The following is a 144179-nucleotide window of genomic DNA, read 5'->3' on the forward strand; positions in this document are numbered from 1 at the left end:
GTAGATCTGAAATTGATATGAATATTCTGAGTACAAGTATGCAAAATTGTTCTAGTTATTATTTTCTTGATTAATTTCTCAGGTTCCACACCTGCTTCTATTATCCCAAAATCCAGTATCTAGGGAGAGTTGGATGAGGTCACACTTAGCCTGGCTCTTCACTGCCACATAGCATTACTGTTGACACAGGCCAGCAGACACGGCAGACCCCAGTGCCCTGTGTAGAGGATACCTGTCTACATCAGATTGCCAGATAGTCTCTGAAAAAGGATTAACTCCCTCCCTCCCTCACTGGTCACAAGCTGGCTGCCTGTGGGGCTAAATCCGCCCCTGAGGAGTGGTATGTTTGACAACATATATTTCATGGCTAACGTTACTATCTCTTCTTTACAACCAGCTTGAGACAAACCTTGATAACTGCCTGTCTGGCAGCTTGAGGCCTTTGTACTCCTGGTCCAGGAGCTAGATTTAAACAGAGAAGCACCATGCTTGGACTCCCAATTTTCAGCTGATTCACAGCCAGTTCTCAGGACTCTGTTTTGAAATAGGACACCATTTCCTTCTCTCATCCATGACACAGGCTGGGCAGATTTTCCATTTAATCTCTAGATAATAGAAAAGGTCTGATGAAATGCTGTTTTTGAATAGTAGATCTACAGAGACCAACAAGCCACATCTCCTCTACTTCTGAGACATTGTCCCCCATGAACAGAATTGTCCTCAGGTCAACCTTCTGCAGTGGTAGTGCTCATGGTCAATGACTCAAATCATAGCAAATTTCTTGGCATCTTTGTTTACTAGAAAATATTACATCTGGTTGAGTTACCTATGATTCATATACATGTAGGTTATTATCTCTAGCAAAAAGACCTAGGTACATACTAGTAGATTTGATAAAATTGTTCCTGAATAATTGTTTCATGGCCTAGGGAGTCTTTGGTGTTGGGGAAAATATAGAGTTCTCAGATTATTTTTTAAACTTTGCCAAGTTTATTACCATCATTTCATGAGGATGATTATAAACACTTCAGTGATGAATATCCCTGTGATAAACTGTGAAGTAGAGCTGCTAGTATACCCTCAGGGTGAATTCCTACAATTAGAATTTTATATTTTTATTGCTGTGTGAATGAAATATTTTTATTATATTTTATATCTTACAATTATTGCTATAATGCAGTATGCAATTATTGATTTTTCCCCCCTTTATGTTATAGCTGCCTGTCTTTCTAACAATTTTACAACATAATGGCTTTTGAGCTAGAACTCACCACTGAGTTTACAGAATCCTCCAGACACACTGAAGCAAACATTTTTTGAAAGAATGGGTTTGATGTCAATATTTATTGTCTTCTTTTTAGAGTCATTTATTACACTTACCTAATCTATGATCCATTAGGAAAGATGAACAATGATTTGCAAAAAGTTCTGCAAAGATGAATAAATACCTATTTTTCTTTCTGACAGATCTTAGGGGAAGCTTGGCTTTACTTTGTCAAACAGCTAAGAATTTGGTTAACAGCATACTAAAATATCACTTATTCATTTCTATTAGTGTGACTATTTCCCTCAATCTTCCAGTGTCTATGAGGAGGGATTTTCACTGAGAAATATGACCAATCTTTCATTCTTTCTACCTAACTAGATGATGCTAATATTAGAAAATATGAGAGTCCCTCTCACTGTAGAGACTCTTTCTCTTTCATGTTCCTGTCATCCTCTGTGGGTGTCTTCTTTAGGGAAAGATACGTAACAACATGTACCTTCTGGTTGGTCCTTTTGTCTTCTTGTTCTTACTGGGACCTGCCCCTAAAGGGAGGCTTATGATATTCCAGAGTGGCTTGTGAATTGGTAGAAAAATCTAATTCTAGGATTTGGTATTGGAATTTCCATCATCGCTGCACCACAAGGCCACATTCGTAAACTAGGCTGTCAGTAACAAAGCAGATGTTTTTGTCTTCATTTGTCTCTCACTACTGCCTATCTCTTAATTAGGTCTAAGTTAGTGAGGATAAGGGGAAGAGAGCTTTTTATTCCTTCCCAGAATCACTACTAATTCATATATTAAAATTAAAAAGATGTAGACATATATGTATTTTTATAGATGCATGTGTATATTTTGATATATATCTTCAGAGCATAGTGTGTTGGTGTATATGTGTACATCGTTGGAGCCAATTTTGAGAACTGTGTGTTAGATCAGGGGGAAGGATTAGATAAGAGTTTAGTCCAGTGGAATTTACAACATGGACTCTGTAACAAAAATAGTGATAGATCCCTAGAGCAAGCAGTGTCAGTAGATATATGTGAAGGCAGAGGAAAAGCTAGGATAAGAGTTTTAAATTACACTTTAAAGCAGGGGCCTTTTGAAAAAGAGAACAAAAGGAGAAGAGCCTAATTTTAGGTGCCAGTGAGTGCTATTTAATAAAGAATCACCAAAAGTTGTCTATCCCAGATGGAAGCCAACACACTCATTCTTAGCATTCACCCAGGCAGTTACTGGCTCTTTGAGTTCACTTGCTCTGGGCATTGATTGTGTGTGTCAGCAATATGCACCTTTAAACATGAATATACTTTTTTAAAAAATTCTAACTTTTATTTTGCTATTGGGGATTGAACCCAGGGGGCACTGTACCATTGAGTTACAACCCCAGCCCTTTTTTATTTTTTGAGACAGGGTCTCACTAAGTTGCTAGGGCCTCACTAAGTTGCTGTCTCTGGGATGACAGGCAGGCGCCACCACACCCAGGGATACTTCATACAGACTACTAAGTGAGAATTTAAGATCCACCAATAGTACCAAATTATAAAGTCTAATTGTGCCTGTAGTTTCAAACACTTCCGGCCTTTCAAAGATCTAAGAGGCAATATCATAATAGGCCACAAGATGGGGGTATCCCCGCATACAAGCAAATCCTTCCACTAAGGGCAGTATGCTCCCCAAATTCTATTTTAACCAATAAAATAGTCATTAGCCACATTTGGCTGTTTATATTTAGATTTGTTAGGATTCCGTAAAATTAAACATTTAATTCCTCAGTTGCACCAGCTAAATATCAAGAATTAAACAGCTACATGTGCCTAGTGGCTATTCTCCTGTTGTACGAAATTAAGTATTCCCAATCACACAAATTTTTCTATTGATTTTTCTTTTTTTTTTTTTTATACTGGGGGTTGAAATCAGAGATGCTTTATCACTGAGCTATATCCCTAGCCCATTTTATCTTTTTATTTTGAGATGGGGTCTCATTGAGTTGCTTAGAGCTTTGCTCAGTTGCTGAGGCTGTCCTTGAACTGCAATCCTACTGCCTCAGCCCCCTGAGATGCTGGGATTATAGGTGTGTGCCACAGCAATGGGCTTCGATTTAAATTTTCCTATGGAAAACAGTGTGAAGGCCAAATGTGGTGGCATACATCTGTAACTCCAGCTACTTGATAATCTGAGGCAAGATAATTCCAAGTTGCAGACCAGCCTGGGCAACTTAGTGAGACCCTGTCTCAAAATAAATAATTTAACACAGAATGAATTTGATGAAATTAGGCTGTGTGCGTGTATAAGGATACCACAGTGAATTTCACCTCTAGGTATACCTACAAAACACTAATTAAAAATAAATAGATAAATAGATGGAAAACCAGTAAAGTAAAGGAAGGGGAATTAAGGGAGGAAGGAGAGGAGGGAAAGGAGGAACTGGGGACTGAAATGGAACAAATTTAATTCCATATCTATGGAATTAAACATACAATTATGTTAAAATGAACCAAATATTATGTGTAACTATAGTGCAATAATAAAGACATGAAAAGATAAAAATAAAGACTAAAAGAAAAAACTGAAGAATTAGCTCAGTGGTAGAGTATTTCTAGGCTTAACACCTAGTACCACACACACAAAAAAAGTCAAATCTCAGCACCTTGGGAGGCTGAGGCAGGAGGATCAGCAAAAGCGAGGCACTAGGCAATTCAGTGAGACCATGTCTCTAAATAAAAAACAAAATAGGGCTCGGGGTGTGGCTCAGTAGTCGAGTGCCCCTGAGTTCAATCCCAGGTACCAAAAAAATAAAATAAAAATAAAAGCCCAAACCAAAAATGTTGTGACGATTTTAGCGAGCACTAACGTTTTTCTTATAATTTGTAACAATGAACACATGAAAAAATTTAAGGACTGGGGTTGTGGCTCGGCAGTGAGCTCTTGCCTAGCACATGTGAGGCCCTGGATTCCATCCTCAGCACCACATAGAAAATAAGCAAATAAAATAAAGGCATTGTGTCCAACTACAACTAAAAATAAATAATAAAAAATTTAATATGTCCAGCAATATAATGTTGGTCATATGAATTGTGCTATAAACCTGTAATGTTAGTGACTACATTAGTTCTCTGTCATGCTAGACTTAGGGTCATTTGAAAATAATAGTTTTCTTAGAATGTAGGCAAATGCTGATGGTATAATTTTAACAACACAAAAAGAGGAAGTAAAACTGTATTTATGTATAAATACATGGTTAAACACATGTGAATACATGACATAATTCCAAGTTTGGCAAAATTGTACTATATCCTATACATGCCTTCACAAAGCATAAAGACAAAGATCGGGGTGTTATCAGAAATTAATCTTGGGTGGTGACATTATGGAGGGCTTTATTTTCTTCTTTGAACTTTCCTGTATTTTCAATACTTTCCTAAAATCAGCAAAAGATATCAACATGAACACATAAAAGCAGTGTAAAACTTTTGAAGTTGAAAATGATTTCTGGAAGATTATGGGAATTCACTTAATTCTTGTTACCAATGCAGTTTTCTTGGTCAGTGATTTGTACAGTGTTGCCCAGGACTATTGGTCTGCAGATTTTCCTTACGGTGTGCTACATGATTCAACACCTGAACCCAATGTGACTTTCTCCCTTCAAACATTAAGAAGCAAATCAGCAAAACATTTTACATTCTCAGAAATATGTGAAATGAGAGTCTTCCCTGTGTTCCTGTTACTCCTCCTTAATTTACATTCTTTTTTTCGCTGACTATTATAGAGGTTGTTGAAAATTCATGAAGAATCCAGCCCTTCGATTATGAAAGGAAGCTTAGACTCTATGGGATGTGATTGCTTCTGTCTCTTCACTGCCTGCTCAGGCAAGGTGAGGGAGGTCCCTAGACACACCAGCAGCCTGCTCTCGGGGAGCTCATGGGCATGGCTGGAATTTGAGCCCTACCAGCTTCTGGCAAGGCTCTATGTTCTGTGAGCTTTAGTTTTCTGATCTCTAAAATGGGGTAGATTTGGAGAACTGTTGTGGGATTGCGGTGCTTTACATAAAGTACTGTAATCATGGAAAAAACTTAAGCTTTTTTAGATATTATATGCATGTTCCTTGAATCAACAAATGACCCCTTTGTCCTCTTTCATCAAACATTTTGAGCATGTGCTCTGTACCTGATCTCTGATACCACTTGCTGAAATAAAAGAGATGATCATCAATGCTTGTCTTCAGGAAGGTCAGACCAGATCTGGGAGAGAGAAAATAAAAATTGAGGAAAACATGCTTTAGAATTAGGTTTCATTGTATGACTAGCTAGGAGTCTGGCTGTATGAAATGTTTATCTGCAGATTTCAGAAGTTTTGGTTTCCTCTAGAGTCCTTGCTTTTGCCATCCCGGAAAAACTCCTGAAATCTTGAATAGAGTCTGTGTTTTGAAGCCTTTCTCAGCTGCAATCCACTGAGTTCAGTATGCTGGAGAGTTTCCCACTTAGAGAGAGTGGTACGATTACTGGTGGGGGGATGAATGTTTTTGTTTTTGTTTTACCAAAGTGAGAAAAGACTGAAAAATATAAAATCATGGATATTACTTTAGGCAGATCAGATAAGAGTACCTAAAAAAATGGAAATTTATTCTCTCAAACACTTTGTGCATGCATACTCTTGAAAAGGCTTTACAGACCTTCAGATTTGAATTTGGTCTTAGATTTAAATTTGGGCAATCCCTGGTAGAAGTCCAGACTTCTGAGGCCTGGAAATTGTGGGGAGAAAATAAAGAGAAAGAGGTGATGAAACTATAGTGCCTCATTTCCCCTCTACCCATGGGGAAGAGGAAGACTTCAGAAACACTGTGGTTGGTACTGGAAGAAAATGGTAGTGGTGGGGGGAGGTGGGAGGGGTCAAATAGCGTCTTCTCTTAGGAATGCCTGAGTGAGATGGGGAGCCTCTAGAGACACTGCATGTCCCTCCTTGCCCTTGGTGATGGGAATATATCAGTGTTAGTAGAGGCAGCTGGAGGGGTAAATCTGGAGCAGGGGTTCAGGCATGGGACCAAGGGGGCCATTCTGCAAGACAGATCATAGAGGGCCTAAAGAGCTCCCCCTATTGCCACATGAAATGTCATCTACTCCCACATCATACCACACCACACCAGTCCAAAAGGGACTGTGTTAATTAAGACAAGACAGTTTACAAGTCTGTGATTAATAGGTTGGGCTAAAAATTTCTCTCCTTACTTCTCCTCTACTGTGTGTGTGTGTGTGTGTGTGTGTGTGCGTGTGTGTTCAGGAGGAAGATTAGCTCAGTGCATTTAGAAACAAAAAAAATGAACTATATTTCACATGCACATTAAATACAGTGAGTATATTTGCAGACACATTCTTTTATTTGCATAGATAAAACCATATGTTTTTTTTCTTCTATTTAAGTTTTTTTCTCAAATTTCTGACTTTATAGAGATAATGATCTCGTACCACTTGTCTTTTTTTTTTTTTTTTTGGTACTGGAGATTAACGCAATGGTGCTCTACTATTTAGTTACACCCCAGTCCTCAAACTTATGATCCTCCTGCCTCAGACTTGCAAGTTGCTAGACTATAGGCATATGTCGTGATGCCTGGCTTGAAAATACTTTTGAACACTTAATATATGTGCAACCTTATACTAGATGTTGACAAACCCTGACTTGGATCCTTAGTGTAGAGCAGAGATCTGACTTAACTTCTGCTAAATGAGATAAAAGGAGAAATCAAGATAATCAATCTATCAATCAATAAATAAAGTAGAAAGAAAGAAAAAAAAAGGTAAAAAAAAAGAAATTAAAAAGAAAAATATCTTGATTTCATAATCCCAAATTGGGCACCTTGTGTGTCTCCTGGCAGCAACAACTATGGGTCATAATTCCTGTTGTCAATCTCTATGACCTTATCACATATAAGCACAAGTGCACACTACACACACACACACACACACACACACACACACAATACCTAGAATATCAAGAAGAAAATCTGCTTATCAGTCAAGAAAGGGATTTAAAACTTAAGGCAGAGCCGGGCGCAGTGCTGCACAACTGTAATTCAGCAGCTCAGGAAGCTAAGGAAAGAGGATTGAGAGTTCAAAGCTAGGCTCAGCAACAGTGAGGTACTAAGCAACTCAGTGAGACCCTGTCTCTAAATAAAATACAAAATAGGGCTGGAGATGTGGCTCAGTGGTCCAGTGCCCTGAGTTCAATCCCTGGTACCCTTCCCCTGAAAAAAAAAAGAATCTGAGGATAAAGAAAAAGAATTGATGATGTCCTACCCAAAGGAATGTAGAAAAGCTGCAAATAGGATTTTTAGCGCCTGAACTTGGTGATTTCCAATCAAGACTAGCATGGCAGGGAACTAATGTAGTTGGGAAACATAGAATGTTATTAATAGCTTTGGATCAGTGGGCTGGTGAGTTGAGACTCTTCAAGTGATCCTTGAGGAACAATCTTTCGGTCTTGATAAATAAGCTCTCTTAATTGGTTCACAGTCTTAGCTTCCCGGAGCAGACATTTGCTCATCAACAAATTAACTACAAACACAGGGAAGTATTTCTGGTTCCAGTATGTAATATTGTTGACTTTGAGTCCTAAGAGTTAAAAGGTAATCTTCAGAAAAAGGTAAAATCATCACTTAGTTATATAACAGTAAACATGTTGAACGATTACTTCTTACCTAGTGAGAGAACCAAGCAGATGTTATAGCCAGTTCAAAGGAAAAAATGATAAAAAGAACAAATGTATATGGAGTTAAAAGAATTGAATTGTATATAAATGTGAAAACAGTTTTTTCACCAGTGAGGAAGTCAATTCAAATGCTATTGAAGTAGAAATAATTTGCATGTCTACTATGGGAACTATCAACTTGCAAGGAATTTTAAAGACAATATAAGTTTAGAATGTGATAACCCAGAAGGATGTGCCAATATAGATAATGCATATTTTCCCATCCAAACATAGATTGCTCTATGTCGGAATATTTCAAGATTGTTTATTGTTAGTTCAAACCTACTAAGTTTATTATCATGTGTCCCTTTCATCTTCTTCATACTGAAAGGTTAATAATCTTGAGAACTGTTTGCTAATCTTGTTCCCAGAATGTGCTGTCCCCAACTGCCAAACTGCAGAATGTATCCCCTCACTGGGTTGCAGGCAAACCGCCCACTCGCCCTGACCCGTCAACGAACTTCCCTCCCTGCCCTCTCAAAGGAAAGTATATAAGTTCTGCTTAAGCTGTTCTCAGGGCTCTTTGCTCTATTCAAGTGAGCTCTGAGCCCCAGCATGCTGGAACCCAATAAACCCTTTGCTGTTGCATGAGACAGTCTCTTGGTGGTCTCTTCCTCAGACGCTTGCCTGACCTTTACAATACCCATATGAATACCACTGCTAAACATCTTGATTAGACAAGCACATGACTCTGATCTACCCAACAAGTCTCTGTCAAAGAGGAAAACAAAATTAATATGATGTCATACCTCCCGATCAGCCATCTTTCCACATCTTGTAGCCATAAATTAAAACTTAAATAATTTATTATAACAGCCCAGGTTTCAATGGGCAAATCAGAACAGCTTACTCACAGCCATCCTGGGAAGGAAAAATGAAGAAAGTCCTGGACTGGAATCAGATACATACCAACACAGAAAAAGCCTTAAAGAGGATGTGTGGCTTGATTGATGGTCAAGATTCAGGTGAAAGAGTCCAAGAAGTATCCATTGAGAATAGCAGTTACACTCTAAGCTCCAAGTACATGTACCTTCCAACTTCTCTTATTCTTTTTCCTCTTGCTTTACACTTGATATCCTCCTTACTAACAGGAGTACAGGGTTACCTAAAAGATTTGTTTAATGATTAGGTCAAATTACTTCTGGCTAAACATATCTTTTTCCCTCAAGGTGAGATGTACTTCATTTCCAATCATGAATTAGTTAGCTTAGGGTCCTATTGAGATGACTCTTGATGTATGTTTCAAAAAGTCCATTCCAAATATCATTTGCTCACTTAAATTGTGGAACCAGTCTATTTGCCACTTATGAAAGAAAAATGAACTGTACAATTAAGATGATTTTATTCAGTCTATTGCAAAAAGAGGAATATTTATGAATAAGCATCTTGAAGAAAAGGAAAGGAGCCTGGGGACTTAAAGAGGCTGATAGATAGAGGAGTAATCTGCCAATCTGCAGACATGTGGAGGGCTGCCTTATTCTTACATCCTATTTTAGAAATGTGATTTTGGTGGGGGAGGGATAACTTAAGTGATGGAGATTGGAACTGCACATTCAAATGAGGGACGGCTGTGATCCAAACATCTCAAAGATTCTCATAATGTTCAATTCCAAAGCAAATTTCCTGCAGTTACCTGAAGATAGCAAGTACATGGGCATCTACTTCTGGGTCTCCCTTACCTTAAGGAATATCTTTAGGGGGTTCCATCTTTAAAGAGGTGGTGGTCTCCCATTAGACTACCTCCTTATATAGACCTAATCTTCTTGAATACTGTTTCCTCCAAAGAACTTTATTCAAAATGTTCAAAATGTCTTTAAAATTGATATACACTTTCACCTGTTGTGCGGTTGTCCTCAGGACAAAAACAGCCTTAGTACTTAGGTTCAGATTTCACCATAAAAATTTCCTACCATTTTGTCATATGTTTGATGCTTTTAGAATGATGTTTTTAAAAGGATATCTGGAATTTTTAGTTGTTCTCTATTGAAGAGATGGTGCAAATGATTTATTCTGCTCTATGACCAGAAAAGGACTCTCCACTGGATCTTCCAAGGGAAAAGATGGGAGAGTGTCAATGACTCATAAGATATCTTTGGTGGCTAAAAAGAGAAAACACAGCTCAAATCAGCTTGCACCATAACCAATAACGTAGTGAAAAAAACTCAGGATTGGAGTGTCCTTTAGCTGAAGTTCGATGAGAAGTCTATTTTTAATTTTCTTTGATGATTGTCATTCTTTCCTATTCAGTGTGCTGGCCACCAAATTTTGCTAAGGACTGGCCCTATTTATCTTCAACTGAATGTCTAGAAGTCAGACCAATGGGAGATATTGACTATATGGCTCCAAATCAGGGGGCGCTGCTTCTCAGTGTATTTAAAGGTATACGGGGGCTGGGATTGTGGCTCAATGAACAAAGAAATAAAGGAAAATTGAACCAAAAAATGCTTTAAAAAGATCATTGTTTTTTTTTTATAATTTAAAGACTATTTTAAAAAGAAATTTTAGCTCCTTGAGATCTTTAAAAGGCAGGAACTAGAGCCTCTAAAGTCTAATGGGAGGAAAACAAGGAAGGGATGGGCATTTAAAATCTTGTGCAGTGGATGTATAGAGAGCTCCCAGACAAGTCACTTTATTTCCCTGAACCAGGTTCTATCGTTGATCGATGTGTTTTTGTGCTAAATATTAGACTATCCTCAGCTTTTCAGGGTGCATGGAATTTTATTAGGATAAAATCTGATAACGAAGTATGGCATATCTCATTGTACCTTTCCTGTGTGAAGCTCCACCAAGCAACGGTGATGTCTTCAGTGTCAACAAAGGTTGCCATGGGAAACTAGGAACTATGCTTAGTGGAATGTCTGGGTTTTATCATCAGTTTAGATTTTCTGTTGGAAAGTGAATGACTATAATGAGCCCTTGCACATTCAGTCACACTGAAGAAATGAGAACAGCATATGCTGGTTAACTGGCGACTCCTCTGCACCTTAGCAATTTTGTTGATGGCTGAACTCAGAGGTCTTCAGGGTCCGAACATTTCGCTGCCTCTCAAAGGAGCTGTTCTGAGTATCTATTGCTGAGTAACAGAGCTCTGCAGACTTAATAGTGTAGAGAAACAATGGCTTCTTATTATCTTTCATAGTGATGGGTGTGGACCAGGAGTGATTAGGTAGCTCTTTCTTGGGGCCTGAGTCATTTGGAAGATTTTTTTTTCCTCTTAAGTCCTGTGACAATTCAAATATTTGTCGTCTGGAATAACTGTGATACCACAGGAACCACTTCGTGTGGTCTCTCAAGGATGGTGTCTCAGGGGGAGCCTTTTTTTTTTTTTAACATGGAACCTGTAGCCTGCAAAAGCTGTGCCCTGAGAGAAAACCATGAGAAAGCGAATAAACCTTTTATGACTCAGCCTCATAAGCTGACAGGGTTACTTTCATCACAATCTAGTATTTAGAATAATTTATATATTGAGCCACGTTAAAGAGAGGAAAAAATTAAAACTCTACCTCATGATGGCTGGTGCCAGAGTTTGAATGTTTCTGTCTCCTGCAAAACTAATGTGATTAAAATTTAATCCCCAATGCAAAGGAGTTGGGAAGTGAGGCCTAATGGGAGAAATTGAGGTGTGAAGGCTCTCCTCTCATCAGTGGATTAAAAAGGCTATGGGAGAGGATTTGCTTTCTTCTGTTCTGCTTCATGAGGCCAGTAACCCTCCTCTCCAGCAGAGGCAGTATTCAAAGCACCATCTTGGACAGAATGCAGCTCTTCTCATAAAATTGAACGGACCAGTGGTTGGATACTGAGCTTCTCAACATCCAGAACTGTGGGAAATAAATTATTTATTTATTTTGGTCTTAGTTGTCAGTGGACTTTTATTTATTTATATTTGATGCTGAGAATCAAATCCAGTGTACTAGGCAAGCACTCTACCACTGAGCTATCGCCACCCAAGAAATTTCTGTCACAGCATCACAAAATGGACAGAATTGAAATATCAAGTAATGTGAACATGTTTTAAAATCTCTGTAAATACTTGTTTCATCATAAGAAATTTGTTTCTTTGATGTTGATGGCCTTTCTAAGAGTTCACAGATAGTACTGGAAAATATTAGCAAAATAATTACTTGTTGTAGAAAAAGTTTCAACCATGAACAAATTCATTTTTAGCTAGGAATTAGCATATGTATTTATGAGAATTAAGCCCCAGAAACATTAGGAATAGTAAAAAAAATCCCTATGAAAGTGTAGAGAGAGGATGCATTCTGTTGTCATTTATTTTTTTTTAAATCAATAAAAGAAAGAAAGAGGCTAGATCAGAAACAGCTGCCAAAAGACACAATAGGGTCAACATGGCCTTCCTGAGTCTTGGGACCTGTGCTGTCACCAGCCCTCAGTGTGATCTTGTGAGGTCACTTACCCTCTGAGATCTCTGAACCCTCATTTGTAAAATATAGTATTGAACTAGATAATTTCTAAGTCTCTTTCTGGCTCCGACATTCTGTCACCCCCATTATTATTGCTTTAAATACTGAAACATTTCCTTAATAGGCAAGAAATTAAAAAGTCTTAACCTTTTGCTCTTAATAACATCTGTGCCAACATTAAATGGCTTGAGACGAATCACAGATGATGAAAGACTCCATAACCAGGGATTTCAACAGCCTCTTCTACCTCAGGTGACAATGGAAAGAGAAAGCTGGCACATTTCCTACAATTCAAATGAGATGGAAAAGATGAAATGATTACTGTAGGGCTTCACTGGGAAAAAAAAAGTTGTCTAAAATCATCATATTACTTTCTTTTGATGCTCAGCTATTCCCTTCCAGTTTGATCATGATCACTGCTTAGACTAGTATAGGAAGGACCCAAATCTAATGACCTACTCTTCAGCTGTGTGTGCCGTGGTAAGTAAATTTTTGGATATGTTAAGTGTAGGAGGAAACATATACTTCATTGAAAAATTATGCTCTGTGTTCATCATGCCCTCTGTTTGGGCAGTGTGATTCCAGAGACTGATTATTTTCTTTGAGCTGTTTTGTACCTTCTTAAATTGCAGGTAACTGTTGAACATATCCAGACTCCATCTTGTCCAGTAGCGTTTCCATTGACCTCTTCCCACTGTGAAAAAGTCCTTGGGTCTCCACTTGCAGTTTTGATTCCTTTACTCTATGTATTTGTGGTTTTTGAAGTTTCCTTTAAGCTAGTTCCTTTATATAATATGAATTAAATAAGATCCTCCACATTTGATCATTCTTATATCTGTGCATGAGTCATGATATTGGCATTTTCTTGAAATTATCTTTTGAGATAAAGCTGGGCCTGGACTTGGCTTAAAATAATCAACAGAGAGAGAGGCTTAAACTGCTTTCCATTAGAAGTGAATGGGATTTTGGGGACTGACTCCTTTTCAGAGGAGAAAACAGTCATGCAACTTTAGAGCTGTGGGAAGCCCTGGGAGATTCCAGACATCATGGTGACATAGGGCAGGGGAGGGAGGAAAGGGAGGAGGGGTGCAGCAGCAATGGAATTGATTGCTGAGGATCAAGACCCACAGTGAGAATTGAAGAATTTGAAAGACACTCATGTCTTCTGTTAAAATATACTAATCTGTGTTTACTTAGCTTCAGGACAGTATCATCTAAAGAAAGGGGACAGTAAAACTTCATGTCTCTGAATGATCTGTTTCTGTTCCCCAAAACCTAGCCCAGTTAAAGAAACAATAAGATCAATGGGCCAGAAAGTCCAGGTACATATTATCCTGAAGGATATGGTCTTCTCTTATGCATACTGCAAGTGAGGATGGGTTAATATTATCTGTAGAAGCTACTTTCTTGCTTGTATACCTGGACAGTGGCTCCAAGCAAACAAAGCAAGCTGATACTTTGACACTGCTGCTGTAGCCTGCAGACATAGAAAACCCCTCTGAGTGGGGATGGGCATGGAACCGAGGGCATTGTGACTTGTCCAGTCAGCTGCCATTGGACAGAACCCCATGGGGGAGAGGAGGATCTGCCTGGCAAAGCACTAGGGAGGATTGGGCGTGCTATCTGTTAACCTGTCACCACTAAACTCTTCTTGGAGCAGTCACTGATCTCTTGTAAGCTTTGCTCAATAAATCATGTCTTCCAAGCTGCCTCTGGGCACTTTATTCAACCTGAATGCAACCTATTCCACTGGCCTGGCACAACTGGACTGTTAATAAGACAAAGACCATTTTCTATTCTCTCAATTTTTGCTCATAAACAATTGCTTCCAAAGTTTTGCACACTTAACACATTGGAGGGTTAAATATTAGGATGCTGTGTTCCATGTTAGAGCAATGTGAAGACAGTGGCTGGGTCATTCAACAGAAGGATGTGGGTTGGAATAAAAAAAAAGAAAAACAGAGGCCCTCTCACTTCCAAAACTTACAGAAATATTGCAGAGGCTTGACTTAGTACAGGCTGTGCAACTTCAAGCTATTCTGTTGTAATAAAGAAAATGGTAACTTCAGAAGTACACAAAATGTGTTGATTTCAAAGTAGCTGACAGGAAAACAGGATTTTCAGTTCCAATATTGCACTTCAGACAAACTTTTCTCAAGGGGAAATCTGGGAAAATTATATTTTAATAGCCAGAAAGCTCCAAATTTCTTAAACATTGTAGTTTTACTATTTACTTTAAACCCCAGGCACCAATATTATGCCTCAAATATATTAGTAGTTCAATCACTACCAGATAATAGCATAGATAGATAAGAGGTACCAGTGGTCCGAATATCAACCGAGATCTATTGTACTAATACTGTTTACTAAATGCCTACTTAAAGGGAATATCTCTTCAGACTATATAATTTCACTGCTCCTTTTTATTATCTGCAACTAATAAGAAAGAGCCACTCTTCGTATAACTCATGTGTATTTATTATCTGAGGTAAGTTAATTTCTTTGGGATTTTTAGTTTATGAAATACCTTATAAATTAGATTTCCAGAAGGAAATTACTATGGTTTTTTAGGAAGAATAAAGATTGTTGTTTTTTATTTGTATTATTGACTTTATATAAACAAAATTTTTAAAAATGTGTAAAGGAAAATTTAATACTGCCTTTTCCTAGGGCCCACATACTTAGAATTGCCAGTGTTAAAATTTCAATATATACCCTTCTATGCTTTCTTTCTAGAGAACAGATTTAGAATATGGGTTTTAAAATATCTGTGTCCCATTTCTAGCTGTACTTTCATCAGATTTGTTGATATATTTGAACTCTACTACCCTTATCTTCAAAAGAGATTAAAACCTACCTGACAAGGTTTATGCAACAATCTCATATGTTATGTACATAAAAGACAGCAGTGTCCAGGTCACTTGTACAAGCAACCAGAATCAATCTGCAGCAAATTCTGAAGCTTAAAATCCTTGGTAACTGCAAACACTCTTTTTCTTTTACATCTCTTTAGATTCATAGCTATCATTTTAAATTGCAAAAAGGTCTTAGGTAGAGACATACTAAATATACAGACGGACAGCAACAGGACAATGCATAATGATAGAACTCTAATCTATAACCTCAGCAGCAGCAAACCCAAAAACCAGACCAATTGCACTGCAATTGGCCCACAACAGTTAGGATTTAGGCAAAGCCTGAGAGCTTCCCTATATGTTTTCCCAGTTTCCATTTGACAACAGTTAGAAAGAGCCAAATTCACTCTTTAAATTAATCACATAAGCTGCTCCACATCTTGTTAACTCACTTTCAGCTTCCCCTTAGGAGCAACCTCCAAAGACTTCCCTGTTTTTCATTATAAAGCTTTCCCTCTCCCCTGCTTCCTGCCTTTGAGACTCTGCCAAATCTAAAGGATGGTGGCTGACTCCCTTGCTACAGCAAACTTGGGATAAATCAGTCTCTGTTCTAATTTTGATGATCTTTGTTTATTTCCTTTAGGTTTCCTGGATGTGGGAGTACAAGAAAGGGAGAGAATAATGTGATTTTCAGCACTTTGCATGCTTCAAAGTATGGAGGAATGATCACAAGAGTTTCTCCTAGGGGCTGATACTCACAGGAGGACGAGAAAAACAGATCCAGAGAAAAGGAAGCAAACCTTCCAAGGACATCAGAATCTGGGGAATTGATGCTGTCAGCAACGAGGTAAATTATACATTTAATTCTCTTTCTGTATAAATATGAATCGGAACCACAGAGATGCTCAGAAGAGATAAGGGAGAATGCATCCTAAACAATAATTATGCAAAACAAAATTGCAAAAATATCTTAGGTATGACCCCAAGTCTTGACCCCAAGCCATCTCTGCAAGTAAACTTAGCTGGCTTTTTCGAGATGCGATGATTTCAGCTTTCCTATGGTATAACATATTTGCTTTGCAGAAAAGTGAAATAAGTTGACCCTTAAGGTGGAACATTTTGAAAAATTTCTGAGAAACTTCAACAAAATTCCTAATGTCATTCAATTCTTTATTTGTGGATCAAAGCAGAATGATGATAAAATATGAATCACTCTCAGGCAATCCTTATGAAATAAATACTATTCAAAGATCATTTTTAGGAAAAAGGTAAAATCAGACTCTCAAACTGTTGAAGATTTTATTTTACTCATATGGTAGGAGGGAACTGGGCAGAAGTTACAACTAGTTCAAAGGGAAAGTCAAACATCACAAAATTATATCAGTAAAAAAAAAATTGAAACACAAATGGTACAAAACTAGATTTTCCATGGGCAAGATGGAGGTGAGTTAGGGAACAAGCCAAATCACTGCTTGATAAGAATATAAATACATGTACATATAATACAAGCACAAACACAACATGCATACATATTTATGCATGCTTATATGTGGACATATCTCCATTACCTAAATTCTACTAATAGGGCTAGAATCAAGTAACCCAGAGAGGAAGCTATAGTTAATGCATAGTTTTCCATTGAAAGAAAAAAAAAGTCTCATAATATGTAATTTTAAGAGAGTGAAATTTAAGGGCTATTAAAAGCAGAAATCCAATGATCCCCCCCAAAGGCAGAATTATATAAGTTGGCTTCTTTCTACTTCAGAGCTGCTCAACTTGGCCTGATTGTGTGAAAAGAGTTGAGAACATCCAAGCATTGAAATTTGTAACATGTCATGCATCCTTCCAGGACTGCATTTCAGATCCAGACACATAAATCTGAGCACCCCACCCCACTTCCACCCATTTCTACATTCTTGCAAACTGTTTCCCTTTTATATTTGAGGCTCTTCAACTTTTCTTTAGTAATATTTGATCCACCTTCATATGTTAGGCCTTCTTTCTGTGCTAAAATGAAAACAACAACAAAAACAACAACTTACTTCTTCATATAATATCACCCACTCCTCCAGTCTCACTTAGGGATTAGCAATGAACAACAACAACAACCAAAAATCAATGATAGGGAAAAATACCTTGAGAGTCTTGGGCTAAGAAAGTGTTGCAAGGACCTATTGATTATTACAATGTCTGATTTTCATACTTCTGATTCTGTGGTGGTCACAGTATTTGATTCTAGAGAAAGCAAGCTCTTTAGGCTAGTAAATCAAAACCAAAACTGGATTACCTGTGGTAGAAGGGTGAGAGATACAGGATTTAAGTGCCTTGTTCTTATTTAAGCCTAATTAGCCAAAGACCATCACAGACAAATAGAGTTAAACAAAATCAGATTTAATGTCTCAAAGGGGAAGGGCACCTCTAAGGTATTATATGCTGCTGGCCAAGAGGGAGGAAGGAAGCATCTCTTCTAAATTTTGGGTCCTTGCTAAAGTATCATGAGGAGGGTCTGTATTAGTCAGTTTTCTGCCCCTATGGAAAAAAATCTGAGGAAAACAACTTAAAAAAGGAAAAAAAAATATTTTGGCTCATGGTTTCAGAGGTTTAGTTGCTTTGGGCTGAGGTGAGGCAGTACAGCATGGCATCAGAAATGTGTAAAAGAGGAGACTGTTTATGTTATGGCATCTAGGAAGCAGAGTGGGGAGGGCAGTGGGGTCCCAATATGTCAGTATATTCTATAAGGGCACATCTCTTGGAGAAGATTGAGAATTTTATTTGTTGACCTAACTTCTTCCAACTAGGCCCTACCTCCTAAAGCTTCCACTACCTCCCAATAATAATATTGGAATGAATCAACATTTGTTTGTTCATCTTATGCAGTTTAATAAGTTATATTTTTTTGCTTCCATTTTAAAAAAGCAATGAAAAGTAAAGTATATTGGATCCTAAAAGAGTAGAAGGATAGAAAACACACACACACAGAGACACACACACACAAATATATATATATATATATAAATAAAACCAGATGACCAGGCATAGGTGAAATAGAAAACAAAAGCATAACAGAGGATATCATAAAAACCAAAAGTTGGTACTTTGGAAAGATCAATTAAAAAGAAAAAATTGCCAATATTACAAATGAAAGAGGAGACTTGCATATATTTGTTGTTAACTATTGAGACTTTGTGTGGTGGGGGAGTGTGTGTGTGTGTGTGTGTGTGTGTGTGTGTGGTCAGTGTCATGAATGGATATGAATTAAGTTTTAATTTTGCTTTCCTATGCAATCCCCTTCTCACTCTTCTCCAAGGGGAATGCTGTTTTTTCCATTCTATTAGGTCATAGCAATAGAGATAGCCACTTTGCTATTAGGGCAATTGCTATAAAAGCAAAGTGCCCAGGTGGCACCTCTGCTTCCTCAGAGCAGGCATCCAGAGGCTTAGATGAGCCAAAGCAAACTCTGAAGATTGGAGGGTGAAGCAGAGAAAGAATCTTGGCCCCAGTCAGCGTAGTAAAAAGAGATTTCCCAGGACTAAGCCCAGCAACTAAAACCCTTTTGGAGTGAGGGGCAAAAATTACTTCTGATATTTCATCCAATTAGAGTGCCTTGTACTATAAGATACACTGTTGCTGCCACACTTTGGGAAGTATATTAAAACTCTTGATAGATAATAATATTCCTATACCCATATAATCACATATTATATTCTTCTTCATCAACTAGCATTGTATTTAAACATTTTTGAATCTTTTTGACTGAGCATTATATCATCACCATAATACACTGCTTTTTATAAACATGTTTATGATCTTTATTTATTAACTACTTTCAAGTCTGGGGCTTGGTTGAAGAATAGTAGGTTTTTATTTGCATTTAATATTTGGTTGAACTTGTTCTGTTTGTGTTATTCCTAATAAGTCATATATCTCCTGATTTTAAATCAAAGGTTTTGACAGAAAAAGGACCAATGTTTAAGTGACAGACATTTATGGACCATTAACCAGTTACAACTTCTTTTCCTACTAGAAATTCTTGAACATCCTGTAATGTAATCCAAGATGTGTAGCAGTTCATATTGCCTTTGATTATTAGCAGGCAGCCTTCTGTGAAATCATAAATTTTTTACTACAGTGATTCTAGTGTAATCTTTTGAGCAGATTTTAAATGACAAAGATGCATAATGAGTTAAAAATCTGCTACAAATGTATATGACACTCTAGGATGGATAGAAAACTACCCCCTATGGCTAAGTTTATGCATGTACAACCAGTGATTATTAGTTCACAGCTCTTCTGTCAAGTTTCTTTTTATTAGTTGCACAATGTATCTAAAATTCAGACACTTTAAAGTGTGATGGATGTTAAGATATTATTTTTTATTGGTCCTTCTACTATCAGGGGCTTTGTAAATAGGTGCGTATCAGACATGGATTTGGGTATTTCTGGGTCCTCTGGACATAATATCATAGACAAATGCTCCCATTCCACCATTGTTTTCAATACCAACTATTTGAATTTTTTCAGAGAAAAAATTTTAAATTTGCAAACGTGTTATCTTTTTATGCCCTTTCATGGTTCAAAAACCAAGAGGTTGTGTTTTCCAAAGATAGGAAAACTTGCTAATTCACAATAAGGGGGTGGGTAGGGAAGAATAGAACTACTTTGGATTAGACAAAGGGGAGTGAAAAGAAGGGATGGGGAATTAGGATGTGCATATATGATCATATGACCAATGTATCATGTACAGAAGTATCATGTACAACCAGGAGAAGTTATACTCCATATATGTATAATATATCAAAAAATAAAATAAAATGTGTGGGATGATTCTGGGGGGAAAAAGAAATGCAGGAAAACTATGGAGGATACCTGCTGGATTTTTTTTTTAATCTCAAGCCTTTTTCCAATGAAATTCCTTCCTTTTCTAGCTACTTAAAGCAAATAACAGACTGACAATGTAGCTCAGTGGTAGAGTGTTTGGCTAGGATGTGCAGGAAGCCCTGGGTTCAATTTCTAATACTGGACAAAAAAAGAAGAAAGTTTTTAAAAATAAAAAAATAGATTGTCAAGACAATTAAAACACTTCCTTAGAAATAGGAATGGACCCTGAGAGAAGTTAAGGTCTTCCTGTGGTCAGAATGTAACATGAAGATGGGCTACTACTGTATACTCCATGGTGATAGAAGAAGGAGAGAAATCAGGTCTACAGTTTCTTCTTAAAAAGAAATGCTCTGAGAGAGGACTGAAGCACAGGTTAAGAACAGGAGACCAGGAGCAGCCTGATGACTGAGACTTGAGATCTAGGTTCTTCCTTATACGGGATACTTTTCCTATTATTGATCTGACGTCCTATTATTGATCAGACAAGCTCTGACCTTCATAGTAAATTCTGTTTTTTTTTGCTTTTGCTTCAGCTAGCTTAGGCAGATTTACTTCTTATAAGAAAAGAAAACCCAGACACTATCACACAAAAGTGAAATCATGTTAATCCAGGATGCCACAGAAATCCTGGTAGACCAGTGGAAAGTAGAGTGCTCATCTCTTAGGAGGAAGGCTTCTCTCATTTCCTTTTCTTGTCACCTCTTCCTTCCTTTGACATAGCTTCTACAATGCTTATTTGTAGAATGAGTGAATGTATGGATGAATTTATGTCTGTACTTTTTAACTTTTGCTACTTTTCAAAATGTTTTGAATTCAGATCTACAAAGAGGAAAATATATCTGCCTCGGTTAGACACTCTCACATTTAATGTAAGTTTTGAACATAGATTTCATTCTAGGACACTTCATCACCAATAAAACCACAGGTATCTTTCTCTAGTCTAATGAGATATTGCCAGAGTGGCAAGATATTTTGGTATGAAGTATGGTAATGCAAAATGGTAATCCACCTGCAGCACCTTTGCTCAGAAAGTGGCTATATAATGAGCAGAAACTTTTTGAGTTTTCCAGCCTACGAGACAGATGCAACTGTCTATGCACTGTCTTATATGAAATATATCTGTCAAGGGTTTGTTGATTTATACACACTCTCACACAAATAGCATACATCTTCCTGTTTCCTTCACTAAGAGTCGATGCCAGTTTCACTCCCCACTTCCTTATCTCCAAATGTGAGAAAGAAACTCAGAAGAGCACAATCCCACATCCTCAAATGACCGGTTTTCTTGAGGGAATAACCATGACCATAAATAATATTTATTAATCATTCTTCTATGTCAGGCATTGTACAACTGGAGGAAATTTTTAGTATTTGAAGTACTGATAAATAGGACAGTAACTTTTCTAGGTTTTGAATTTTGTGCACTAGAAAATTCAATGTTTTATTAAAAACAAAACAAACACATGTCTGTGATCCCATAAACTTTGGAGACAGAGATAGAGGGATTGCAAATTCGAGGCGAGCTTCATTCAGCAACTTAGCAAGACCCTCAGTAACATAACAAGATCTGATCTGAAATTAAAACAAACAAACAAACAAAAAACATAAAAATACCATACATAGTGGTAAAGTATTTTTCTATGCAATCCCCAGTAAAAAATAAAAACCAACCAAAATAAATAAATGCAAAATAAAATAAAACTTATTGTGACTTCTCATTGTTATTCATAAAGACAAGATATTCTAATACCTCAAAATACTTGAAAAGTACAATTACAGGTGAAATTTTTAACTGAGTAAATTGAGCTTTATAAAAGACTCACCAAATTCCTTACTTTTCTGAGTGTGGCCACTAAAAATTTGAGATGGACTAGCACAAAGAATTTCAGAGTGTTTCAAGATTTGTAGAGGTAAAACAAAACAAAACAAAACAAAACCCTTCATGGATTTTAATTTCAACATCGGTAGTCATTTCTTCCTAATTAGGCTGATCGTGGCTTCCTGTGTCATAAGAGAATAGACTGTTAAAAGGATGATATGACAACTGTTAGATTTAATTTTTCTTATCCTGAAAAAAAAATCGCCTAGAATGAAGAAACTGCAGTAGTACCTGCAGATGTGTGTAGTGTATTCACTTGTGGAGGAGGCTCCAAATGTTTCATATGTAACAGATGCTTTTTTGTGTTTCCCACAATTCTCTCACAAAGTTTCTTTGTATTAGTCTACCCTCTGTCCTTTGAAAATATATCCCATTGCATTGACCTTGAAGGCAGCCATCAAGTTCAACGTTATCCATTGACCAGTATTTAGGTTGGCAATTTATGGTTTTTCACCAATGACTCCCAGCAAAGTGATGATAAAACATAATAGTTGCATCCATGATCAACAATGAGAAGGGAGAAGTAGGCTATGATAATATCAACAACTATATAGACCATTTTTCCATGCAGTAGCCAAACAAGTGTAAGAGACAACACAAAACAGTTCTAAACATTATCACTCACTCTTCTTAAATCGGAGCAAGACGTGTGAATATTCTTCTAAATCCAGATCAGAGAGAATGGCAAGGGATGCAGAAATGAACCGGAGCTACTAACTTCCTTTCAAGATTAGTGAGGAAGTTTCAAAAACTCAAGACCCTGCTGGAAAATTGAGAGGACACGAAAGAGACCCAATAAGACTGACAGCATCTGCAGAAGGCTTGGTGTGCTGGTAATTTAGAGACAAGGAATGGCAAAGGACTCTTACAATGCCACAACTCCTGGAGAAAGAGACCCAACTCAGACAGCCTGATTGGGCAGGTTTGCAGAAGCTAAGCTTGGATTTGCTGCAATCAGTTGTGACTGTTAGCACCTAGAATTTTAAGCGCCTTCAGATTTGACTGAGCCTAAGAAACCAGAAGACTCACGATTTCTGCAGTTCTTCCAGATGCATTTTGTCATACATTTCTGAACTCAGGAAGGAATCTCCTAATCATTATGTGTTATTTATGGGAAATCACTATTAACCCAGTGGGGCAACATTATCCATTGTTTTTACAATGGTAAAATTGTGTGGAATTGATGAAATAATGTTTCAGAACTTCATTTATGAATTAGAAAGATACTTTAAAAGTCTTTTGGAATCAGATCTCATTGCTTTTAGGATCAGCTTCAAAAAAAAAGAATGGTCTTACCTTTAACAGAAGAGAAGGGTCATGCAAAAAAAGGCAAACCTGAAAATCTGGTAAAGATTTGTTTGACCTCTCCTTCTTAGTCCTAAAGTATAATTGTCAGTGATTTTGTTGAAGGGGGGGCAGGTAATTTGTGTCAATATGGTTTTGTGCTTCGTGCTTTGGATTTTTTAGTACACTGTTGATATCTCTGGTCAAATAAATTGATAAATGCCTTTGTTCCTTTCTTGACAGACTTTTGGCAAGAATAAAAATGCTTATTTATTTAATTCCCCTTTCCAAAAACACCCAATGGAATGAATGAACCAAAGCCTAAAAGAGAATTGTTACATCCATCTTTAATCAAACTACCACAGGTCCATATGACAAACTATCAGATACGTGAAATTTGGATCAAATCAGAGAAAGATGGGTGTAGAGCTTTTCCCATGTTGAGCCCAGTAGCAAGATTCAAATATAAAGTGGATAGTACAAAAAGGCCACAAACAGCCTATCATTTTAAATAATAAGGATTGGAAGAGATACAAAGGGAGTTCCCCATTGAGATAATTTGATTTTTACAACAAAAAGGTAAACACATACAAAAGCAAAGACAATAATGTAACAAGACACAAGGTGATAATCAATCAGCTTTAACAATATTCAACAATACATGTAGCAGTGAGAGCAGATTTAGAGATATATTGGGTCCTTGGTGGTGGATCAAGCCTTATATAAAATTGGCCCAGCTACTGTATTTTTATTTATATAAACTAATCCCCAACAACAATAAGAAAACCCCTTTGCAAAAGCCATTTTTTTCATTCACAAAGAGCCCTAAATAATCAGAAATAAAGCAGGGTAGAGAATTTGAATAATAATAAGCTGAGGTTCAAGTTTGTTGGTTCAGGTGAAAGTCAGTTGAGATTAAGTTGACTCTGTAACACAAGAAAGTTTTACCTTCCTTGGTTTCCTAAAAAAGTAACTTGCTCTCCTCCAAACAAGGAAAGGGATGAGTTCTGAGGTAGCCCAAGACTTCTAATCCAGGGAGCTTGAACAGCCCCCAGGCAGATGGTACTTCAAATTTGGCAAGTACTAAGAGAGAGCTTACCCGAATTACAGTTACCAGCTGCCAGCTGCTCCTTTTGCCAGTACACTCTGGATACTGCTGCCACCTCCCACACCCAAGCAACGTAAGATCTAACAGATTACGAACCACCAATACACAGCCTTCCAACTCAGACGGAAAATGCAAAGTATCCAGGGAAACAGAGAGGAGTTGAGTAGAATCCTCCAATATTTTTCTAGGGCAAAAATAATGATACAGATATAACTTCTTCTATTCACAAATGAATAAAAAGCATAGACTATCTAGCCTTGGATCTCTGTAAATATCCAAACGTGTCCAAACAAAGAAGAATGGAGATATTGTAAGCAAAAATTAAATGAAGAACATATGTTGGAATCCAAGAAACAGAAGAAAACTTTTGCAAAAAATGCCTTTGTATTTTTCAAGGACCACAGTTTTCAATGAAAAGAAGAGAGTACTGAAAATAGAAGGTATTAGAAACATAAGAGGAAAGAAAGCTTATCGTAATGGTGACATCTATCTTTTCTTCCTCTTCTTGTTTTCCTTTTGTTTTTTTAATTCTTGAAGCCCATTCATTTGGCTTTAAGGGTTCTTGGAAGTAGTATTCCCCCCACTTTGTCCCTTCTCTCTCTTTCTCCCTCTCCCTCTCTCTTCTCTGGAACACAATATCCCTGGAAGGCTCCATAGTCACATAGTTCCTGATTTCATTTTAAAGTTTTATTTTTATTATTCCTTGACTAATTTTCCCATGCTCCTCCTCTCCCATTTTCTTCTTCAGTTGGACAAATTATAAATCCTCTGGTCTCTGTTGTCTGTGTTACCAAGAAAAAAAAATGGAAAATAAACAACAAAATTTACCACAAGTTTGAAACTAAAAAAGTGCTAAGGAGTAGACCTAAGATGAAAAAGCAACAGCAGTGACTTGAGGACAGATGTGAGAAATGACCAGAATTCCCCAGAAAAGAACAAGGAAGTAAACAATTTAGCAACATAAATATCAATAAAGGACCATCTAAATCCAGGCAAAAAAAATCTGATATTCTACAAAACAAAAAGACAAAAAGTTAAGTTATTCTCACTTTTCTCTAGAAAACATTCAATTCCAGAAATAAATAGATTGACACACTTAAAAAGCTGAGGGAGAATGTTTGTTTCCACAGAATTTTATAAGCAGCAAAGTTAACATATTTGGAATAAAATATGGAGGAAGTAAAGAGTCAATCCCCTCACCTCTCTCTCTCTCTCTCTCTCTCCCTCTTTCTCCCCCCCATACACATACACACACACACAATTTCATTAAAGTTCAAATTTAGTCAGATTTCCTCAGTTTTATTCTAGTTACTTATTCTGTTCCAGGATTCTCTTGCATTTCTGGCCCACAATTTGCTACTTGTATTTGTTACTTTAAGCTGCTAGATTCCAGTATAATTTATTACTCAGCAACAGATTTTGTGTACCTCCAAATGAGGTAATGTGGTCCTTTCCCAGTGTTAATTACCTTCATCTTGTTCCTTGTATTTTCACCATGCTTTCAGTTGTCTCAATAAATTTTATGACTTAAGCATCTCAATTTTGTGAGACTTTCTATTTTATTATCAAGTTGTGAACATGGATTGAGCTGTGCATTTGCATCAAGGAAATTTCCCAAGACATTACCATTTTTAATCAATGACAGCAGCCACAGTTCTCACTCTTCCTCCCTATTCTTGGGGCGAGGACATCTCAATGGTTTGTCTTAAACTGCAAAGCTGGTTAGCTAGTAAAGGCTTTTGTTTACATAGAGGAAACCCTGGAGTAGTTTTGGAAATAATCTGGATAGTTTGATGAATTTCCAAAGTCAGTTTGGAACTCTGATCTAGACATAAAGCAGAAATAGGTATTGGAACATGTGACAAGTTAATCGATAGGCACATTTGTAGATCTATAGACCAATATTTGATCCCTCTTTTCTGACTCCTATGTTTTGTATGCATTCTGACTTCTAGCTATATTCTGAAATTTAAGACTTAACCAGAATTTTAACCTGTTTCATAAATACGTGTCTATAAAATCAGAGGGCTGGTTAGTGGCTGGTTGTATTAGAGTCGCCTAGTCCCGTAACTGGTGAGTATCATTTTTTTTATGTGAACTGCCAATCCAGTTCACATAAAGAAAATGACCTAAAAGTCCATTTGGTATTCACAGGAAAAGTCAATTCAAATCAATAAGCAGTTATTGAAAACCTATGTATGTGGCAGGCTCTGCATTTGATGCTATGACAATTCAAAAGGTGAAAAAGATCCACTTCCTGCCAAAAACTTTGGAGATGCTTATTTAAGAATGGCAGTATCACCATCATTCATCACAAGGAGAACATGGTGGTGTAGATAATTAAATGAGGCAGATGAAGTTAAGAATGTTGATGACTAAGATGGCACGGAAGATACCAAGATTTATATGAATCCCACACAACATATCATATTATGCAGAAAATTTTTACTTCAGATATAAAAATGGTTAAATGTTTGTACTAGTTTTTAAATTTTTTTAGTAGCCCCTATTATAGTTTAGATATTCAATGTCTCCCATAGGGCCATGGTTTTAAGGCTTGGTCCCCAGCCTTCCACACAATTGGAAGGTGTTGGAACCCTCAGGAAGTGAGTTCCAATGGAAGGAATTTAGGTTATTGGGAGTTTGGCGATGAAGGAAAATTTAGAGACCCAGACCCTTCTTTTCTCTGTCATTGCTTTGTAGGGACCATGAGATGAACAGGCCGCCACCATGATGTACCATCACAGGTTTGAAACAATGAGGCCAAATGACCATGGACTGAAACTTCTGAAACCATGAACCAAAACCAAAACAAAAACCTTGCCTCCTTTTGATTCTCTCAGGTATTCTGTAAGAGTAATGGAAAGCTAATGACAGATAATCCCAAGTGTTGGATCTTAATGTCCTTTCGTTATCTCAGAATTCCGTAGGTGAAAAGTCTAGGCATAAAGTGTCCCAGTTATTTCTCTTCTCCAGGTTTCACACATCTGAAGCCAACATGTCAGTAGGATTATAGTCTTTATGCCTGCAGACTCTAAAGATGTGCTGCCAATCCAGTTAAGTTATTGGTTAAATTCAGTTCTTTGTGGCAGAAGGACTCATCCCTGCTGCTTTGCTGTCTATCTGCTGGGAGTTGATATTAGCTTTTAGAGGACAACCATATTCCTTAGTTCATGCTTCTCTTCCTCTGTGTTCAAAGACAGCAATGACCGATAGAGTCCTTTCTGCACTTGTGCCTTGTGCTTCATCTCTCCTGCCTTCTGCCATATCTAACTGACTGACTTTGTCTTCTCTAATGATTTCAAGGGCTCATGTGATGACATTGGGCCAACAAAGGTAGTCCAAGATAATCTCTCTAATTCAAGAGTAGGTAATTTATAACCTTAATTGCATCGTCAAAGTTCCTTCACAGCAGGTCCTAATTAGTGTCGGATTGAGTACAAGGCAGAAGAAATCTGGGGAGAACATCTGAAGAATTTTTGGGATAACAATACTCAACAGAGCTTTTACATTGAAAAAAAAATATTGATTTGTCCCTTCAAATATAAAGGCCGCAAGTCAAAGATTCTCTCAGTTGGAAGCCTGTAGAAAGTGGGGTGCAATAAGGAAGATTGCTGATCATTTACAAATGTAAAGCATGAAATGATTTTGATGATTAAATAACAGTTTCATTTGGAGCCAGCAATCCAAATGTCGACTATGTAGTTTAAAAAAATCAATACATCTCTGGAGTGATGATAAGTTAGAGGGGTCATAAATTTCATGCATGGCTTACGAGAAATAGATGGGAGACTTGCCCAGTATATTGACTATTCTGTCTTGAAATGTAGCCATCATTATGATGGTTTCTTGTGTAGAAACAGCCAGATTTATGACAATGTTTAGAGAGGAGGGGGGGCGTACAGGTTTTACTGTGCTTTAACTTGGGAGCCAGAAATCAATGAGTCACTGTCGTAGTTATGAATGTCTTTTGGCTTTATGTGTGAGCAGAGTAGATGTCTCTATACCTCCCTGTGCCTTCTAGTATGATAGAGCCAAGGGAGAGGAGAAAGGGGGAAGATAGAGTATGAGGTCTAGCAGACTCAGCTGGAGGAGCATGACCATGAGCTGTTCATCTTAGAAGGCCAAGAGGCCACCGAAATCCATATTTCGGTGGAAATGTGGGATGGAGGAAAACAAAATGTGCATCATTTCAGCTGCAAGAAAGACACTTTCTGATTTTTCATATTTAAATTGTTTCTTAGTTGGATGATATGAGTCAGGCTTTTTTTTTTTTTAAGAGAGAGTGAGAGAGAGAATTTTTTTTTAATATTCAATTTTTTAGTTATTGGCAGACACAACATCTTTGTATGTGGCACTGAGGATTGAACCTGGGCCGCACGCATGCCAGGCGAGCGCGCTACCGCTTGAGCCACATCCCCAGCCCATGAGTCAGGCTTTTGTGAAAGGAGAGCTTGCTAACTTCTCTTTTATTAAATTTCAGTTTAGAAACATATGACATGGTTTTAAATCAAGGAAAACTAGGTGCAAGAATTTTAATTTTTTACCTTAGAGCCTTAAACAATGGATCTATTTTATTTTTAAATGTGAATATGGATTTAGGAGATGTTTTGGTTTGCTTGTTTGTTTTCATTTTAAAATAGGGCCATGCTTCTAGCCACCTTTATTTTAGAGGGAGAACTAGAACATCCCCTAGAGAAAGCAGAAGCTGCCCTGGAGGAAGGATTGCATTACTGAAAAACATTTCACTATTCCGAGTCTCACTTTTCTCATTATTTTTTTTTAAATGAGAAGAATGGGATTGAATGAAATTTCTAAAGAAAAAAAATGTGACTATTAACTCTTGACTAAGAAATTGACTAGAACTAGGTGGGGTGGCACACCCCTATAATCCCAGCAGCTCTGGAGGCTAAGGCAGGAGGATCATTGAATTCAAAGCCTGTTGAATTCAGCAACTTAGGAGGCCCTAAGCAACTTGGCAAGACCTTGTCTTAAAATATAAAAAGGGCCAGGGAGTATCAAAATATAAATAGAGCCAGGGATGTATGTGGCTTAGAAGTTAAGAGTCCCTGGGTTCGATTCCTAGTACCAAAAAAAAAAAAAAGATTATAAAGAGAAAAATCAGATAATTTCTCTGGCTGAATGTAACTATTAAAATGAGCATATCATTTCTATTGAGAAATTAACTTTAAAAATATTACATATATTTTTAGTTGATGATGGGCCTTTATTTTATTCATTTATTTGTGTGGTGCTAAGAATCAAATCTTTGGTATTTTATTTTATTTATTTATTTTTGTTCTGGGAACCAAATGTAGGGCCTTACACATGCTAGGCAAACATTATACCACTAAGGTACATTCCCAGACCTTTTAAAATTTAATTTTTATTTAGGATCTCTCTCTAAGTAGCACAGGATCACTTCAAACTTAGACTCCTCCTGCTACAACCTGCTGCATAGAAGCTGAGATTACAGATCTCAGGTGTGTCCCACCACATCTGATATTTCTATGCCTCTTAAGGACAGCTGAGTTCCTTTTTGGCCCCTTAACCTTTAAGTTAGGCATGGTGCACAGTCCTTCTCTGAGATGATCTTTCTGCCACATCTCTCATCCTCATTTCTTCTGCCTTTCTCTTCTTCCAGGTAGAGACAGTTACCTATTTCTAAAAGGTTATAAATTAATGAGATTGGTCCTACACAGAGAATACGTGATAATCCAGTCAATGTCCATACTATTAATTGCATTTGTAAAGTTTCTTTTTTTCACTTAACACAATGTATGTGACATAAGGTAATGCCATATAATCTCCAGACAGATTTGAGGAATTATATCATGGACATATTTAAGGGGGACTTATTCTGCCTATTCTAGAGATGAAATATCACCCTCTCTAAACTGTACTACCTGACCCGAAGGGAGGATACTTATGGTTTTTGTACATGACACTTAATGTGATTTTTAATCTGCTAGCTCAGATCTTTCTGGGAGTTTCATGCATTATAATGTTACCACATAACTTCTTAATCCAAAAGTTCTAAATTCCCAAACACTTCTGTTTCAAGGAGTATAGATTGTGTTTCACTGAATAAAGATTCCAAGTTATTTACTCTTCTTTTTTTTAAATATATTTTTTAGTTGTAGATGGATACAATATCTTTATTTTATTTTATTTTATTTATGTGGTGCTGAGGGTTGAATCCAGTGCCTCATACATGAGAGCCAAGTGCTCTGCCGCTGAGCCACAATCCCAGCCTCTCACTTTTCTTCAATATATATTTTTAGGTGCATATTTAGGTTATCTCCATTATTCTTCAGTTACTAATACTCTTGTGATGAGCCACATTAGAAATACTTAATTTTGCATGTATGCAATTGTGTAGGTAGGATATATTGGGAAGTAAAACTATAGGGCAAAAGGAGTATGCATTTTTAATTTTGATAAATACGACCAAATTGCCCTATACAGGGGAAGTATGACATCAATTTATCTTCCCTCCCTTCATGCATAAGGATTCTACTTTCACACAGTCCTGTGTTCAGTTCATAATCAAACTTCTAGATCTTTGACAATTTGATTGACTCAGAATAGTTTTGTTTTAACTAGTAGACTTTTTAAAAATTACTTTAGGTTTCCAGAAATATTGAATAGAAAGCCAGGAGTGGTGGTGCATCCTGGAATCCCTGCAGCACGGGAGGCTGAGATGGGAGGATTACAAGTTCAAAGCCAGCCTCAGCCTCGGTAAGGCACTAAGCACGGAGACCCTGTCTCTAAATAAAATATGAAATAGGGCTGGGGATGTGGATCAGTGGTTGAACGCCCCTAAGTTCAATCCCCAGTACCCCCACCAAAAAAAAATAGAAAATACAGAAGGACACTATATGATTCACTGTCATATAGTGAATAGCTTTAATTTGCAATTTATTAGTGGGGCATTAGTGTATTTACAAGTTGATCATGAATATGAATTTGTGTGATTAAAAAAAAAACTTATATTTACTTTACTGTGAGCTGTGTGTTTCCATTCCCTACAATTAGAAAATTATTATATACTGGGTATATTTTTGGTATAAGTTACAATGCTTATTCCTCGTTTTGACTTTGGGCTTTATTTTATTAAATGTTTTGTATTAATTTCATTTTTCACAAACTATATTATTAATATTTGATTTGATTACTTATGGATTTTTTAGAATATTCTTGAAGGCAATTGGTAGAATACATGTATGCATAAATCATGAATCTAATTTCCGATTCTGACCTTGTTGTCACTTTATTGGTAATAACATATAATAGCTAATTATCTCCCAGTAAAGATTTTATATCTTGTATACATTAACAAGAGATATTGAATATGGTTATCTAGTCTGTATTTTCATAAATCCTATAGCTAGATGGATGAGAATAGCAGAAAAAAATGTTCACCAGTTATATTTAGGACCAAGATATTAGAGTTCATTAAATATTAAAGTCCAGAAGCTAGGTGATGTTTGTTTACATCATCGGGGTAAATTTGTCACAGTGCTATTCTTCGCTTGAAGGATGAGTCATTGATTGGGCTAAGGCTGTTACAACCCAATTATTTCTTCTCTGAACTTTCTTGCATTGTCTCACATGTTAGCTTTTGGAGGACACCACATCTAAACCATAACAATGATGGATATCATATAAAGAAGATGTTATGGAAAAGAAGAGGGAAGGAAAACTAAGAACCTAAATAGACTTGAAATTTAAAATTGGCATCAGACATGGACACGGACTTGGATGTTGGACTGGGACCTTTGTATGTGTACATTGGATCTGAACTGTAGACCTGGGCTGTAAACCTGTACTGAATATGGACATTGAAATTGAACCTTGCACTTTTCATTTTTACTTTGAGCTATTAACTCAAGTTTGGACCTTGGACCAGGACTTGCATCTTAGGTCTTGACTTAGGCCTTAACTTTATATCAATCTGAACCTAGCACCTGAATTTGGACATATGAACTGAATATAAGACCAAAATATTGGGTTCGTATTTGTCCCGTACCTTGAACCAAACTTAATTATGTGCCATGGTTATGGAATAGAGGTTAGTTCTACTCACTGAATTTAGACTTTAGATCTTCACATGGACATGACCTTGCATGTGGAAATTGGACATGGACCTTAATCCTAGACATAGATATTAATTTGGACTTTGGAACTATGCCTTGACCCTGAACCTCTACCTCAACCTAAACACTGAAACTTGAACTCAGAACTGAATTGATTTTACATAGATCTTGGGTTTGCTATTGGACATGACCTAGAATCTGAACAAATTCTTGAACCATGGAAATTTAGCTTAGACCTTGACCTTGGACATTATCTCTCTCCTTACACAGGGACTTTGGACCAAGATCTACATCTCTTGGGAATAGATATTCATTGTGGACCATGGATGGAGACATGGACTTTAGACATGAAAATTAATCTGCCTTTAAATGTTCTTGAATGTAAGTTTCAGTTGGAATTCGGACTTTATTTGAGGAGGCAGGAAGAAACTACTTTGGAAAAGAGTCTCCAAAACTGAACTTTGTTTTAAAACTGCTTTTTTCCACAAATGCTGCTTACATTAATCTGAACTTATTAAACTATCTGGAAGAAAGTACACTTGAAATTAATGTTTTTTTTTTCTGAGTTCTTTTCTTGACAGTTGTTTAGTCTGGATTCATTAACTAATCACCTCTTTCTCAATTCCGAATGGAATAAAATAATCAAAATCAGTGTGCTTTGGAATAAATCAACTTATTCTCACTCTACAAAGACCAGTTCTCTTTAGTTTTATACTCTCAAAATCCTGTGTATTTGTCCTTCAAAGCTGTTATCAAATTGTAATTAATTTATTATTTGATTATTTTTTTTTCCTTTTCTATAAAGCACATAACAGCAAAACTGGTAAGTGGGCCAGATTTGCCCTACTGCCTGTTTTTGCGTGGTCCATGAACTAAGAGTAATATTTTGTATTTTTAAATTGTTGGAAAATCATCAAAAGAAGAATAATACTTTGTGATACAGAAAAAATGGTGTGAAATTTTAATTTTAATGTTCATAATTAATATTGGACTAAAATGCAGGCATGTTCAACAATTTATTTATTGTCATTGGCTGCTTTCACACCACAATGGCAGAGTTGGGTAGTTACCTCAGAGCAGATACAGTTCACAGAGCTATCTGATCCTTTATAGAAGTTTATTTACTTTTGACCTACATAGCAAAGATGGAAAACATATTTGCTGCTATTTGCACTATATTCAGATTTCAAAGATTTTATTTATTTTTCATTGACTTTTTAAAAAACAAATGACAGTGGAATGCATTACAATTCTTATTACACATATACTGCACAATTTTTCATATCTCTGGTTGTATATAAAATATGTTGACACCAATTCATGTCTTCATACATGTACTTTTGATAATGATGTCTATCACGTTCCACCATCCTTGCTAATCCCATGCCCCCTCAGTGACCCCCACCCCTATGCCCTATCTAGAATTCATCTATTCCTCCCATGTTCCCCCTCCCTACCCCACTATAAGTCAGTCACCTTATATCAGAGAAAACATTCAGCATTTGTTTTTTGGGGATTGGTTAACTTCACTTAGCATTATCTTCTCCAATGCCATCCATTTACCTGCAATTGGCATGATTTTATTCTCTTTTAATGCTGAGTAAAATTGTATATACATGCCACATTTTTTTATCCATTCATCCACTGAAGGGCATCTAGGTCAGCTCTACAGTTTAGCTATTGTGAATTGTGCTGCTATAAACATAGATGTTGCTGTGTCCCTGTAGTATGCTGTTTTTAAGTTCTTTGGGTTAGACTGAGGAGAGGGATAACTGGGTCAAATGGTGGTTCCATTCCCAGATTTCCAAGGAATCTCCATACTGCTTTCCATATTGACTGAACCAATTTGCAGTCCCACCAGCAATGTATGAGTGTACCTTTTTCACCACATTCTTGCCAAAACTTATTGTTTGTCTTCGTAATAGCTACCATTCTGACTGGAGTGAGATGATATCTTAGAGCAGTTTTGATTTGCATTTCTCAGATTGCTAGAGATGATGAACATTTTTTCATATATTTGTTGATTGATTGTGTATCCTCTTCTGAGAAGTGTATATTCAGGTCCTTGGACTATTTGTTGATTGGGTTATTAGTTTTTGTTGTTGTTGTTGTTGTTTAGTGCTTAGCTTTTTGAGTTCTTTATAGACCCTAGAGATTAGTGCTCTATCTCATGTGTGAAGGGTAAAAATTTGCCCCCAGGATGTAGGCTCTCTGTTCACTTCAGAGATTATTTCTTTTGCTGAGAAGAAACTTTAGTTTGATTCCATCCCATTTATTGATTCTTGGTTTTAATTCTTGTGCTATAGGAGTATTATTAAGGAAGTTGGGGCCTAATCCCACATGATGAAGATTAGGTCCTATTTTTTCTTCTATTAGACACAGAGTCTCTGGTTTAATTCCTAGGTCCTTGATCCACTTTGAGTTGAGTTTCAAAGATTTTAAAGTGTGACCAATTCCTTTTTTTAAGTCAATAAAATATGGTAAATTTCCACCAGTAGAGAATTGAATACATAGTTGATAAATACATATGTGAATAAATATTATATTTTAAAGTCAATAACTAAGAATTATTTATCTCACTGTAGATAGACATTAAATCCTATGTTTGAAGGAACAAAAGAGTTTCAGAATGTTACATAAAATAGGATATATGTATATAAACCTAAAAAATGAATTCATATTACAGATATTTTATTGGTATATCTCTATGCAATAAATTATTAAAAGCCTAAATTAGAAAAATTATTAGCATTCAATTTTTCTCCATGGAGAAATAGAAAGATAAGTAGGACTTAGGAATGATATAAATGGACTATACTTTATTATTTCTTCAGTTCTGTTTCTTTTTGCTTTTTTATCTCTTTAAACAAGGAAAGACACACAAAAGATGTCAAGATATGGTCATTAATTCTGGGTTGTAAGGATATACATGTTTGGGGTATTATAAAAGTAATTAATAATAAAAATAAAACCAATTTGGTTATAGAAGATTTTTCTATTTTTATTTTATGATCAAGCTATGTGAGTATAGTTGATAATAATCAGGTGTAAACAATATCAATTTTCCCCAATGAAGAAAACTTTGTATTATGACTAGCTTAATAATAAGCAGTAGGCTTTGTAAAATACCCAGTAGTTGTATTAGAAGAGCTAATGTGACATGCAGCAGGAAACTGTTCCCAAATCAATGTGACAGTTTGAAACCAAATAAAAATTGACACAATTTTCTGATAAAAACTTTATTGCCTCCAATAGCTACACAGGTCATAAAATAATTACTACTCATTGATTACACATGACTGCCCAAATTCCAGTAACTGTGGCATCAGCATTCCAATTCTTTGATAACTTTACTTACTGGCTTCCAGGACTTGAAAGTTCTGTCACTCTGCCTTATTTTAGAAGGTACATGGAACATCATTTTAATAATTTCTCATTTCTCTTGACAGGCTTAGGATAAGATAAAATGACTAAGGTAACATCCTGGAGTTATGATTAATATATCTCAAAGAAGGGTGCTTTACAGATAAATCTCCACTAAGATACATTTCAAGGCTATTTTTGACTATGGGCCCTGCTAAGCCATCTTCCAGGAATGTTCTGCATTCTGCTAATCATGGAACAATTATATTGAGCTTTTGCAAAGGGATCATTTCTTGATTCTAAAACTAACTATATAACAGCTTATCTGAAAATATTATTTGACTAAGAAGATAATAGAGAAAAAAACATACAAGTGGGCTATCTTATCTTTTGGTAAGCAAAGCTCCTTAAAATTTAGCTTTGGTTATTCCAGGAATAAAGATTTCTTTTTTGCCAAGAAGTGAATTGTAATAACCCAATTTCAGCCTAGTAGGTATAATATTGAACAAACCTCTCACCGCTGAGCTAGGAAGTACTGTTACAAAGAACTAAACAAAACAAAAATGACTCAATTTCAGTCTTAATGAGTCACCCTGTGAAACAAAAGTCTTAAATTGTAGTTAGAGATATTTATAACCTTAAGGTGTATTATCAATGTCACGTTCTTTCAAATAAAAACAAAGGAATTTTAATGGACGATTGTGGAAGGACCTAAGCTTATCTGCCATACGTGTACTAAGGGGAAGATTCAGGAGAGTAAACCAAGTCCAGTTTGAGAAGGAAAAGAGACCACAGAGAGATCCCATAACTTGGCTCATGCCTTTGAAGATAGAAGGTTCTTGTTGCTTTGGCCTGAAGCAAACCACCTTGCAGATATATGAATGCACAGGTATTCCACCTTTAGAGCTATTCAAGCTCTACTTTGAAAGGTAGAGTCTGGTAACTTGGGCACTCTTTTTTTTTTTTGTACTGGATATTGAACTCAGGGACACTTAACCAGGCCTTTTTTATATTTTATTTAGAGACAGGGTCTCACTGAGTTGCCTCATCACCATTGCTGAGGCTGGCTTTGAACTCATAATCCTCCTGCCTCAGCCTCTTGAGCCACTGTGATCAGGTCACTCTTTTTAACTCTAAGGATGCAATTGTTTTTTTCTGATTGGGCATAGAATATTGATTATATCATGGAGTTTCCTTGTTTTATTTGCTCATACAGTCATATATTAGGTAGCTCGACAGTGGAACACTTCATATATTTTTATTACTTGTTTATAATACTTTAATATTTTATTTGGATTTGTAAATTTTCCTTTTAATGTGCTAATATAAACAAAAACATTGCTCCATTTTACTATTTCTATTTCATGATCATGATTGGAAAACTGCATCTGTTATCATTGAGTGGGGTCTTATAAGTTAAATTATAATATTCTCTTTGGAAAATTTTAATCACACAGAAAAGTTGAAAGTAAATACGAAACTCCTTATTCTCCACCTAGGTTATTAACTGCTATCATTTTACAATATTTGCTTGTGCACGCTCTCTCTCTCTCTCTCTCTCTCTCTCCTTCTCCCTCCCTCCTTCCCTCTTTCTCTCTCTCCACACATATACATATTTTCTTGAATTTGAAATTTGCAAAGATAATGATAATTTTACTCTAAATCAAAATATAAATAATAAATATCTGAAGTGTAAGGAACTCTTTACTTAACTATATTACTATTACAAGAGAGAAAATTTTAAATTCTAGTATAACCAGATAACCAGTCCATATTTGTATTTTCCCCCCAGATGATTCATTAAATAAGACTCAGTTTACTTGCTAGATTTGGTTTTTATACTTCTTTAGAATCTCTTAATGTTAAAAATCTTTTTTTCTTCTGGAATATTGGGTGTTTCAATGTTGGAGACATATGCCATTTTGTGATTGCTATTATTCACTTTTTCTTAAATGAATTTTTTAATCTAGGCATCTCCCCAATCATCTAAACTATTATATTGATATGATATTTTATTTTTTAAACTTTACAATTGTTCACAAAGTGTTCACTACAGTAATTGTTTTGTGTTTACATACTTTCGTGTCCATTTGTAAAAAAAGAAGAAAAAATATTGGCTTTTGGGCAATTGAGTTCATAAATTATGAACTTCATTGTACAACCTCATTACAACCCCTGGCCCACTGCACATACTTGTGCACAATTTCTCTTATAACTATGATAGAGTGAAAAAGTCTGTAGAAACTTCAGCCTACCCTTTACCTAGATGGGCAAAAATGAACCACAGTGTATGATCACATAGTACATTTCTCTGAGATGCCCAAATTGATGACTCAGAAGTAAACCTAATTTATTTTTTCCCCTAAATATACATGCATGAAGCTGGCTCTCCTCTCAGTAAGAATACAATGGAACTGGCTTTTAATCTAACTCCAAATGACCATCTTGCAGGTGAGCTCACTTTTATCCTAGGAATAGTGAGCACCCCACTGCAGTAGAGGTCTGAGTTATGTGTGAGTAGGTTAAGAGTTATAATTTTCTGCAATCCTGCTGTGACTTCTTTAAGTCTCTATTTTCTTCTGTTCTGCATCACTTGATCATAGTCCCACTTTTGCTTTGTGCTCTCTCGTTGTCTCTTATTCTACCTCATTGTCATTACATATCAGGGAAGCTACATATTTCAGAAGAAAGGGCAAGGTAGGTCCTTTCATCTGATTATTAGATAATTAGAATTTTAAACAAATTAACATGTTTAAGCGACAGACCATCACCATCACCATCTTAGCTCTACTTCCTTTTTAAGTCCTTACCTATCTCTGCCACATTTAATTCTTATATTCACCTCCATTTTTGACTCATGATTTATTTAATCTTACTACACAAGGTAAAAAGAAATGTATGTGCTTTTAGAAGTAAATGCTTAAGAGATATCTGAAGAAACTTCTTTGGATTTGTATCTTTAAAACTTTAATAAATTTTATGAGATAAGCTCACGACAAGGAAGTACAAGAGAAAAAAAATTAATTCACCTGTTAGTGGTAGAAATACTGGAATGCTAACAGGAAAAAAGCAGGATCTATAATAATTCCAAGCACTTGCCAGGAAAAGTCCTTGGTCATATCTAAACATTCCTGCTATTCTTATCAATGCCTCTCTTCAGATCTTCTTATAAAATCCATCTTTCCTGAGTCTAAAAACCATCCCAGGTGACTAGGAGACAGGTAAGTAGGAATGCAAGAATGTGATATGGATGGCAAGGATTCTAGAAGCTCTGGGATTAAAAAAGCAGGTGGAGGAGAGCACCTGTTCTCTCAGAAGGTCTGAGACTCAGAAAAGTCTACCCAGGGAGCTCTCAGAAATAAAAGAGGTTTTAGATTTCCCAATTCATTCCAGGCCTACAGAATATAACCAAGATCAATGTACCCAATACTGTTCTTGACAAAAGAAAGACAAGAGGCAGTAGGGTCTCTGCATGTCTTCTCGCTGGGCACATTTTCCTCAGTGATCTGATTGTCTCTTCACTAATAGACACCATGCTGTCAACCATGACCCTGCCCAGCATGTCCTGGATGCTGCTGTCCTGACTCATGCTCCTGTCTCAGGTGCAAGGTGAGATTCCTCTGCCTCTATCACTGTGCTATCTGTGAGTGTTCAGATCTAAGAAGAGAAAGAAGGCTCCTGGGTATCTCATCAGGTAAGGTGAGGTATATTCTCACTCAGGGAAACTGCCTGCTATCCTTACATCTTCCTGCCTTTCTTCAGACCACTGTGGTCTGTTATCAGTGGAAAGAGGTAGTTTCCCATTTTGTTAGAAACTTCTAAAGGAGGGAAACTGAAAGATCAGTAATGAACTACAGGGAAGGAGAAAGATTGGAGGACCCATAGTGGGAGGCATCATGGGCTATTGAATATGGAGAAAGGGCAAAATAAAAGGAGATTCTCCAATATATAGTTGGTCTATTTTGAGATTAAGAATTCCTCAAGGGTCATTCAGCCATAGAACAGGTAATTTCAGGCTGCCATTTGCCTGCGGCTCGAAGACAAATTACTCAGGCTCAGTGCTAAATAACCCATGGAAACTGCTTCTTGGAGCCTGCTCCTATCAGAACATACACCGAGCACGGAGCGGCTGAATTCCGGCTCCCGGAACTGCTCTGGCCCAGGGCTAAAGAACCCGCGGAAACTGCTTCTCGGTCCGGGTCCTGCTGAATACTGTGGAGGTAAATACCAACCGAGCCTTCATAGGCAGTGGCAACAGGACTGAGACGGGGCTTGTGAGGGCTGGTCAGGACTCACCCGTTGCTTTGGTCACCCGGCAAAGGGAACGAAATGCTGCCATTCGCATGGGATACCAACATGGCAGAGATCTGATATCATCAGAAAGCGGCGGAGGAGAGAACTTTATCGATACCAGCGGTGACAGAAACAGTTGGTCTCCTGGTAAAGAAAGTGAGTCACAAACACCCGAGTCTCTCTCACTTTGTCATCAAGCCAGAGGGGCAGAGCAGAGCCGCCGCCCGCGCCCAGAACAGGCCCAGCAGCCCGCCGGCGTGGTAGTCACGTAACCCCAATTGGAGTAGGGGCAGAGCAGAGCTGCCACCCACACCCGCAAGGTAGACAGACCTGCGACTGACCGGTAGGACAGGCCCAGCGGTCCGCGGGCATGGAAGGAGGGGCAGGGCAGAGCCGCTACCCGCGCCTGCAAGGTAGGCAGACCTGCGACAGACCGGCTGATCAGGCCCAGCAGCCTGCTGGCGTGGTACACATGTCACCCCAATTGGAGTAGGGGCAGAGCAGAGCTGCCACCCGCGCCCGAAAGGTAGGCAGACCTGCGACCGACCAGCGGAACAGGCCCAGTGGCCTACTGGCACGACAGACACGTCACCCCATTTGGAGTAGGGGCAGAGCAGAGCCGCCGCCCGTGCCCGCAAGGCAGGCAGACCTGCGACTGACCGGTGGAACAGGCCCAGCAGCCGGCTGGGGTGGTAGGCACATCACCCCAATTGGAGTAGGAGCAGAGCAGAGCCTTTGCCAGCGCCCGGGACAGGCCCAGCGGTCCGGGGGTGTGGTAGACAAGTCACACCAATTGGAGGAGGGGCAGAGCAGAGCCGTCGCCCATGCCTGCAATGTAGGCAGACCTGCAACCGACCGGCGGATCAGGCCCGGTGGCCTGCCGGCATGGTACACACGTCACCCCAATTGGAGTAGGGGCAGAGCAGAGCTTTCGCCCACGCCTGGAACAGGCCCAGCGGCCCGCTGGCGGGGTAGTCACATCACCGCAATTGGAGTAGGGGCAGAGCAGAGCCGCTTCCCACGCCCGGAATAAGCCCAGCGACCTGCCGGCGTGGTAGACACGTCACCCCAATTGGAGTAAGGGCAGAGCAGAGCCGCCGCCCACGCCTGCAAGGTAGGTGGACCGCCGCCCGACCGTGCAAGAGAGACTTTTCAACTATACAAGAGCAATATGAATATATAGGGGGAAAAAATTCTCAAAAACACAACAGTTTCACCAAGAAGAAAGAAACACAAGAAGTATGAAAAGACAAGGAAAGAAAGGACTACAAGCAATGCAGGACAACTCAACTTTAGAAGAGGTAATATCTGCAGCAGATGGAATGTCAGATAAAGAATTCAGGATATACATGCTTCAGATGATCTGGAGTCTCAAGGAAGACATTAGACAACAAAATCAGACAATGAAAGATCACATTGACAATGAATTACATAAACAAATCCAAGAAGCAAAAGATCAACTATACAGGGAGATATAGGTTATAAAAAACAAATAAACCAGAAATCCTAGAAATGCAGGAAGCAATAAACCAAATTAAAAACTCAAATGAGAATACTACCAGCAGAGTAGAACACTTAGAAGATAGAACATCAGACAATGAAGACAAAACATTTCAACTTGAAAAGAACATAGACAGCTCAGCAAGACTGTTAAGAAACCATGAGCAGAACATCCAAGAAATATGGGATAACATAAAGAGACCAAACTTAAGAGTCATTGGGATACAGGAAGGTACAGAGCTCCAAACCAAAGGAATGAGCAATCTGTTCAACGAAATAATACGAGAAAACTTCCCAGACTTGAAAAATGAGACAGAATCCCAAATCCTAGAAACCTACAGGACGCCAAATGTGCAAAATCATAAGAGATCCACACCAAGACACATTATAATGAAGATGACCAACATACAGAATAAGGAGAGAATTTTAAAAGCTACAAGAGAAAGGAAGCAGATTACATTTAGGGGTAAACCAATCAGGATAACAGCTGATCTTTCAACACAGACTCTGAAAGCTAGAAGATCCTGGAATAACATATTTCAAACACTGAAAGAAAATGGGTTCCAACCAAGAATTGTGTATCCAGCGAAATTAAGCTTCAGGATGGAAGATGAAATTAAAACCTTCCACGATAAACAAAAGTTAAAAGAATTTGCAGCTAGAAAAACATCTCTTCAAAACATCCTCGGCAAAACATTACAGGAAGAGGACATGGAAAATAACAATGAAAACCAACAGTGGGAGGTAGGACAGTAAAGGGGGGAAAATAATCAAAGAGGAAAACAAACCATGTTTAGTAACATAAATAAACAAATATGGCTGGAAGAACAACCCATATCTCAATAATAACCCTAAATGTTAATGGCTTAAACTCACCAATTAAGAGACACAGGCTAGTAGAATGGATCACAAAACAAGACCCAACAATATGCTGCCTACAGGAGACGCATTTGATAGGAAAAGACATACATAGGCTGAAGGTGAAAGGTTGGGAAAAATCATATCACTCATATGGACTTCGGAAACAAGCAGGAGTGTCCATACTCATATCAAATAAAATAGATTTCAAGCCAAAGTTAATCAAAAGGGATAAAGAGGGACACTACATACTGCTCAAGGGAACCATACACCAACAAGACATAACAATCATAAATATATATGCCCCAAACAATGGTGCAGCTATGTTCATCAAACAAACTCTTCCCAAGTTCAAGAGTCTAATAGACTACCATACAATAATCATGGGAGACTTCAACACACCTCTCTCACCACTGGACAGATCTTCCAAACAAAAGTTGAATAAGGAAACTATAGAACTCAATAATGCAATTAATAACCTAGACTTAATTGACATATATAGAATATACCACCCAACATCAAGCAGTTACACTTTTTTCTCAGCAGCACATGGATCCTTCTCAAAAATAGATCATATATTATGTCACAGGGCAACTCTTAGACAATATAAAGGAGTAGAGATAATACCATGCATCTTATCTGATCATAATGGAATGAAACTGAAAATCAACGATAAAAGAAGGAAGGAAAAATCATGCATCACTTGGAGAATGAACAATAGGTTACTGAATGATCAATGGGTTATAGAAGACATCAAGGAGTAAATTAAAAATACTTAGAGATAAATGAAAATACAGACACAACGTATCGGAATCTATGGGACACATTGAAAGCAGTTCTAAGAGGAAAATTCATTGCTTGGAGTTCATTCCTTAAAAAAAGAAAAAAACCAACAAATAAATGATCTCATACTTCATCTCAAAATCCTTGAAAAAGAAGAGCAAAACAACAGCAAAAGAAGTAGAAGGCAAGAAATAATTAAAATCAGAGCTGAAATTAATGAAATCGAAACAAAAGAAACAATTGAAAAAATTGACAAAACTAAAAGTTGGTTCTTTGAAAAAATAAATAAAATAGATAGACCCTTAGCCATGTTAATGAAGAGAAGAAGAGAGAGAACTCAAATTACTAGCATACGGGATGAAAAAGGCAATATCACAACAGACACTTCACAAATACAGAAGATAATCAGAAATTATTTTGAATCCTTATACTCCAATAAATTAGAAGATAGTGAAGGCATCGATAAATTTCTTAAGTCATATGATCTGCCCAGATTGAGTCAGGAGGATATAGAAAACCTAAACAGACCAATATCAATTGAGGAAATAGAAGAAACCATCAAAAGACTACCAACTAAGAAAAGCCCAGGACCGGATGGGTATACAGCAGAGTTTTACAAAACCTTTAAAGAGGAACTAATACCAATACTTTTCAAGCTACTTCAGGAAATAGAAAAAGAGGGAGAACTTCCAAATTCATTCTATGAGGCCAACATCACCCTGATTCCTAAACCAGACAAAGACACTTCAAAGAAAGAAAACTACAGACCAATATCTCTAATGAACCTAGATGCAAAAATCCTCAATAAAATTCTGGCAAATCGGATATAAAAACATATCAAAAAAATTGTGCACCATGATCAAGTAGGATTCATCCCTGGGATGCAAGGCTGGTTCAATATACGGAAATCAATAAATGTTATTCACCACATCAATAGACTTAAAAATAAGAACCATATGATCATCTTGATAGATGCGGAAAAAGCATTCGACAAAGTACAGCATCCCTTTATGTTCAAAACTCTAGAAAAACTAGGGATAACAGGAACATACCTCAATATTGTAAAAGCAATCTATGCTAAGCCTCAGGCTAGCATCATTCTGAATGGAGAAAAACTGAAGGCATTCCCTCTAAAATCTGGAACAAGGCAGGGATGCCCTCTCTCACCACTTCTGTTCAACATAGTTCTCGAAACACTGGCCAGAGCAATTAGACAGACGAAAGAAATTAAAGGCATAAAAATAGGAAAAGAAGAACTTAAATTATCACTATTTGCAGGTGACATGATTCTATACCTAGCAGACCCAAAAGGGTCTACAAAGAAACTATTAGAGCTAATAAATGAATTCAGCAAAGTGGCAGGATATAAAATCAACATGCATAAATCAAAGGCATTCCTGTATATCAGCGACAAATCCTCTGAAATGGAAATGAGGACAACCACTCCATTCACAATGTCCTCAAAAAAAAAAATAAAATACTTGGGAATCAACCTAACAAAAGAGGTGAAAGACTTATACAATGAAAACTACAGAACCCTAAAGAGAGAAATAGAAGAAGATCTTAGAAGATGGAAAAATATACCCTGTTCATGGATAGGCAGAACTAACATCATCAAAATGGCGATATTACCAAAAGTTCTCTATAGGTTTAATGAAATGCCAATCAAAATCCCAAAAAAACAAATGCCAATCCCTAAAAAACAAATGCCAAATGTCTTCTTTGATATAAGGAGAGTAACTAAGAACAGAGTAGGGTCGAAGAGCATGAGAAGAAGATTAACATTAAACAGGGATGAGAGGTGGGAGGGAAAGGGAGAGAGAAGGGAAATTGCATGGAAATGGAAGGAGACCCTCAGGGTTATACAAAAGTACATACAAGAGGAAGTGAGGGGAAAGGGAAAAATAATACAAGGGGGAGAAATGAATGACAGTAGAGGGGGTAGAGAGAGAAGAGGGGAGGGGAGGGGAGGGGAGGGGGGATAGTAGAGGATAGGAAAGGCAGCAGAACACAACAGACACTAGTATGGCAATATGTAAATCAATGGATGTGTAACTGATGTGATTCTGCAATCTGTATACGGGGTAAAAATGGGAGTTCATAACCCACTTGAATCAAAGTGTGAAATATGGTATATCAAGAATTCTGTAATGTTTTGAACAACCAACAATAAAAAATTAAAAAAAAAATCAAATCTAACATAAAAATGGAAAAAAAATAATTCCTCAAAGCATTAGTAAAGAGGAGATGTATTGGGGATTATAGTTTTCCTCTCAAAAGAAGACCTCATAACACTCTCTAAGTTGTCTTTCCCCCCAATCTCCACTCATCATTTGACCCTATCCCTCTTTGTATCTCCCTCTACCCAGGTGAAGACATTGAGAAAGAACAGCCGTCTCCATGCCTCAGCTGTCCCAAAGGCTCTGGTCCTATGCCTCCCACTGTTATGCCTTGTTTACCACACCAAAATCCTGGATAGATGCTGATGTGAGTGCTGAGTGGAGGGGTTAGGTGTGAAAGGCCACGTGTGTCTCAGGGTTAAGATCTCCAGGATTCCTGGATGGGAATGAACACCCTTATTAATTCCCTTTGCCCCACCTACCTTGGCCCTGTCCTTCTCCAGTGAGGTCTCAGGCTCTCTCTTATTTTATTGCTTCCCGACCATGCAGTTGGCCTGCCAGAAGTGGTCAGAAGGACACCTTGTGTCTGTGCTCAGTGGGGCTGAAGCATCGTTCCTGACCTCCTTGGTCAAGAGCAGTGTGAATAGCTACCAGTATGTGTGGATTGGGCTTCATGACCCCACACTGGTGAGACTGGATGCTCTTTCTGTTCTGCCTCAAGTAGTTATGTTACTAAGGCTCACTCTCCTATATCTGCTCAGTAAGAACCTGAGGGGACATAGAGCTCAAATTCTGGGTGGCATTTGGAATGAAGGTAAGTCCTGGTGGCCATCGAAGACCTGAGTTCTGTGGAAGTCTCTGTCACAAGGTGAAGTTAATGTACCTGTTGTCAACTTTTACACTATTTTCACAGGAGGCTTTGGAAATCAGTTCTTTGATCTTTAGGTAGTCTGAGCATACTATTCTGAGAGAATACGACTTGAAGATGAGATCCATATTTTCTCTTTTTAGAATAGATATTGTTTTTGAGTTTCAGAGTCCTATTCACAAATACATCACTAATTATGTTAAGCAAATTCATATTATTATAGAGTGGTTCCAATGTTCTTGTGATAATTGTTTGGGATTTTCTTTAGGAATCTGGAATTCAGGAGGAGTGTCCCAACAGAGAGCTCTAGGTAGCCTGTGGAGAAGGTCAAATTCCATGAACATGGGGAGGGAATCAGATATTCCAGCTAGGGAATTATGTGAGCAGAACTCTTCACCTCCCTACCTGGATTCATCCTGTGCTCTGTAGGGCCAAGAACCCAATGTAGCTGGATGGGAGTGGAGCAGCACTGATGTGCTGAATTACGTAAACTGTGAGAGGAATCCTTCCACTGCTTCAGACCGTGGTTATTGTGGGAGCGTGTCATGAAACTCAGGTAAGCATTAGAGGAATCACCTCTGCCAGGTCTTTCCCATCTCTCCTCAACCATTCTGGGGCCTGACCATCAGGGAATCCTCCTGAGAGGAAACTGAAGTTTGATTCATGCAAGCAGAAAAAGAAAGTTGATTTGTCTTCTCCTATCTCCTTTGATTTCTCCTTTTTCTGAGTCTTCTCCCCTTGGAATGAGACTATGGTGAAGTTGAGAAAGAATCTAAAAGTCTGGGATAGAAACTGAGATGCCACTTCTTTGGGATCACAAAATCCACCTTTCTCAGTCACTTTATCTCTTCTTCCTCTCCAGAATTTCTGAAGTGGAGAGATTACAGGTGTGATAGAGAGTTTCCTTATGTCTGCAAATTCAAGAACTAGTACACGTGGGAAACCAACAGGATGAAATTGTGCATACTTCCATCATGAACAAGAGTCCAAGGTGAAGATCCACCCAAGGAAGCATTCTCTGGACACCCCCAAACCTGATCACCTCATCCTGAGCTTCCCTCTTCTGTCGTCTTCCCACCCCCATTTCAAGCTCTTCTGTAGGTTTTTTTTTTTTTTTTTTTTTTTTTGTAGCCTGAGGTCTTAGAGATAAATAAAAGTCTTAAATTATACTTGTATGCTTTGGTATCTAAAGACCCTTAAGATGGGGAAGAGAGTGCCTGGGAAAAAAGACTTTCCTTTTCTCAGTTCCATCCAAGCCCAAGAGAAAATGCCTAATCCTGGTCTCCTATACCTGCCCAGTGTGTTTATGAACAGATGACAATGACACTGCTCTTCCACGCACCCACTGCCCATGTCCCTCTTCATGGTGCGACACCAACAGCCTTAGGGAAGCCTGACATAGTTTATACAGTGCTTCTTAAATTATTTCCTGAGAATAAAAATTTTTGCTTGGATTGTGACTTTTGCAGATGACAGTAAGATATGAGAAACTTGGGCTTCCGGTTACAATGCTGACATAATGGGAATTGCAAGTCGGTACTTCCTTCTTTTAAACACTCATGCAAAAATAATGTACACATTTTAAGCCAACAATTTTTCTTTGGACTAATAGAGAATTGAAGTAGTAGAGCAAATCCATTCCTTGATATGTGCACAGCACTTAAGTACATAGAGCCCTTTTTAATTTCTGCTTATCTGGACCAGAAACTTCTAGAACTGTGAAGTGTTAGGAATATTTAAATGGTATTTTTTCTCCAGTTTTGCTGGTGTATCATTGTTGTACATAATGGTTGGATTTTTTGTTACATATTATTAAATGCTAATTTTGAGAAATTACTGAATGTTGAGTGGGGATTGGCAGTAAAGTGAGAAACTCCTGAAAGCATCCAAACTTAGGAAGGGTGTTTTAGGAAGGAATCCAAACTTGCATGGGTTTTTCATCCAGGGACTTGCCAGTTTCTCATAATGAAGGATCAAGAGTAATCCCCTCATGACTTTGGCACAGGGCGAAGAAAAGAAACCGTTTGAAGTTAGACTAAAACATTTTCCATAGCAAAGATCTACTTCCTGGTAGAAAGACCATATTAAAGTCCTATACCCATGGGTGAAGTCCTATACAATGGGTAAGGTATTTACCCAATTCCAGCCACCTCTATACTTCTTGTCTTACATAAAGTAGTGAGAGATAGAAAAATACTTTTGAAGGTCATGGCTCTAGGACACAGGCCCACACAAATACTGAGATTTAATCATAAGATTTTATGCTTCTCCTGATATAGAGACTGCTGCATAACAGGGATTCAATAGCAGATAACTGGAAAAGGTTTATGTTACAGAGTCTTCTATTTAAGAAGAATCTCTTAGGGAATCCCAAAGGCAAAAGATGAAACAAAAACAAGGTCTCTGGAGAAAGATTAACCTTCTGCTCCCACAGCTATGGCAAATAATAAACACAAACTAACATAAAGCTCACAATAAAGGCCTCTTTCTTCAGTTTCTCTCACAGATTATGTCATGTGCAGCTGTCAAGAGAAAATATCAAAGCTGTTCAAAAGCAAGGAAAAACATAGTGGAAGGAATCAAGCAAACACAGGAACTGGACTCAGATATGGCATAGACTGTAGAGTTATATATAATCTCAGGAATTAAAAATAAAAATAAGTATACTTGGGCTGAAGTTGTAGCTCAGTGGTAGAACACTTGCCTAGCATGTATGAGGCCCTGGGTTTAACCCTCAGCACTACATAAAAATAAATAAAGGTATTGTGTCCATCTACAGCTAAAAAAAATGTTTTTTAAAAACAAATATACTTAATGTAATAAGAGAATTGACAATGGGCAAGGAAATTTTGTAAAGTATGCAGAGAGGTGTAAGCCCTATGAAATAATCAAAATGCAATGCCACACTAGCAAAGAATGGAGGAACTTTGGATTGGGCAGAGGGGAGTGAGGGGAAGGGGAGGGGGTGTGAGAGTGGGAAGGATAGTGGACTGAGATAGACATTATTACCCTATATACATTCTATGATTGCACGACCCATGTGACTCTACATCATGTACAGTTAGAGGAATGAGAATTTGTGCTCCATTTATGTACAATGTGTTAAAATGCAAGCTGCTGTCAGGTATAACTAATTAGAACAAATTTGAAAAAAAAGAAAACAAAAAAACGCAATGCCACAAATTGAAAGCACTCTAACAGGGAGGAAGAATATCTTTGGCTCATAAGTCAAATGGACATGGCCAGATGAAATATCAGTGAGCTTGGAAATTTGTTAATAGTGACTTATCAAGATTAAATGCAAAAAGAAAATGGAATGAAAAATCTCAGAATAGTCAAGAACTGTGAAATAATTATAAAAGGTAACACTTATGAATAATAGGAATACTAGAAGGAAAAAAAAGGAACAAAAATAATTTGAAAAGTGGGTAAGCATTTTCCAAAATTAAGGTCACACCAAACCCTAGATCCAGGAAGCTCAAGGATGCCAGGTAGGATGAATAGAAAAACCCCAATGTAGGCCTCTCATTAAACCTGTAGATTACCAAAAACAAAACAAAACAAAATCTTGAAAGAAACCAGAGATTTAGGGGACAGTTTACCTTTAGAGGAACAGGAATAATAATTAGACTTTTCATCGGAAAACATGAGAATGAATGGAAATGAAAAACTAAAATTTCATAGACCATAATGTTATTCTTCACAAGTAAAGGAGAAACAAGTACTTTCTCTAATGAACAAAATAAAATCTAAGAAAACTCACTTCCAAAAACCTTGCATGCAAAAACTGTAAAAAGTTCTTACGGGTGAAGGGAATTGACAGAGATCCAATAACTCACACAGTTTCAAAGAAAAGTATTTAAAAGGCAAGAAAAATGAATAGTGAAGACTTTAATTTTTCTCATTTTTAACCAGGATAAAAGATAATATTAGTTTAAATAAAATAACAGCAACAATCTTTTGGGTACTCAGAACACTTTACTAAGTGAAGTGAGGGTCAGTAATGTCTCAAGGGATGAGCGAGGAGTTTATACCCAATAATCTCATAAAAGTGTTTATTTTTGTTTTGCCTAAATCATGATCTAACCATGTGAGTATCTCTCACATGGTAAGAGTTTTATATTGCTTTTATTTATCATACTTATTTTGTGGGGAAATGGAGATTCTTATCATAGGGTTTCTGACCTTCTGGACTTTGCTGATTATATCCATGTGTTGTAACATAAAAATATGTCTCCATCTCCTTTATTCCTTGGAGTTGGTGCTATATGCAAATTAGCAGTAGTCAAACTGTTCTAATTATAAGACACTTACATTCTTAAAAACTATGGACAGGCACAGTGGCATTTATTTATTATCTCAGCTACTTGGGAGGATGAGGCAGGAAGACTGGAGGTTCAAGACAAGCCTGGCCTGTCTCAAAATGAGAAATAAATTTACAAAAAGCACCTGAGAAGTAACTCAGTGATGAAGCACCGCTGGGCTCAATCCCCAGTACAGAAAAATAAATAATTGAGGACCCCAAAATGTTTATTCATGTGTGTTACTATTATTTCAAATACTAAGCATTAAAACAGGGATTTCTTAAAAAATTACTAATTCATATTGAACATGTAGAAAATGTCAACAAGGTATTCATATTTGATACTAGAACTGCATCAGTCTGTTTTTCAAGAAAAAGGATGTTGCAGGAAAAGGTAAATTATAATTCGTTGTTGCAATTGTTTTTATTTTTCTCAAGAGAACCACTGTATACAAATTACCCATTGAGTCATGCAGACAATTAAAACAAAAGGGTTAAGATTCATTTTATTTGTCATTATGTTTCATCAAATTCAAGGGCACATTTAAGTGAAAGTGTCTTTTTTTGCTTCTTCCAAGTATATGGTTATAAGGACACAGGCTAATGTCTCTACCTTCATTTAACACTGAAGCATCAGGACATTTAACCAGTATTTCTTGAGCCCTGTCACTCAAAATATCAACACAGTAAAAGGAACAAATAACATTTTACTCTAATACTTAACATTAAAACTTCAACCCACTCTGAAAGGGCCTTGAATACCCAAGAGTATGTTATCAAAATCAGAGGATGAAACTGCCAGCCCACAATTACAGTGAACCAGGAGAGCTTCCCAGTCCTACCACACAGAGGCAGCTGGAAGGAAAGTCCATTCAGCTACTGTTCCTGAGAGCCTTGCTGGACATTTGACCTACAATATTAACTCCAGATTCTAAGCCATTACTTCTTACCTGGGTTTAAATTCTTTCTTTGCCTTCAGCAATTTCATGCTCACCAATACTTCCAATTGTTAACCCTAACCCACCCAATTCATACTTATTAATCTGTATTATATATTACTAGATACACAGGTATAAAGAAATGTGCATATATGCCCACAAGAACTACTTCTTGCTGGTTGATCTAAAAGGTACTGCTGATATTCATTTTCCTTCAATACCCAAGGCCATAACATTTGCAACACTGTAAAACAGCATAATCTGTACCACAGGGTTGCATTCATTCTCTTGAGTTTCTCAGAATGGGATATCTGGGAGAGGGTGGGTAAAGTTCAAACTTCACCTGCCCTGGAGATAGAGCTGGCCTGCTAACTGGAAGCAGGTAACAGCTGTGCTGATTCCCAAGCTTTGCCAGGAAGATTCTCCTCCCCCTGATGGGAATCTCTTGAATCCATGCCAAGCCCTACCATGAGCCCTGCCTGCACACACATTTCACCCCCTCCTTTCAATGCCCCTCCCTCAGATCCTCTTATAAAAGTCCAGCCTTCCCTGCCCTGACAAAGCATTCCAGTTTCCTGCAAGACAGGTAAGTGGGAGCCAAAAGGAACTGAGGCTGAAAGAAGCTGAGGCTGAGCCCTGCAGGGGTTTGACCTCACACATCACTAGAGGGTGGAGGGGGTCCCAGTCCTCAGAGAACATAGGAGTTCAGAGACTAAGCAAAGGCTGGCCAGGGAGCTCTCAGGAAGACCAGAGAATACAGATTTCCCAGTTCATGCCAGGTCCATAGAAGGGCATGGATAGCACTCAGATCAACACATCTGGACAGGATAGACCAAAAAAAGGCAAGACACAATGGGGTCTCTGCATGTCTTCTGCCTGAGCACATTTCCTACAGTGAGCTGATTGTCTCCTCACTCACAGACATGATGCTGACTCCCATGGCCCTGCCCAGAATGTCCTGGATGCTGCTTTCCTGCCTCATGCTCCTGTCTCAGGTGCAAGGTGAGATTTCTCTGCCTCTAGCCCAGGGATTTCTGTGAGCATTGAGATCCGGTAAGAGGAAGGCTCCTTTATGGGGGAAGGTGAGGTGTGCCCACACTCTGGGAAATTGCCTGCTGTCCCTCCATCACCCTCCCTTGCATCAGTTAACAGTGGTGGGAGGCCAGAGTATGCATCCTCAATGGAATGAGGTGGCTCCCTGCTTTGTCAGAAACTTCTAATTTATGTGAGTGGGTTAAAGAGGGAAAGTGGGAAAGGGCCATAATGCAGTGTAAGGAACAATGAAAGATTAGAAAACCCAGTGTGGGAACTGTCAGCTCAGACTGGGAGGACTCCTGGACTATTGAGTAAGGGGAAAGGGTAAAATGAGAGGTGGTGCTGCCCAACATGGCTGGGCCTTGTGAGAATGCAGATTCCTGAAAGCATGAGCAGAGCTGAGAGGTGGTGAGGATTGTGGTTTCCCTCCCAGAAGGAGACCTCATAGACGTTCCCTACATTACCCTCCCCACCCCAATCTCCATTCTTCATTTGATCCTATCCCTCTGTATCTCCCTCTACCCAGGTGAAGACACTCAGGAGGAACAGGCCTCTCCACACATCAGGTGTCCCAAAGGCTCCAAGGCCTATGCCTCCTACTGCTATGCCTTGTTTACCACACCAAAATCCTGGATAGATGCAGATGTGAGTGCTGAATGGGTGACAGGGGAAAGGCCACATGTATCCCAGGGGCAGGATCTCCAACTTCCACAGTTCCTGGGACGAGAATGAACACCCTTGCCAATGCTATTTATCCCACCAAACTCTTCCCTGTTTTTCTCTAGCGAGATCTCAGGCTCCCTCTTATTTTCTTGCTTCCCAACCATGCAGTTGGCCTGCCAGAAGCGGTCTGAAGGACACCTTGTGTCTGTGCTCAGTGGGGCTGAAGCCTCCTTTGTGTCTTCCTTGGTCAAGAGCAGTGTGAACAGCTACTCATATGTCTGGATTGGGCTCCATGATCCCACGCTTGTGAGTTCAATACTCTTTTGGTTACATCTCAAGTGGCTATTGTCACCCAGGCCTTCTCTCTATGCCTGCCCAGGAGGAACCTGAAGGGACTTAGAGCTCAGATTCTGGGTGATATTTCAAGCAAAGGGAAATCCTTGAGGCCATGTTAAGAACTAAGTTATGTGGGGTTCCCTAGATAATCTGATGCTGTTCATGTGCCCCTTGTCAGCTTTTATACTATGCTCTTGTGAGGCTTTGGAAATTTTCAGGGAGTCTGAGCATACTATTCTAAGGGATCACTACCTGAAGGTAAGAGACATATTTTCTCTTTTAAGAATAGATATTATCTTTGAGTTTCAGAATCTATTCACAAAAATGTCACCAATTGCGTTAAGCTATTTCCTCACTGATTTTGAGTGGTTCCAAAGTTCTTGGGATAATTGTCTAGGATTTCCCTGTAGGAATGAGAAATTTGGTGGGAAACATTCCTTTAGAGCCTTCTGTGTATCCTGTGGAGAAGGCCAAACTCCATGAAGCTGTGAGGGGAATCAGAAGTTCCAGCTAGGGGGTCATGCAAGCAGAGCTCTAATCTCTACCCTTCCCCCCAACACACACACATACCTACCTCGTTCCATCCTGTGCTCTGTAGGGACAAGAACCCAATGGTGCTGGATGGGAGTGGAGTAGCACTGATGTGCTGAATTACGCAAACTGGGAGAGGAATCCTTCCACTGCTTCAGACCGTGGTTATTGTGGGGGCGTGTCACGAAACTCAGGTAAGCCTCAGAGAAGCCACTTCTGCCCAGCCTTTTCTTCCTCTCCTCCCCTTTCCTGAGCCTGACATTCAAGGAATCCCCCCTGAGTTAGGAAATGCAATGTTGGTCTGACTTCTCCAATCACTTCTCATCTCTTTTCTCCAAATCTCCTTCCTCTGGAGTTGAACACTGGTAAAAATGGCTAGACAAGAACCATTATCTTTATAAGATCCACTAGTTCCATTCACTTTACTTCTTCTTCCTCTGCAGGATTTCTGAGGTGGAGAGACTACAGCTGTGATAGAGTGTTACCCTATGTCTGCAAGTTCAAGGGCTAAGGCAGGTGGAAATCAGCAGCCTGTGTTTCTCATGATGCTCACTATGCACAAGGGACCAAGTACAAAGGCCTACCCTAAAAAGACATATTCACCCAACATTCCCAATGCTGACCAGTTTGTCCTGATCTTTCTTCCTCTTGCCTCATTCTAACCCTCATATCAGGCTCTTCTATGTATTTCATGAACAGAGACCTCAGAATGAAGTAATAAAAATTTTAACTTATACTTGTGTGATTTTGTGACTATTTTTTTAGTAAATCCCTGAGGATGTTGGGAGAGAGTTTTGGGGAAAGGGAAATTTCCCCTTCTCAATTTCACTCAGGTCTAAGGGAGAATGTTTAATGTTTCATCCCCACCAGTATAGTGTGATGGGAGCGTAGGAGTGTTTGTGGAAGATTATGTGTGGACAGATGATGACACTGCTTTCCCACACATCCAGGACCCATTCATTCTCCCAGCCCATGTCACTGATGGTGTAACGTAACCACCCTAAAGATGCTCTAATTGTGTTTATTACAATACTTCTTGGAAAGTTACAGTAGCCACAAGGCTGAATAGGACTTTCAGCACTTGTGTCCTCATAGAAATACCCATTTGAAAAAAAAATCATTAACAAGAACATGTCTTTGCAAGAGTAAAGGAGTCTGGGGAGAAATTTCAGTGTATTGGTGTAACAAGAAATAATGAGAGGTGTATAGAAGATGGTAAGAAAGACAGTTTTACATGTTAATGTTAGCCTTTCCCTAACCCCAGGCTGTACAGAATGGAGGGGGTTATCACGTGTACAGTGGAAGGAGAATGAAATGTATATCTAGATACACTGCTGGACTCCCATAGCAGACTTACCCAGTTAAGTTCAGTCCTGGGCAGTCCACTATAGTCCCTCCAGGTTGGTATTCTTGAATTGAGTCCTCAGGCCCACCCTGTCACACTAGCTAGTTTGGTCTTCTTTTCCACAGGCGGCCCCAAGTTCTAGGAAGTCCCTCTGTTGTATAAAGCTGTAGGGTGACCCCCTCAGGCTCAAGTCTAGCCCAGCAGACTTAGTCTCCAGTTATACAGTGGTATCAATCTTTCCTGTACAGCTTTGGACTCCAGACCAACCTGCCAGGATTGGCTCAAAATCAGGCCAGTCCCTGAAACTCCAGTTGCCAGACAAGCCCCACAGACTCAATCTTCATGCCTGTCCCATCTCCAGACTTGACCACAAGTCACTTATATTATTAGGAAAATGTGAATTAAAACCATAATGTGACATCACCTTATACCTGTTAGAATGAAAGATAAATGTTCTCCTTCAGGAACTGCTGTAATAGTTCTTTCCCAACTAATCTGAGAAAACCGTTCAGGTTGTACTGTGAGTAAGAAACTGTGGTGGGAAGGTAAACCATTATGCAAAACATTTCTAAAAGGCATTGGAAATAGAACTACCAGATAATTCAGCAATCCCACTGTGGGTAAATATCCAAAGGAACTGAAATTATTATGTTGAATAAAAGCATTTCTCCAACTTCCATTTTCATTGTAGCATTGTTCATAACAGCCAAAATATGGATTCCATCTACATATCCATCAGTGTAGCAACAGAATATTATTCAGTTTTTAGAAGGGAGAAAATCCTGTCATTTGTGACAACATAAATAAACATGGAGGACACTATAGTAAGTGAAATAATCTAGGCACAGAGTCAAAAATACTGCATGATCTCATTTATACACAATATGGGAAATATACTGAGTGGTCTTAAAATATAAAGATGTGTATGGGATCATACAACTGAAAAAATCCAGCAGTGAGGTAGCCCTCAAACCTCATTCACTCAGGGCTCATTTGCCATTTCATTGGGTTTCTCTTGGGTACTGGGAGAAGGTATGACTTGGTATCATACTTGAACAGGATTAAAGGGCTTATAAGATGCTTTAAGCCTTTTTAATTTTCTGGTAATTCTCAAACACCAAATTATTCCTATCAGAAGAATCAAGGTACTGTCACGACCCCCTCGCCAGCAAGGAAGACACGACACAGGATTCTTCTTTCAGCGGTTTATTCAGGCCTTAACTCTAGGTTTCTCTCAAGCGCTCTCTCTCCTCACACCCCCACACACAGCCTAATAAAGCTTACTCAAGTCCAATCCAAAGCTGCCACGTGGGGTTTTCTCATAGGGTATTGAGGGACAGCGTGCCAATACTTCCTAATAAGGAGCTGTTTACCAAGATCCACAACGGAAACCGGCGCCATCTTCTAATGGCGGCAATGGTCTAGAAACACGGCTCACCACAGTTCCCCCTTATCTCTTAAAAAACAATGCAGGCGAAAGTAAAGGTCCTATCCCACTGTGCAAACATGGCTGCAATGTATGGCTCAGTCCCAAGGAGGCGCCTTCCCTAGATCTGACACCATATTAGCCGACGCCTTTTTTCGTGGGATGGGGCTTGGATGCCAAACCCGTATGCAATAGGACGTGCTTCCCTTGAGGTCCGGAGACCGGATCACTCAAGTGCAGTGCCTTGCCTCACATCCTGCATCGTGATGACGACGAAAAGGAAAGGGGATTTTACAAGTAGCCGGTCAGTGACTATGAGGTTGGAAGTGGCAACACCATCTCTCAGCCCCTGAGAAAACGAAGGGTCCAAAGCATAAAGTGCAGCACCAGCATGGAAGCCCACCTGCATGCAATGGCAACAAGGCCTGCAGAGTGCATGGGCCTTTCATAACTGGGAAAGCAGGAAGAGGAGGGCATGCCAATCCCAGTGCAATGTCAAAGATAACTTGGGGTGCAATGGCCAAAACCCAGGAAATTATTGCTTAAGTTGCGCAAGCCAAACTTGTGGAGAGATACCATTCTCTAGGGCTGCAAAAGCCTGGACAATCATAGCCTTTTCTTGGCTATGGAGAGCTCTTAGGCGACAGAAAAGCCACAGAAAAAGGACAACCCCAAAACAACACATCGCTCCAAAAATGCCTACTCCCACCCATTCCTTAAAGAAAGAAAAAGCAGAAGACAACCAATTCGTAAATTGGCCCAATGTCACAGGGTCCACACGAGTGTTGTTCAACATGGCAATTTGTGTCAGTTGGGTCTGGATCAACTTCTCTGCTTCCATGGACCAGTTTCCGGCCAGGTACTGTCCAATAATTTGAGAGGTATTCCTGGAATTATTAAATCTGAGAGATGTTATACATAGATGTGCACGATGATCAACACAACCCAAATGTACTAGGTCTGACAATTCCTCAATCTGAGCTTGGAGGAGATCCACCCTTTGATTAACGGCCAAAATTCCTGATAAAATATGTTGATTGATTTTACTTTGAGACTCTAAAATGTTGGAAGTTTGTTGGATGACCTGATTAACCGTGGCCGCAGTCTGCACTTGACTAGCCATGGCCACTCCAGCAGTGACCGCTGCAGCAGCAGACACTGCAACCGCTGTTACAATAGCTGCCATGATTCCAAAATCCCTATGGCTCCTGAGCACCTCAACAATAGGGAAGGAGTCCGGATCCGCAGTAACCGGAATCGGGACGAAAGTCGGGACCTTCATAACAACTGCCGTGCTCCAAGATCCATTCCAACACTCAGATAAGACACATGTACAATTAGAACAGTCAATCATTTCTGATCCTGCAGCATTGGTATCATTGGTCAAAAGGAACAGAAACGGAGAATGAAGGCAGACTGCTGCAGAGGGCAGTGTAGCATTGGACACCTGAGAATTGTATGAAATGTTTTTAAGCCTCCTACCATTACCAGTGTCCTGTACAGAGCCAGACACATTAAACAGCCAGCTCTAGACTCCTCTCAATTGAGCCAGAGCAGAGACATCGGCTGTGGCCCCCTTTAACATAAATGCTCTCCAATCCAGATACTTTCCTGGAGAAACACAGGCACGCACCAGGCTCGCCCAATCAGACGGAGTCATACAAAAGCGAGAAAGGCCCTCCACCTGGGTAAGTGTAAATGCAGCATCCACACCATAGGTTCGGACTGATTCAGCCAATGTCTTGACAATTTTAAAGTCAAGGGGTTCATGATATCGCCCCCGATTGGCATCTTGAAACACAGGGAATGCTAGACCCATGTCCGAATGAACCTTTCTCCATGTTTGTGCATGAAATGTCCTATTGAGTCCTGGGTTAGGATAGGGTGGAGGGTCAGGAGGAATCTCCAAAGCATCCTTCCCCTCTTCCTCATATCCCACATCTGTCTTTGGGTACTTATGTTCTGTGTAGACAGCCTTACGGGGATCACCTCGCCCTTTAGTTTCACCTTTTCCCCTTTTCTCTCTAGCTTGCCGTGATAGCAATTCCAATACTTCCTCATTATCTGAACTACTGTCTTCCTCAAAGGCTTTCAATTCAGTCAAATCTGGATAAAGTCTAGTCTTTGGCTGACTTGAACGTTTATCATCTCTATCACTTCCCCCACTCTTAATACTTTCAGCTCCCTCGGACCTCTCCTCAAGCAATTGTTCAAGAACCTCCTGTCCTTTGGTTAGGGCATCCTGACATCTACTGTCAGATAAACAACCCCTTACTAACTTCCATAAGGGAATCACCCCACCTTCGAGGGTCCCTTGTTCGTGTGCAAAATCTAAATCCCTGCCTAGCTTTTCCCAGCTGGGGGTCGTGAGACTGCCCGAGTAAGCAAACCACGGGGCCGCTAGATCTATTTGTTTTAAGAACATCTGCAAAGTACTCTGTTTAACTTTTAAACCTTTAGATCGTAGCAGTCCATCCAGGACTAACAGAATAGGGCTAGAAGCAGAGGCACCCATGGCGTTAATGCAGAAAGCGAAAGCAAAGAAATAAAGCGAAAGTCCAAAAAATCCCCGCTCTCTCTGCTTACAGAGGAGCGACCCGCTAATTTTTCCGTGGATTCCCACTTACCTGGGAACTTACCGGTGCACCACCCTGACCACTGAAAGTTCTGGATCCTGGGATTGAGAGGTATTCGGTTCCCCGTGCGGGCCACCAACTGTCGCGACCCCCTCGCCAGCAAGGAAGACACGACACAGGATTCTTCTTTCAGCGGTTTATTCAGGCCTTAACTCTAGGTTTCTCTCAAGCGCTCTCTCTCCTCACGCCCCCACACACAGCCTAATAAAGCTTACTCAAGTCCAATCCAAAGCTGCCACGTGGGGTTTTCTCATAGGGTATTGAGGGACAGCGCGCCAATACTTCCTAATAAGGAGTTGTTTACCAAGATCCACAACGGAAACCGGCGCCATCTCCTAATGGCGGCAACGGTCTAGAAACACGGCTCACCATAAGGTACAGACATAAACAGAGAGGGAAGGCACCTCTCACCTGTCAGTCTCCAGTCAGCAATCAGCCACTATCCGTCAGTTTACAGTTAACACTTGGCATCTACAAAATATAATTTTTCAAGTTTTCCTCACATTTTTTTTTCAATTTTCTTTGCCAATTTACATTATCTGTGCTCCTTAGTTTCTTTTTGTCCAAATAACTGTAAGTAAGCCATTCACAGACACCTTCTGAAAGTAACCATCCAACCTTAATGACACCTAAAGTTTGGCGACATGGTTTTCTGATTGAAAGCTGGAGAGGTTTTGTAATTTCAGAAAGTACATGGAAGAAGATTTATATGATAAATAAAATTAAAAAAAACATCCTTAGGAGAGAGAATTAGGAGCACCTGGAAGAATTTGTGATATTGTGGGTTATTAAATATTTTGAAAATGTTTCTAAGTCAGATTTATACTAGATCTGATCTCAGTGCTCTTTCAAGGATGAATTCAACATCCTAATATTTAATTTACCTAGAACTATGATAAGAGTTTTGGTATTCTGGGTCTATAAGCCAAGTGGCTGTTAAGTGATTCCTTAATAATGCAGAGGATCTATAACCAGTTCTTTGTTGCCATCCATTTTTGTCTTCTGACTCTCTTAAAAGGAAAAGTGAAAGAAAAAAGAAAGACTAGGATTATGAGCATTTAAAGTCATTTATTTAAAGGACTATTTATTTTTAGCTTTTCTAAAATGAAAACGGAAGATAGTAGAGACCTTCACAAATTAGATACACTTAAAATATTGTGGTACAACTATTGAATTGAATTTGGTGGAACTATTAGAAATGACACTAGAAAATGTTTGTATTTGTTAAAGTAGAAAAGGTTGATGTGGGAAAGGATGAAATTGAGGCAGTAGAGGACCTCTTTGCCTAGCCCCTTACTCATAGTTCAACTTGAATGGTTTTCTCGGATTAGATGGGAAAGAACTATTACAGCAGTATCTGAGGGAGAACAGAAATAAAAGCATAGCAAATGAGCAATGAAGCTGTCGCAAGGGGGCAAAATTGCGACATATGCAGTCAAGGGGAGAAATAAAGAATGTCCGTGTGCTTCTGCCCCTTTCAATGCTTTATTTACTCAAATTACTCAATACAGTTTCTCTATATAGGTTCTTAATCAAGAAAATGACACTATTGCTAGGCACTGCAATAGACATAATCAATTCACAGCAAACAATTCTAGATTAATTCTAAGCACTGCAAAACACACTTAATCATAACAGGCTAATGACAGACATTCCCTCTGCATGCTAACTTCAAAGGTCTTAAGTCTTAGGCTTTGAGTCCAGTAGATGTACACTCACTCAGACTGCAATGATCAGGTCTGGAAACAAGGCAGGCTTTTCCTGGCGTGGAGTGGATGACGGGTTGAGGAGGGGGTCATATGGAGGAGTTGTGGCTCTCACCAAGGTCCAGATGAGGCGATAGAGTTTGAGAGCAGTGAGGATCACGTAGAGGCTCAGGAACGATGACAAGTAATGGGATGTCAGGTCCTCATCAGGCTCTCCAGCTCGAGTGTATCCTTGTTTCGGCTGGCTGAATCCCTGTTCATTTATTCTATAATTTATACTAAATTTGGGTTTTTTGACCCCCCCCCCCCCTTTCAGTCCTTATCAGCTACCACTGGATTTCTCAGTGATATCATTTACTTTAAGGTCAGGGTGGTCTCCACCCTGATCTTCCTGCCTTTCCCTCTTATCAGGCGAGGACAGCCTGCCAGTGGCTTCACTCTCTTTTTATCAGGGTGAGGGGAAGTAACTTGTTTGAGGCCATACTGGAGGGCTCTGTGGATATGCCTGGTGAAACTGCAGGTCTTTTAAAATGAAGTTTTTAAAATGGAGTTGCTTAGGCTCAGGCCTAAGGCCATCCTAACAGAAGCCCAGGACACTGAGAAGAGACTCAGGTGGGTGGGCTCAGAGAGATGCCTGGCAAGAGGAGGTGCTCCTCCAGTCAGGGGTGGGACTGCCCACATAAGACAGCCTTCCATGATTAGAACAAACTTTTCTTCAGGCAAAGGTAAAATTTTACTGTTTTTGGAGTGCTCCCAGGTGCCCAGCTCCTATGTCCTTGGGACAAAAATGTCTCCCAGGAGAGAACATAGAGGAAGGATGAAGTGGCCCAGAGAGGGATACAAGAGATCTGCCTGGGAATAGCAAAGTCATCTGGGGAGAGAATCACAGAAGAGAAAAATAGTAGATGGTCCATCACATCTTCTGATTCCCCAAAAGGAAAAAAAAATGGTCAGCGCATATCTATTTAGAACTAATGGTGGCAGACAAGGACATAAAAGATGACAAGAACTCTTTCAATTGAACTTCAATATGACTTCATTTAAACATTATATACCTGAATGAGATGTGAAATTACAACTTGCATGCAAGAGGCCCTGGATTCAATCCCTAGTTCTGGGGAACAAAAGGATTATCATGGGGATTCTTAAACTCCTTTTAATTTGTCTAATCCTTCATGGGCATTCATTCTTCAGTTCCATCATTTTAAAGATTTTCAAATAGTCAGCATCTCCCTGCTGCCAACTTCCCACAGATACTTCCCCAGACCATTAGACCCCTACAAATCAGGGTCTAATTAGACCCACTTTCCAGAAATCATAGGCTCAGCAGTAGAGTGCTTGCCTAGCTCACATGAGGCCCTGAGTTCTAGCCTCAGCATCACAATAAACAAAGATCTTAGACAATCTCAAGTGGAAAAGCCTTTTTGGTTTATTGAGGGAGAAAAAGAACAGTAAGAGCTGAGAGACAATTTTCCATGTGTCTCCCATATTCCTTCACTTATTTCAAGCAGGGTCACTGATGTTTTTGTTCTAGATTCTTTCAAAAATGTTTGTGGAGAGATTTTTGAAAACAGAGATAGCACCTTCCCCCAAGCAAAGGACAGGACTGTGTGTAGTCCTGAAAGAGAAAGATAATGTTTCCCTGCAGAGTGAAGACAGACGTCATGCTTTCTCCCCAGTATAATAAAGGTGCCTCCCTTTCAGGCTAAAAAGATAGGCTTGCTCATTGCCTACTGTAAGTGGTCTAAGTTCTCCGAGCTCTGAGAGCACGATTACAGGGGATGTTCCTCCCCTATAATGTAACCAGATGTGAAGGCATCTGTCTACATGACTCTCATTGGACTTGAGGATACATTAAACAAAGGTGAATGTGCTGCTTTTCATGCTACTCAGAGTCCTGTAAATCATAAAGTCCTTTGTCTTTAGTCAACATCAGCAGGTTGATTTAGTGTGCAAGGAAGGTAAAATCTCAGGGCCTTCTTAGTATTCAACATGAAATAATTTTCTCTTGCAACACATTGGAAGAAAGTAATCTTAAATAAAGGGATTGAGTCACATTTCTTAATTTCTATTGCTCTTCCCATTGTACTTTCCTTCTAGAAAAATGCATATTTCTTGTTTTTAACCTGTATCTGCCAGCCATGAAGATCTGGCCTATTTCTCAGCTCACTTCTCCTATGGACCACTTAGCCATGTCCAACAATGCCTTTCCTTTATGGTGTAGCAACTATATGTGCTACCAACTTCACCTTGATGTGATGACTAGTCCTGCATGGGACCAAGGAGAGTCTTATTATTCTTCCCTTAGGGAGAGCTGAGCTTTTCAAGAACCTTTCTCAAATGGGCAGTGGGATCTTAAGACAAATATTCTACAAAAACACATATAAAATGCTCTGTAGTTCAAGATGATTATAGATTGGGGAATCTTGAAAGCTTAAGAAAATAAGCTTTAGGAGAAAACAAACCAGAGCATCATAAAAATTGGGGAATAGATTATCTGATTTAATTAACCTATCGTCAGGAATACTTAAAGGAAGAAATTTTAAAATTTTTCTATTTTTTTAGAGTTTTTCTACATTTCTAAAGACATAACATTTTTTTTCAAGTGCTGATTGTTAAATATTTGAAATCATTTAACATTTTTGGTTGAAAGACACTGTTCAAACTGACTATCTTACTTGTATCTCAGATCCTCTCAGAGGTACTAAAGTTCTAGAGTGTCTGCAAGATTCTAACAGAACTTTGAATGTTCAGTGCTGCTGACATCATAATCTGTGTCCATGTAAAAGAAGAGAGGATAAGGCTGAGAGTTCATTGAGTGACTAGCAGTTGCTCAAGTAAGATTGAGAAGAGAGGTACCGACCATAGCAGAATAGAGGAGGTCACTTTCTGGCTGATCTGGGGTGATAAGCCAAGAAAGTAGGTAAGTAGCTTCTCAGTAAGGTGAGTGGGGAGAAAAAATATAGTGTACTTAGTGGGGGAACTTTACTAGGAATTAATACTAACATTTAAAGTAGATTAGGGACTCAGGAGGGTTGGGTATAATAGAATAAGAAACCACCTGCCTTGGTGCCACCACTGCCAGCACCTGCCAGAGCAGTTCCCTCATGGGCAAAGTCGATGGATAGCAGAGTAAAGGGAACCTGAATTTTTAGGAGGTCTGTGATGTGTCTTGGTATGAAAAGAACAGAGATCAAAGATATGACCAGGACCCAGAGAGTGTGTGGTACAATACTCTCATTCAGAAAAGAAACCATGTCTCTCCAAGCTGCCCCACAGAGAGCAGAGACAGTAGCCCTATTACAGTCTCCATGGGAACCAGAGGCTGTGGGTGCCAAGTCCTGGCAAACTTGAGCTCCATCTGAAAAACAGGCCTATCAAAGTCACATCTAGAGTGTGCCTAAGAAAGAGACCTGGAGAGGGTTTCATACAGGGGAACATGGGTGGTGAAAACCCACTTGGCTCCCCATACCCCCTTGAGACCAGTGACTTGCAGGTCTGTTTGGGAGGGGTCAAGCCTGACTGGGAATTCAAAAGGGTGGGGTCTGGAATAAATAAGTTTGGGGACTAAATAAGAGAGTCCAGGAAAAGCGAGCCCCAGGGGTAATGGAGGGGGGAGGCAAAGGATTGGCCCCTCTGCCATAGGAGTGGAACCAAAGGGATATTCTTAGGGTTTAGTCTTCCAGAATGGACCACAGCTGCTAGGTACACTGATTCAAAGTTTCAGATCAATCATCATTCAACAAAAACCTGAGTAAATCTGGGCCTAAACCCCACCTTATGGAGCTCCAACTACAGGCACTTCGCTCACAGAACACTACAGTGACCCATCCCCCCCAGGGTGGAGCAGACATCATAATCCAGCCCACTCTAAGATGGCCGACTTGAGAGGAAACTCAAAAAATGGGAAGGACTTGACAGCCTGCAGCCAAAACTCTTGTACATACTCCATATCTCAATAAGAAATGGAAAGATATTTGGGAATAGACAATGGACAGACATTCTCATTGACAATTTTTGACCACTGCAATAGAAGAAAATCCTTAATGTCTCATCCAGAACCTTGTGAGCTGAATGGTTTATGGATATTTATACAAATACATGTTTATCTTTTTTCCTCATTTCTAGCATTTTTTGAAGGCAGTTATTTTTGTATGGCTTAGTCTTTTGAGGGGCCAGTATGATTAGTATATTTTGGTTTTGTAGGGTTTTTTCTCTCACTTAGCTGTTTCCCTTGATACTCTTTTTTACTAACAGCTAAATTCTAATTCTCTCTCTCTCTCTCTCTCTCTCTCTTTCCTTTAATATTTTTTTTACTTATGAATTCTCTCCTCCTCCTTCATATTCCTCACATCCTACATTTCTTCCATTTACTTTTCAAAACTGTAACCATGGGCAACAGCTGATTACATCATTTATGTTTATTATGACAACATCATACATATCATAGTAGGAATTATTTGGTTTGATGCTATATCTCATTTGCCTTGGTGGTTAATATTTGTCTCCCCCTAAATTGTGAGGTACTGGGAAACTTCAGAGATACTCTAAGTTCAGAGTAGAAACTCCACTGCCTTAGATCCATACTTTTAGGTGGGTAGACACACAAATAACATGAAAAAGCAAGAGGACTTATTGTCCCAAATAAACCAAAATATCTTAGAATCAGAACCCACCAACAACCCAGTTGAAGAAATGTGAGAGAAGGAGTTTAGAAAGTTACTAGTCAAACTGATCTGCTAGGTAAAAGATCATGTAAGGAGTGAAATTAGAAAATATAGGAAGCAAAAAATCAATAAGAGATTCTAAAAAAATATAAAATGAAAATCCTCAAGATGAAGGCATCAATAAACCAAATTAAAAATTTAATGGGGAAGTATCACTAATAGACTAGAACAATTGAGTTTCAGGCAACAAAGACAAAATATATAACCTTGAAAATAAAATTGATTGTGGACAAAAGATGTTAAGAGACCATGAAGAGAATTTAAAGAAATATAGGATAACACAAAAAGACCAAATATAAGAAAAGACCAAATATAGATGAAGACTAAGAAATACAATTCAAAGAAAGAACAATCTTTTCAATGAAATAATATCAATAAATTTGCCAAATATTAAGAATAAAATGGAAAATCAAATATAGGAGGCTTACATGATCTCAAATATACAAAACTACAAAGAACCATACAAGAAAAAATTACAGGTCATATTTGGAGGAAAACCAATCTGGATTTCAGCTGATTTCTCAACCTAGACCCTCAAAGCTAGGAGGTTTTAGAACAACGTATACCAAACTCTGAAACAAAATGGATGGAGACCAAGAATACTACACCCAACAAAATTAAGCTTTAGATTCGATGATGAAATAAAAATCTTCCACAATATACAAAGTTAAAAGAATTCACAACTAGAAAGCCTGCACTAAAATCATACTCAATATTTTATGAAGAGAGAGAAAAAAAACTAAAAACCAGCAAAGGGAAGGAACTACACTAGAAGAATAATCACTATCAAAGAAAACTAATTTGAATTACAAACCAGAAATAAATCAAAATGGGAATAAAACCATTTCTCAATAATAAAATTGAATGTAAATGATTGATTACAAACAGACTAGAAGATTGGATTAAAAAACAAGACCCAACAATATGTTGCCTCCAAGAGACTCAACTTTATAGGTAAAGGCATCCATAGACTGAAGGTAAAAGAATGGGGAAAAAATACAAAAGAATATTACTGGGTGAATTTAACATGCCTCTAACATTACTTGGTAGATTTTCCAAAGAAAAACTAAACAAGCTATAGAACCAAAAATACAATTAATAATTTAGATTTAGCAGATAATTATAGACTATTTCATCCATCAATAACTGAATACACTTTCTGCTCAGCAGTACGTGGATTATTTTCTAAAATAGACCAGGATTATTTTCTAAAATCTTAGGCCAGAAAGCAACTCTTACCAAATAGAATGCAGGTACTGTCTATTTTTTTTGTATTATATGAGATCATAATGGAATGAAATTAAAGACATACCCACATAAATAGTTATCTAGGGGCTGGGATTGTGGCTCAGTGGTAGAGCTCTCATCTAGCATGGGCGAGGCCCTGGGTTTGATCCTCAGCACCACATAAAAATAAACAAAATAAAGGTATTGTGTCCAATTATTTCTAAAAAATAAATAACTATATTTATTTTTTAAATTTATTTTTATAATAAATTATAAATAATTTTATAAACTTAATTATTAAAAATAGTTATCTCATACTAGACAAAGGCACCATAAATATACATTGGAGAAAAAATAATCTTTTCAACAAATGGTGCTGGGAAAACAGGAAATCCATATATAGTAGATGGAAATTGAATCCCTATATTGTACCCTGCACAAAACTCACATACAAAACCATGTTGAAAAGATAGCGCACCATGATCAAGTGAATTTCAGCCCAGGGATGCAAGGTTGTTTCAACATATGAAAGTCAATATATGTAATTCACCACATCAATAGATTTAAAGGCTAAAATAACATGATTATCTCAATATATCCAGAAAAAGCACTTGACAAAATATAGCACCCATTCATGTTCAAAACACTAGTAAAACTAGGCATAGTAGAAATATACCTCAAACTTATAAAAGCTATGTATGTTAAACCCAAGGCCAATATCATTGCAAATGGAGAGAAACTGAAAGCATTCCCTCTAAAAACTAGAACAAGTCAGGGATCTTTCACCACTTCTATTCAACATAATCCTTGAAACTCTAATCAGATCAATTAGGATCCTAATTAGCAAAAGATGTACTCCATGTATGGTATAAATATGTCAAAATATACTGCCATAAATATCTAAAATAACAAAATTTTAAAAAAAGAAGGTTGCTGAAAGCAGGCAATAAAATATAGGCAGGAAAAAAAATGATGAGAAAAAATAAGAAACAAAACATATCTCTGTTCTATAATTCTACCTGTCCTTCCAGACTCTGAATAATGAAACATATCAAATCAAGAGGTATATACCACATAGAGAAGGGTAGTCAAGGCTTAGATAATGATTCCATACTGAGAAGGGTAGAGGCTTCTCAAGAGAGGCCTTACTCAGCTAGCCAGTCTCTGAGAGTCGGAGATGGGGAGATATCATTCATCTCATGGATGTAGTCAAGCTAAGCAACATAAAATCCAGTCATGTCCAATTCAGTGCACTAGAAACTGAAAGAAAATCAAGAAATACTCCAGCAACATAAGACTTATGTCTTATGTTTCACATAAGATGTGAAAATGCTTGGTATGAGAATCTTCCTAAGAACCATTCTTAGACTAGAAGGGTAGAATTTTTCATAGCTCTTTAGCATGGAAATGTGGGTTTTCATTCAGCTTCTGTCAAGAATAAGGATTAGCAGGAATAACTTGAAAAATCTGTATTTACTCAAAAGATATCAAAAGAAGGGGTCATAAGTTCCAAGTCCTTGAAACTGATGGTTGGATGAAGAAGAGGAGAATTAGTTAAAAGGACATGCAATGCCACAGAAGAAAATTTTCAGGTCTCAAGTCCTTTAGACTCTTTGGCAAAGGAATTCTTGAAGATGCAATTGAAGTCACTAATCAGTTGATTTGGTCTCAATAAAAATGGAGATTTTGAGGATATTTTTATGGTGGAGCCATCTAATTACATGAACCCTTTAAAATCTGAGAATTTTCTTTGACTGGTGGCACAAAGGGAAGTCATAAAATTTAAAAGTAGCAAAATGATTCATGGTCCCATTGATGGTTCAGAAGAATGGAGATGGCCTTTTGCCAAAAGGCCAACAGCCAGTGAGGAAATGGGAACCTCAATGTTGTCACTGTACAACTGAAAGAAACTGAGTTTAGTCAATAACCTGCATGAGAGTGAAAATTTGAAACACAGCAAAGTTACAAACTAATTCACTAGCTTTCCAGGGGAAGAAGCATATGAGACATAGCCTGGACCTCCTGTGAGTCATAATTACCCTCTCTAAGGACCCAAGGACTAGATAATGCTAGAATCTTAATAAATTTTAAGCCATCTTCTGGTATATCTGAAGCCTATCTCAGTCCATGCTTAAGGAAAACTTTGTGGAGAAGAGTTCCCAGGTCTGAACTTGCTTTCTTATAAAAATGGTAAAAATATTAAAGTTTAAAATAACCAATAGGAAATTTTAGCAGATGTCAGAATCTGAGGGCAGGTCTAATTAGGGAGATTCTATGAAAGTACTTTGATGACCTGGTGCAGATAAAAAAAGACTTTGATTGATCTTAAAGTGTACTTAACAGAAGAACAGCATGAGTTTTCTAGCTGCTTGTGAGATGTCAATGTTCAACTGATTGCATGGTTTTGAGAGTGCAGGAAGATAACAGTGCTATACAAGCAGAAGGCTTGTCAGGAAACTGACATGGCAGAAGGGATGACAAAACAGGGCCTGAGCAGGAATCTGCAAGTGGGAGATATTCAGAGACAAGAGAGAGAGAGAGAGAAGAACACAATGTTAAAAAGAAAGCAAGGAAAAAAGTAGAGTCAAAAAAAAAAAACTAGAAAAGAGTTGTGTTTCGCCACCTTTTCTTTCACAGTATGATGCTGGACAAGTCAAACATGTACTTGATTTTTAAACTACTTTACCCACTTCCTCATCAAGAATGCTCTTGTCCTACTGCCTCCCCTGTCCCTGGCTCCTGCAGACTGGCCTCTCCAGGCTCACACACTCTTGTTCCTTCTTCCTGCTGCTCTCCCCCTCTCATTAGCCCTTGTGATTTCCAGGGCCATGGGAACTGGGCATCTGATTGCTTCTAGGGAAGGAGAAAGCCTGCCTTTGATTTAGAACATTTGCCAACCTCTTTATGGGAAGGGGGACCTCATCTGTAACCATTCCCAGAGTACACCAGAAAGGAGGGTACTCATGATGCCAGGAAGTGTGACATGGCCCTATGTAGGCACTGTGACACTCCTTGTCCCTTTATTTGCTCATAATGTGGCTCCTCAGATCCTGCTCTAAAGGACCTATCATTGACTGGCCTGATCTCACAATTCAGACGCAGCCAACAGGTAAATGAGGTCTTCTAAAACAGCCTGCTCCACTTAACATCTTGGGGAAGATAAAAGGGTGTTTTTTGTACAAAAACCTAAAGTTCTAGAAGTACTGAATCAGCCTTAGCCACAGTCAGAGCTGTCTTTCAGTTACTTGGTCTGTATAATGCATAAACTCTTAAGAGAAGTATTTGAAGGTATGGGTATCTCAGGGGGTCTTCTTGCTTTCAGGAATTCGGGGGTGGGGGGAGGTGGTATTTGAAAAAGATAATAGGTGCTTTGGATCTCCATTTCTAGAACCCTCTTTCCTGTTTTCTTTAATAGAGATTGTAGATTTGCTCCTGAAGTAGGAGACTCTCTGCTTCTCAATATGACTCAGACCAGCTCATGCTTGATGCTGATCACATGCCTGATGTTCCTGTCTCTGAGCCAAGGTAAGCTTTCATGCCCATGCCCACTACAACTAGGACCTTATGTCTCTCCCAGCTCCCCAGTCACCCACTACCTGGGAAAGATGGAGTCAACATAAGAGGTTATTTATCAATGATCATTATTGCTACTTTAACCCCATTCAGGCACTCTTACCTTGTTAGGGAGTTTGAGAAGAATTTAGAATTACCTTTTGCATGACCACCGCAGCTGGAATTAGTTCATCTGATTGGCGGGGCCAGGGAGGTCTATGTGCAAAGAGGGGTCATTAACATGATCGAGAACAGACAGGAGACTTGTGTAAGGAAACCCAAAAGAGAGGCTTGATAAGTAGAAGCCAGAGCCCCAGAAAAGAAGGGGGAAAATTGGAACAACTATCATCAGCCAGTTCCTTGAGAGGTCTTGTCTTAAGGAAATTAAGCCTGATAAAGAAGGAGCTAGGATGCAAGAGGAGAGAAGTAGGCAGCTACTCTGTGCCTGCAGCACTGTATGTTCATATTCTTATAAAGGAACCTCAAAAGCTCCGACCCTCACCTTCCAGTCTTTGCCCTGCCTTTGTTAATCTCCTTTAATTGCCTCTTCTTTTCCAGGTCAGGATTATGAGGAACACCACCCCATTCACCATATCAGCTGCCCAGAAGGCACCCATTCATATGGCTCCCACTGCTACTACTTTTATGAAGACCGTTTGACCTGGATTGAAGCAGATGTATGTGAGGAGAGAAAGTAGGAGGGGGGTGCACACAAATTTAGAGGCATTTGCTGTTTTCTGGTGCTCTTGGTGGCTTCAGTGAGATATAAGACTGATCACTTACTCACCTGATAACTCATCTGAAATATTCCCTTCTGCATTGTCCTACCACCTTGTACCTTCCCAGTACAGGGCTGCGGGTGGTCAGTGACAGCATCATCAGGAACCCTTTCTGTATTGTCCTTTTTCTGCCACATCCCTTGGGAGGAGGACCCAGTATACTGCTCAAATCTTGCTCTTCCATTGAGTACTCCATTTTCTCTCCCCTCTATCCCCTGCAGCTCTTCTGTCAGAACACACATGCAGGCCACCTGGTATCTGTGCTCACCCAGTCCGAGGGCAACTTCGTGGCCTCAATGATTAAGGAGAGTGGTACTACAGACTCCAGTGTGTGGATTGGCCTCCATGACCCCAAAAAGGTCAGTCTGCAACTGATTTTTTTCTCCTAATGATCACGTTTGAGAGGGAATGGGCAGAACTAAGTCGGACAACTCAAGAACCAGCTTGTATAATTTCCTTAAAAAAATCAACCTCTGTCAGGCTCCTAAAATGCATGAGGAGTTTTGGAGACCATGGGAAATAGCTGAGATTCGATTTCCTGGGTGTTCCAGGCATTCATGGATTTTGTCATTCTCTTACCTACTTTGTTATTATTTGTTTTAAAACAGAGCCCTTTCAGACTATAAGGATAAAAAGACTAGTAGAAGAGAATCTATGACTGGCATTTGGGGAATCTGGTGTTACACTAAACAAGATAGCAATGGTGAATTTATCCCAAATTATGAGAGTTGTAGGAAGGAAATATCAGGAACCGCTTTCTGTAACCTTTATGGAGCTCTATGAAATTCAGAACACTTGTTATTTGTAGAGGCAAGGGGAGAAGTTGGACATTCCAAGAAAGGATAAGCTTAGAGCTAGGGCAGAGGAAAGGATTCGATATTGAGGAGGAGGATGAGTTTTATTTTGTCATATATCTTGGCCCATTTCTGAGAGTCCACACATGGTAGGTATTTCTATCTCTTTCTGAGTTACTTCTGAATTATCTCGTCTTTTCCCACTAGATCCACCTTTGGCACTGGAGCAGTGGGTCCCTGTATACCTACAAAGCCTGGGCCCCTGGATCCCCAAACATTGCTAACCGTGGCTACTGTGTAAGCGTGACTGCAAAATCAGGTAAGAGGCAGAGAATCCACACATTGGTTGTCGTCCTCTTCTGCTGCTTAGCTCTGGGAAAAGACCTAGGATTGTGGGGATAAAGGAAGCAGAGCTCCTCATCCAGGAAATGGAATCATCCTTCCCCTTGGTTCCTTCTCCTGAGTCCTAGAGTCAGGAAAGGAGTTGGGTGGGTTACACTTTTTCTGATTCTCCCAGGTTAACTCTTCTCATTGGTTTTACAGGATTCAAGCTATGGAAGGATACCAATTGTGAGGCTCATATGTCCTTTGTTTGCAAGTTTAACAGCTAAAGTTCCTGAAATTACCATAAAGTCAAAAATTAAACAAGACCCATCCAAACAATATCCCCTGTTCCCTGCTGAATTTGTTCCCCTCACCTTCAGTACCTTTCCCTACCCCAGTCTGTGAATCCCTGCAAGAATAAAAATATGTTTCTTCCCATTGTGCTGTCTTCTGCATTGACTATGTCCACTGCCAATGCTTGGGTGGTTGTGATGGAGATGACTGTAAGACACTAGAGCATGCTCGTGCTAGCGCCTTGACACTTTTAGAGCTCCACCCAAATAGTGTAAATGTTGGTTTATGAACTGGCTCTGGCCTTATTTATAATGAAGTAAACAAAATATACAGGATAATTAATTATGTCTTTAAAAATCCTACATCCAAATACAATCAAATTCTGAAGGTACTGAGGGTTAAGTTTTTTAAAATTAATTTGTTGGGGCACAACTCAGCCCCAAACACAAACTTTATCAATGATACCATTAAGTGTGATTTTATTTTAAAAGTCCCATAAAAGGGCATGGATTGTGTCAATCTGGATTATAAAACCAATAGAAATGAGATCCAACATATATATGTATCCACAGGAGACATGATTTATATTCAAAGAAACAAAACAAATAGTTTGAAAGAAAGAAAAATACATATCATGTAAACAGCAACCATGAGAACATTGTGTCTATCAGTATTTGGCATATTAGAATCAAAACAAAGTTTGCTGGAGAAAGAGCACTTTATTATGATTAAATGTTTAGTACTTCAGAAAGATACGATAATTTTATATATTTATATAAAATTAAACATATCTCAATAATAGAGTCCCAAAATACATGAGACTGATCTGAAATAAATGAATGGAAAATAGGTTATTCGATAATAGTAATTGGAAATTTCAATATACTGCAATCAATAATAGAACACATAGAAAACACAGAAGCAAAACATTTGAAAATACCATTCTAAATTAACTAGACAGCAAATTCATCAAAATCCTTTACCCAACATCAGCTAAATACATATTCTCAAGAAAGCAAGCAATATTCTCTAGGATGAACCATATGCTAGAAATGAAAATTTATTTAAAGGGCATCTGGCAAACTACTTCATTATATCAGAAAGAATAAATTTTTAAAAATTGATTTTTTAAAATAAGGGCAAATCTTGTATACCAAAAAATACAAAGCATTATTATATGAAATTAGAGAATTTCTAAATAAATGGAAAGTTATCTCATGGATCAGAAGACCTGATATAAAGGTAGAAGCACTCCCTAAATTGATCTATAAATGAATCAGTCCTCTTCAATGTTCCAGCTGCCCCTTTGCAGAAATTGACAAGTTTACATTAATATTCACATGAAAGTTTAGAATAGCTAAACTAATACTCAACCCTAACAGCCAAAACAATCTTTTTTTTTTAATTGGTTGTTCAAAACATTACAAAGCTCATGACATATCATCTTTCATACATTTGATTCAAGTGGGTTATGAACTCCCATTTTTGCCCCCAATACAAGTTGCAGAATCACATCGGTTACACATCCACACTTTTACATAATACCATATTAATGACTGTTGTATTCTGCTGCCTTTCCTGTCCCCTACTATCCCCCCTCCCCTTCCCTCTCATCTTCCCTCTCTACCCCATCTGCTGTTGTTTAATTCTCTCCCTTGTTTTTTTTCTTCCCTTTCCCCTCACAAACTCTTATACGTAATTTTGTGTAACAATGAGGATCTCCTTCCATTTCCATATAGTTTCCCTTCTCTCTCCCTTTCTCTCCCCCAACTTGTCTCTGTTTAATGTTAATCTTTTCCTCATGCTCTTCTTCCCTGTTCTTTTCTTAGTTGCTCTCTTTATATCAAAGAAGACATTTGGCATTTGTTTTTTAAGGATTGGCTAGCTTCACTTAGCATAATCTGCTCTAATGCCATCCATTTCCCTGCAAAATCCATGATTTTGTAGTTTTTTAGTGCTGCGTAATACTCCATTGTGTATAAATGCCACATTTTTTTTTTATCCATTCATCTATTGAAGGGCATCTAGGTTGATTCCAGAGTCTAGCTATTGTGAATTGTGCTGCTATGATCATTGATGTGGCAGTGTCCCTATAGTATGCTCTTTTAAGGTCCTCAGGGAATAGACCGAGAAGGGCGCAAATAGTGATATTTTAAGTTCTTCTTTTCCTATTTTTATGCCTTTAATTTCTTTTGTCTGTCTAATTGCTCTGGCTAGTATTTCAAGGACTTACATTAAATAGAAGTGGCGAGAGAGGCCATCCCTGTCTTGTTCCAGATTTTAGCGGGAATGCCTTCAGTTTTTCTCCATTTAGAATGATGTTAGCCTGAGGCTTAGCATATATAGCTTTTACAATATTGAGGTAAGTTCCTGTTATCCCTAGTTTTTCTAGTGTTTTGAACATAAAGGGATGCTGTACTTTGTCGAATGCTTTTTCTGAATCTATGGAGATGATCATATGGTTCTTATCTTTAAGTCTATTGATGTGGTGAATAACATTTATTGATTTCCATATATTGAACCAACCTTGCATCCCAGGGATGAATCCTACTTGATCATGATGCACAATTTTTTGGATATGCTTTTGTATTCTATTCGCCAGGATTTTATTGAGAATTTTTGCATCTATGTTCATTAGAGATATTGGTCTGTAGTTTTCTTTCTTTGAAGTGTCTTTGTCTGGTTTCGGGATCAGGGTGATGTTGGCCTCATAGAATGAATTTGGAAGAGCTCCTTCTTTTTCTATTTCTTGAAATAGCTTGAAAAGTATTGGTATTAATTCTTCTTTGAAGGTTTTGTAAAACTCCGCTGCATACCCATCCAGTCCAGGGCTTTTTTTGGTTGGTAGTCTTTTGATGGCTTCTTCTATTTCTTCCTTTTGTTATTGGTCTGTTTAAATTGTGTGTGTCTTCCTGACTCAATCTGGGCAGATCATATGACTTAAGAAATTTATCGATATCTTCACTGTCTTCTATTTTATTAGAATATAGGGTTTCAAAATACTTTCTAATTATCTTCTGTATTTCTGTAGTGTCTGTTGTGATATTGCCTCTTTCATCCCGTATGTTAGTAATTTGAGTTCTCTCTCCTCTTCATTAGCATGGCTAAGGGTCTGTCGATCTTATTTATTTTTTCAAAGAACCAACTTTTAGTTTTATCAATTTTTTCAATGGTTTTTTTTGTTTCAATTTCGTTGATTTCTGCTCTGATTTTAATTATTTCTTGTCTTCTGCTATATTTGCTGTTGTTTTGCTCTTCCTTTTCTAGGGTTTTGAGATGTAGTGTGAGTTCATTTATTTGTTGGTTTTTTTCTTTTTTTGAGGAATGAACTCCAGGAAATGAATTTCCCTCTTAAAACTGCTTTCATTGTTTCCCATAGATTCCGATATGTTGTGTCTGTATTGTCGTTTATCTCTAAGAATTTTTTGATTTCCTCCTTTATGTCTTCTGTAACCCATTGATCATTCAGTAATATATTGTTTATTTTCCATGTGATGCAGGATTTTTCCTTCCTTCTTTTATCATTGATTTCCAGTTTCATTCCATTATGATCAGATATGGTGCATGGTATTATCTCCACACCTTTATATTTACTAAGAGTTGCCCTATGGCATAATATATGATCTATCTTTGAGTAAGATCCATGTGTTGCTGAGAAGAACGTGTATCCACTTGATGATGGTTGATATATTCTATATATGTCGGTTAAGTCTAGGTTATCGATTGTGTCATTGAGTTCTATAGTTTCTTTATTCAGCTTTTGTCTGGAGGATCTGTCTAATGGCGAGAGCAATGTGTTGAAGTCACCCATTATTATTGTGTTGTGGTCTATTTGACTCTTGAACTTGAGGAGAGATTGTTTTATGAACTTTGCCGCACCATTGTTTGGTGCATACAAATTGATAATTGTTATGTCTTGTTGGTGGATGGTTCCTTTTAACAGGATATAGTGTCCTTCTTTATCTCTTTTGATTAACTTAGGTTTGAAGTTGATTTTATTTGATATGAGTATGGCCACTCCTGCTTGCTTCCGAGGGCATTGTGAGTGGTATGATTTTTCCCAACCTTTCACCTTCAGCCTGTGTATGTCTTTTCCTATCATATGAGTCTCCTGAAGGCAGCATATTGTTGGATTTGTTTTTTTGATCCAGGTTACTAGCTTGTGTCTCTTGATTGGTGAGTTTAGTCCATTAACATTTAAGGTTACAATTGAAATATGGTTTGTACTTCCAGTCATGTTTATTTATTTATTTATTTTAGTTTGGCTAGTCTTTACTCTTTGGTTATTTTCCTCCCCCTTTACTGAGATACCTCCCACTGTTAGTTTTGGGCACTATTTTTCCATTCCTCTTCTTGTAGAATTTTGCCCAAAATGCTTTGCAGTGCTGGTTTTCTGACTGTGAATTCTTTTAGCTTTTGTTTATCATGAAAGATTTTAATTTCATTGTCAAATCTGAAGCTTAATTTTGCTGGATACAGTATTCTTGGTTGGAATCCATTATTTTTCAGCGTTTGAAATACATTGTTCCAGGATCTTCTTGCTTTCAAAATCTGTGATGAAAAATCAGCCGTTAACCTAATTGGTTTACCCCTGAATGTAATCTGCCTCCTTTCTCTCGTAGCTTTTAATATTCTCTCCTTGTTCTGTATGTTGGCTATCTTCATAATTATATGTCTTGGAGTTGGTCTATTACGGTTTTGGATGTTTGGGGTCCTGTAGGCTTCCAGGATTTGGCAATCCATTCCATCTTTCATCTCTGGGAAGTTTTCTAGGATTATTTCATTTAATAAGTTGTCCATTCCTTTGGTTTGAACCTCTGTGCCTTCTTCTATCCCAATGACTCTCAAATTTGGTTTTTTGATGAGGTCCCATATCTCTTGGATAGATTGCTCATGAGATTTAAGCATCTTTTCTGTGTTGACTATGTTCTTTTCAAGTTGATAAACTTTGTCTTCATTATCTGATGTTCTGACTTCTACTTGGTCTAGTCTATTTGTAATATTCTCGTTAGCGTTTTTAATCTGGTTCATGGTTTCTTGCATTTCTAAAATTACTGTTCGGTTTTTTTTTTAAGATCTCTATCTCCTGGTAAAGTTCATTCTTTGCAGTTTGAATTTGTTTGTTTAGTTCGTTTTCAAAACTTTCAATGCTTGGACTTGCTGTCTCATGTCTTCTCTAATATTCCGTTCCATCTGAGTTAGGTATGCCTTGATTTCCTTCCCTGTCCATGTTTCTGATGCTTCTAGGTCCTCCTGTAGATTTAAGTTGTCCTGCATTATCTGTAATCCTTTTTTCCCTTGTTTTTTCATGTTGTTCACGTTACTTTCCAGCTCTGTTTGACTGCTTTGTAAATGCTTTCTCCTATACATTTGTTTTGGCTTTGTATATCTCTGTTGTCTCTCCTTTGTGGTGGGAGTTTATGCCTAGAGATGTTGGGCTTTATTGTACTTTAGAGCTGGTTCATTCAATTTATAAAGGGCTTCCGGATTTTGTATGCATATAGTGATTTGTTGTTTGTTCTTAGGATTTTAGGTTAGGTGCTATGAAGGTATAAGGGTTAGTATGTCTTGGCTACTTTAGAAGATTGCTCTATTGAAGGGGGATACTAACCGTCGATTGGATCAGGGTGTTGGTAGTAGCTAGGTATTTAGGAGCACTATAGACGGCCTGGAAACATTCACCTATTTGCATTTAGACAATTACACAAAATGTAGGACGTAATGCTTGGGATGAAAGTTGGGGGGAATGGGAAGGAAGGTGTTCTTGAAAAGAAAGAAGGAGAGGGAGATAGATAGCATAGAGGAGAATGGACAGAACAATAAAACTTGGAAGGGGAAAGAAAGAGGGGAAAAGGGAGAGAAAAAATAAAATAAGAAATAAAATTAGGTCTTAGCGATCCATTTTCTTCTCTTCCCGTAGGCAAAGCTGTGCCCTCCGGGCTGAGTTTTGCCCTCAATGTGTCCACAGTCTCTCAATCCTGTTGGTCCAGAGCCGTTTCACTTCTACGGCCCCTCCTCCCCTTCCTCCTGCCAGCCAGCCAGGTCCTGCTCACCGGAGGCGGTTCCCCAGGGATCTGTTACACTTTCAGCCCCATCGCGTGCCCTATTTCCCGAACGACTGCGCACTCTCTCTGTCATTCATCTAAGCCCCAGTGCTGTGGAGCTGTGGTCCGGGAGTCAATAGTTTAATTTTTCTGGACCCCTTTGGTGGGCACACCCTCGGAAGCTGGCGGCTAAGACCTTTGGTGTCGCCTCTGGTGGTAATGGGAGTTGGGGGTCGAAGATCCCCTCTGCTTCCCTCGGCCCCTACAATCACGACCACTCCGCTGGTGGTAGGAGGAGTTGGGGGTCTGGAGTGTCCTCTTTTTCCCTCCGCCCCTACCGTCATGCCCTCTCAGTGGCGGTTGGGGGAGTTGGGGGTGGGGAGTCTTCTCTGCTTCCCTCCACCCCTACAGTCACGCCCACGTCATTGGCATTAGGGGGAGTTGGGGGTCGGGAGTCCTTTGGCCCTTACAGTCATGCCCACAGAGAGATTTTTGAAGTTTCCTGGTTGTTTGTATCTGATGTGGGTGGGAGTCACACACCTGCTAAAGTAGATTCCGCTGGGAAGGAATCTCGTTCGCTGAACTTTGGTGACTTCCCCTCTTTGCTATGGCGGGCCCCTGGCTCCTTGCCGGAGTGTCCGAAGGGAGGGGTGGAACTGGCTTGTCTCTGGTCTGACTCAATCTCTGGTTTTAGTTCCCCGTTCACTATTTCATAAAGGCTTGGTTAGATTCCCTTCATATCGCCTCCTGAGCCGGATGGGCGGGGCCGTTCACAGAGCCGTGTGGGCAAGGGGGGCCATTCGCCGTGCGGGAGGGGCCGCCAGCAGAGCCGGGAGGGCGGGGCCGTCTGCCGGGCCTGGCAGGGACCCTTCTCGCTGCGCCGGGCCACCGGGGGCCACTTGCAGAGCCGGGCAGGCAGCGGCCACGGGTCTGGACCTCTGCGCTGTGTGGCCAAGAGCCGAGCGGATGGGAGGCCATTTGCTGGGTGGGCATTCGCAGACCCAGTCCGGCGGGCGGGCCGGGGGGGGCGTTCGCAGCGTGAGCGGGGCCGCCAGCAGAGCCGGGAGGGCGGGGGCCGTCGCTGGGCCAGGCGGGGACCCTTCTCGCCGCGCCGGGCCGCCGGGGGCCGCTTGCAGAGCCAGGCAGGCAGAGGCCGCGGGACTGGACCTCTGCGCCGCGTGGTCAAGATTCACTCGTCTGGGACAAAATGTCACCTCTAATAAACTTACTAATTCCCGGCAGGTCTCCTTTCAGTGGAATTTTGCTAGAAGTTCCTCAGTAGGTAGAATTTAGGTGTATTAATGGGTCTTTCTGATCCCGTTAATGTGGAGATATTGAAATTGCTGCTTCCTCACCGGCCGCCATGTTGGATCCCCCTGGCCAAAACAATCTTGAAGAAGCCAAATGTTGGAGGACATTGCCTTCCAAATTTTAAAACTTCCTACAAGTCCACTGTAATGAAGATTGTGGAGAAAAAGCATGATAAACACAGATAATACTGATACAATTTAGATTTCAGAAATCATTTGTAATTTAATTTTTCATTGGTAATTTAATTTTTGATAAACATCATGGAAATTCAATGAAGAGTAATATTCTTCAACAAATTGCTTGGAAACCATATAGCTATATGCTAAAGAATGAATTTAGCAAATTCTTATACTGTACATATAAATTAATAAAAAAATCTTCATATAAATCAATTTAGAAGTTAAAATTAGGGCTGGGGATGTGGCTTAAGCGGTAGCGTGCTCGCCTGGCAAGCATGGGGTGCTGGGTTTGATCCTCAGTACCACATAAAAATAAAATAAAGATGTTGTGTCCACCGAAAACTAAAAATATTTTAAAAATTCTCTCTCTTTAAAAAAAAAGTTATCAAATACTTGGAAGAAACATAAAAGTAACTCTCTGTGACCTTGGAGAGGGCAGCACTTTCTTAATTATGTCATCAAAAACAAATGATGAAATAAAAAAATATAAGATTTCCTCAAAATTAAATAAATGTGCTTAAGGTGACAATAATAAAAGTAAAAAGATAACTCACAGAATGGTAGAAAATTCTTTTAAATAATTTATCTGATTTAATTTATCATAATTTATCTTATACTTAAGATAGATCTTTTTTTCATACACACACACACACACACACACACACACACACCTCAATACTAACAGGTACCCAAGAAGCAAATAAGCACAGGTTCTAAATGTACATTTCCCCAAAGAAGATATATAAATGGCCAATCTAACATGAAAAACTGCTAAACATTATTAGACATCAGGGAAATGCAAACCAAAATCATACTAAGAAACTGTTACACACTCACTAGTAAGGCTACAATCAGAAAAAACAGATAATGAGCACTCATGAAATTAGAATCCTCTCACAGGGCTCACAGAAAGTAGAAAGTAGTGTAATTGATTTGGAAAACAGCTTGACAAAAATGTCAAACATAAAGGTCACACCATAATCCCCATCACTGGCATTCAAGCTCTCATCTAATTCCCTTCCCTTTGGGTAGGCTGGGTCTAGTGACTAGATTCTGACAAAGAGAACATGGCAAAAGTGATGGATGTTACTTCTGAGATTATGTTGAAAAAGGAGTATGATTTTATTTTGGACATTTAGAGCTTCCTTGGCACATGGTTTCACAGGCCTATTTTGATTTATTAAGTTATTATTTGGGACACTCACATTTAAATTTGTACTTGATGTAGACTTTTAGTTTCTTGTATGGTTCTGATATCAAACTTATAATATATTCATGGAATACATTGGGGAAATTTCTTCTTTTTTAGGCTGTACTGATAGTTTGTGAAAGATTAGAATTATCCACTCCCTGAAGGCTTGTTAATTTTTAATTCCTTCACGTTTCACATCCCCAAAATATTATAAGCATGATTATTATTTAATTTGATTTAATTTTAGTAAAATTTTATACTGCTATTTCAATTTATTTGGAAGCTATAAATTTGTTTTCTTCTTTTTTTTTAGTGTCTTTGGCAGACTTTTCTAAGAATTTGTCGAGTCTCTCTTAAGTTTCAAAAGGGATTAAGATAAAAGTTATTGCCAGGCATGGTGTCATATGCCTGTAATCCCAAAGGCTCAGGAGGCTGAGACAGGAGGATCACGAGTTCAAAATTAGCCTCATCAAAAAGTGACATAACGCACTTGAATATAATGTATGAAATATGATATGTCAAGAGCTTTGTAATGTTTTGAACAACCAATAAAAAAAAGTGACTTGATAAGCAATTCAGTGAGATCCTGTCTCTAAATAAAATAGGGTGGGGGATGTGGCTCAGTGGTCAAGTGCCCCTGAGTTCAGTCCCTGGTACCAAAAACAAAACAAAACAAACAACAACAAACATAAAAGTTATTCATAGTTTTTTCTTAATAGCTTTAAAAGAATTCTTCTGTCCAGAAGCTCTTGATAAGAAAGGCAATTTTTTGAATTCTCAGAACTTAAAGAAATCCCCTAATGGCCTGTCATTGAGCAGAACCCTTAAAATAGAGCCATTCAGAAAGAATACTTTTAATTAAGTTCCATGTGTTTCAGTTAGGAATATGGATGTATATATATATATATATATATATATATATATATATATATATATATATAGTCTGTTATGAGGATTTCACAAATGTCTGCTGCCCTGGACCTTTTTATTTTTCTAATTGCTATGATTTGGACATGATTTGAGATTAATGTAGTTCTCACAGGACTCTAGTAGTTTCTTTGAAAGTTAGTTACTGTAAAAGAGCAGGCATGGCTCCTAAGTCCCTCTTCCTTCCTGTTCCTGCTATGATGTCATTCACCATGTTGTTGTATAAGCAAAGGCCCTCATCAGATCAGAGATGATGTTTTTACTATGCTCTTCGACTTCCAAAAATGTGACTAAACAAATCCCTTTATTTTTTAAAATACTCAGGCTTGAATGTTTTGTAATAGCAAAAGAAATTGGGCTAAGGCAATAATGCAATATTTTTCTATGTATTTAATTTTCTACATGTTTCTTTAATGTTCCAAGGTAGCTGCTAGTACTCCAGCTATTCAGGTATTTGAACAAGTGAAATGCAAGAAAGGCTATAGAGATCATGACACAGTGAGACTAATCTTTTAAAGAAAACTTTTGTAGGTCCAAGACCTCATATACATCTCATATACACATATCTCATTCATAAAAACCTGGGATTTTCAGGCTTTGGATTATCCTTCCTAGAGCCCGGCCTGATCTTCCAGTCCATAGGAATACAGAAGAGAGCAGACAGAGTGATTCCTCCTTAGAAATATCAAAGGAAGAAATCAAACTTCATCAGCCACATAAGATGAAGAGTTAACTAGCCCAAAAACTAGAAAGTAGTGACAGTCTTTTTATAAGATTTAGTTTGACCTTGCTTGGCTCTGAAGTATGAAAAATGGAGAAAGTGGGATGGCAGCTACAAACCTGTGAGACTGTAGATGAGAACATGTCAGTGACTACAGATTGCATATGCATAAAGTGTTATGGATCAAAAGATTTCACAAAATAACCACAGCATAGAGGTATAGCTCAGTGGAAGGTCATTTATTTGGTCATTTATGTTGAGGCCCTGGGTTTGACCTTCAACATAAAAAAAACAAAACTAAAAACCAAAACTCAAACCAATCATCATCATCATCATCATCATCATCATCATATAGCAAGAAAGATGTTGGAGTCTACAGGGCAAAGAAGAGATCAAATTGGTGGAAGGGATATCAGGTAGGACAGCAAATTAGGTTTTACATTTTTTTCTTCAACTACTGGATAGTAGTTAAGTTGGTTAAGTTTCTGAATATCTGTGTCCTGATGAGAGGGAGTGTTGAGCAATATGTGATTCCATCTACCTATAAAAGTCTATTCTTTCCAGATGTGGTATAAAGTAATAGGTTTTTCAGGGTGGTGATCCAGTAGTCAAGTAAAGAACACAGGCACTGGTGTCTGATTCACTGGACCCAAAATTCTAAATGGGACATTTATTGTGCCTCCTGTGTAACTTTGGAGAGCCATTTCTTTTTTCTGTGTCTCAATTTTCTTGCATATAGTATGTACACTTTAAGTTGGGAGACCAAAACAGAATTAACGTTATTTAACACATTGGAAATATTTTTCAGGACATCAAAATTACAACTAAAGTGTTTGTTATAACTAAGAGTGTAGCCTAGAAAATAGTGCATTTAAAAGTATTGTGCAAGTACATTGGAAGTTATAGTTTAAGCTTTAATTGTCAATATCATATATTTAGCAGAAAGTTAGAACTTTCAAAAGAGTTCGCTAAGTCGGAGGAGTTACCCTCATCTTCCTTCTCCTCTTTATCTTACTCCTTAGTGTATCCGACAATAATTCTCAAGTGGCATGAAATGAATAATTATTAATTTGGGAATGCTGAGGTGTGAGAGTCCCCATCTCTTCAGTTTTCTCCATAGGAATTTCTCTTTCCACAGTCTCTTCTCTGAGTTATTCGTGGCTGGGTAAGAGGCTTCCATGAAGAAGGATGTTGGAGACCAGGCAGGTCTGCTTCTCCCTTTTCCCACTGCCTCAAGCAGAGATGCTCTGCATTTTGTCCTGCTGCCTCTCCTATCCCTGGGTCCCTCAGATTGTCCTGCCTCAGGATCACACAGTCTTGGCCCGACCTTCTGCTCCCTTCCCTCTCTCATAATTCATGGTGATTTCTGGAGGGTCTCTGTTCATGTTTGTGTTGGCCAGGGTAATAGGAACTGAACACCTGGTTGCTGGGGAAGGGCAAATCTGTCTTTGACTTGTACAATTTGCCTACTAATTTGTGAGAAGGAGACCTCATCTGTGACCACACCCAGGGTGTATCAGGAAAAGGTTATTCCTGATGCCAGGATTTGTTTATGTCTGCCACAGTCTGGCTGGGCACAATCAGGAGCCACTTGTCAAAAGAAACTAACTTTATTTTTAGAACCACACACGCCAAACAAAACAGCTTCTCAGGAAAAACCCTCAGAGCCCCAACTGCCACCACCGGCTTCCCACAAGCCTCTCTCCCTAACACAAGCCTCTCTCCACCTCCCACAATCCTCCTGCTCTTGAGGCCGATTGGCTGGGTCATGTGGGTGGAGCCAAAAAAGTCCCCCAATGAGCAGCTCCGTGGTCTGAAAGGGCAGGGAAACAGCCCAATGAGCATCACCGCAGAGGAGCCAATCAGCTAGATGTTGCTGGGGCCGCTGTGAGCCAATCATCAGCCAGCAGCTGGAAGTTTGCTGGGGCCCCTTCGGCTGTGGCTCTCAACATCTCCCCCTCTCTGTTTAAACAACAAGCATGTGGCTTAGGGACCGTGCCTGCTTTAGGTTGTCCAATAGTACATATGGTCCTTACCCATTAGGTTGGTACCATTGCAATTGGATCTTACCCATCACTGACTACTGGTCAAGTATGCAGCCACACCTGTGGAGAGGTCTTTGTACCAGCGGGGGGGGGGGTGAGGTTCTTTGCCTCACCTCTGTTGGCCCCCAAATTTTAGCTGGACGATCATGACAAGCAGAAGGGAGGGAGATACACCAAGCCAATTGACAGCTCCTTTTGGAAAAATTGTACCACCGATGACATCATCAGCAAAAATACCCCAACACTACCACAAGTCGCTACACCAACAGATAGTTCACAATGCATACAGGTGAGTTCACAATGTGTCCAGGCAAGTTCTGCAAGCAGTTCAGTGATGGCTATTGCAGAAGCTGTAGATTGATTTTATCTTTGACTTCACCAGCACTGGGATGAAGATAGGAATTCTGGCAATAATGGCTAAAGAAAAAATTATGTAACATTCCAGAAGGCACTAAAAGAAAACAATTTTCTTAACAATTTACATTGTCTTTAAGAGAATCAATAAATATAATGAAAAGGAAAGGTGAAAGTAAACAAACAGATCTGTTAACCTCCTTTTTTGTTCACATATTAAAACAATCCTCAACAGTTGTTTACCCAATTTAAATTAAACCATTTAAATCACGTGAATATAAAAAAATTTGGATCCATTTTTTCATGAGCGCTCATCATATATGATATATGGACATACGTACATTCAAACATATAACACAAAACACAAGTATGCACACATAATATAATACATACAACACATAACATAATAGTAAAGGCCTTATAACTTTTTACAGGTGATATTTACATTGCAATGTTTAAAAACTCTATAGTCAAAAAAATAGAACTGATCAGCAAAACATTAACCTAGATCTGTATGAGCTCAAAAAACAAAATAGAATGTGGGAAAGGGCAATAATAAAATTGATATTGAAAAAAGCATCCTGGTTCTATCACAGATATAAGGATAACCAAACTGGAGTTTTGGATATCAGCTGTTATGGACTTGAGTCAAATCATCTTCTTTTTGGTCTGTAGAAATCGCTTTAGTTAATCTCTCTGGAATCCAAATTGGCTGCTGTTCTCCCTGTGGAAACACACAAACAGACCCCGACTCCAGACAATCACTGGGTCAGGACCTTTCCATTGTCCTGTTAGAATATCCTTCCAAAGTACCTTGGGCTTATGCACATTTTTTGGACACATATGCCTTTCCGCAGCACTAAGTCCTGATGAATCCAAATTTAAAAAGTTTAGAGTAAAAAGGGGTATTTTAAGTTTATCTTTGGGGAATATATACCCCTTCCCAATTCCTTCTTTTTGCTTTAATAAGTACATTTTAATAGTTTGATGAGCTCTTTCAACTATGCCTTGTCCCTGTGGATTGTATGGGATTCCTGTTATATGAGTAATGCCAAATGATGAGCAAAATTGTTTAAAAGAGGTAGAAGGATAACCAGGGGCATTATCTGTTTTTAACTGTTTTGGAATGCCCACAGTGGCAAAATTTTGTAAGCAATGAGCTATAACATCTTTAGTTTTTTCTCTGGCATGAAGGGAGCCCATCAAAAATCCAGAAGAAGTATCAACTGTAACATGCAAATATTTTAATTTTCCAAATTCTGGCAAGTGTGTGACGTCGATCTGCCAAATATGGTTAGGTATCAATCCTCTAGGATTGACTCCAAGATTAACTTGTGGTAAAAAGGTCACACAATTTTGACATTGTTTTATTATTTGTCTAGCTTGTTCTTTAGTTATTTTAAAATGCTTTTGTAAAGTATTAGCATTGACATGGAACCTTTTATGAAAATTTATAGCTTCTTCTAGTGTAGAGAAAATATGTATGTCATGTGTAGTTTTATCTGCTAAATCATTGCCCAAACTAAGGGCTCCAGGCAATCCTGTATGTGCCCTGATATGTCCTATAAAGAATGGATCTTTTCTGTCCCAGATTAGACTTTGTATAGTGGAAAGCAAAGAGAAAACAGTAGAGGAAGGGGAAATCCTACCAGCATCTTGAAGGGATACTATAGCATTAACTATATACTGACTATCGGAAAATAAATTAAATACAGAATCTCTAAACATCACAAAAGCTTGTAAAACTGCATTAAGCTCTACCTTTTGAGCTGATTGTTTGGGTACTAAAAATGTAAAAGTTTGATCAGGTGTAACTATTGCTGCTGTACCATTATTTGACCCATCAGTGAATATATTTGGAGCATTCATGGTAGGTGTTTTTCTTGTCATTTTTGGAAAAATTACAGGATGTGATGACCAAAAAGACAATAAAGGATTAGATGGTAAGTGGTTATCAAATGAAACATTAGATTTGCACATGATTATTGCCCAAGTATTTAACTCATTAGCTAACTCATCAATTTGATTCATAGTATATGGAGTAATAATTTTATTGGCAGAAATTCCAAACACTCCCTTTGCTGCTTTTATTCCTTTGAGTATTAATTGTCCTACAGCCTCAGGATACCTAGTAAGAATAGTGTTAGGAGAATAAGATAAATGTATCCATAATAATGGACCTTCTTGCCAAAATACTCCTGTAGGAATATTTTTGTTGGTAGTACAATAAATAATAAAGGCAAACTTATATCAATTCTATCCAAATGCATATTTTCCATATATGTTTCAATGATTTTTAATGCCTTTCTTGCTTCAGGTGTTAACATTCGGGGTGAATTTGGATCTGATGGACCTTTTAGGATATCAAATAAAGGTCCCAACTCTCCTGTTGGTATACCTAAATAAGGCCTTATCCAATTTATGTCTCCTAATAACTTTTGAAAGTCATTAAGTGATTTGAGTTGATCTACTCGTATTTGAATTTTTGGTGGAAGGACCATGGTTGAGGATAATAGAACTCCTAAATAATTAATTGGAAAATTTAATTGTACTTTATCTATTGCTATCTCTAGATTATAATTTTTTAATAAGTTTGTAAGTGTGGCATAACATTCTAGCAATGTGTTTTTAGCTTTGTGTGCTAATAATACATCATCCATATAGTGAAATATTTGTAGTTCAGGATTTTGATTTCTAGGTGGCTGGATTACTTTGTTAACATAAATTTGACACATAGTTGGGCTGTTAGCCATCCCTTGAGGGAGTACTTTCCATTCATATCTCTGATCAGGACCTTCATGATTCAGTGCAGGGATAGTAAATACAAAACGTGGACTATCCTCAGGATGAATTGGAATTGAAAAAAAAACAATCTTTAATATCTATAACTAAAACATACCAGGTTTTTGGCAAAGCAGACAATTGAGGAATCCCTGATTGAGCAGGTCCCATAAAAACCATCTCATTATTAATGGCTCTTAAATCTTGCAATAATCTCCATTTACCAGATTTCTTTTTGATGACAAAAATGAGAGTATTATGGGGAGATACAGAAGGTTGTATATGTCCTTCCGCTAATTGTTTGACCAGGTCATGGGCTGCTTGTATCTTTTCTTTAGTCAGGGGCCACTGAGGAACCCATACTGGTCTTTCTGATTTCCAAGTAATTTTTATTGTCTCAGTGGCCCTTTCTGAAAATCCAACCCATGTCTGTCTGTTCCTTGATCTATTTGTATTGGTGCTGCTATACCTTGTTCTTGTTTTTCTAATCTTTTTCCTTTCCTAAAACCTTGTCTAGTCATAATAGTGGGTGCATTTTGGTTGATGTTATTTGTTAATGTCAAACCTAATTGATCTAGGACATCTCGTCCCCATAAATTTACGGGAAGATGATCCAATACATATAGCTGTATAGTTCCTTCACATCCTTCAGGATCCTTCCAATCTAATACCATTGCACTTCTATGGGGATTAGTCGCCACTCCTAGGCCTCGAAGCATTTGAGTGGCTTGTTGTAATGGCCAATGTTTTGGACATTCTTGACGAGAGATGATGCTAAGGTCTGCATCTGTATCCAGTAGCCCATTAAATTCATGTCCTTGAATATTTAGTTTTAGCAGGGGGTGAGAATCTAAATTTAAAGAAAGCATAGCCCAATCTACACCTGTGGAGCCTAATCCCTTGGAACCTCTTTCTACAGTACGACTGGAAAATTTATCATGTAGGCTGGGTATTATTAGTAACTGTGCTATTCAATCTCCTGGTGAAATTACTGATATACCCTTTGGAGAACTGGCTATAATTTTTATTTCACCTTCATAGTCAGGATCAATTACTTATCATAAGTCCTTTTAGAGTAGAAGAGCTGCATCCCAATAATAAGCCTACTGTTCCTTGGGAAGAGGTCCTTTTACCCCTGAGGGAATGATTTGAACTCCCATTTCTGGAGTTAGTACTGCTCTGGCGGAGGCGCAGATGTCCAACCCTGCACTCCCTCTGGTTTGTCTGATGAGGGATCTGATGGACAATGTGTCCTGGGCACTACCCTGATGGGGTTGCTGGGTTCCTCCAGTGCTCTGTATAGTTGTGGTTTTGGGCCCAGGAGCATTGGGCCCCCCTGTCCATTTTTTGGCAACGGAGCCTGATGCCTTTCTCCATGATATTGTGGATAAACACCTGGTCCTTGTTCGTTTTTTGATAATGGAGTACCCTCTATGGTGGTTTGAGAATGGCACTCATTAGCCCAATGTCTCCCTCTACGGCATCGTGGGCAAATAACTGGTATTCTACTCCTTTGATACCTAGTTTTGTTAAACCCTCCTCCTATGGGGCAATTCCTTTTAAAATGTCCTCTTTGTTCACAATTGTAGCATGTTCTTGGCCTGGCATCTAAAGCCTGTTTTACTGAAGCTGCCACAATTTGCCCTTGTTCATTAATGTCTCTGGCATCTAAAGCCTGTTTTACTGCAGCTGCCATGACTTGCTCTTGTTCATTAATGTCTCTACATAATTTAATATATGTGTTTAAATCTTCATGTTTCCATGGTCTAATGATATCTCTGCACCAACGATTCTCTTGCTCATAAGCCAGGTGTTTTAGTAATGGCATTGCTTGTTCTGTATTCCCAAAAACTCTGGTAGCTGTTTGAATAAGCCTATCTACAAATTCAGCATAAGGTTCATTAGCTCCTTGTATTACCTTAGGTAATTAACCTTGTAAACTTCCATGTCCTTGTAAAGTCTTCCATGCCTTAATTGCATCTACAGCAATTTGTGCATATACACCAGGATCATATGCAATTTGTTGCTGCTGATCCTAATAAGGTCCCTTTCCTAACAACATATCTAGATTTCTCTGAGTATAACCAGCTGCTGCATTTCGCCTAGCCGTCTCCTTGCAAAATTCCTCATTGCAACCTTCCATAACAGGTATTGTCCTCCATTTAGCACAGCTTTACACATATTAGCCCAATCTGCTGGCGTCATGTTCAAGTTGTTAATGGATTCGACCATGCTTACAGTGAAAAGTGCTTGAGGACCATAGGTTGTTACAGCCTCTTTTAGCTGCTTCACTGTTTTGAAATTTAAAACAGGGTAAACTCACTGCCCTCCTGCCTCAAATACAGGGCATGTTAATATTTGAGATCTTGTCTCAGGATCCCAACTATCAACTGCGGGGATTGGGGGCCTCCCAGCATATGGAGGTGGCCTTGTTAGTTGGACACTTACATCCTCTGGTGATAGAAAGGTGTTAGTAGCAGTCTCCTGTTGTAACTTTCCCCCTGATGGCTTTTTCTGCTTTACACTTTCTTTTTCTGTCTGACTAGCTTGAGAGGCCTTCTCTTTTACTTGAATTTTTTCCTCTGTCTGACTAGTTCGAGAGACCTTCTCTTTTACTTGAATTTTTTCCTCTTTCTGACTAACTTGAGAGACCGTCTCTTTTACTTAAATCAATATGTCTTCTCCTTCCTCTACCTTTGTCTGAACTGAAGGTTTTGGACTAAGCAAACAAGATACCAACGTCCACAATGGCAATGTGCCAACTGGCAGAGTCCCTGGGCTTTTCTTTTCTATTGTTTTTAAATCTTCACCATGATGGTTCCATTGTGATATATTTAACAACTCCTCCTTAAAAAGCCATGGGCTACATTTTTGTATTGTATCAACGTATGCCCTGTTCTTGATTTTACTGAGATGCCTCCTTCCTCTAACAATTTACTTAACACTCTTTCAGTTTGTTTTTTACTAATTTCTGATCCCATATTTCTACTATAATACAACCCAACAAGGTAACGCCTAACAAAACTGAAACAGAGTGAAACAAAATTGGAACAACACAAAATCATTATAATAGCCTCCTGAAATGTCCATCCGTCCTTTCTCCCTATCTGTTCCTCAGATGTGAGCGGTTTTTCTTCCATCTTACACATCTCCAGGGACAGGCAAGTTAAAACAAAAGTGAAACAAAATAACAAAAGAAGAATCTTAAAATGGCTACCCTTCCTCTCGCCCTGCCCTCAGGGGCGAGCAGTTTACCTTATCACTTACCCTCAGTCGCTCCCCATACGGGCCACCAAATGCTGCAGTCTGGCTGGGCACAATCAGGAGCCACTTGTCAAAAGAAACTAACTTTATTTTTAGAACCACACACGCCAAACAAAACAGCCTCTCAGGAAAAACCCTCAGAGCCCCAACTGCCACCACCGGCTTCCCACAAGCCTCTCTCCCCAACACAAGCCTCTCTCCACCTCCCACAATCCTCCTGCTCTTGAGGCCGATTGGCTGGGTCACCTGGGCGGAGCCAAAAAAGTCCCCCAATGAGCAGCTCTATGGTCTGAAAGGGCAGGGAAACAGCCCAATGAGCATCACTGCAGAGGAGCCAATCAGCTAGATGTTGCTGGGGCCGCTGTGAGCCAATCATCAGCCAGCAGCTGGAAGTTTGCTGGGGCCCCTTCAGCTGTGGCTCTCAACATATGTCAAATGCCTTTATAGGACCTCTACACTTCTACTTGTGCCTTCCTCTTGGAATTCAAATGCAAGGAAGGCTTTCCTTGCAGAAGAGGGACCTAGAAGAAAATAGTTCTGTTTCTGGAGTTGAGGAATTATAACTCTTCTGGAGACTCTAAACTCTAAATAAATTAAATAACTAGTGACTATAGACTACATGTTTCTGATTATTCAAGGAAGAGAGATTTAGAGGAGGGAGAGATCTTGGACTGTTTTCTGGAATAGCTTGTACTTTTCTGAATGTTTTTGCATTCTTAATTCCCATGGACATGTACTGAGATATAGGACAGGAAATGTGGGGTTCCTAACCTTGTGTTTGTCCTCTCAAGACTCCATTATAATTTGAAGTAATCTGACTCCATGTATTTGTGACCATAGCCTTGCTCATATCCATGCTAAGATGAAAAAAGAACAATTCGTCCTTCTCCTGATACTTACATGCATATTTGTGTTTGCAGACAAAAATTGCAGGCTAAAGATTAAGTGCTTATTGACTTTTATAGTCTTCTTGTGGGATCTGTGACAATGGCTGGGACTGATGGGTCACTATTTACTGAAATCAGCCAAGCCCCAGAGAACCGAATGGGTTGAATACAGAGATAACTAAGTAAAAGGAAGTCAGCTACGTGTTTTGTTTTGTTTTTTTTTTTTTTTTTGATAATCAAATGACATTGAAGCAAAAGTGTTTAGCTATTTGATCTTGAATAAATTACTTAGTCCTTTTCTGTTCTTCTGTTTCCTCATTTGTTAAATATGGTTCCAATAGCACCTATATTATCAGGTTGTCATGAGGATTAAATGGGCTCTTATTTGTAAGGAACTTGGAATAGTGCCTAGAACACAGAGCATGAGATAAATGTATTAAGTCAACTAGAGCTTGCCTTTGAAACAGAAAGGCTAAGTTATAAGTAGGTGTCCTTACATCCATATAGCACAAGCACAAGTAGAAAGACCTTCATTCAACTGGTAGTTCTTCAGCTCCTTTTCTCTCCAATGTAATTTTTGAAGACAGGCTATTTTTCACTTGCTTGCCATGGATTAAAACAAGAGGGAGATGAATTTTCTGCATTAAGTCCCAAAATCTCCATCACCAGGCTTGAAAGCAGGGAATAGCTAGTGGAAGATGGCCAGTATGACCAAACATCAGCTATATATTTGAAACTTCGTAAGCCTTATTGGAGAATTATCAAGAAATTGTCCAACCTGAGGACAACTAACACTAGATGTTCAGGAGCCTGTTTTACATCTCTCATAAGTCCTCCAGAAGGCATAGAAAGGGAAGTCCTTAGATGAACTTCTGGGAACACTATAAAACTAGGTCAGAGGATAGGACCTTGAACATTCAATGAGATAAATATTGAAAGGTGAGAAAAATGGCTTTCCTGAAAAAGGTATCAGTTTGCAATCTAAACTGCTGCCAGTAAAAGTCCCTAATTGTATTACCATGTATGTGGAATTTGGCCAGTCATATAGGTAAGCAATAACGATAACTATCTTAATGTTTATGCTGATATTGGGGCAATAAAGATTTTTTATGAATGATGTCAATTATTATTCGTTTTAAATCTCTTTTATATTGTGCTAGCTAGTAGATTTTAAGCTAGTAGATCTTTTGTATCTGAAAATTCATTGCATTCTTGAAGTCTTCAAGTAAAGCAAAATCTCTCATAGTTATAAAAAATTATAAAACTAAATATTTTTCTTTTAATTTGTTAAGGAAATTGTTCATTTTGGAAGATACAGCTGTCATGGTTCCTGGACGACTCACTGCATACTTTAGTAGCTCTAAAAATTACAACTTGATCTCTTATTTATGGGGAACAAAGACATCTTTCTCTGGTTACAAGGTTTTAAGAAAATATAACCATCTTAATAAGTGAATAAAAAATCATATGTTTTAGTCAGCTGTTTTGCTGCCATGACTGAAAGACCTGAGCAGCATAATTGTAGATGAGGAAAAGTTTATTTAGGGGCTCATGGTTTCAAGTCCCTAAGAGGTTGGCTTCAGTCCTTGGGGCTCAAGGTGAGGCAGGACATCATGGCAGAAGAGTGTGGCTGAGGGAAGCAGCCCACATGATGATCAGAAAGCAAAGAAAGACTCCACTCTCCAGACACAACATGTGTACCCTATAGCCAGGTCCCCAGTGAATCACTTCCTCCAGCCACACCCTACCTGTCTCCAGTTACCATCTAGTTAATCCCATCAGGGATTGATTCACTGATTACGTTAAGGCTATAACCTAAACCTTCTTGCATTATTTCACACATGAACTTTTTTTTTAAAATCTTTTTTTTTGGTGGGGTTCTTTTTTTTAATTATCTTTTTTGGAACTGGGGGTCAAACCCAGGGCTTTGTGAATGCAAGGCAGACGCTTTGCCACTGAACTACATCACAGCCCTCACACATGAACTTTTGCAGACACCATATGTAAATCATAACATTCCATCCTTGGCCTTCAAAAGCTCACACTCTTCTGACAATTCAAAATACATTTATTTTATTCCCAAGAGTCCCATAGTCTTAACAGTTTGGAAATTGCTCAAAGTTCAAGTGCAAAGTCTTCTCTGAGGCTCAAGCCAATCTCACATTGTGAGCTCCTGTAAAATTAAAAGCAATTTACAAGTATCCAATATATAATGGTACAGAGTAAACATTTTCGTTCACAAAATTAGGGGCATAGAAAGAAGGTATAGGACCAAAGTAAGACTGAAAATATAGATGAGCAAACAATTCCTGTAGTTCCACATCCAGCCTCCGGGGGACATGTTCCCTGATGTTCTCTTTAAATGGCTTGTGTAACTCCACCCCCACGGCCATGTTGGTTGCAGCCCAAGTGGCTTTTCTGTTGGCTTGTCTCTGCTCAATTCCTGCAGCTTTCCTAGGGCAATGTTCTATGTTACTGACATTTGTTAATCTTGGGGGTCTCCACTGCAGTTTTGGCTTCTTTCTCAAGTCACCACATTTAGATTTCTCAGAAAATGCCCACAGGAGACTCTGACCCTGCTGCATTTTACCTGGCTTCCAAGGCCTTCCTTTGAAATCTTGTTGGAAGCCTCCATGATCCCCTAACTTCAGAATCCTGCATTCCTGCAGAATCAGCCAAGTGGTTGAAGTCAAAGTCTGCTTCCATCTTGAGCAGTGGACAAGCCTCCAGGGAGCCTGGCTGCAGCAGCCTCTGAGTTTCTGAGCATTCAAAAGCTTCCTAGACCCCCTTTTGCAAGAAGGATTCCCCACTGGTCTCAAGAGAATTTTCAGTTTTACTCCCTTGAGCCTGAGATGGATGTGGTCTTGGCAGCTACTGAGGTACCCTCAAGCTATCTTTTCTATTGTCTCTGGGCAAAGTCTTTAACATTTCTTTAGGTTAAGGCTATAATCCAATCATTTTTCCTCCAAACCATCTTGTGGTTTGTCTCACACATGAGCTTTTGGGGACACCACATCTAAACCATAGCATCATATTAATTTTAAAAGCTCATCTGAACTTACTAATCAGAATAAGCAATGTTTGTTATCTGCGTTTAAAATTTGCAGTGTTTAGAAAAATAATCACAAATATCTCATTATAAATAGATCCCTCTTTCTAAACAATTTAACTATTTATTAAGGACTGCTTAATGAAGAAAGAAGCCTGAAGGAGATTTTGAGTCCTTCCTTCCTTCATCCTATAATCTGAAGTCAGATTCAAGACCACTGTATGGGTAATCTTTGCTAAGATACTCAATTGTGATGTCTTTTGTGCTCCATCATGTGAAAAATTGGGAATGTAATCATGCTTGCTTCATAAGTTTGGTTTGATGATTAAATAAGTTATTACATGTACAGACTGCATAAACTGTCTGGCACTTGTTCAACATTTAATAAATGTTGGCTCTTATTATTTGGGAAAGAGGAATATCTCTTTTGGAGTAATAGCCAAAGGATCCCTTTTCATATATTTATGGATCAAAGCCTAAGGTAATGCATTCCAAAAATAAATTGGACTACAGTTGAGGCAGCACTCATCGCCAGCTGTTTCCTGTCTATAGGTACGACTTTAAGGCAATTCTTGGTGAGTAATTACTCCAGTGGCTTACTTTAGGAATAGTAATGCAGTCACAAAAATCCCAAAGGAAAGATGAATCAATATTACAGGGCGTTTTTCTCTTCTGCAATTTTATACAATTTAGGCCTGAAAGGCAAAACTTGGGTTTTAGGGGGAGCTGGACCAATGTTCCTGTAGAATTCTGGGACCCTCTGGAAGGGACTGTTTCAATGTCACAGACTTATCTTCTCTGACAGTGATTGAGAACTGTTGTTTGGAAGGTCATCTGGAGACAGGAATCTAGAGGGTCATCCTATAAACAGAGTAACTTAGAATCTTGGTGTTTTCCTACAGGATGGGTTAGAGCACGGCCTTTCCATCCCAGTGTTCTGAGTCCCCTGAATTGATTGGAATTATTTTAAGGTTTTCCATGATGATAATCCTGACCCACTCTCCAATTCCTTTGGAGCCTGAACTCCTTATGAGGCATTTTTTTTTTATTCCGGAAAAAAAAATAGTATAAACTGAAGGGTTTTAGAGTGGGAGGGGCAGAGTGAAGGAAAGAGAAGAATGTCATGAAAACCCTGGAAACATTCTCAAAATACGAGAACAAAGTGCTCAATGGCTTCTGCTTCATACAGGAACTAGTTTTCTACCTGAGAGAATCTGTAGGTTTCCAAATACCTTAGGAACTTGGCAGTTGAATGTGGATGCTTTCGGATCTCAGGAAGAATAAACATCCAGTTTCACTTTGAAACATTTCCAATTATTGCTTCTTCTCCCTCAAAGGACAGTTTATTTGAAGACTGATGGTGTTGGTAGCTATGAGCTTGAAGCTGGCAGGAGTCTGCCACCAGCTGTTCTCACTTCGTACCAAGATCCAGAGAGTGTCTGGGATCTCCTGCAAAGATCTCCCACTTCTCTTTCTTGGTGAGCCTTCCTGCACTTTACTGAAGGGAGAGCTGGCAGTTTTGCAGAGCTCACATTATGTCGGCAGATGGGGGTAGAAGGGTGTTGTGGGTGCCAGGAATCTAAGTGGTGGCACACCACATTTAGTAAGCTGATGGCATGCTCATATTTTGTTTAATTAGCAGTTTTTGTAAGTCACAAGCATATGCTTTGTCACTTCTTGTTGTTTTAATGGTGAGCTATTATGTACTTCAGTGAAATCTTATGACTTCTGTGAGTGAGTTTGCTTATAATCATCATCTCAGTACCATATGCCATGCCCAGTCCTTCCCGTACATGCCCATCACCCTCTACCACCCTACCTAGTGCTATCCTGCAAATAGGTATTAGAGAGATACAATGGAAAGGAAGATCAAGATTATTCCATGAGCTCTTTTATGGGAATGCAGTAGGGAAGTGGGCTAGAGTAAGGCTCAAAGACCAAAATAATCCAACACTTGCCCAGATTCAGAGACATGATATGGCAAATTCTGGTAGAGATGCAGTGGAACCTATAGGCTCACAATGGAATGGGCTGCAAAAACCTAGAAAAATCTGGTCACCGAAGCCAAACAGAGACAGAGAACAGACCAAGGATGCCACCAGCAGGAATCAAGCATGGTACTGAGTTGACATGTTGATGAAGCAAAGCCTCCTTGTCTCTGCTGCTGGACTGTTGCATCAATTTTTAACTATCAAATGAGTTTGTCTTTCTCCAGTTCCAGTTCACAGGTCGTGAGTCAGGCCAGTTCGTCTTTCTGAAATATGTTTGAACTCTAAAGCAGTGCATCTCAAACTTTCATTTGCATTTACAACAAGAGGGCATATTGTTAAAATGCACATTATAATTCATTTGGTTGGAAGTTCTGTATTTCTAAGGAGTTCCTTGAATGTAAAAAAGCAAGGTCTAGAGCATGCCCTTCTTTCTCAGGATTTAAGGTCAAACAGTAGAAGGCTTGAAAAGGAGAAAAATCTTTGCCCCTAAGATCTGTTCCTGACTACTTATTTCCAGTGTGTACATTTAGCCCTAATCTAGGACTGTTGACAATGGATGTCATGCCCCTCATGCCCCTCCTAAGGAAACTCATTGGAGAATAATGTACCAGATCATGGTTTATTTGAGCATTTTTCTTTCTTAAATGAACCCATGATCCATTTCCTGATTTGGACTTTATTTGGTGAGCTACTAGCAAGTGTTTTTTTTTTTTTTCACTTCTAGCTTAAAGTAAGGATTAGTCTTTGACTATTTTTTTTTTCTTTTTGCAGTGTTGGGGATTGAATTGAGAACCTCACATATGACGTGCAAGCATCTCCCACTGAACTATATCTCCAGCTCTAGCTTGACATTCTTGAACAAATATCTCAGACAAAAACTCTCTTTCTTCCTTACTCCCCCTGCCACGAACCTTTATATATGGTCAAGAAATAAGAACAGGCATAGGATGGCCAAAACTACACATATATATATTTCTCTGTTAAAAAGTAAAACAAAGTCCAGAGGCAAATATTTGCTAAAGCAGTTTGTATGACCAGAGCACTAAGTTCCAATTTAAAACATTTGAATTCAAGTCTGACAATAACTATTTGCTTTTATTTGCATAGTTAATACATCCAATTTGGTGCTTTTCCTAGAAAAAGAACAGTTTACTCAAAGGTAAACTCTTGCTTGTTCTTTTACTATACTATGGTAGTTTCCTTTTGTTGTATAACAAATTATCCCAAAATGTAGTGGCTTAAGAATAAACACTATTTCATAGTTTCTTTCATCAGAAATTCAGGCATAGTTTAGCTGAATTCTAAGTGTCAGGATTTTAGTTGAGGCTATGAATAGCTGTTGTTATGTGTTGTAGTCTCATTTGAAGGTTTGACAGGAGAAAGATTTGATTTTAATCACAACATGGTTATTAGAAGAATTCATTTTCTCATGGATTGCTTGATGAGATCCTCTGTTCCTATTTTCTGATTGGATGCTTCCCTTTTCTCTTTGCCCATGAGCTTCTCCAAATTTCTCTTCCTGTGTTCACAATACATTTTTTTTCCTCAGAGCCAGTAACTATAAGAGGACAAGAAAGAGTCAGCAAGGAAGAAAGGAGTGGAGGTAAAAGAGAAGTCCCAGTCTTTAGTGATCATTTAATCATGAACATGGCATCCTATCTTTTGTCATTTACTGTTGGGAGAAGCAAGTCACTAAGTTTATCCTAACTGCAAGGGAAGAGAATTACCTGACATTTCGTAGCTTATTGCATCTCACATATATCTTGATAATGCTATGGACTAGGCAAGCAAATCTAAAGGCCCTTCACAATATTGGAGATTCATTGGGAGGCTGGGGAACCAGGTTAGAAAATAAGAAAGAACCAGAAAAGGTGGCAATAAAAATTCCAGGCAAAATTATGTAGTTAGAGCAATTTGATCATGAAGATTGATGTAAATTAAAATCCTTGGGCCCTTATTTGCACATTCTTTGTGCCATTCCCTGGGTGGGCATCCTATGATCATGCTGCAATCATTCCCAGTGCCCTGGCCTCTAGAAAGCTAGGAGTAGAAGAAATCTGCCACCTTTGCCTTTATAACAGAGCTGTGGCACTACTTCTCACCATGAACCCCACCAACGAGCATCCCTCAGTACATAGGAAGTGTTTTCCCTCAGAGTAGCCAAGAGGAGGGACACAAAGACACGAGTTTCTCTAGGTATTCACATAATTCAGTTTCTGTAAGTATAAGGAGTCATCGAGTTCTAGGTGATTCACTTATTCTTGCAAATCACTTTCTGCTTCATACACTCCTGACTCTCTAGAAAGCTGGAGCCACAGATCAATTACAGAGTTCTGACCCCTCTGTTATTTACACACTATGCATTTTCATTTGCCAGATTTGTTTCTTCAGTTTCTTGGGATGTTCTATAGCAGACATTTAATCTTAGAGGGTTTAGGAGCAAAATAAATATCCTTATTTTCCTAAAATTTATTTTCGAATCCCCTCTGTTCCTCTGTGGAAACCTTCAGCTCAAGTTCTCCTTTCCCCAGGACTATACTCTGTGCAGGTCCAACCCTCCCTCTAGTGGTGGTTTTTAAAATCTAACTGAAGTTTCTCTAAAAGTCTTGCACTTTAGACCAGTGTGTTCCAAAGTTTGACCGCTATTCAAAATATGAAAGATATTTTTATGTTAACACGATTTGCACATACACTTGTAATTACAATAAAATTTTTACACAAAACAATTTCCACTACAAGTAAATAGTAGTTTGAAAACAATGATTTAGACTACTATTAAAATTAATTAACTTTGTGTTCTATGAGCAGGTACTTTTCCCAGATAGGGACACACAAATGCACACACACAAAAAATCCACTTGTGACCAAATGCCTGATGATCTGCAAAGCCCTGTGACTTTCTTTTATTTTCATAACACATTTGCATATAATGACTTGGTAAAGGCTTGTGAGAAAGAATCACTTTTCATAACTTAGTGTGTCCCAATTTTAACCAGAGATGGACCATTTCCAAAACATGCATATGCAGCAAAATAAACAAACCTATGAGTACTTGAAGAAATTATTATTCTGTCTGGGACAGTGGTACATGCCTGTATTCCCAATTACTCAGAAGGCTGAGACAAGAGGATTGAAAGTTTAAGGTCAATCTTAGCGACTTAGACTGTGTCTCAAAAACAAAAAAATCAGAAGGGCTGGGGATATAGCTCAGTGCTGGTGAATTCAATCCCTAGTACTAAAAAACAAAATTAAAAAACAAGAAGAAAGAAAAGAAAGAAAGATTATTCCAAGAAATGAAATTATAGGGGATTCTTGAGATATGAGAAGGGAATTAACAAATAAATCTAAATGCAAGATAGATTATGACACAAATTTATGCAGTTGATGGACAATAGCTTCTTAGAGGTGTGCTTTAAAAACTACTTAGGAAGAGGGACTGGGGCTGTAGCTCAGTGGCAGAGCACTTGCCTAGCATGTGTAAGACCCTGGGTTCGATCCTCAGCACCACATAAAAGTAAACAAATAAAATAAAGGCACACTGTTCATCTTCAACTACAAAAATAAAAAATAAAAAAAACTACTTAGGAAGAATGGACAAATGTGGTTGGATGGTAGGATATGAAAGATAAAGAAGCAAGAGCTGTTAAAAGTTCAAAGGGTGCATTATAAACTTACATTCAGAAATATTGGGGAATTGGATCCTTTGTTTCAACTAACCGAACCAGATGATTCTGGGGCTTGTGACTGCTATCAGGTGGTTTGTTTCATGTATTCCAAATGAAGAGGAAAGTCAGTGATAGAGGGAACTACCAGAGGCCCAGGATCCTCAGATCTGCTGACCTAAGTTGGGAAGAGGTTATATCCAATTCATTGACTCACAGACCACAACTGGCAGAAATCTAAATCATAGCAGATTAAATACATGATTCTAAAGATGGACATGGGATGGGTAAATATGACAAGGACAGAAGCACAGCCTCCAGCCGGATAACTCCTAGAAATGTGGAGGACATTCATCAGGAGCAAATAGAATACCTGAAACAATATGTCAGTATCCACAGAAGGAAATCTAGGACAGAAAAAAAGGTAAGGTCAGCATGAGAGGCAGACCCAGGAAATCGTCTTTTTCTCTGCAGAAAACATCTCTTGAGGGTCCTTCTTGTTCCCCTACTTTTAAGAACCAGATCTCACACAGATCCTATTTAAGAGGTAGAGATAACATCTATACTAATACCATGTGACTAAAATTTCCAGCCCCAGTGGATTGAATTGAGCTGAACACCCATCTGTAGCTGGATTAGCAGGATATTCTTTTGAAACAGAATTTGTTCACTAAGCATATAGTGTAGGTTTTGAATTCCTGGAGTGAAAAGCTGGAAAAATGACTAGCTATGTTGGATCACTGTGTGTATTCCCCAAAGGCAAGTAAATCTAGTGGCTGAAAGTGAAAATATAAACCAGTTCCTGAGATGAAGGGGACAATACAAAAGGAAAGAAAGAGTAATGTCCCTTCCTGACTTTGTTCTTTCTTTTACTAGTTCCTCATGAGATTCAGCTGTGTGCCTCAGTCTTGGGTGAATTGAAATAAGCCCTGTTCGTCCAACACTTCTTTGGCTTAGGTGAGTTAGCATGCATGTCATTGTCATAGCCAGATACCATTAAATAAGCTAGCCTAAAAGAAGCTTATATCCACCTCAGGCAAGGCAGCTTTGTGATGTCAGCACCTGGATGGGAGTGTAGACTATGCGAATGGAGCTTATGGAGAATTCAGATATTGTATACAATACAAAGAGTCTCATACAAATTGTAGGCATCAGGGACTGCTATACAAAATGGGCCATTACTGTCTTCTTCCCCAAGAATTGTGAGAAAGTAGTTTCTAGTGACAAAAAAAAAAAGAAGACGTTATATATTTCTTGGGAGTGGGACATTTTTATCAACTGTGCCAAGAGAAGAAGAGGTCTGGACTGACTGGAAGGTATTACATTATTGGTGGTTCAGTGGGATAGTGTTGATCTAGGAGGAGAAGAGAGTGTGCTTGCACCTTCTCATAAGGGCCTGTACTTACATTAATTTATCCAGGATCCCCATTTTAAAATTCTTAATTTAATCACATATGCAAAGTCTGTTTCACCATATAAGATAATGGAATATTCACAAAATTTGAGAAGTAGGACACGGACTTCTTCTGGGAGAGGATTTTTTTTTTTATTCTACTGAAATCTCTTTTTCCTTTCTGATATTAATAATTTGCATCCTCTTCTTTTTTCCTGGTTAACCTGACTAGAGATTCATAAATTCCATCAATAGTTTAAAAGAATCAGTTTTTGTTGGGCATGGTGGTACATGCCTGTAATCTCAGCGACTCAGAAGGCTGAGGCAGGAGCACCCGGAGTTCAAAACCAGCCTTAGCAAAAGCAAGATGCTAAACAACTCAGTGAGACCCTGTCTCTAAATAAAATACAAAATAGGGCTGGCAGTGTGGTTCAGTGGTCAAGTGCCCCTGAGTTCAATCCCTTAATCAGTTTTTTTTATTACTTTTTTCAATTTCCTTGATTTCACTCTGCTGTTAATAAGTTTTATTTTATTTTTATTTTATTCCAACTTTGTAAGTTCTTTTGATTTTGTTTCTCTTTGTGAAATTTAGAAGTATGTTGCTTAACCTCTAAATATTTTGGGATCTCCTAATACATTTACTTTTAGATTAATTCTATTGTGATTTGACAAAATACTTTATATGATTTTTTTTTCTCTTTTAAATTTGTTCCAATGTTTCATGCCTCAGAATATGGCCTATATTGGTGAATGTTCCATTTGAGTTTGAGAACAATGTGTATTATACTTTTGGACAGAGTACTCTCTAAATGTCAACTAGATTCAGTTGATTGATAGTGCTATTCAGATCAGTTTTGTACCTGCCGGATCCATCAATGACGAAACAGAAAGATGTTAAAGTATTTAAGTACAGATTGTCCCCACAGTGCAATAGTTCAACTCATGTCTTTGACATTGTAATGGTGCACATGTAATGCTCATTCTTTAGAAACTTTATCTTCTATTTTGCATTATAGCTGTGCTAGTGCTAGATATATTGTACACGGCTCTCACAATCCTGGGCAGCAGCAGTGAGTTCTAGCTCCCAGTCAACCACAAGATCATAAGAGCAAACAACTGATGTTTGTTAAGTTAGATGTAATAAAGACATCTTTAACTTGTATTATCAATTTAAAGTACATTTATCGGGGTGGACCCCATAATTATTCAAAAAGTCTCTGTATAATACTATATTTTTCTATTGTTCATTGTGGTTCTATACATTATTGATTTACACATTTGAAGTTCCATAGTTAAGTGCTTTACATGTGAAACATCATTATGCAACCTTAAGAAATTGAACCTTTTTACCATTTTGTTAGGATTCTCTTGATTTTTGATAATGTTCCTTTTCCTGAAATCTATTTGCCTAATGTTAACAGGCTTACTCCACTTTTTTTTAGAGTATATCTTTCTCCATCCCTTTACTTACAACATATTTTATATTTGGATCAAAAGTATTTATCTAGTAGACAAGGTACAATAGAGTCTTTTCTAAAAAAAAAAAAAATCACTATGATTATCTTTCTCCATTAACTGCCACATTTAGAACATAAACTATAAGAGTAGAACATAAAAGTTATAATTTTAAATTAAAATTTTTATTATTGCTCTCTGAAACCAGAGACCACAACAAATATACAACAGCCTGAAATGAGGGAGGGAGACAACAGAAGAGGGGAGCTCAGGATGAGGTGATCAGGTGTCAGGGTGTCCACAGAATCCTTTCTTGGGTGGATCTTCACCTGGGACTCTTATGAATGATGGAACTATGCACAAATCCAGCTGGATGACTTCCCACGTTCCCTAGCCCTTGAACTTGCAGACATAGGGTAACTCTATATTACAGTTGTAGTCTCTCCACCTCAGAAATCCTGGAGAGACAGAAGATGCAATATGACTGAGACCAGTGGATTTTTGTGGACCCAAAGAAGCAGCATCTCAGGTAGAAGACAAATTGACTTTTGATTTCCTATCTCAGAAAGATTCCTTGAAGGTCAGGCCCAGGGATGAAGAAAGAATAGGGAAAGACTGGGCAGAAGAGGCTTCTTTGATGCTTACCTGAGCTTCGTGACACGCCCCCACAATAACCACGGTCTGAAGCAGTGGAAGGATTCCTCTCCCAGTTTGCGTAATTCAGCACATCAGTGCTACTCCACTCCCATCCAGCACCATTGGGTTCTTGTCCCTACAGAGCACAGGATGGAACGAGGTAGGTATGTGTGTGTGTTGGGGGGAAGGGTAGAGATTAGAGCTCTGCTTGCATGACCCCCTAGCTGGAACTTCTGATTCCCCTCACAGCTTCATGGAGTTTGGCCTTCTCCACAGGATACACAGAAGGCTCTAAAGGAATGTTTCCCACCAAATTTCTCATTCCTACAGGGAAATCCTAGACAATTATCCCAAGAACTTTGGAACCACTCAAAATCAGTGAGGAAATAGCTTAACGCAATTGGTGACATTTTTGTGAATAGATTCTGAAACTCAAAGATAATATCTATTCTTAAAAGAGAAAATATGTCTCTTACCTTCAGGTAGTGATCCCTTAGAATAGTATGCTCAGACTCCCTGAAAATTTCCAAAGCCTCACAAGAGCATAGTATAAAAGCTGACAAGGGGCACATGAACAGCATCAGATTATCTAGGGAACCCCACATAACTTAGTTCTTAACATGGCCTCAAGGATTTCCCTTTGCTTGAAATATCACCCAGAATCTGAGCTCTAAGTCCCTTCAGGTTCCTCCTGGGCAGGCATAGAGAGAAGGCCTGGGTGACAATAGCCACTTGAGATGTAACCAAAAGAGTATTGAACTCACAAGCGTGGGATCATGGAGCCCAATCCAGACATATGAGTAGCTGTTCACACTGCTCTTGACCAAGGAGGACACAAAGGAGGCTTCAGCCCCACTGAGCACAGATGCAAGGTGTCCTTCAGACCGCTTCTGGCAGGCCAACTGCATGGTTGGGAAGCAAGAAAATAAGAGGGAGCCTGAGATCTCGCTAGAGAAAAACAGGGAAGAGTTTGGTGGGATAAATAGCATTGGCAAGGGTGTTCATTCTCGTCCCAGGAACTGTGGAAGTTGGAGATCCTGCCCCTGGGATACATGTGGCCATTCCCCTGTCACCCATTCAGCACTCACATCTGCATCTATCCAGGATTTTGGTGTGGTAAACAAGGCATAGCAGTAGGAGGCATAGGCCTTGGAGCCTTTGGGACACCTGATGCGTGGAGAGGCCTGTTCCTCCTGAGTGTCTTCACCTGGGTAGAGGGAGATACAGAGGGATTGGATCAAATGAAGAATGGAGATTGGGGTGGGGAGGGTAACGTAGGGAACGTCTATGAGGTCTCCTTCTGGGAGGGAAACCACAATCCTCACCACCTCTCAGCTCTGCTCATGCTTTCAGGAATCTGCATTCTCACAAGGCCCAGCCATGTTGGGCAGCACCACCTCTCATTTTACCCTTTCCCCTTACTCAATAGTCCAGGACTCCTCCCAGTCTGAGCTGACAGTTCCCACACTGGGTTTTCTAATCTTTCATTGTTCCTTACACTGCATTATGGCCCTTCCCCACTTTCCCTCTTTAACCCACTCACATAAATTAGAAGTTTCTGACAAAGCAGGGAGCCACCTCATTCCATTGAGGATGCATACTCTGGCCTCCCACCACTGTTAACTGATGCAAGGGAGGGTGATGGAGGGACAGCAGGCAATTTCCCAGAGTGTGGGCACACCTCACCTTCCCCCATAAAGGAGCCTTCCTCTTCCTGGATCTCAATGCTCACAGAAATCCCTGGGCTAGAGGCAGAGAAATCTCACCTTGCACCTGAGACAGGAGCATGAGGCAGGAAAGCAGCATCCAGGACATGCTGGGCAGGGCCATGGGAGTCAGCATCATGTCTGTGAGTGAGGAGACAATCAGCTCACTGTAGGAAATGTGCTCAGGCAGAAGACATGCAGAGACCCCACTGTGTCTTGCCTTTTTTTGGTCTATCCTGTCCAGATGTGTTGATCTGAGTGCTATCCATGCCCTTCCATGGACCTGGCATGAACTGGGAAATCTGTATTCTCTGGTCTTCCTGAGAGCTCCCTGGCCAGCCTTTGCTTAGTCTCTGAACTCCTATGTTCTCTGAGGACTGGGTCCCCCTCCACCCTCTAGTGATGTGTGAGGTCAAACCCCTGCAGGGCTCAGCCTCAGCTTCTTTCAGCCTCAGTTCCTTTTGGCTCCCACTTACCTGTCTTGCAGGAAACTGGAATGCTTTGTCAGGGCAGGGAAGGCTGGACTTTTATAAGAGGATCTGAGGGAGGGGCATTGAAAGGAGGGGGTGAAATGTGTGTGCAGGCAGGGCTCATGGTAGGGCTTGGCATGGATTCAAGAGATTCCCATCAGGGGGAGGAGAATCTTCCTGGCAAAGCTTGGGAATCAGCACAGCTGTTACCTGCTTCCAGTTAGCAGGCCAGCTCTATCTCCAGGGCAGGTGAAGTTTGAACTTTCCCCACCCTCTCCCAGATATCCCATTCTGAGAAACTCAAGAGAATGAATGCAACCCTGTGGTACAGATTATGCTGTTTTACAGTGTTGCAAATGTTATGGCCTTGGGTATTGAAGGAAAATGAATATCAGCAGTACCTTTTAGATCAACCAGCAAGAAGTAGTTCTTGTGGGCATATATGCACATTTCTTTATACCTGCCTAGTAATATATAATACAGATTAATAAGTATGAATTGGGTGGGTTAGGGTTAACAATTGGAAGTATTGGTGAGCATGAAGTTGCTGAAGGCAAAGAAAGAATTTAAACCCAGGTAAGAAGTAATGGCTTAGAATCTGTGCTAAGAGCCACAGCCAAGTCATATGATGCATGGCATTTTTGGTTGTAAGGTGATGCCAGCAAGCCATTGAGATGATATGATTATGTTAAGATCTGAATTCATATGGATATTGGACTCCTGCTGTCCACCTCGGCCTTCTAAGGGACTCCTGGAGAGTTCCCATTGGTTGGGGAAGTGCGGTAGGAGGGAATTCCGGAGGAGGAACTTCCTTTTGGGTTACAGGGATCCGAGAGAACGGGCCGCGTGCATAGATCGGCAATCTTCCCGGGAACTTACAGGGCATTGGCGGCAGTTTCAAAAAATAAAGTTTGTTCCTGCTTGAGTGGCTCGTGATTTTGTGCCCAGCCAGACTGAGGCAAATCTGTAGTTAATCTTGTAGGTAAATTGTCCAGCAAGGCTCTCAGGAACAGTAGCTGAATGGACTTTCCTTCCTGCTGCCTCTGTGTGGTAGGACTGGGAAGCTCTCCTGGTTCACTGTAATTGTGGGCTGGCAGTTTGTTCTTGGAGTAGCATCCTCAGATTTTGATCACATGCTCAGGGGTTTTCAAAGCTCTTTCAGAGGGTTTTGTAGTCTTCATTTTCATTATTAGAATATGATGCTGTTTATTGTTTCTACTGTGTTGACATTTTCAATGACAGAGCCAAAGAAATGGTGATTAAATGTCCTGGTGCTTCAGTTTTAATGAAGGTAGAGTCATTAACCTGTGTCCTTATAGCCATGCACTTGGAAGAAGCTAAGAAAAGAAACTTTCACTTAAACATGCACTTGAACTTGAGGAAGCAATGGATATGGTTAATATTAGTGAAGTTCAGTCCTTGAACACACATCTTTACTATTCTGTGTAACCAAATGGTAATCTGCATACTGAAGTTCAGTGATTATATTGAGGAAAAGCATTGTTACAATGAAGTATTATTCATTGTTTTCATCTAATGTCTTCTTTACATGAAAAACAAACTGACAGATAAACTGGCTATTTACATATGTGTATTGTGTTGAAGTGTCTTCAAAAGTTATCAAAAGGAGTTGGTAAACATTTTTTAAAATTCCTGTTGTAACATCTAGTACTATCAATGACTCAGATGAGTGATAAGTTTTCAGGATCCTCAATAAATTTTACACGTATAAATGTGTCCCGATACGAAAGACATTTAAGAATCCCTGACTAACATCTAGCTACCTGCTTCAAGGAAATACAGAAGATGGAAACAGATTTTATGTTACAACACATATAATGTGACAAGTTCAGAAGGTGGAAACCCCCACAGTAAAAATGACTCCAGAGTTCCAACAAATAGATTCAAGAATTAATGCAATACTAAGCATATGGGAGAAATATATGCTAAATCAATATATTTAGATTCTGGTTTGAACAAACCAAATGGAAAATAATGAGATGATTGGGTAAAATTAAGCATTTGATAAATTTAAGGGGTTATATTCTTAGGTGTTAAAATTATATTAAGATTATATAACTTTAAAGTGTCCTTATCATTCAGAGATACATAATATAATGCAAGAAAATGGAATATATTACTCAGAGTTTGCTTCAATATACCACTGTGTGCTAGTGGCAAAGAAAGAGCAACATAAATAGACTAGGAAACCTTGAGGTGGCCACTCTTATTGCTTGGTAACATGTACATAGAATTCATTTTATTATACTCTTTAGGCTTGTCTGAATTTTTGTCATAAAATGTTGGGAAAAGAGCTTAGAAGAAGGAAAAATCAAAGAAAGGAAATTTAGAGGTCAATCTTGCTAAGGAACATAGATGCAAAGTTCCTTAACAAATTACTAAACAAATTAAGCTATCCAATATTTATAATAAATGAAGAGAAAGAAGATTTAACCCTAGAAATGTAAAGATAGTTAACCATGAGGAATCATAATTGTTTTTATTCTCACATTCAAAATCTTAAAGAGAAAAATATTATACGATTATCGTAAAAGAAAAACTCTCTGAGTACAATGTAACTTCCATTAATGAGCAATAAAAATGCTGAACAAAAAAGAAAAAACTAGGAATAGCTTTAATATGACAAAGAACTCTGAAGAAACTCAAGGGTAAAATGCTGGAAAGATTTTCTTAAAAATTAGTACTAGAGGGGCTGTGGCTCAGTGGCAGAGCGCTTGCCTAGCATGTGTGAAGCACTGGGTTCAATCCTCAGCCCCACATAAAATAATAAATAAATAAAACAAAGGTATTGTGTTCATCTGCAACTACAAAAATTTTTTAAAAAATCAGTACTGTAAAAATTTCTTCATTGGTTCTATTCATTAATACCATGCTATGGAAAGTATCCTTTCAAAAGGAGAGGATTTTTTTTTTTTTTTTTTTTTTTTGCTGTTAGACTGCTTGATATAATTATTTAAATGCTTCACTGCACCACTTAATAAGCAATTAGATTTATTTTATCTTATTTTTATTTGTTCTTTTAGTTAGACATGACAGTGGAGTCTATTTTGACATATTTATCTAAACATGGAGTATTCTAATTAGGATCCCATTCTTGTAAATGTACACAATGTTGAGATTCACTGCAATGTATTCATATATGCACATGGGAAAGTTATGTTAGATTCATTCCATTGTCTTTCTTATTCCTTCTCCCTTAAACCTTTATTTCCCTTTGTCTAATTCACTATATTTCTACTCTCCACACCCTCACACTTGTTGTGTGTTAGTATCCACTTATCAGAAAGAACATCAACCTTTGGTTTTTTGGGATTGGCTTATTTCACTTAGCATGATAGTCTCCACATCTTTTCATTTACCAGCAAATATCATAAAGTCATTCTTCTTTATGGCTGAGTAATATCTCATTATACATATATACCACTTTTTCTTTATCCAGTCATCTGTTGAAGGGCACCTAGGTTGGTTCCATAGCTTAGATTTTGTAAATTGAGCTGATATAAACTAGGTTAAACTTCATAAGGAAGAACAAATTATCAAGAATAGTCAAAAACTTCTGAAGAAAAACAAGATTTTTTGTTTTATTGAAAGAATTTTGTTTTTTAAAAACTTTTTATTACAAAGTACATGTGTAGGGATAGCAAATTTATTTAATTAACCAAATTATACAAGGTGCATGTATGAATATACCACAATGCATTGATTTTAAAAAAATAAATAAATAGAAGTAAGATTAGCATAGGAAGAACAATTGAAATGGAAAAAGCCATGTTATATGCACTTATGAATATGTCAAAATAAACCCCATTATTATGTATAATTATAATTCTAGTGCACTAAAAATTAAAGAAAATTTTTTTAAAAATATAGGACCCAGAAGCATGATATCCGGAAACTGGAAATATGGAGAGTGATAGTTAATTAGTAAGTAGGAAAGATGATGGAATGAGATGTACATCATTACCCTAAGTACATGTAAGAAGACACGAATAGTGTGACTCTACTTTATGTACAACCAGAGAAATGAAAAATTACACTCTGTATGTGAACTATGAATTGAAATGCATTCTGCTGTCATGTATAATAAATTAGAATAAATAAATAAGAAAGGACAGACTAAATGGTTTGGTTTAATTTATTATGCATAGAAACAAAAATGCAATTTGGATTCCTACCTCTTTACATCTTGAAAATAGAACAAGAACCATGCACACACACACACACACACACACACACACGTGTGTACATTTATATATGGGAAGAGAACGAAATAAAAATACTGAAGCTCTAAAATTAAAGAAAATAATATGTTTTGACTTTGGATTATATACATTTCTTAAAGACAAAAGTCACAAATTATAAAATAAAAAATTGCTAAATGTGACTACATTAAAACTTTAAAAAATAAAAAGTAAATGTGTAAGACACAAATGAAGAAAATGCTTTGGATAAACATAACTGACAAAGGAGTAATTATCTAGAGTGTGTTAATAATTCTTAAAATCAAAAGATAGTGAATAATATATTTAGGAAGAAAAAACAAAAAAGAGGATACATTTCATTAAAGAGGATGTTAAATTAAAAATATATATGTGTGTGTATACATATACACACATCAATATCAACATTATTACCAATCAATGAGATTAAAATTAAAATAAAAATGAAATATAATTTATTACCTCCCATAGTGGCAAAAAAAAGAAAGTAAGAAAGTTTGACTTTCCAAAGTTTTGTTGACGCTTTATATCAGTGAGTCCTTATATTGCTGCCATCAAAGGTATGAATTGGAGCTACAATTTCTTGGGAAAACTGTCATTTTCTTACACTCTGATACCTAATCATTGTACTGGAGGAATATACAGCCTTAACATGATTAGAAAGAGGTGAGTGTGCACAAATGTTTATGGCATAATTATTTCTAAGGGCAAAAGAACTTTAATAGGAAATTAGTTGAATATGTTTGGGTTTAAATAATCATTACATTAGTGAAAATGAACCAGTTACAGGCTTAAGTGTGCATTAACTTTTAAGATACAAGATTGATGGAAAAGAGCTGGATTAAAGAAGATTATATACCATGTAATAATAATTGTTAAAAAGTCAAAAACAAGCAGACAATATATTATTTAGGGATATATGTGTAATAAAATTATGAAATTATATTGAGAAGGGAGAATGATAAACTCAAAATCAGAATTGTTACTTCTGGGTGAAGGGAAGATATGATTTGAGTGAGAACAAAGTAGTTTCCAATATTATATATCGAGTACATATTTTAAAATAGAGTAACATGTACTTGAATTTTAAAAAGTATTCTTTAATCATATACATGCTTCATATATTATCTTCTACATACATACAAAATATATAAAAATGAAGAAAATAATAATAATTGAATTTATGGATGAATGCTATAAATAGCTGAGATTAATTAATTGAAGTTTATCCACAGAAATCAAACTAATATAATTGCTAAAGTTTAGATAAAATGTTCATTAAGAATTTGACCAGGCTACAGTCATTCATGAAGGTTTGATTGGGACTGGAATTTCTGCTTCAAGATGTCTTATTCTTGGTTACTAAATTTGAGCTGGATGTTGTCTGAAGACCTCAGTTCTTTACCATGTGAACATTTCCATCGAGCCTCTGGAGTGTCCTGAGAACATGCTAATTGGTTTCTCCCAGCATGAGTATCCCAAGCAAGGTAAGAGCTATGCCACTTAAAACATGGCCTCAGAAATTGCACATGATCATTCCTGTTGATTACATATGCTGGAACTGTTTTTGGAACCTGATACTTTAGCAGGCACAAGTCACAAGTCTAGTGTCAGGGGCTTAACCTTTTTCCTCCATAGTAGACTTTGCTAAAAATATGTGATGCCATTTGTATGCAGAAGAAGAAACTTCATTCGATTCCATCTGTCAGCCCTCAAGCTCCACATAAACTTGGACATGTGGAGGGTAACAGACAGGGCGTTTATTTTCTCATGTCCAATCCTAAGTCACTATCTATTCAAAAAGTTCAATAATGAATATAAATTGATTATCATTGTCTGGCTTCAACTTCTCAGTGATTTCTCTATTTTTTTTTTTTTACTCCTCTGTTTACTTATTGCTGCACCACAAATGTTTCCAAAATTTGTGGCTTAAAACAACGATTTATTATTTCTCATGTTTCTGCGAGGCAACTGTGTTTATCTATGTGGTTTCCCTTGGGGTCTCTCGGGTAGTTGTCGAAAATGAAGGGAGCTGGAGTTATTCAAAAGACCAAATGGACTAGGTCTTAAAGATGACTGTGTACATGGGTGGTAATTGGTGCTGACTATTGACTGAGAAATCAGCTGGTACTGTTTGTTAATTAGTGTTCCAATACAGGACTTTCCGCTTGACTTGTACTTCTTATAGCATGGGTATGTCAGGATAGCAGCACTTCTCCCCTTGTAGGTCAGGGCTCCAAGAGGGCAAAGCAGAAGATGAAAATACTCTTAGATCTGGGTCAAGAAATCATGTAATGTCGTTTCTGCCATTCTCTGTTGACCAAACATGAGTTTATATTTTCAGCACCCAGAGTATAAAACCCTCAATAATGTTTATTGAATAAATTATCATATTAATTCACAATAATTTTAATAATTATAGCAGCTGCTTTTAACTTCATAATGTTTTATGGGTTATAAAAAGCAGAATTTGAATTTTGTTTCCTTCATTAAATGTGTTATTTTGAGCAACTGAATTTATCACCCTTGATCTATGTTTCTCAATTTTTGAGTGAAATGTTAACCAAAAACTCTCTAAGGTACATTCTAGAGTTTTCTTATTGTTGGCTGGAATGCTGGAATACTATGGGGGTGGATTATAAAATTCCCTAAAACAAAACAAAACAAAGCAAAACAACAACAACAAAAAACAAATAAACAAACAAACAAACAAAAAAACAGTCTTACTGCTTGCTTATTAAAATCTCTATCTTTGGGAAGACTTTTTTCTTATGGAAACAGAGAAATCGTTTATGACCAAGCTTTGCAAAAAAGTGAAACATTATAAAACAAGTCTGGAAAAGAAGCTATTATGGAGACTATCCACTCTATTATTTTATATTTGCTATTAGAAATAACTTATTTCTAAAATGGAAACAGGCACCCTAGGGTTCTCCTTGTATATTTGTATAAATGGAATGTATTTAAAGAATCGCCACAGAGCACTTTAGATTAAATAACTTTATTCAAAGAGTGATTATTTGCTAAGCTTTTGAGCTCATTCCCTATGAGGCTTTAAAACAAAGAGCATTTTGAATAAAAGACTTAACATGGCAACTGGTACATATACTTGAGCTTAATCAAGGAGCAGAATAGGTACCACAGGTCAATGCAGAAATGTGGTCTATGGAGGAAAGTGTTCTGCTGGTTACTTTTAGACAAAATTTACTAAAAGGTAAAATTTACAAAGGGATCAAGAGCATGAAGAAAACCCATCAGATAATCTAGGGTGTCTTGGCATATCCAATCTTGTGAGCCAGCTAGAGTTAAGAACTCAAGAATAAAGGAAACTGTGTCCCTTGGTCCTCACATTTCATGGTCTAGGTTGGAAACAACAGAGAGGGAAAAAAATGAATTTCACAAAATATACTGCTTAAACCAGTGGGTAGCATCCAAGGCTTTCCTTTCTATACACTTCCTTCCTACTGTTTTCTTTAAGATTCATGTTTATTAATCTCCATTGCTTACAGAATAATAGAGAAGAAGATTCCATTATAATTGAAGGGAAGACCAACAGGACTGGAGCAAAATGAAGATTAGGTAAGGACGATAAAGGAAACACACATGGCAATCTAAGGTGTAGACAGGAAAAAAAAAATGTATCTCAACTCCAGGGTTTATTTAAGAATACTAAGGAGTTCCAAGAAAAACAGCATGTCTCACCAGAAGGCAGACCACTCCTAACACAAATTCAAGTACACAATGCTTGCTGAGAAGATCGTTAGAAACACCAGCTCCAGAACTCAAGGGATAATTGGAATTAGGTGACTGAGCCAGAGTAGGAAACCAAGATATGTTGGATGAGGGAAACAGGGGTTGGGATTCCCAATAATATTCCTAGGTTGGAAATTATCTAAGATATTATGGATGCTAAGGTTGAGGTGCTCTCATTATTACCTATGATGTTCCCTGAGCTTTCAGATCCCCATTCTCATGCACATTTGCTCCCATGCCAGCCCAAACAGTGGATCAGCATAAAGCACAGTTGATTAAGGAGTTATGCTATCAAATCAGATCCATCTCATGCATGGCTAAAATGATGCATGGATATCATCAAAGTGTCTAGCACATATGATCACATAGTAAATGGCAGATAATGATATTGTTACATATAATAGTGCCTGGTAATGCCATAGTAGATGCTCAATAATTTTCAGTGGAAAGACAGAAATATAATCTGCAGATGGAGGTCATGAGAATTAACTCATCTGAATCATTTCTGTAGTTTTTTTATTAGTTGTAATCATTTTAACCTATTCTTTAATTTTTTAAAAGTGTTTCCTTGGGGAAATCAAGTCATCGAGGACTGTCCAGTATTCTCTACACTCTTTCTATGTTTAAATGCAATAAAATTGCATGTAGTTTTTGAAAGCTATTCAGATGTAGCCAGGTGCCGTGGTGCAGGCCTGTAATCCCAGTGGATCAGGAGGCGGAGGCAGGATTTCAAGTTCAAAGCCAGCTTCAGCAACTTGGTGAGACCCAGTCTCAAAAAGTAAAATGAACTGGGGATGTGGCTCAGTGATTAAATACCCCTGGGATCAATCTCTGGTACAAAAGAAAAGAAAAGAAAAAAGGAGAAGAAGATTATAACTACCATTTATTCAGCATTCATTTTGTGCCAGGCATTGTGCTCAAAGCTCTACATAAATTATCATACTTAATATACAGAGCATCATTTTAAGACATCCACACTTACCCTCATTTTTCACATAAGGGAATGAAAAGCTAGAGATTGAACATGTGGTCAGAATTGCCCAAAAGCACCACTAAACACCAAAGCTATATTCTTTATCACTGCTGCCAGCTTCTGGAAGGAAGAGATTGGGAAATAAAAAAAGAAGTAGGGTATTGGAGTTTGCTGCACAGCAAACTACATCATGACAGGGGAAATGTTTTTGAAGGTGTTCAATTTACCAGTGGGATGCATCTGACATTTAGAAGACCAAAGCTCAGGAAATCAGATTTCTCTTATACAGGGAAGGAATTGAAAACACCAGGGAAATCTTGTGTTCAATAGCTAAGTATGGTTATTTGCTAAGCTACATTCATCTAATGGGTGCTAAGCAAAAGAATGTGCTCAATGGAGCTACCAGATTCTCTTTACTTATTTAAAATACAATATCATAAATTCCTTGTTTCTTGAAAAGAACTGATATTGCTCTTCTTCTTCCTATAAATTATCCAAATGCCATGTGTTTCCACTTCCTTTAATGTAGACAACTGTCCATGGTGTCAATAATGTTCATTAGATCCTGTTATCTTCAAAAACTACCCTGTATATTAGAGCAGGAGTTAATTACTCCACATTACAATGGATGTATTTAGGAACAAAAAAGGTGAATTACTTAGTCTAGGTCATATTCCATGGTAGTAGACAGGTCAGGATGAGAACACTGAATTCTCCCCCTGAATTCATCCTTCTTGATACCAGACTGCACACTATTTCATTTCAATTATTCTTCAGGCATTCAGCAGCAATGAGTTCAATTCTGAAAAGGCCCAATTAATTGTTCTGTGTCTCAGAGGGTTTTTGATATATTTCACTCCAGATGATGGATTCATTAATTTTAGAACATCTTATTTGCTTTCTGCTAATAGAATTTTCAGCAGGTGATTGGTTAGCTACATTTTCAAAACCTTGCATGGAGTTTAAATGTCATTTTATACAAAGATATTTACTTCATGGAAGATTGCTGTAATTAATTTCTGAGAGCAAATAGAAATTGCTCTAATTCTTGTAGCTAGACCACACACTTGATAAGTCATTGGGATTTCTTAGGTATGTTTAAAGGCCCCTGTGTGTGAATTTAGGTGCACAGGTATGTGAACATAGACTCAGAATGGCGGTTTTGCTTTGGGAAAATTAGCATGTGTTTCAAGAGCTTTTTAGATGGTATAAATGATACCATCCAAATTTGTTCCAGTTCTGGGTATTACAAGAACTTGATGGCAGTATATTCTGGGAAATCACTCAACACTGAGGAGATAAGAAAATCAGCACTTAGGGGACAGAGAGAACTCATTAAGAGAACAGCCTTCAAAAACCATGATAATAAATTCAAGGGATGAGTACAAACCAAAGTCCATGAGATATAGCTGTTTTTGTCAAAGGAGATAGACTCAGAATAAATGTCAAATTTGAGAATCACAGTGATTTTAGACCTCAGGAGTTGGTATTGATTCTGGAAGATCTGAGACAACACAAGGAAATATCAGCAATTTTAGGGAAAGGTTTTGTTGGAGCCATATAGAATGGATTTTCAAAACTAGACTGTGCACTCCTGCAAAACTCTAGTATAAATCATGAAGACAAGGCTGAAACTCATACGTGATGAATAGACTAACAGTACAAATAAGAATTTAAAACAAAATCTGTCTCAAGGGTGAGAGGGACCTATGGATTTACTCCAACTAGGATTTATCCTTTCTATTTCAGAAATGTGATATGAGAATTTAATAAGACCAATTATGCAAATTACACCATGAGAAGACAAAGTAACTAAGAAAAAGCATGTGGGTATTATTATGGATGATATTATTCTTTTAAAAAATTGTTCACATCTCAAGATTCATTGTATCTTATGAGATCATTTGGGCTTGGATTTTTACTCCTTTTTTTTTTAAGTATGTCTTACTTTTTTTTTTCTTAAAACAACTCATGAGTCACTCAGTGTCAACAATAGAAATGAAATTGGCTTCAAATTCCTTCAGGACAATTCTTCCTATATAAAATTTTAAATGATGAACACTTATATTTTTCTACTAAGCAAACTAAGTGGATAGTTCCACTTGTTCTACTTTATTAAGGGGGAACAGCAATAGGAACTTGAGTCTTTGGATGTGTATTTACTAGCCTCCTGTGGATTAGCCCATCTGGTTTGAAAAAAGTTAAGAATTTAACCTTTTACTCTACCAGCTGGCTCATATAGGTAGGTACTGAACCTGCAGGGAAGGTGCCTGCTTTAATAAAGCTTTTTTTTTTTTCTCTGCAGAGGATATGACTCACAGTTTAGCATTACTAATGGGGATTAAGGGGTGGCCAGGGACATTGCTTTCAAATAGAAAAGGCAATAGGAAACGCTCAGAGTGTTTGAATTATTTAACAGAACATGCTTACCTTGGCATTCTTGGCTTAAGCTTAAAGCAAAAGCAGAGAACCTTGAATCAGTAATTATCACCATTAATCACCCCTGTCCCCACCATAAGCAATGTCTCAGTCATGCTCTCTATAATACATTTTAATCTTGTCACAGGGATATGGTTGGTGGCAAACTAAGTAGTTTTGTCCCTCTGTTTATATATGCTTTAAATGGCATTAAAGTTCTTTCACTTCATAAATGTTGGCATGCAGCAAGCAGAACAGGCACAATGTTGCTATCTAACTATATTCACTAAGCAATTTCCACCACCAAGAATTTCCATGGATGTGGCTCCATTTTCTGGAGGGGAGCAACCTGATCCATTCCTGTTCCTACCCTCAAAGTAGTTGTGAAAAAGAAAAAAGGATTGGATTTTTGAGGTCAGAAATGGATTTGAATATTATCTCTGACAATTTCTGGCTATATGACATTGGGCAAGTGACTCTTCATTGGCTTTGTTAGTGAAAAGATGAAGATAATATTTCAAGGTTCTTCTGAGAATCAAAGATAAATGTTGACACATTGATGACTCTCTAAGCATAACATGAGGTTTGAGAGGCTGGAGCGGGGTGCTTTGGATGCAGCCATTCCAATGTCCATATTCTAACTTGCTGAATGCTCACATGTCATCTTAACTTTAGTTTGTAAGTTTTTGTCTTCTATTAAAGGATGATGGTGATATTTACTATCCAGGATCCTTTTTAAGATAAGCAAATATTTGCTGCTAGCTAACAGCTTCTGAATCCTGACCCTTGATCCAACTTTCTGCACCCTCTCTTCTTAATTCATTAGCCCCCAGTGTTTCTGCTGTATCATTGAGTCCATAGCTGTCCATCACAGTCCACCTTCTGGTCCAATCTTTACCATCTGAAATCTATGTCCAAGACTATTTTGTTTACTTTGTTATCCAACCAATTTGGTTTTACTTGATTCAGAATTACATTCCTGTTTTGTTTTGTTTTTTTTTTGGTACTAGGGATTGAACTCAGGGGCACTCAGCCACTGAGCCACATCCTAAGCCCTATTTTGTATTTTATTTAGAGACTTAGTTGCTTAGGGCCTTGCTTAGTTGCAGAGGCTGGCTTTGAACTCCAGTTCCTCTAGAGCCATTGGGATTACAGGTATGAGCCACCATGCCTGGCTTTTTTTTTTTTTTTAAAGTAACAATCAGGTAATCTTTCAAACTAAGTGCTAATGAGACAAAACTTAAAATAAAAAGATCTCAATGGAGACATCATTATTTAAGCTGAAGAAGAGTCTCAAAGTTACTCATTCTACATATCATGACAAGCTATTTGGGGAAATTTTTCTTTGAACCTTTCATTTCTTTTGTATGTGTGTGTGTGCATATGAGTTCATGTGTACGTGTGTATATTTGGTTTTCTGGGTATTTATGAAGAGAATTGCTTTCCATGGACATTCATAATGGGCCACACAAAACATCAGTATGACACCAGATCATGTTATTTAGCTAACATATGGATAGTCATCATATTCACTCAAGGTTTTTCTCTATGTGGGGATTTATGTGGCTATTTTGGGGACTTAAAAAATGTAACCTGAATTTCAATAATTAGGATTTGAATGGAGTTCCATTAGTAATAAAAATATGAATTTCACTAGCTTTTGACTATTTATTATTTTATTTTTATTTTTTGGTACAGGGGATTGAACCCAGGGGTGCTTAACCACTAAGCCATATCCCTATCCTTTTTTATTTTATTTTGATACAGGTTCTCATTAAGTTGCTTAGGACCTCACTAAATTGCTAAGGCTGGCTTTGAACTCTCAATCCTCCTGCCTCAGCCTCCTGAGTCGCTGGGATTACAGGCATGTGCCGCTTGTAATCCCACTGTTCTTGCTAATGTAGGCACATCTGTTAAATCTCCCTTTCATCTCAAAGAGTTTCTGCAAATTTGTAATTTGACATAGGTTTGTGGGCATGTCTTCTGATGCTGCACTTCCAATTTCCAATAGGGTCTCCATTAACTCTCCCACCAGACACCATCACTGATGTATGGTTTGCACATGACCAATGTCACCACTGATGCTGCATAGGAGGACTTACAACATTCATCTGTGGACTGAAAAAGTGTGTACAGGGTGGGAAGTGGAAGATGGATCTCCCTACTTTACATTAAAAGCGGTTAGAGGACTCCCAAAGCAGTGTTGAGTTCTCTTACTGCCCTGGCATTCCTTATGCCTGAGCCCACTGTTGCAGTGCACTTGACTGAAGCAGCCATTTCTGTGTCTGGTTATATATCATTTGTCTTTCTGTCTCCTGAGGAAAAGACATGGCCTCAAGTGGTGGGGCTGGTTCGGGTTTGGTGTGATAGTTACCACACTGTATTTAGTCACTCCTTTCCTCTTCCCTCATGACCTAGACCTTGTAACACTCAGAATTTTCTGTCTAATCCTGTTTTCTGGATGCTTCTCCTCAGCTCCTTATAAATAGGGCTCAGATCGGCAGGAGCAATTCCAAATGAATGCTAAAATCTGTCTGAGCTCAAGACACAGGCAATCACATTCTGATACCCAGGGGTGTAACACTAACACCAAAACTCAGGACAAGTTTTCCATGCCTTGGAAGAAAAGTGATATGAATAGGAATTAAAATACTGGTGTAGGGGCGACTAGTTAGGGGTAAGAACACAGGCAAGACAGACTGGATCCAAACCACCATCACAATATTATAAATGATGCTTGATATTTGCAACATATTTCATCAGATCATTTTTTTTTAAAATCAGTTCCTAACAATGTGGGTCAAAGAAAAGTCAGATGGGTGTTAGTAATTCAAATGAACATGTGAGAAAACTTGAGTCTTGGTGTGTGTGTGATGATGTGTCCTATCCAAGAGCAAATCTTTGGGTGAGTTTAATGCTGAGTTAGAACCTAAGTAGGAGTTATATGTACACCTGCAGGATAATTTTGATGAAGGGAATTTGAAATTAATTTGGTTTGGGAGAGTTAACTCAGGTTTTTGTTAAGAATTCCAACAGGAAATGTAAGACTGGATCTTTGGAACAAGGGCAGGTTTAGGGTTTTACAGAGAAGTCATTTATTATGGGTGCTCTCTGAATCCACTGGTGTGGGTGAGTGGAGAAGTGAAGTAAATGAGAATGATGACAGGGTCAGTGACTTCCAGTCAGTAAGAAGGCATGGAGGGCAGTTACATCCCATCCCTCATGCCCAAGGTAGAAGCTGTGTTTATGGCTCTCTTCCACCCACTGATGTTGTGGTTTTCATACTTTTCCTTTGTGTCTCTCCAAGAATGTCTGTCCTCTTCAAGAGCAGGGACTGTGTCCTTGTCTTTCAATGTGCCACAGTGACTAGCACAGGACTGGGTACAGAGAACCTCAAAGTCAGACAGAAATAGACACCTAGGTCATTTCTTGATCCCTGGATATTTTCTCTAGATCCAACTCTTTGTGCCATGTAGAATAATGTAAATAAAAAAATAAAGGCTCTATGGCTTATTGCTCTTGCTATGTTGCAAATAAAATCTCTGATTACTAGAAAAAGGAAGGGAAAAAAAACCAAAAAGAACCATAAAGAGAAAAACAAAAGGATGTTGCACTGCTATGAAAATTTTAGAAATACAATGATAATTTCAAGGTTAACTGTTACACTCTTTTAGCAAAAGAAATGTGAAAATAATCCTGGGAGAAATGGAAAAACAGTCCCAACTCCCTCAAGCTGCTCTCAGTGTGTGTATAGCTTCAGGCTGCATTTGGTTGGCAAGTTTATTGACCTTTGAAATTGCATTCAAATCCCTAAATAATTCCTAGCACACAGATCTTGATTGAGCTCCATTATCAGGGCTGCTTATTTATCAGCCTGGGTTGCTGCATTTATCTTCAGCTTTTTTTTTTTCCCTGAGACTCAGTTATACTGGAACCAGGAAGAAATACCTCAGCAGAAGTGGAGGTGGTCATCTCAACAGCAAGGCTTAAAGGCAAATGGACTGGGGACCATCAGGCATGGGCCACCAGCAAGGAGGAAGTTCTAAGGGATTCTTTCCTCTGAAGCATTCCTTTGACATAGATCTATTCACTTTTTTGTGTGTGTGTGTGTGTGGGGGGGGTACTGGGGATTGAACTCAGGGGCACTCGATTACTGAGCCATATCCACAGCCCGATTTTGTATTTTATTTCGAGATAGGGTCTCATTGACTTGCTCAGCACCCTGCTTTTTTCCGAGGCTGGATTTGAACTTGTGATCCTTCTGTCTCAGCCTCCAAAGCTGCTGCGATTACAGATGTGCGCCACCATGTTCAGCTCTATTCAGTATTTGGGTTGGAAAATCCCCTAAATTTTGACCAGATCAACTATGTCAAAAGCCTAAGTATCTCCAGTGATGGAGAACTCACTTACCTGAGCCAGGTGTGCTGGTTCCCTGCCCTAGCCTTTCTGTAGCCCCATACTTTGAACTCAACCATTATGAGGGGACATGACCACATGGGTTCTGGCCAGGATGGGATGGCAACAGCCTAATCTAATATTCATCACAGTTGATGCAGGGAGGGTGTGGCAGGTGTTGAGGAGAAAGAGGCAAAGTGCGTCTCTGCTCAGAGACTGTAACAGCGAAATACAAGATGTGAGTAATTAATCTCTGCCAGGCTGAGAAAGTGAGGCAAGAGTTTGAAGCAAAATAACCAGGCAGTCAGCTCAGTTAATTTTTATCACCTAAAAAAGACACTTTTTTTTGGTCGTTTTTGTTTGTTTCATTGCCCCATGGTACTATTTACCAGGCATGCAGAAATCTTCTGAGCCCTCAATGGTTGCAATTTCCATATCCTTCATCTGTCTCTGCTGTTCTGACTTTAAAAGTGAACAATTTCTTTAAGGGGTTTATAAAGTTTTGGGAAAAGAAACTTTGTGTTGGAGTTTGCTTATCTGAGACCTAAGTTCAAAGATATAGCAAGAGTTGACGTTGTCCTTGCATTTTTGCATAGAGACTAGAATCAGGATCTATTTCTGCTGCTTGCTTTATAATCACAAGCAAATTACTAGACTCAGGGTTTTTTTTTTTTTATAACATGTCCTAATGGTTAAGTCCTTAGATACTAGATGACTATTAAAATACACTGATGAAGTACAAATATATCAATATCATGCAACAGAAACACAGTGTAAACCACACGTGTAACTTTGGATTTTTCTAGTAACATAAAAAAGGAAAAGGAAACTGATGCAGTTAAATTTTAATAGCATATTTTATTTAAATTTATACACTCAAAATATTGTTTCAGCATATAATCAATGTAAAAAATTGCTGAGATATTTTATAAATGTTCGCACTGAGGCAGTAAAACCAGTTTGTATTTTATACTAACCACATTGGACAGGGTAGCTCCATCTAATTATTAATTGTGTTTTTTTAAAAAAAACATATCAAAGCCTTAAAAAGAGATGAAACATTGTCGATATCATGAAGATGCTTAAAAACATTAAAAGGAAATTTATCTTATACCCAGGATTTGATCAATTCTACCATGATAAAATAATTTGTAGATTCTCTTGAAAGGGACAGTATATTAAGTCATTTTCAGCTTGTAATTTCTTAGGGAATGAGCATCTCAGAGCTCTTCCTGCAATTGGGTTTTAAGGGACAGAAAGATAGAAAAAAGAAAAAAAATAAACTTAAAATTATTTTATTGGGGGGGGGGGGTCCTGGGGATTGAACTCAAAGGGCACTCAACCACTGAGCTATATCCTCAGTCCTATTTTGTATTTTATTTAGAGACAGGGTCTCACTGAGCTACTTAGTGCCTAACTTTTGCTAAGGCTGACTTTGAACTTGCAATGCTCCTGCCTCAGCCTCCAGGGCCACTGGAATTACAGGTGTGCACCACTAAGCCTAGCTAAAATTCTTAAAACAGAAAGAAGAAGAAGAAGAAGGAGAAGGAGAAGGAGAAGAAGAAGAGGAAGGAGAAGAAGAAGAAGAAGAAGAAGAAGAAGAAGAAGAAGAAGAAGAAGCAGCAGCAGCTAAGAGGTAGAATGAACAGGAAAGAAAGACAACTTTGGGACTGTGAGCAGAGTTTTTCCACCTCCCAGTGTTGACAAGTATTAGCAAGGCTTCCACAGAAGCCTAGACTACAGCATCCCCTAAGACCTAGAGGACTTCAGCCAAACACGCTCTTATTCTTTAGGAAACGTGGAGGAGGAAATGAGTAGCTTAGCCTGGACATACTCCCCGGGACTCTGATTTCTGGAGGTGCCAGCCAGACTCTAGTTCCATGCCCTTCTTTTTCCAGTTACCAAGAAAGATCCCTGGAGCTCTGATCAGCACCCAAGGTCCTGCTTCCTCTTAACCTCCTTGTCATTTAGATACACATTTACAGCTGCTTCTGGGGTGATGGCCCCACTTCTCAGGGCATGGGTAAAAAATATCGGCCAAGAGTATGGGTTGGCAAAAAGTTATAAACACAAAGTCTTATCAGGGCCAGATACCAAAGTCCACGTATTTTCAAGGAAATTCAATCCAGTAATCAAAATGCAAACAATTTTAGGTAACAATTAATAACAACTAGAAGGTAATGATAATATCTTTTAGTGCAGTCCTGACCTCATTGACCTGAAGTATAACAGTGTTATCTGGAGTTATTGGTACAAAAACAGAGACTTAGTTCCTGAATGGGTCTCATTATCTCTCTCTTTTTTTTTTCTTATTAGTTGTGCCTTTTTGTCCCTGAAGTGCTTCAGGCTGCACTAATTTAAGGTGGGTTTAACCTACAACTCTTCTGTAATGATACAACAAGACTTGATGTGGACTGCCTGTCTTTCCCAACATGTTTCTTCCTCTTTATTCTCTTTTAACAGGAGGTCTGTTGATGTGCATGTGTGTGAAGTGTGGTGGCAGCAGGGGACTAGGGGACATAGAATAGTGAATTTCAGCTGAGAGTGATTTTGCTACTCCCATCCCTCAGGGATTTTGTGACATCTGGAGACAGTTTTTGACTATCGCAACTCCAGGATGCTGCTTGTACTTCCTATAGGAGAAGATGATATTGAGAGATGTCTTAAGTGGAGGTGAGGAGGAGCTAACTCCAAAGAGGAATAGGGAGGCAAGTTTTCCAAACAAAGGGGGCACAGAGAGCACAGGCAGGTATACACAGGTAGCCACAAGTTGTCTGGTGATGCTGGCATATAACATATGAAGCAAGGAAGAACACTTTGTACCCTTGCTAGTCAACCCTCAGTTCCTCTCCCATTCTGCTTCAGTTTGGTCCAATTGATTCCAACTGTGTCTTTTATGCTCTCTATTTGCCTAACCCTGTGGGGAAAATGGCACACAGATGAGGTGTGATTACTGCCTTAAGGTGCCTGAGCATGAGCAGAGCCTCAAGATCTGACAGGGCATGCCCAGTTCTCACCAGCACTTAGATGGCTTTCTGAACTATGCTGACCATCAGCTATTCCCAGAGCTGTGCTCATCAACCCCTTTTCAGCCCAAATATCACCTCTTCGGCAAACCTTCCCTCACCCTCGCTGTATAATTGGCCCCTGCATTTCACTGTCTTCTCTTTGCAGCACACTCTCTGAGATTACCCTTATTGGCTCCTTTATTTTTCTTCTGACCACCACTAATGTGTGAAGTCTAGAGAGCCAGAGCTGGTCTGTGCAGCTGAGTGTCATGGCATCTGTGTGGCCTGCTGTGCCTCAACCCTGCTCATATCAGCAATATATTTTAAAAGGAAGAAGAAGAGAGCATTTGTCCAGGAAACAGTCAATAATCAAAGAGCAATGAAGAACATATTTCTTGGCACAGATTATAAGTGTAAGAGGGGATGATATGAAGGGAGGGGAACATTCTGGTGAAATCCCTGGCAGGAGGAAGCAAATGTTAAATTTAGGGTGAGTGTGACAATTCTTCTTTATCACTTCCTTCATGGAACCATTCCTTGTCCAGATCCTGGAAGGAGATAAAGAACGCAGCCCTCCACGTGAATGTGCACTCAATCCTCCTTTGGCAGCTCTTTCTGAGCAGGGGAGGGGAGGGAGGGCATCTGGCCAACTCTAAGTCCCATACCTCATAGACTGCAGGGTACCAGCTTCCAGATGGTGGGGAAAGGCTTTCAATTTAGAGTGCTGCTGTTTGCCTTTGCTTTCAGGTGCAGCCCTGATGATTCCAGGTCTCCCTCCCTGTCCACCTGGCAGCTGGATGATAGATAACTCTCAGGCAGACAGAGGAACAACTGTCTCAAATAATCTGGAAATGGTGGCTCAGCTCAGGAGAGGTCAGGGATAGGGATGCCATCTGTGCAGGCTGACTTGCCCTCAGAGGGAGTAGGGTGTTGATAGGAGGGGCTATTTATGGCTGGCTGGAGTGGGCTATGGACTATATGCAGGGGTCTGCAGGGGTCCCAACCAAGAAGGAGTCCCTGAGACAATGCCTCCCCAGCACAGGGTTGCCCAATAGTCATCACAAAGGTGGCATGTCTGAAATATCTCGCTCCCTCATCTCGCCAAAGCCTTCAAGGAGCCCCTCTCTAGTCTTCCTCATTTCTGCAAGCTGTATCACTATCCACCTGGTTAGAGGGCCCCATGATGTCCTTTATCTTCACTATTGTCCACTCAGCCTCCCAAATGAATTTACACACAGCCTGACGCTTTCCATCTGCAGCACCATCATCCTGTTATTTCAAGATCATGTCACACCCTACCAGGTGGCCTCTCCCCTCTTATCACAGAAACTATCACAACATCCCCAATTGCCATGGCAACTAAAACATCAAGACCCTCACAAAGGAAGTTTGATGGAGACAACTCAAAGGGCAATAAACTAATGAAGAGGGGCAGGAAATTGAAGCAAAAAATAGGGGACTGAATTTCCTTAAAAATTCCATCTGTCACACAACACCATTCTCTCTCAGAGGTGCGACATGCAGTTACTAGGCTGTCAGTCAAAAGTCAAAAGGTGGACTTGGGTGGGACTCCAGAAACTTCCCTGGGACTCCCCCAAAATACTGGAGGGCAGAAGGGGTAAGGGCTAGTGCTAGTCCTCTCCTCTCTGAGAGGATTCAATTGTCTCCCTTGAGAGTTTCCCTCTTTCCCCTCTCCTAGCCCTTCTGATAAATTCAGGCTTTAACTCTGAGGGGAAACAAAAAGGAAAAAAAATATGATTATCTAGTTCTTGTCAATCTCTTCTATTAGAATATAAGCTCCACTAGGATTGTAATCCTGAGAGATGTCTTAAGTGGGGTGAGGAGGAACTAATTCCAAAGAGGAATAGGGAGGCAAGTTTTCCAAACTTGTTACTCAGTCATAAAGAAGAATGAAATTATGGCATTTGCCAGTAAATGGATGGAACTGAAGACTCTCATGCTAAGTGAAATAAGCCAATCCCCCCAAATCAAAGACTGAATGTTCTCTCTGATATGTGAATGCTGACTCACAATAGGCAGGGGGGTGGAGGTTCATCAGATTGGACAGGGGAGAGTTGGAGAAAGGGTTGGGAATGGGAAAGACAGTAGAATTAATGAATCAGACATAACTTTTCTTTATTCCTATAGGAAATATGAATACATGACCAGTGTAACTTCACGTCATATACAACAGCAAAAATGGAAAGTTATATTCCATGTACATATGATATGTCAAAATATACTCTGCTATCATATATAACTAAAAAGAACAAATAAAAATACATTTAAAAAATGAATTGGGCTAAGTGGTATTATGATTAAAATGCAAGCTTAAGGTGCACCTTGTAATTAGGGGGATTTTTAGTTGATTATATTTGCATTCTTGATTATCTTTTGTTATGCATAGATATCTCCTGGGGTCAATGGAAAAGATGGATCCAGCCTAGAACTAGGGAGAGCTCTGCTTTGCTTCAAGCCTCAAAGTCTACTGCAAGGCAGTAGTCTTAAAGTCTAATATTGGTTTGAAGTTAAAAAATTTCTAAATTAAAAAAAATTGAAGAGCAAAACCTTGAGGTTTTCCTAATGTGTTTTATTCTAAGAAACAGCATGGTGAGATGTAGAACAGATTCTCAAAAACTGGAAAGAAAACAAAATCTTCAAATGGGGATGAATTACGATGTCTTAATCCTGAGCTGAAACTCAATTTTCCTAGGCATTGGGCTGGAATGTTTTTTTGGAGGGGGAATAAAACAATATTATAGTCAGTTCTAAAGGCTTACATATTAAAGTCTTGGTCTCCAGCTGGACACTATTGGCAGGTGGTAGAAACTGTAAGGAGTGGGGCTTAGAGGAGGGTCTTATGGTCATCAAAGACATTCTCTTGAAAGGGATTGTGGAACCCCAGTCTCTCCCTCTCTGTCTTTTTTGTTGTTGGCCATGAGGTGAATGACTTTACTCTGTCACATGCTCCCAACCATGATGTGGTGCCTCACTACAGGCCCAGAATAATAAGACCAACTGATCATGAATGCAAACCTCCAAAACTGTGAGCCCAGATAAACCTTTTATCCTTTGTCATTTGATTAACTCGGGTATTTGTTATAGTAACAGAAAACTGAGTAACACCGATCATAAATATGAAACAGTCAGGAAGATGAGAAGTAATTTGAGATTATCCAATGTGGTGTCTCTTTCCTGCCATACTCTACACAGTAAGAAAGGAATTCGAATTCCCTTAAAAGGGAAGTGTCAAGGTGGATGAACCTCATACAGATCTCCCAATGCACTCAGCCCATACTGGCTTAACAGGGACCCATTTGGCTGCTCCTTTAAATGATTGGGTATTCAGTGTCCTTAGGGTAGACTGGAGAAGGCCTGGGATTCAGATAAGAATGCTGCAGCATGCAATGACTTGGTGACCAGAGGCAAATAGCCAATCCAGAACACTTTCACTGTCAGCAGGAGCCAAGTTAACCCTAGAGAGATTGAGCAGTTCATCTAAGAGAACAAGCAATCTTCAAATCAGGTGGGCAGGACAGATTCAAGGCAGTGAGAATGTAGACAAGAAGCACTTTATTTACAGCCAACTAGCTGCTCAGTTTTTATCTATACTTAGAATATCAAGGAAATATGGACAAAGAGTGATTTCCTGAGAAAGTAGAAAAGCATGCCTAACTTAAAATTTGACTTGGACTCTGTGGGAAATCAGCTTGATTTTCTATGGCTACCTAGAGGCCCCGGTGCAGAAAGACCCCCAGATCAAATCACACCTTCATTAAGTCAATAGAAACACATAATGGAAAGCAAAGGGAAAAAGATGGCATAAGTAGCCACTTCAGAGTGACTTCAGAGGTGGGTGGGAGGATGGGATGGAAGGACCACAAACCTGAATCCTGGATTCCTTGTATCCATATGTCCAGCCTTGTTCTGCAACTTTGGCCTTCACCATGGTGATGTGGCTACAGGGATCAGGGTTGAAACTCAAGAAAAAGGCCCTCAGATGAAGGCACCTGGATCAGTGGCACACACTGGCTCTATGGAAAAGACACAGGGAGAAGTAAACCAGGTTAACTGCTGCTGCTTGCCAATTAGCTGGATGAACAGGGCCGAGGATAAATAGAAACAGAATGAATGTCTTCAAGGGACAACTGAATTAAGGCCTCAGCAATATTAAATGCTCATATGTATTTAGTGCCTTGTAGGACTACCAAATATTTAGTATATAACCAGCATTAGTGCTTAGGTGCCTCATGACTCTTAGATAGCTTCAGTTCCTCCCGTTCCTTCCTATCTATGCTCAGCACACTTATGTTCTACAAACTAACCTTTTTATCTATACTTAACATGAATTGAAATATTTCCATTATCAAAGATAAAGAAGTCTTATAGAAATTCATCTTCAATTAAAAAAAATGTTCTCTATAAGCAAATGCTAAGTACAACTTGATGGTCTATTTACCTGTGAGAAAAGGTTTCAGCTAGAAATAAATGCCCTCTCTTTGATTGACAGGTTTAAGAGTTCCTTTTTTCTTTTTTCCTACTGTCCTTGACAATGAGAGGTGAAGATCAAGAGGAGAATGTTCTTAGACAAAGGAAGCTACCTGGCTTTCTGTTTCTGAGCTGTAGTTCATAGAGTGTCCAAGCACTTTGCAGAGAAGGATGGTGCCCAGTGAGTTGAATAGTTTGCTCCAGAGCCTCCTGTTCTGTCCCTTTCCTGCTCTGAGGTCCCTGTGCCTCCTTATTCAGATCTGCATCTTTCCATCTATTGCATCTGCCTCTTCTGAATCTTGCCCGCCCCCTGCACCCCAACTACCCCCTTGTTGTGGTGACTGTCAATCCCAGCTGTGGACACATCAGCAATTCTAGCTTTGCCTCTGACTATGGAAGGATCCACGTTTCCTGCAATCCAAGGGAGGACTGAAGCTCTGATTGTACACATACCACAGCTGCACTGAAGTTAAGAACTGACACACCCCAAAAAGAAAAAAAAAATCTAACAGTAAATAGCAGAAAGATCAGTAAAGTAAAGAAAGGGGTGAAGGAGAGGAAGGATGGAAGGGAAAGGGGAAATACTGGGGACCGAATTTGAACAAACTATATTCAGTGCTTTTTGATTATGTCAAGTGAATTCTATTGTTATGTCAAGTGAATTTCTATGTAGAAAAAGAAACAATAGAAATGTTTTTAAAAGGGAATGCTGCAGCATGTAGCATCCTCTCAAGGAAGAAGGTGAAGAGCCCTCACCTCTTTCATTTCTGCTGCCATCTTGGAGGTGATGAGCCATGAATTGCTGAGAGTTTGCCTACTCTGATAGGGGCTCAAGCTGGATTCCTGCAAGGGTGTGGGGGTGCCAGGTCTAGGAAGAAGGAACACAATAAGGGAAGAACAACAGCTTCTGGCTTCAGTGTCAAGTATTACCTACACAACTGAGCTGAAGACCAGAGTGAAACATCTGTGCATGGGAACACATCTTACACAATTGCATGTAAGTTCCACTTCTCATCTCTCAGAGCACTTCAGTGATCCTCTAAGAGATGAAGTCCAAATCCATTATGAAAACGCCATTGGTCTTCTCTAAATATAATCCTCACTTTGTGATGATAATCCTTAACATAGCCCACAGCCTCTCTCAATAGGTCCACAGGCTATAGTCCCTTTGCAAATAACCCAGAACAAGTTTAATCCTCTCATGCTATGCTCCCTGCTTGGAATCCCTTCTCCCTCTTCCTCTGCCTTTCTCTGCCTGAAGAATTCTCTGTTTTACATCACTGCTTGCTGAAGCCAGTAGCATATCTCTTAGCATAGTTTGCCTTGATAAATTGGAAAGTGTCTCTCTGTTTAATGTAAAGTATCTCTGAAGGTGAAAATTGTGTCTTAACTTATCTGCTAGTTGTCTGGATGAAACCACTTCCCTGCACTTGGTAATTAATTAATTAATTCAAATGATTTGTTAATTCAGACAGAGCTGCTGCTGCCTGAGGTCCCAGCCCATGCTCTGGCAAGGGCTCTTATACCCCAAGCCACACTCCTACTGATGAATACTGATTTATTAGGCTTGAACTGCTGACCCATTTTGCTTCTCTGACTGGAAAGTAAAAAAGGTTTATCTCCTCCCAGTTCCTAGGCTAGTGATGTAGTAATAGAACATTATGTCAAAGTCCAAGAAATTGAATTGCACTCAACCGTGGTGGGTGACATGCACAATTAAGAATGTTTGTAATTAGAATTTTTGAACACAGCTTAAGATTAAATGGTTATTAAAAGGATCTCATGAGGTGTGAGGCCATCACTTGGTTTCCCTTTTCCTGGCTAAGACATTTTTTTTTTTTTTCGTGTTGGAATTGAATTAAGCAGGGGGAACTAAGTGGAAAAATTTTCATAATTTTCATAATCTGTTTTAATAAAGACAAAGCAAGAATGGAGAGAAAAGTACAAAGCTCATCTGATTCATGGCTAGGTTGTTATTTATGGGGAGATAAATAGTTGTAATCAAATGGACAAATGATATTATTATTAGTAGTAGTAGTAGTATTATCAGGAAAAAAACATGGCTCGGTGCAATGAATAATGGCATTTTCAAAAAGTTAAAAAGGAGTTTTCCAATGACAACTTTTCTTGTGAAATTCAATTCTAGGAAGAGGCTTTCTTTCCTTCTTTCTTTCTTTCTTTTTTTTTTTTTTTTTTTGGTACTGAGGATCGAACTCAGGCACACTCGACCACTGAGCCACATTCCCAGCCCTATTTTGTATTTTATTTGGAGACAGGATTTCATTGAGCTGCTTAACACCTCGCTTTTGCTGAGGCTGGCTTTGAACTCTTGATTCTCCTGCCTCAACCTCCTGAGCCACTGGGATAACAGGTATGTGCCACCGTACCTCACAGAAGAGGGTTTCTTCTTATTGAAAATCTTTGATGATAAAGGAGTTCAAAGTACAGAGTGGAGAGACCATATTAACTAGGAAGAAGGACTTGCAGTTTAGTTATATATTTAAGGATCAGGTTTTGCCTGTTTCTGCCCTAGAGATGCTGCTGTCCAAAAAAATATGGAAGCAACTTGCAGATCTATAACTTGCCATGGAGATTTTAACAGATATTGGTAGTAAATGCTTCTAGAAGGAGTTCACCTTTGTAATTCATATATTTATGTGAGTTTCCAAAATTGAAGCTATTTTAATCACTGGAATGGTCATTTTAATACTTAATGAAGGTTTAGTGAGATCTAAAGCATAATTATGTGATGTGTCTATCATCTATGAGGTATTCATCTGGTGAGTAGGTGCCTTTGTGTATGTCTTGAAAGCACATATTTGGATTTCATGCTGAATTAGTGCTTTCTTATACATAATCGGTTATACAAAAGACAATATAGTGTATTGTCAAACAACACAAGCTTTACAATCTGTCAGGCAGATGTTTGCATTCTGACCCTGTCTTTTCTTAGCTAAGAGAAATTATACCTAGCTCACAGGATAGACCTTCTTCAATAAAGTAATATTTTAGTAGAGTACCTGACTCTAATAAATAATAGGCCTTCAGTAAATACTTGCCATTGCTACTGTTGTGGAAAATGTCTTCATCTCTTCAGCATTCTTCAAAGGTCAGGCTTCAAGTGTGGGTCTGGATAATCAATATTCCTGCTGCGGTAGTTATGACTAATTTGATTGAACAAGAAGAGGCTGGAGTGATGACCAGGCTCCGGATCTGGTCCTTTGCTGTCTAGTGACCTTCTGTGCCTTCTTCAGTGGCTGTCGGGAGCTGATTCCCTGGAGGGTTGTCATTTAAAGACTCATTCTCTATTACTTACCTGCTGATCTGAGAGCAAGCACCGCAGAATATTCTGAGTATCTTCTAAGAAAATAAGGAAACATTTTCAGTAGCAGTTAACTTTTAAAAAATATCAAAAAACAAAAAACAAACAACAGCAAACTTTTGCTTTTGTAATAATGGCTGTTTGATTTTTCCTTAATGATATAAGCAGTAAATAACCATTAAAATAATTGGAAAATAGATTGAACAAAGACTACTAAGTTAGATAGAAGAGATAAGTTCTGGTATCTCTAGTACAATAGGCAGACAATAGATAAGTAATTACTGCACATTTCAAGTAAGTTAATAGAAAGAATTTTGAATATTTTTACCACACAAAAAATGTTTGAGGGCATAGATATGTTTATCCTGATTTGAGCATTACACAATGTATACAGGTATGAAACATCACATGGTACCCCATAAATACTTACACCTTCAATTTAAAAGAAAATATTCTAGAAGCTGAAAAAAAAAAAACAACAACACATAAGCATAAGGCGGAGGATCCTTCAGGGGAGGTTAGTTTGACCTTGGCAGGATGTCAGTTTATAATTAGGTCACAGACTTGATCATCTCCAGGTCAGAGGAAAGGCCCTGAGAAACTGAGCAACAGCAAACAGAGCACTGGGGAAGGGAGTGGGTAGCCCCCTGGGCTGATAGGTGTCACAGGGAGACAGACAGGTCCACTTCTGCACGATGTGCCCTTGAAGCATCTGCAACAGTGAGGGTCACCAGCTGTGGAGTGCTTCTGCTGATCTCTCCTTTCCTGACTCTTTGGGGACTAGAACTGTGGGAAGACCCAGAAATCTCGAAAGGAAAGTCATAGGTCTTCAGAGGCTCAGGCTCTGACCCTAGACCACGGATGAAAACTTAAGTTTAGGGTACAACTTAGCTGCCTGTCTAGGAATAAGCTCAGGGGCCAGAGAGAGACTTACAAAGCAGCTCTCCCTGGAAAACTGCTGGTTCATAAACCAGAAACATTGAGGAGACTGGGTAGAAAGAGGATCCAGCTGCATTGACAGCAAGGTCAGCCCTGGAGCCCTCAGTCAGAAATGAGTTGAGGGAAGGGAAGAAAACAGGGTCTGAGATAAAGTCTGTTCTCATGACCAAGGGAAGTTAGAGACTTTTTATTTGTATGTCCAACTGAAAACCCTGAAGCCAGGGTTTTGCTTGCATCTGCAATATTCAGGAAAGAGATGTTCCCATGCTATCTTCAGCCCAGCCCACTTATTTACCAAGTGGATGGTAGCATACATACAGAAACACATAAATAAAAATAAAGGTGCCTCTGTCTCCCCTAAACTCCACTGAGCAATTGCTCACCACCCACATCCCTCCTCCCACTTCCTTCTCAACTCTGTGTGGGCTGGTTTTTCATGCAATTGACTTTGCTTTTCATTTGGGGGCAGGTTACTATTCCTCTGACTTGGCCTTAGAAGGCAGTTTCCAACACTTAGACGCTGTGGGAAGTAACTTCCCGGTTCTGCTCTGTTCCCAGGACCCACCTCCAGGCATCACCCCAAAGAAACCAAGCAGGTGCAGGTGAAAAGTAAGCATGAACCCAAACTGTGCCAACATGGATGAAGGGGGTGGGTGTGGGAGCTTGTTGAACTTAGGGTTGGTAGTGTCGCATATGATCTAGATACTAAGGCTGAAGAAAACTGAGGTAGCTAAGAATCACTTGGAGATGTGCAAGTGTTTTCAGATCCTATCATGGCCACTTCCTGTGTTAGGCCATGTCTTAGAGAGAACAGGGAAAGAAGAGAGCTGGTCTCTGCTTTTAGAGAACATTTTTTTTAATGAATAAAAGGGACAATAGGCATAAATGTAGAAAGTGGTTGCTATAATTTGAATCTTAAATATCCCACAAAGGCCCATGTGTTAAAGGATTGGTCCCCAACCTGTCAGTTTACAAGGTGCTGATCTGGAACTCAGAAGTTCTGGGTTTGGGTCCTAGAAGTTCTATGTTACCTTGGGCAAGTCAATTCTATTCCTATTCAGATTTGTTTCTTTGTTGCTATAACTAAGGTTTTGGACTTGTTGATGTTAAAGCTGCTGTTTGCCAAGTATAAAGGCTTTATACCTATTGCTTCACTTAATTTTCATAAGAGCATCTGTTACCACATTTTACAGACACAAGAATCTGCCAAGAAGGTTCGAGTCTATGTATGGTGGTTGGTCCAAAGCTCATGTATATCACTTATGTGATTCCTGGTGCCTCTCTCTCAACACCAGATATAATGAGGACCAACTCTCTCTCCTCAATATGCTCACAGATTATGGAGGAGACAAATAATCTCACTCATAGAAAACAGTTTATGTCTTGAAAATAGGAACAAGACATGCCCATGAGGTGTGTGTGTGTGTGTGTGTGTGTGTGGAGAGAGAGAGAGAGAGAGAGAGAGAGAGAGAGAGAGAGAGGAGAGAGTCTCTCATTGGCTAGTAGGAGGAGTTGAAAAGATCGGGGAAAACCAGAAGGATGAGACGGCATTTGAATTTGGCTTTGAAAAATGAGTGGAATTTTGAAGGCTATAGCCGAGGAATCTTCCAGACAGCTTAAATAGTGTGTGTGGGAGTGGGGGAGAGATACAGACATGTGAACACATGTGTGATCGTGGTAGGGAGGAAAAGAGATGCAGTAACTTAGCCCATGTGAACCTGTAGATGAGGTTCACTGGGTCACAGCTGCTCACCTTCCAGCTATGAGATCCCTGATCTAGACCCCTGGGCCTTCCTGCACAGAGCACCCACATTCTGTGTGTCAGAGGGGCATTTCAAAAAATAAAATGAGGTAACATGACACAGATATGAGATTGGGATGTGGTGTTATGTTTTCCCTCTTTGCAATTTCAATGGTTTTAAATCACACAACTCAAATGATTTTTTTTTTTAATGAGAACATAAACTTTTTAAAAATAATTGCCCATTGCCGGGTGTGGTGGCACATACCTATAGTCCCAGGGACTCAGAAGGTGGGCAGGAGGACCACAAGTTTAAGGTCAGCCTCAGCAATTTATCAAGCCCCTAAGCAACTTGGTGAGATCCTGTCTCTAAATTTAAAAAATAAAGAGGAGTTGAAGATGTAGTTCAGTGATAAAGCCACCCCAGGTTCAATCCCCAGTACAAAAAAAAAAAAAAAAAAATGGAAGGAGAGGAGGAAGGAAGTAAGGAGAGAAGGAAGGAAGAAAGAAAGTGTTCGATCCTCAGCACCACATATAAATAAATAAAATAAAAGTATAAAAACTTCAACATTATTAAAAAAAAAAAAATTGCCCAGTTCAGATGAATGGAATCCTGAATTTCTTAAAAGTAAACACAAGAGGGCACCATAAGCACACACTATGCCATAAGCACAGACCTGGGCTTCTCTTCTGATTTTAATGCTTGCTCAGATTTCTGCATCAACCTGTTATTCAAGTAGGAGTTAACAGAGGGCAGCTTATGAGGAGTGTGTCAGCCTGCCTCAGTTCGATTCTGACCTTTTTCAATAGTTCTAACAAGTGGTATTTTGACGGGTTTGAAGATCTCTTTCTTTTCAGTTCTAAAATTGAAATGTTTGTTTTCATTTTTGTACCTCCATCTCGGAGCATCTGATAACTGACATATCTGAAGATCTTTGCTAAGAAAGTCTGGTGACTTGCCCAGGACATTGGAAATGAAAGATCAACAGTTTGGAACCAAGCCCTGTACCAAGGGCAGGTCAGAGGGTGGAAGATAGAACTGTGGTAGCGAGAGATGGTGTGGTTTGGTAATTGAAGCTGAGATTATAGAGTAGAGTCACCTCTCAGTATCCTCAGGATATTGGTTTTAGGAACCCAATAGATACCAAAATATGTGGATGTTGAAGTCCCTTGTGAAAAATCGTGTAGTATTTGCATATAACCTACCCACATCTTTCCATATACTTTAAATCATCTCTCCACTATCTATATATAATGCAATGTAAATACTATGTAAATTACTGTTAAAATTTCCAAATCTGAAAGCATTTAAGGCTTCTGCACTTGAGCGAGGAAGGTGTACATGTATATGCACATATTCCTTGTCACTCTGTAGACCTCCTTCCCTTGAAGTATACCCACTTCCTGTGGTTTAGTCAGTGTCTCTCCTCTTATCCTAAGGTGGCCCAATCTGAGAGTATAAGTCTCAGGTCCTCAAGCCTGAAGGATAGAGGATGATTTACTTTATTTTATTTTCATTTTATATATTTAAGATGTATAATATTTTGATATGCAGAAACAATGAAATGATTATTCTCATCAAGCAAATTAAACTATCTCTTATATAGTTACTTTTCTCTGTGTGGTAGAGTAGCTGAAATCTACTGTTTAAGCAGATTTTTGTGATTTCTTTTTAAATTAGGGCATGTGAATTATCTTTTTCAAGGAAAAATGTTGGAGGTAGAGTCACAACATTTAGCTGGTTTGGAAGATGCTGGGAGGTCAAAAGGGACTTGCACACTGCTCCCAAGGGATTCCTGTAACTTGCATTTGTGGTCAAGGCTGTCTATTTTAAAGCATGCTACCTTGTTTCTTTAATTATACTCCAGAAATGAGTAGCAGGTCAAAGCCTTGCAACTCAGATTAGCTACAATGAGATGTTGACTCCACTTTAAAGAGGAGTGTGAAATTCCTACAGTGGCTGGTAAACATCACTGGAAGGTAATAACATCATCCAAAGTAATGTCCTGGCCAGGAATGAAAGAGATGGTTTTATTGACTCCTCTTCTTGGGTCTTTAACTTCCTCTCACACATATACATTTTAAAATAGAACAATAAATCTGTGTTCTACATGTGTTAGAGGTTTTATTGATTTATCAGAGACAGTTCTATAAGAATTATAGTCCATGTTTGGCTGGGAAAAGGCAGAGTCTCCATCATGAACATCGACATAACCACTCTTTCTTCATCTCTGATGCTTTAGTAGGTGTCCAGCTCCAGTCTTCAGGATCCACTGGACACTGGAGGAGATTCTGAGGTAAGGCTCCTATGTGGGAAGTGCAGGTGAACTCACAAGTTCTTAGACACCCTCCAAATATAAAATCCTATGATTCTTCTGTGTTTCATAGAAAAATAATGCAACATTCTTCTCAGTCCCCAAAGCCATGTAGCAGATAGATGTAAGAATTCAAAATGAGCGAGTCACCAAGCTTTGAGTCTCATAATCTGTAAGAGACATAGCTTTCTCCACAATTTAGCTCAGAGTCAGCATTTAATGAATGCCTCAGTGTGGCCAAGAAGAGGCAATTCACCTGGTCAACCTGCCAAAACTACATACTTCAAATGTGCTTATTTCTTTTATGTACTTATTTAATTGATTTTTTAATTTCCATGAAGGTAAAGTTTAATATGTCTTTATTTCAACTTACTATGACTTATATTTGGAGACCAAGGGGGTGAAGAAATAAGAGAATCGGGATTAGAAGAGGAATTGTTTATAATAATAAGTTTTCAAGTATAAGTAACTCTTAGGAAAAAGTTCTTTATATTTTTCCAAAGAAAACATTCAAAACATTTTTAACATTGAGGGAGAAATACCAACCTGTTAGAATCTGTAAACAAGTCGGGATGGCGCCTGGCATTTTGCCAGAGGGAGTGGTTTGTGAAGTAACTGCCAGCGAGCCATTAAGTGTGGAGATTCCTTATTGGTTGACTGTTGTATCTAGTTTATGCTAATTAAGATAAGCTGTGTGGAATGTATAAATACCTCTGTTGTCCTACAATAAACGGCTCCCACTCCTGCTGTATCAATGTACCCAAGTTGTTCGTCACCCCTGGGTTATTTTGCTGCAGCCGGACTTCGGCAGACACCAACCTACATCCATTGTTATGAGACCAGGACAAAATTATTGGATACTACTACAATTTAGAATATGGAGATTATTGGATTATATCCATGGTGACCTTCTAGTGTTGTCTTGGATAGCATTAGGCTTTATATTTCTATTACTATTATCATTACTATCTCCAGGCTTCAATACCCAAAGTCCATTGGTCCCTGGTTTTTAAACTTCATAGATTTTATAAGGGCATAGGATCAGGAGTCAGACTGAAATGATTTCCAATTGGGAGTTGGGAGTGGAACTGGGTAGAGACTGGGGGCAAAGCCTATTAAGATGCACAGAATGTGATGTCCAAGAGAGGACTCTGGTCTTCAATTTGAAAGACAGTAAGCAGGAATTTGGGGGGATGGCAAAGTAGCTGCTGATAAAGATGGGTCCCTTGCACTGCAGAGAAGGGCTAGTGATTGGTTAAGGTTGTGGCTATGGCACCCTTTTTCTGGAACCCAGCTCTATAGTAAACTGGGGGTATTTAAGGTATGTGAATTGGGATAGTAGTTACTAGAAGGAGAGCTGCAACAAATTTGCTTGCAGGGTATGGGGAAGGCTCTGTGGGGTTGGGTGGGCACAGGGAACTGATGCAGACTTTCCCTTCTCCCAGTGGCCAGCAGGCTGCCAGGTAGGCCATCGCTGGGGGTCCTTTAGAGGACTCTTTTCTTAGAAAAGAATTGGACTTGTGAAGAAGTACATGGGGAGGGTCTCTATTAGGGTTAGCCAAGTGGAGCCTACTCTCAGATGGAATCACAGCCTTCCTTTTCTTCTTAAAAATTTAAAAGGGAAAAATAATAATAGTATTGGGCTCCTAGATATTGTCAAAGGACACTTTAAGATAGATAAAATCATGACTACAGATATAAAATGAACTTGTCAAATATTTTATTTAATTCATTATTAGGCAAGGGAACCAGGAACAGGATTATAAGAGATTTAAAGAAGAAGTCATAAAGCTGGGCTATTTTTAGATCAGGAGGGCCAGATGAATTTGCATATGATGAAAACACTGGTGTTTCTACAAGCAGTTGAGGAGTGTTTGCCCCAATGGAATTTAGCAGTCTGTCTATAAACAAAAGTTATTTACATTTCCATGGCAATCTACAATTCACAGAGTTATAAAACAGCTCAAAGACAATGAGCAGAGCCTTAGAATTAGAATGATAATGAGAACCAGAGGGCATGCTCCAGTTTTTCACTGAAGCACAACATTTTTCCTGGAGTAGGCTCTGAAGATTAGGAATTTTTGCAGGTAGGCATTTAGGCTTTGGTAAAGAAGGGAAGGAAGGAAGCAACCAAAGAACTGGTGTCTGTGGAGAGAAAGGGAAGTGAGCAGAGAAGGGCACCCCCTGACACAAGAGGAAGATCAGAGAATTCATTTGGTTTTGTTGGGCCCTGAGATACAATGCTAATGACTAATTCATACTAAACACTTAGCAAGTGACAGTTGTAAACTTTTTTTGCAAAATACTCCACTGAATCTTCCTATTGGTCCTGTGAGGGCTGAGTCATTGTCCTACCTTTGCAAGTGAAAACAGGGATCTGCTAAGATGTTGGTCGACTGATACTTAGAGGGTGGTTATGTCTTAAAAGAAATTCAGAATAGCCCCTCTGGGATCCAGTCAGAGAAAGAAATTTGGAGACAGACTAGGATGGCCAGGGTCTGAGAAGACAACCAGCACATCCCAGTGGGTCAGTAAGGGCACTGCTGTGGCACCAGGCCTAGGTCATGGAGGCTGTCTAAGCGTAGTCGAGAGAGCATCCTAAAATCTCCAAGAAGGAGCTCTGGGGGTCCCCAGAAGCGAAAGAGTAAACTACTTAGAGCAGCTCACTTGGCATAGAAGTCACTGGGGTGGGAGGGGATTGTGCGGAACTGGAGATTATGGACCCACCATTAGGGCCTGAATCTCCTGGGAAGAGGAAATCATTGAGGGTTTAGAGTAGAAAGGTAGCTGAAAGCGAAAAGCAGGGGAAAGCACTTCTTGAGGGAACGGAGGGGTAGCCTCCACGTGCGTCCAAGAGACAAGCAAGAATTGGGAACTGGAAAGGCACTCTTCTGCTGGGAGAAGATTCAGAGCGACTGTTAGGAATGTTCAGCAGCAAAGAATTTGAGGGAAGACGGGGTCTTGGCTAAAGGCGGGCATTTAGTAAGATGATGTGGAGACTCAGGGCCACAGAAAAGAGTCCCCCATGTGGGCTTTTGACAATTAGTTGTTAAGGACATCATCTTGGCGAGTTGGGGTAGGTGGTGGCAGAGACGGAGACGCTAGGATCTGCCCCTGGAAGGAAACCAGAGAGCTTGAGTTCTAAACAGGTGCGGTTTATACAAAGTTGAAAACCTAGGGGCTTTGATGGGCTTCTGGGGAGAAGACTATGAGATGTCCCCAGAGAAGCAGCAGGGACCTTTTGGGGGTGGGAAGGGATGGAAATTTAGGGTATTAAGAAGAATTTGTTGGTAAAGCGCCGCAGGGTACTTTTTACCCCTCTCAGAGGCTCGGAATGGATCGCAGGATTTGGGGGCCTCCCTCTGGTGGCCGTTTGGAAACGCGCAGAAGTATTTCTAAGACTCAAAACACATCTTTTCCAGCTCTGGTAATTAATCGCTCAACAAATGAATGATCCTAGTGGAGGGCATTAAAATGATAAAGACTAGGTGTTGGGTTGACAATAAAAACGTCCTGGAGAGATCACCGTTATTCAAAAGAGAGAGAGGAGAAGGGGGAGGGGAGGGGAGAAGGAGAAGAGGCGAGAAATTGCACATGGTCAGTAAATACTATTTAACTTCTGCCGCGTTAATCTCTAGGTTTCCAGATACTGCACAGAGGACAAAAGAAAGGGCAGTGAGGTAATATTCCCAATAATTCTGTGTCCAGTCTACATCACTGATAAATTTCTGTCTTCTTGAGAAAGCTGTTTAATCAACAATATTCAACTTTCTCTTCAGTTAATATCAAGCCTTAGAGCCCATGCCCAGAGGAAAGTGGGAGGGGTGTGCAATGACACTATGGCCTAAGGTCCTTTTCACATGAGCTGCAGGTGGCTGCAGTGAGGGAACCATCACGCAGTTGCAAAGAATACAGGATGCCACTCAGCAGAAGGTCAGTGATTACTGCATCCACCCAGAAAGCAGGAAGGAGGCCCCAGTGGGGCCTCATCATAGGGCTGAATTCTGCTCTTAGAGTTAAGTTCTCCTCTCAGGTTTTCCTCTCCTTGCAATGCTGGGTTTTCCTTGAAACTAGTTAGGAACTTCTTCCTGTGGCTCAGCGGTAATGCACTTGCCTGGCATGTGTGAGGCACTGGGTTCGATTTTCAGCACCACATATAAATAAATAAAGGTCTATCAACAACTAAAAAATGAAACTAAAAAAATAAAATATGCTAGAGAAAGAATGCAACTCTGAAAACAATGAAGACTGTATTCTTCATGCATTAGGGAATGAGGTCAGAAAATTGAGGGAGCCAAGGAAGATGTTTATATAAAATAGCAGTAGCAAGTTGTGACACATAAATTATATAGGGTCCCCAAGCCAGGTGTCATGGGGGCTCTGGGAGCAAACAGTTTAACTTGTCTTGGAGTTTTGACTTAACCCTGGAGATGCAGTGATGCTTGTAATTGGGCTTTGAAGGATGAACACAAGTAGAATGAGGGCAAAGTTTTGAGCCTGTCCAGAAAAGGGACAGCACAAAATATGCAATTGTTACAAATACAGATAATGGTATATATTTCCTTTGTACTAGAACTTGGAGTTCGGGAGAGGGCCGGAGCAAAAGTTGAAGAGATGATCTTGCAAACACATATGTGACTCTATATTGGTTTAACTTTTGTTCTGTAAACCTGGGGGAACCAATAGATATTTTAGGAGGACATAGTAGGTGAGCTTTACTATTTCTTTCTTCAGTAAAATCTTAGGGCACTATGGAGATGGATTTGGGAATGAGGTGGGCAAGAAGATGTCAGTGGGAAAGACTGTTTTCTTAGTTTACATATGAAACTGTCTTTAAGAGATTTTTTTTTCTTTTTAAAAAATTTTTTGGTACTGGGGATTGAACTCAGGGGCACCTGGACAATGAGCCACATCCCCAGCTCTATTTTGTATTTTGTTGAGAGACTGGGTCTCACTGAGTTGCTTAGTGCCTTGCTTTTTCTGAGGCTGACTTTGAACTTGCCATCCTTCTGTCTTAGCCTCTGGAGGTTCTGGGATTACAGGCATACACCACCATACCCGTCGTGGCTGAGAGGTTTAACCAGTATCTTGGGAAATAGTAAGATAAAGGTTTTGATACCAAATTAGTCCCAGGTAGGAATTTTGATTCTCTATGTTGTGAGAAACTTATTTAACTTCCTTTTTCCTGATGAGTTAATAGTTTAGTTGTGAAAAGCTAAATGAAAAATGAAATATATTTAAGCGGTAAGAAAAGTTGTTGGTTCATGGTAAGAAGTTCTATTGCCAGGGGGTCAAGTTGTAAAAATGTGGAGAAGAGTAATTGGAAACCTAGTGCCTAGTCCTAGAACCATTGCTGACTTTACTTACAGGTTTCCTTGTGAGAAGGAGGCTGATACAAGAGACTTGTTAGGTGAAGTTTTTCCAGAACAGGGGTAGAGCGGGAGAAGAAAGAGAAGGGAGTAGAAGAGAAATCTGAGATTACAGGATAAAGGAGGATAGTGACTGACAGTGGTTCCTTTTTCCAGATGGAAAATTTAGAAGAGCTATAGTATGGATAAAGGGTTGGTTTTATCCTTGAGATGGAGTTTC

The 144179-nt window shown here is 38.9% G+C and overlaps 3 protein-coding genes and 1 pseudogene across 3 annotated transcripts; 3 read left to right on the forward strand and 1 right to left on the reverse strand.

Annotated features, from left to right (window-relative positions):
- The first annotated feature begins 39425 nt into the window (after nt 1–39425).
- On the forward strand, nt 39426–47409 carry LOC124084929 (regenerating islet-derived protein 3-beta-like; annotated as a pseudogene).
- A 5072-nt stretch (nt 47410–52481) lies between these two features.
- Nucleotides 52482–54854, forward strand: LOC124084923 (regenerating islet-derived protein 3-gamma-like). The gene is made up of 5 exons (XM_046432378.2): nt 52482–52557; nt 53117–53235; nt 53422–53559; nt 54188–54314; nt 54564–54854. Exons 1-5 carry the CDS (start codon nt 52482–52484, stop codon nt 54629–54631), a joined length of 528 nt encoding a protein of 175 aa, XP_046288334.2. The 3' UTR covers nt 54632–54854.
- Nucleotides 54855–70648: 15794 nt separating this feature from the next.
- Nucleotides 70649–72923, forward strand: LOC124084942 (lithostathine-1-like). Its single transcript, XM_046432416.1, has 5 exons — nt 70649–70712; nt 71298–71416; nt 71740–71877; nt 72520–72631; nt 72856–72923. Exons 1-5 carry the CDS (start codon nt 70649–70651, stop codon nt 72921–72923), a joined length of 501 nt encoding a protein of 166 aa, XP_046288372.1.
- A 31445-nt stretch (nt 72924–104368) lies between these two features.
- Nucleotides 104369–107015, reverse strand: LOC124084919 (regenerating islet-derived protein 3-alpha-like). Its single transcript, XM_046432372.2, has 6 exons — nt 107004–107015; nt 106588–106668; nt 105910–106028; nt 105586–105723; nt 104831–104957; nt 104369–104643 (listed from the first exon to the last, which is right to left on the reverse strand). The coding sequence occupies exons 2-6, from the start codon at nt 106664–106666 to the stop codon at nt 104576–104578; spliced, it is 531 nt and encodes a 176-aa protein (XP_046288328.1). The 5' UTR covers nt 106667–106668; nt 107004–107015; the 3' UTR covers nt 104369–104575.
- Between the last annotated feature and the right edge of the window lie 37164 nt (nt 107016–144179).

This window comes from Marmota monax, unplaced genomic scaffold (assembly GCF_021218885.2).
Source record: "Marmota monax isolate L192 unplaced genomic scaffold, Marmota_monax_Labrador192_F-V1.1 WCK01_AAM20220418_F8-fsc00106, whole genome shotgun sequence".
NCBI classification, from domain to species: Eukaryota; Metazoa; Chordata; class Mammalia; order Rodentia; family Sciuridae; genus Marmota; species Marmota monax.

What these genes read in the sequence shown, in the direction of transcription:
- LOC124084923 (XM_046432378.2), top strand. Translation starts at nt 52,482, where the DNA reads ATGCTGACTCCCATGGCCCTGCCCAGAATGTCCTGGATGCTGCTTTCC. An exon ending in GCTCCTGTCTCAGGTGCAAG is followed by an intron (nt 52,558 to 53,116) that starts GTGAGATTTCTC and finishes CCCTCTACCCAG; the next exon opens with GTGAAGACACTCAGGAGGAA. An exon ending in GGCTCCATGATCCCACGCTT is followed by an intron (nt 53,560 to 54,187) that starts GTGAGTTCAATA and finishes TGTGCTCTGTAG; the next exon opens with GGACAAGAACCCAATGGTGC.
- LOC124084942 (XM_046432416.1), top strand. Translation starts at nt 70,649, where the DNA reads ATGACTCAGACCAGCTCATGCTTGATGCTGATCACATGCCTGATGTTC. An exon ending in GTTCCTGTCTCTGAGCCAAG is followed by an intron (nt 70,713 to 71,297) that starts GTAAGCTTTCAT and finishes CTTCTTTTCCAG; the next exon opens with GTCAGGATTATGAGGAACAC. An exon ending in GCCTCCATGACCCCAAAAAG is followed by an intron (nt 71,878 to 72,519) that starts GTCAGTCTGCAA and finishes TTTTCCCACTAG; the next exon opens with ATCCACCTTTGGCACTGGAG.
- LOC124084919 (XM_046432372.2), bottom strand. Translation starts at nt 106,666, where the DNA reads ATGATGCTGACTCCCATGGCCCTGCCCAGCATGTCCTGGATGCTGCTT. An exon ending in AATCCTGGATAGATGCAGAT is followed by an intron (nt 105,724 to 105,909) that starts GTGAGTGCTGAA and finishes CCAACCATGCAG; the next exon opens with TTGGCCTGCCAGAAGCGGTC. An exon ending in GGCTCCATGATCCCACGCTT is followed by an intron (nt 104,958 to 105,585) that starts GTGAGTTCAATA and finishes TGTGCTCTGTAG; the next exon opens with GGACAAGAACCCAATGGTGC.